This window comes from Triticum urartu, chromosome 3A (assembly GCF_056163025.1).
Source record: "Triticum urartu cultivar PI428250 chromosome 3A, HENAU_Tu73, whole genome shotgun sequence".
Classification (NCBI taxonomy): Eukaryota; Viridiplantae; Streptophyta; class Magnoliopsida; order Poales; family Poaceae; genus Triticum; species Triticum urartu.
This window is the reverse complement of record NC_141875.1, coordinates 120063991-120208169: the sequence shown is the minus strand read 5'-3', so window position 1 is coordinate 120208169 and position 144179 is coordinate 120063991. Positions and strand designations below refer to the sequence as shown.

At 45.2% G+C, this 144179-nt stretch overlaps 1 pseudogene; it reads left to right on the top strand.

Moving 5' to 3' along the window:
- The first annotated feature begins 23594 nt into the window (after positions 1-23594).
- Positions 23595-118536, top strand: LOC147978870 (uncharacterized; annotated as a pseudogene).
- The last annotated feature ends 25643 nt before the right edge of the window (positions 118537-144179 follow it).

The following is a 144179-nucleotide window of genomic DNA, read 5'->3' as shown; positions in this document are numbered from 1 at the left end:
TGGGTCAATAGTTGGGTTTGCCCGGCTCCTATGTTTTGGTACCTTACGTTCTGTTATATCGGCTAAGGTAGCACTAGGAGAACTACTGCGATTGTGCCCCAGTTGAGCTGGGCTAAGCACCTGAGTAGAGAAAGCTAAAACTGACCGCCATGATGAGGCGAGAGCTGGTCGCTGTTCGAGAGGTTTTCGAGTCCCTAAAGACTTATGCCACTTAGAGCGAGGAGTCGGCTTTGTCCGGCCTAGGCGTGGATAGCGCCCCGAACTCGGTCTTCCAAACACTAGGGGCTTCGCCGAAATTTAAAATTATAGAATTCTATGGCTAAGTGAGAGTGTTCAAGCATTATAGTCCGATTGCCTTGTTCGTTGTGTTGAGCGCCTCCCTCAAAGGACCCAAGAATGGGAAAAGGAGCGCTCATGTTTATCCCGAACACCCCAGCACTCGTGGCATGGGGGCAGAAGCCGACGACTCGCCATCTCTCAAATTTGATAAACGGCCGCACAGAAGGTAATGTTTTAAATTCAAAAGCGTTGCTTAGCGCATATGAACAAGTTTTCAGCGTACAGGATCACAAATGCGAGTTTACTCAAAAATTACATCTTTGGAGCATTCATCCGCTATAAGACGGGCACCCTTCAGGACGCCCTCATAATACGCTTCCGGGACGCGATGCTCCTTGCCCGGCGGCGGCCCGTCCTTCACCAGCTTCTCCGCATCCATCTTGCCCCAGTGCACTTTAGCACGGGCAAGCGCCCTACGGGCACCTTCGATGCAGACGGAGCGCTTGATTATTTCAAGCCGTGGACAGGCATCCACCAACCGCCTCACCAGCCCGAAAGTAGCTACCAGGCAGAGCCTCTCCAGGCCAAAGCCGAACTATGAGGCCCTTTATGGCCTGTTCGGCCACCTTGTGGAGCTCGACCATTTGCTTCAGCTGGTCGCTCAAAGGCACCAGGTGTCCGGCCTCAGCATACTGAGACCAGAACACCTTCTCCGTCGAGCTCCCCTCCTCGGCTCGGTAGTAGGCGGCGGCATCAGACGCACTGCGGGGCAAATCTATGAATGCTCCTGCAGAGCTCCGGGCTCGGGTAAGTAACAAGTAATTCATTTTCACGTGCTTGCTTTGCATAATGAATGCCTTACCCGCCGCTATCTTCTTCATCGCTTCAATTTCTCGGAGGGCTTTCTGGGCTTCGGCCTTGGCAGACTTCACGCTTTTGAGGGCTGCCGCAAGCTCGGACGCTTGCGTCTTTGAGTCAAGCTCCAAACTCTCGTGTTTTTTCACGAGAGCCTGGAGCTCTTTCTGCACCTCCTCCACCCGCGCCTCCTACTTCCCTCTCTCCGTGCACTCCGCGGCTGCTCTGTTTTCAGCCTCGGATAGCGCTTGCTTAAGGGTTGCCACCTCGGTCGTGGCCCCTATAATAGCACATTGATCCTGTCATTTTTGCAACCACATCTTCTCTATATACTTGCGCAAGGTATTACTTACCTTCCTTCTCCTCAAGTTTCCTCTTGGCATGGCCGAGCTCGTTCTCGGACCGCGCGAGGTTTTGCTTCAGCGTATCCACCTCCGCAGTCAGTGCGGCGGAGGCCAGCAGCGAAGCCTGCATACGCATATTGACTTGATTATGTTAGACTCCTGTGAATGTTATTAGATCCTCTATTCGGCTTTTCTTTCCGAACGCCGAACAGAGCATCACGGGCTACTGTCTATGCGGTAATATTTTTACATATTCTTTACTTACCTCAAAGCCTGTTAGAAGGCTGGCACAGGCTTCAGTCAGTCCGCTCTTGGCGGACTGAACCTTCTGGATCACCGCACTCATAATAGTGCAGTGCTCCTCGTTGATGGAGGCGCCATTAAGCACCTCCAGCAAATTGTCCGGTGCCTCCGTTTGGACGGAGGTCGCCGGCTCGGTAAGCTTGCTCCTCTTGGAAGGAGGCTTCCTACCAGAGTCCGGAACCGTTGAAGGTTCCGGCGCGGTGTCCGGCTCAAGGCCGGACTCGGAGCCCTTGGGGTTTTTATTCCCTTTGTGCCTGGAGTCCGGGAGGTCACCTTGCGGTGCCTCCAGGACCACCTCCTCCTGGCTTGGAACCTGTTGGGACAGCACCTCGGCGTCGTCCGTAGGGTGGGGGAAGGTAGCCGTCGGAAGCGAATTCACATCCGACGAATCCAGGGAACCGCTCGACGACACGTCGAGCCGGTCTTTGGGTGGACTGCATAAACATGTTCGACATAAGGAAAAGTTGTGCAATGGAGGAATACTATGAATCACTCTGGTATCCGAATACTTACAATCTCGCCAGGGGCTTGGCCCTGTGCGGCCACTCCTCTTCGCCGTCGCCATCCCATAACAAACCGACGCCCACTTTGATTCAAGACACACTGATGAAACTGTCGGTGCTTCTGTCGGTGCTTCCTGCCCGGGTTGAAGAGCTAAAGAAATCTGCTGCTCGAATCGGTGCGATCAATGCCTTAATCCGGGCAAAAGCCTAGGTGCCGGATTTTGATCCTATTGAAGCGGCTCAGGGCTATCCCAGCTTGAAGGAAGACGGGTCAGAGTTTGGTGAAGCAGATCTGCGAGCAATAAACCGGGAGGTACGTCCGCTAGCTTGTCAATTGGCTGAAGTAGCAGACTTGTCTCATTATCAAGCCCAATATGACAATCAGAACAAGCGAATAGCTGCACCAATCCATGAATCGGAAAATCTGATCCCTCCAATCCGTAAGCATACTTACGCTCCCGATATTGACCCGTCATTGCTGATCCATGATGAAGCTGTTTTTCAAGCATTAATGGGAATCGACTGGACAACTGTTAATTTCTAGCCACTGGGTAGAGAAACGGAGGCTGAAGCGGCGCAGGATGACCCACAACCATCAGGTTAGGCTGGTGACCAAGCTTGAACCGGAAGCCAGTTTTAAAACTGCCTCTCCTTTGCGAAAAACAATGATATTATTATGGGCACCGTGTTGCCTTGTAATAGGCTAGCTGATACTTTTGATGTTGATATGACTTCGTGCATAATTTGTTCTTCCTGTGGTGATGAACTTTCCAAAGCACTTTCTGCAATAAGAAACTCTTCAAGTGCCACCGCGGTTGTACCGTCATGCAGAATATGATGTCTGCCATCGTTGAGCGTGAAGTTGGCTTGGCCAATCTTGAAGCGGAGTTTTGCAAACCCACACTGTTGGAGGAGATAACAGCTCCTGTATATATATGACACTGGTTTACCATGTAAACCGTGCCGGGTTATAATAAACACCGTGTTACTCCATAAGAGGATGTTAACAACAAGGATCAAACCGGGCAAATAGTCTCCGGATTGACGTGAACTGTGTTCCGACAATTGATTGGTTGAAAACTTTGTCGGTTTAAAAAAAGGCAATAAAAAAGAAAAAAGTATCTTGCAAAGAAAAGTGCGAAGCAAAAGCAATGACAAAACCGTTTGCAAAAAAGGTTTATTTGAGCTGATCAAATGGCGTTACCATGGCCGAACACGACCAAGCTCCCGTTAGGTGTAACTATGGTTCTAGTCAGCCAGGTCCCCAAATGAAACGGTGGCATTTATGCCGACCAAGTGGCATGGCAATGGTTCGGGTTCGACCAAGCCCCCAAGTGATTCTGTGGCCTTAGGCCGATCAAGAGGCATGACTGGTTCAGACGTGACCAAGTCCCCAAGTGATCTGGTGGCTCTCGCCTATCAAGAGGTATGGTATTGGTTCGGACACGACCAATCCTCCAAGTGATATAACATGATGCTTTTTAAAAAGCGAACTCAAGGGGTAAACCGGAGGCCGCTTTAGAATAACTCCGTGTAACCACACATGATGTAAAAGAACAGATACCCCGCTTTAGCTGAGGTTCTGGTTTATTATATTTAATCATAATATATACATTGTTGTAATATGTACATAAGTAGAACCAATGGCTCAGGTATAATAAGGCCGAAGATGAGCTATGTTCCACGGCCTGTTGGTCTCCTCCTCTGATGTACGTGAGTCCTTATGCTCTCGAATATCGATCAGATAGTATGACCCATTGTGCAGATTCTTGCTGACCACGAAAGGCCCCTCCCAAGGTGGGGATAACTTATGCATATCAGTCTGATCTTGGATGAGTCGAAGCACCAAATCTCCTTCCTGGAAGGTTCTGGTTCTGACTCGGCGACTGTGATAACGACGAAGATCCTGTTGGTAAATCGTCGATCGGGCGGCTGCTATGTCACGCTCTTCATCCAACCGGTCCAAAACATCTTGCCATGCTGTCTCGTTGTCCGCTTCAATATAAGCCGTCACACGAGGTGAATCATGACGGATATCACTGGGGAGAACCACCTCCGCTCCATAAACCATGAAGAACGGTGTGTATCCTATTGACCTGTTGGGTGTTGTATTGATGCTCCATAACACAGATGGTAATTCTTCTACCCAACAACCCGGCGTTCTCTGCAAAGGAACCATGAGCCGGGGCTTGATGCCTCTCAAGATCTCTTGATTAGCTCTTTCTGCTTGACCATTGGACTGTGGGTGTGCCACTGATGAAACGTCGAGCCGGATGTGCTCCCGTTTGCAGAACTCCTTCATGGCACCTTTGGACAAATTGGTACCATTATCTGTGATGATACTGTGTGGAAAGCCAAACCGGAAAATCACTTTTTTAATGAACTGAACCGCCGTGGCCGCATCACACTTGCTAACAGGTTCTGCCTCCACCCACTTTGTAAACTTGTCAACCGCCACCAGGAGGTGGGTCTTCTTATCTTTGGGCCTTTTGAAAGGCCCAACCATATCCAGCCCCCAAGTCGCAAACGGCCAAGTAATTAGAATCATTCTCAATTCTTGAGCTGGTACATGAGCACGTCTTGAGAACTTTTGGCAACCATCACATCGTCTGACCAGATCTTCTGCGTCAGCATGAGCAGTTAACCAATAGAAGCCATGGCGAAACACTTTAGCCCCCAGAGATTTTGAACCGGCGTGGTGACCACAATCTCCTGCGTGGATCTCACGCAAAATTTCACGGCCTTCTTCAGGAGACACACAGTGTTGAAATGCTCTTGACACACTACAATGATGCAACTCGCCGTTGATAATAGTCATGGACTTGGATCGCCGGATTATCTGTCTGGCCAGAGTCTCATCCTCTGGTAACTCGCCCCGGTTCTTGTACTCCAGGTAGGGAAGCGTCCAATCCGGAATAACATGAAGAGCTGCCACCAATTGAGCTTCCGGATCAGGAATAGCCAAATCCGCTTCACCAGGGATCTTGACCGACGGGTTGTGCAGCACATCCAGAAAAACATTGGGCGGAACCGGTTTGCGCTGAGAGCCCAGCCGGCTTAAAGCGTCCGCTGCTTCATTTTTCCGCCGGTCCACGTGGTCCACCTGATAGCCTTTGAAATGACCTGCAAAAATATCCACCTCACGATGATATGCTCCCATGAGTGGATCCTTGGAGTCCCAAGTGCCAGACACTTGCTAAGCCACGAGGTCCGAGTCACCGAAGCACTTAACTCGACCTAGATTCATCTCCTTAGCCATCCGGAGACCATGGAGCAAGGCTTCATACTCAGCTGCATTGTTAGTACAAGGGAACATTAAGCGGAGAACATAACAAAATTTATCACCTCGCGGGGAAGTTAATACGACTCCAGCCCCCAAACCTTCCAATTGCCTGGATCTGTCAAAATGGATGGTCCAATATGTGTGATCCGACTTTTCTTCAGGTGCTTGCATTTCCGTCCAATCATTGATAAAATCAACCAGTGCTTGAGACTTAATCACCGTCTGAGGCACATACTTCAAATCGTGCGGCCCAAGCTCTATAGCCCACTTGGCAATCCGGCCAATTGCTTCCCGGTTCTGGATGATATCCCCCAATGGAGCGGAACTGACCACCGTAATTGGATGCCCTTGGAAGTATTGTTTAAGCTTCCAGCTTGCCATAAAAACTCCATACACCAGCTTCTGCCAATGCGGATACCTTTGCTTGGACTCAACGAGCACCTCGCTGATATAATAGACCGGACGTTGAACCGGATGCTCCTTACTTGCCTCCTTTCGCTCCACCACAATAGCCACGCTGACCGCCCGAGCATTAGCAGCAACATATAGCAGTAACGGCTCCTTGTCAATGGGAGCGGCGAGCACAGGCGGATTGGCCAATTGCCGCTTTAAGTCCTCAAATGCTTCATCAGCAGCAGAACTCCAGACAAACTGATCCGTCTTCTTCAACATCTGATACAAAGGGATTGCCTTCTCACCAAGACGGCTGATAAACTGGCTTAACGCGGCAATCCGGCCTGCCAGGCATTGAACATCATTGATACACTTCGGTTTAGCCAGGGAGGTGATGCTGTGATCTTCTCCGGATTAGCCTCAATTCCCCTATTGGACACCAGGAAGCCTAATAACTTGCCCGCCGGTACACCAAAGACACATTTGTCCGGATTAAGCATCATCTTGTATGTCCTCAGGTTATCAAAAGTTTCCTTTAAATCACCAATCAGAGTCTCCTTCTCCCTGGTTTTAACCACGATATCATCCATGTAGGCGTGTACATTACGGCCAATCTGTTTGTGTAGACAATTTTGCACACAATGTTGATAAGTTGGCTGGGCACTCTTGAGCCCAAAGGGCATAGACACATAGCAGAAGGCTCCAAAGGGAGTTATGAATGCCGTTTTCTCCTGGTCCTTAACTGCCATTTTGATCTGATGATAGCCAGAATATGCATCCAAAAAACTTAAACGCTCACAACCCGCCGTAGCATCAATAATTTGATCAATACGGGGGAGGGCAAAAGGATTTGCTGGACAAGCTTTATTAAGATCTGTGTAATCCACACACATGCGCCAGGTGCCGTTTTTCTTAAGGACCAGCACCGGATTGGCAAGCCACTCAGGGTGAAAAACTTCAACAATAAAACCAACTGCCAAGAGCCTGGCTACCTCTTCTCCAATTGCCTTGCGTCTTTCTTTGTTAAACCGGCGGAGGAACTGTTTCACCGGTTTGTATTTAGGATCCACATTAAGGGTGTGCTCAGTGAGTTGCCTCGGTACACCTGGCATGTCAGAGGGCTTCCATGCAAAAATGTCCCGATTCTCACGGATGAACTCGATGAGCGCACTTTCCTATTTCGGATCCAAATTAGCACTGATGCTGAACTGCTTGGACGAATCGCCAGGTACAAAGTCAACAAGCTTAGTTTCTGCTGCCGATTTGAACTTCAGGGCCGGATCATGCTCCGTAGTTGGCTTCTTTAATGGAGTCATGTCCGCCGGATCAACATTGTCCTTATAATACTTCAGCTCCTCGGTGGCACAAACCGACTCTGCATAGGCCGCATCACCTTCCTCGCACTCCAAAGCGATTTTGCGGCTTCCGTGAACCGTTATTGTCCCCTTGTGACCCGGCATCTTGAGCTGCAAATACACATAACAGGGCTGTGCCATAAACTTGGCGTAGGCCGGTCGCCCAAATAGGGCGTGATATGGACTTTGGATTTTCACCACTTTAAACATCAATGTCTCCGACCTGGAATCATGATCATCCCCAAAGGCCACTTCCAGAGCTATCTTACCCACAGGATATGCTGATCTACCAGGTACTACACCGTGGAACACCGTATTAGACGGTTTAAGATTTTTATCTGTCAGTCCCATATGACGGAAGGTCTCATAGTACAAGATATTAATGCTGCTACCTCCATCCATGAGCACCTTGGTGAACTTGTAACCTCCCACCTGAGGCGCCACCACCAGAGCCAACTGACCCAGATTATCGACCTGGGGAGGGTGATCCTCTCTGCTCCATATGATTGGCTGTTCAGACCAACGTAGATAACGGGGTATGGCCGGTTCAACAGAGTTGACCGCCCACCTCTGAACCTTCCGGTCTCGCTTGTCCAAGCTAGTGGTGAAGACATGGTACTGCCCACTACTCAACTGCTTTGGGTTGCTCTGGTAACCTGACTGTTGCTGCTGTTGGTTGTAACCACCCTGGTTGTTCTGACTATTTTGACCATTATGTCCGCCCGGATTACCATTAAATCCTGAACCGGTACTTCCTCCACCGTAACCCAGCCCGGATCCTGAGCCACCGCCAGATTCGTGATCATACCGGAAATTATTAGAATTCTTGAACTCCTGCATAATAAAGCAATCCTTCCAAAGGTGGTTTGCTGGCGCCTCCTTCGTCCCATGTCTTGGACAGGGCTGGCTTAGCAGATAGTTTAGGCGGTCTGGGTTAGGGTTGGGCGCCCCATTACGATTTTTCGGTTTACCCTTGCGTCGCTGGCCATTGTCCTCTGTGTTGGTATTAGCCACAAAGTCCATGTTACCATCCGCTTTACGCTTGCCTCCACCACCATTGCCTGCCCAGTGATGTTGCTGACCTTTGGATTTCTTGTTCCTCTTTCCCTTCCCTGTCTTGTCATCATCAGATTTGGGATCCTTGGTACTATCAGAATCAGCATATTTCACCAAAGCGGCCATGAGGGTCCCCATGTCAGTGCAATGACGCTTCATCCGTCCCAACTTCAGCTTCAGGGGCCCAAACCGGCAGTTGCCTTCTAGGGTTAATACTACGGTGTCAGCGTTGATGCGGTCTGATGAGTGCAACACTTGTGAAACCCGGTGCACCCAATGAGTCGTTGATTCTCCTTCCTCCTGGACGCATGCAGCTAAGTCCACTATCGACACAGGCTGTTTACATGTATCCTTGAAATTGCTGATAAACCGGGCTCGTAATTGGGCCCATGAACTGATAGAATTAGCCGGCAAGCTTTTTAACCAAGTACGGGCCGTTCCTTCAAGCATCATGGTGAAGTATTTCGCACACGCCGCGTCATCCACATCAAGCATCTCCATGGCCATCTCATAGCTCTCCACCCATGTCTCTGGAGGCTGATCTGCCGTGTAATTTGGTACCTTGCGTGGGCCCTTGAAATCCTTGGGCAGGCGCACATTGCGTAAAGCGGGGATAAGGCAAGGCACCCCCAAAGAACTAGAAGTAACACCAGGTTCAATCGAGATGGTTGGACGAACAGGCGTGAGCTGCCGAGCCTGATGCTGTGTGGCTAATTCGGCCTCCCTGCGCGCTCGGGCCCGGTTCACCACTTCTTGAGCATTATCAGCACCACCCGTCAGGTTGTTGCCACGGGGTGCTCCACGTCGTTCGTTACTCGACACTGCCGGTTCATCCATATGTCTGCTATAGCTCCGGCTTGGACGGGGGGTCGAGTGGATCCGGTCGCGGCTGTACGAGTATGCTTCCTGTTGGACCAAAGCTGTCCTCAGAAGCTCCTTGACCCGTCGCGTCTCTACTGCCTACGGCGAATCACCTTCAATTGGAATGGCCTCCAGCCGTGCAGCAGCGGCAACGAGATTGTCCATTGGGTTGGAGTAGTGACCCGGAGGTGTTAAAACAGCCTGAGGTATAACGATGTTTTGACGAGGCGGGTCCATCTGACGAGGCTGAACCGGTGCACCGGTCCCGGGAGCTTCTGCCCGGTTTCCCTCCAGCGGATTGCCGGTTCCTACTCCTGGAGTGTTGAAAAGGTCTCTGGCCTCAAAAACCGGAGGCAAACGGGATCGGTACTTCCTCCTCATGACTTCCTGTGACGCACTCTGGTCCAACATGAGCCTGTAGGCTTGTGCGTCTAAAGCGGCCCGCTCCGTGGCCATCCTGGTGTCCTCAGCTGCCAGATCTGCCTTGGCCTAGGTGATCTGTTCCTTCACTTTTGCAATCTCTGCGTTGTGAACGCCCTGATCCGCCGGATTAGCCTCCGCCATAAGCACAGCCAATGCATCAAATAGCTCTGATAGAACTTGAGCCGGCGGGCGCACAGGGCCTCCTGCCCCGGCAGCCGTCACCGCTGCTGAACCGGAGGTTGTTGCTGCAGCGATCGAAGAATGAAGCGCTGCTTGTGTGCCAGTCATGAATATTCCAACCCGGTTGGGCAGATCAGAGGGGTCCGGGATACTGTCGCCATCGGAACTGCCCCCAATCCGGCCGTCTTGTAGCTGATAAAGAGATTCGGTTTCTTCGGTCGATGACTCGTCATCAGAACAGATGACGGTATCGCCGCGAGATTCTGATCCATCCTCATAACTTCCTCCATGGATGACTCCCACGAAGGCACACTTCATGGCCGGTCTAACCCGGGCGGATCACGCACGCTGAGCCGTCTCGACGAGGTCGGTGCAGATGTCCGGCTCAGGGCCCGGTTCACCGATCTTGCCAATGAAAACGTGAATGCCACCAAAGGGGACCCGGTACCCGTACTCAATTGAGCCGGCCTCGGGGCCCCAGCCTGCATCGTCGATGTAGAACTTGCCGCGACGACTCTTAGTCATCCGGCCTACAGCGTAGCCCTCGAGTCCTTCAAAGTGGCCCTCCAAGAACCGAAAACCATCGTGCGATAGCCCCACGGTGGGCGCCAAATAAAGATTTGCGGAGTCATCTAAAGATCTATCGTATGAGCAAGAGGCAGACGATGAACACTGAAGAACTGTGAAACCCTAGGTCAGATCTGCGGGGGAAAGGATAGAAGATTTACCGGAGTTGAGGGAGACGCGGAAGGTTGCCGCGATGCTTTGGTGCGCCAGGTTGATGCAGCGGCCAAGGTTGAGGCAGAGGTCGACGGCAGCGGCGGAGCTCCGAGGCTGGCGACGCGAGGAAGACGAAGAAGAAAGGCACGAAGGGGAGGAAAGAAATGACCCTTCGGTGCTATTTATAAGGCGAAAGAACATGTGTCAGGCGCGACAATCAAGGGGCCACGAAACGGAGCTGTCGCCTCGATTTCCGCAGATCTATTAAACAAAGAAGCATAATGGATAGCTTCGTTATGACAGGTGACGTCACTCCGGTTTACAGCAATCAGAGAAGATGACATCATGGCGGTTTACCAATTTATGAGAAGATGTTGAAGATGAAGCTTTTGTTAAAGGATTGACATGAACCCGTTCAAATCAATCTGGGGCCTAATGTTGGGGATATTACTGCTGGGCGTAAACCGGCCTATCTGGGCCGGGTTAACTTCGTTAGTAGTTAAGTATGTTAAAGCCCAAGAAGGCAAATGAGGGCTCAAGGCCCATGGTCGGTTCAAGGCCTGTAGCCGTAAACGGCGTTAGTAGTTAACTTGTATTGTAAGTTAGGAATAAGTAGAGACCAAACCGGACACATCTATGAGCCGGTATTGGGACTCTGTAAACCAACGGGAGTCACCAGTTTATATAAGGGGACGACCCGGCGGCGGTTCAAGGACAACAGACAACAACTCGAGACATAGGCGAAGCTTGTTTGCTCCCTAGTCATCGAAACTCCATCAATTCCATCACAACTAGACATAGGATTTTACCTTCATCGAAGGGGCCGAACTAGTATAAACTCTCTTGCATCCCTGTGTCCGCTTTAACCCCTTCAAGCTAACCCGCCGCGATGGCTCCACGACTAAGTCCTTTCTCTAGGATATCTGCCGTGACAATTCCACGACAATTATCCTCAACAATACCACATCTAATCATACTAGTTTGTAATTCCTGATAATATTCTTCTACAATTTTTTCTTGTCTCAAACGCTGCAATTTTTGAAGCAATTCATGTTGATAATATGGTGGAACCCAATGAGTACGTATAGCATTTTTCAAAGGTGCCCAAGTAGCTGGAATATGATATAATCTACAATGTTCAGACCACCAAACACATGCAAAACTAGTGAAAGCACAAACATCAGCAGGAACACGTCTCTCCTCGGGATATTGTAAACATGTAAAACGTTGTTCAGTTTCTAACTCCCAAGTAAGATATGTATCAGGAACATATCTACCCTAAAATGATGGCATATTCAATTTCAGTTTAGGAAGATGGTCATGATCTCATACCTCAGGTGGTGGTGCAGCCCTTCCATTGCGATGATATGCATGAGGACGACCTGGTGGTGGTGGTGCTGGTGGTTTCACGTAGTTTTGATATTGATCAACCTCATACTCGTAATGGTCCTCCACCTCTGCACTAGCAGCAGGAGCTACCGAAGCATCAATAGGAGCACCAGAATTTTGACCAGGCTCAATGGGAACGCACAGTGCTCGTCCCACTTGATTTGGAAGACGTTGTTGTTGTTGTTGTTGTTGTAGAGGCGCGACAGGTGCAGCCGACGGTGGGGGTGGAAAACGCGAAAGCAATTCAATAAACTTGTTATCAAGCTTTATTTCGAATGTCTTCTCCATGCCATCTATCTTCTCCATGGCCTCTTCAAATCTATTTAGCACATCTTGCACCTATCCAATCATCATTTGCTGAAACTTATCATGAAGCTCCTTGTTCGTTAAGTTCTCCCAGTCAATCTCATCGGCTTGTGATCCTGCCATGGTTAGAAGCAATAGAAACACACAAGAATATGATCCTACAAACTACTAACAAGTGGTGGTGGTGGGTGTCACAAATCCGTCAAGCAAATCTCAAATTCTTGCCAGTTCTTACCCAGCAGCATGGTGATTGGCAACCGTTGTAGTCAAAACTCTCAAAGGTTGGATACAACGATTACCAGGGAGAGTCAAACGCACGACGTAGATGTTTGTGGAGCTGGGAAGGCTTATAATATGGTAGCCAAAAGGGTCAGCAATAATCAATTCAGAGATGCAAAGTTGAATAAACGCTCAACGACGAAATTGTGCTGGTCCTAGGCTAGACCGTGCTAGAGACGCGAGCCTAGAACACTAACAAAATCACGGCGCTGCACGTAAACAAGGGAGGAGCACACTCTAATTTTTTAATTTTTTTTTCACTTTTTCCTCTTTTTTTGCTCTGCAACAATTTTTTCGAAAAAGTCTACAAATGGTCTATAAACTGCCTAGCCAGAATTTTCCAGACTTAGTTTTTTTAAACTGGAACTATTTTTCTTGTACGGGTAGCACGGAAGTTGGGGAATCCAACTTGTTCATGACTCGTAGTAGCGTGTGCTCTGGAACTGGAAAATAAAGGAACAAACACTGGACTCGGACTAGGACTGGTGGGGAGGTGAATCTGGTGGAATTCGGACTGGTGATGGTATATGACGGTGGTATATGTGGACTCGGATTGGTGGTGGTATATGAACTCGGATTGGTGGTGGTATATGGACTTGGATCGGTGGTGGTATATGGACTCGGATTGGTGATGGTATACGGACTCAGAGCGGTGGTGGTATATGGACTCGGATCGGTGGTGGTATATGGACTCAAAGAAGTAGCGGATAAGCGGTGGTGGTATATTGTAGGGCAATCATGATGGTGCGGCGGCGGCGTGACAACTTGTGAACAGAACTCAAAACTCTAAAGCACTAGACGCTAAGACCAGCAACTTGACGCGATGATGCAACAACAAATTCAACTACGCAAATACATAAAATATTATGCAATGGCTCAGATTGGTTTGGATATGATGAACTAACCCTAATTTTTGTGGCTTTTTCATGGATTGTAGGTATGAAGAACAGAGTCGATCTAAACTATGGAAAACTGTAAAATCTCACCGAGCAACCTGGAAATCTGATACCACTTGATAGAGTCGAAGGTGTCCCGTCTTTTGATGAGATGGTGATTATCGTTTCGGAGGAGTAGACTTTGATGATCCGACTACGAACGTGGGAAGACGTTGCACCTTAGCAATCGCTAAACCAACTCCGAGAGGTTATTGACCACGCTGGAGCACGATCAACTTGACAACAAAGGTCTATTTCCTGCAAGCAAACGAAGAACATGCAAGAAACTAAGATTGCAATCAGGATATTGCAAATATAAGATGAAAGCTTTATTGATGAAGGTGGGGTTCTGTGACGTCTTTGTCTGGTCGTTGAACACAAATGAAGTACGCAAAGTTGCATCCATGGTGAACTTTTAATCTAAACAAAACCCCCAAAGTCTAAACGAAGCCCTAAGGGCTGTATATATGGAGGAAGAGGGGGGAATTTCGTGGCCCTTGGAGGAGGGGTCGAAAACCAACCCTAACTCTTGTTTCCCCACACATACAGATTCTAAAAACAGCATATCCTTAAGTATTTCGAAATTACATGGGCCTGGCCCACTAATAAGGTGACGCAAGACCTAGAATAGCCTCTGGACGAAATTTATGAAGTGGCATCTTGTATATTTCGTCCAAGGCTTCATGCACTCCTTATGGTTGCTTCAAAGTCCTGAAATCATCACTTGTAACTCCGTTCTTGTTCCCCTTGTGCATGCCTTCATCTCCATGCTTGGTCTTGCTCCAGTGTTCATCCCTCTTATCCATGCCAGGCCCTTCATTCGTAAGCAAAATAACTGTATCCAATTTAGGCAGCATCATATTCTCATGAATATTAGAATCATTACCAAGAAACAAAAGTACCTGATTATTTAATTGGCGTGTGCGAGCTCTACTAATTGGTCCAGTATGTATATCATCAGGGGCTGTGGGTGTAACAATGGTATTGATGTCCTCATCATTATATCATGATAAATGTTTATTATTCATGCTAGAATTGTATTAACCAGAAACTTAGTACATGTGTGAATACATAGACAAACAGAGTGTCCCTAGTATGCCTCTACTAGACTAGCTCGTTAACCAAAGATGGTTAAGTTTCCTGACCATAGACATGTGTTGTCATTTGATCAACAGGATCACATCATTAGAGAATGATGTGATGGACAAGACCCATCTGTTAGCTTAGCATAATGATCATTTAGTTTTATTGCTATTGCTTCCATTGGGACTTATACATGTTCCTCTGACTATGAGATTATGCAACTCCCGAATACCGGAGGAACACCTTGTGTGCCATCAAACGTCACAACGTAACTGGATTATTATAAAGATGCTCTACAGGTGTCTCCGATGGTGTTTGTTGAGTTGGCATAGATCGAGATTAGGATTTGTCACTCCGTGTATCGGAGAGGTATCTCTGGGCCCTCTCAGTAATGCTCATCACTATAAGCCTTGCAAGCAATGTGATTAATGAGTTAGTTGCGGGATGATGCATTACGGAAAGAGTAAAGAGACTTGTCAGAACGAGATTGAACTAGATATGATGATACCGACGATCAAATCTCGGGCAAGTAACATACCGATGACAAAGGGAATGACGTATGTTGTTATGCAGTTTGACCGATAAAGATCTTCGTAGAATATGTAGGAGCCAATATGAGCATCCAGGTTCCGCTATTGGTTATTGACCGGAGATGTGTCTCGATCATGTCTACATAGTTTTCGAACCGGTAGGGTCCGCACGCTTAACGTTCGATGATGATTTGTATTATGAGTTATGTGATTTGATGACCGAAGTTTGTTCGGAGTCCCGGATGAGATCACAGACATGACGAGGAGTCTCGAAATGATCAGGACATAAAGATTGATATATTGGAAGGTTATGTTTGGACAGTAGAAGGGTTTCAGAAAGGTTTGGACGTTTTTCGGAGTACCGGGGGGGTTACCGGACCCCCCCCCTAGGGGGGGGGTTAATGGGCCTTCATGGGCCCTTGTGGAGAGAGGAGGCAGGTGGCCAGGTGGAGGCACGCGCCCCCAAGCCCAAACCGAATTGGACTAGGGTTGGGGGGGGCTTTCCTTCTCCTCCTCCTTCTCTTTCCCCCTTCTCCTTCTTGGAATAGGAAAAGGGGGGGTGAATCCTACTTGGACCGGGAGTCCTAGTAGGACTCCCCCCTTGGCGCGCCACACCTTGGCCAGCCTCCTCCTCCCCCCTCCTTTATATACGTGGGGAGGGGGCACCCCAAAGACACACAAGTTTCTCTTAACCGCGTGCGGTGCCCCCCTCCACAGTTACACAACTCGGTCATATCGTCATAGTGCTTAGGCGAAGCCCTGCGTCGCTAGCTTCATCATCACCGTTGCCACGCCGTCGTGCTGACGGAACTCTCCCTCGGCCTCAACTGGATCAAGAGTTCGAGGGACGTCATCGAGGTGAACGTGTGCTGATTGCGGAGGTGCCGTACGTTCGGTACTTGGATCGGTTGGATCACTAAGATGTTCGACTACATCAACCGCATAACTAAACACTTCTGCTTTCGGTCTACGAGGGTACGTGGACACACTCTCCCCACTCGTTGCTATGCATCTCCTAGATAGATCTTGCATGATCGTAGGTAATTTTTTTGTAATACCGCGTTCCCCCAACAGTGGCATCCGAGCTAGGTTTATGCGTAGATGTTATATGCACGAGTAGAACACAATGAGTTGTGGGTGATAATAGTCATACTGCTTACCAGCAATGTATTACTTTGATTTGGCGGCATTGTTGGATGAAGCGGCCCAGACTGACATTACATGACCGCATTCATGAGACTGGTTCTACCGACGTGCTTCGCACACCGGTGGCTAGTAGGTGTCTGTTTCTCCAACTTTAGTTGAATCGAGTTTGGCTACGCCCGGTCCTTGTTGAAGGTTAAAACAACACACTTGATGAAAAATCGTTGTGGTTTTGATCCGTAGGTAAGAACAGTTCTTGCTAGAATCCCGTAGAAGCCACGTAAAACTTGCAACAACAAAGTAGAGGACGTCTAACTTGTTTTTGCAGGGCTTGTTGTGATGTGATATGGTCAAGACGTGATGAGATATAAATTGTTGTATGAGATGATCATGTTTTGTTAAAGTTATCGGCAACTGGCAGGAGCCTTATGATTGTCTCTTTATTGCATAAGATGCAAACGCCATATGATTGCTTTACTTTATCGCTATGCGATAGCAATAGTTGCAGAAGAAATAGTTGGCAAGACGACCATGTGACGACACATTGATAGAGCTCAAGATGATGGAGATCATGGTGTCATGCCGGTGACGATGGAGATCATGACGGTGCTTTGGATATGGAGATCAAAGGCACAAGATGATGATGGCCATATCATGTCACATATTTTGATTGCATGTGATGTTTATCGTTTATGCGTCTTATTTTGCTTAGTACGGCGGTAGCATTATAAGATGATCCCTCACTAAATTTCCAGGTATAAGTGTTCTCCCTGAGTATGCACCGTTGCAATAGTTCGTCGTGCCGAGACACCACGTGATGATCGGGTGTGATAAGCTCTACGTTCACATACAACGGGTGCAAGCCAGTTTTGCGACGCAGAATACTCGGGTTAAACTTGTCAAGCCTAGCATATGTAGATATGGCCTCGGAACACTGAGACCGAAAGGTCAAACGTGAATCATATAGTAGATATGATCAACATAGTGATCTCCACCATTGAAAACTACTCCATCTCACGTGATGATCGGACATGGTTTAGTTGACATGGATCACGTGATCATTTAGATGACTCGAGGGATGTATATCTAAGTGGGAGTTCTTAAGTAATATGATTAATTGAACTTAAATTTATCATGAACTTAGTCCCGATAGCACTTTCATATCTATGTTGTAGATCAATAGCTCGCGTATAGCTTCCCCGTTTATTTTTGATATGTTCCTAGAGAAAAATAAGTTGAAAGATGTTAGTATCAATGATGCGCACTATCTCCGTGATCTGAGGATTATCCTCATTGCTGCACATAATTATGTCCTTCATGCACCGCCAGGTGACAAAACTATTGCAAGAGCAGATCCAGACGTTATGAATGTTTGACAAGCTCGGTATGATCACTACTTGATAGTTTAGTGCACCATGCTTTACGGCTTAGAATCGGGACATAAAAATTGTTTTGAACGGCATGGAACATATGAGATGTTCCAAGAGTTGAAATTGGTATTTAAGACTCATGCCCGTGTTAAGAGGTATGATACCTCTGACAAAATAGTTTGCCTACAAGATGGAGGAGAATAACTCAGTTAGTGAGAATATGCTCAGAATGTCTGGGTACTACAATCACTTGAATAAAGTGGGAGTTAAATATTCCAGATAAGATAGTGATTGACAGAGTTCTCTAGTCCTATCACAAATTTACTAGAACTTCATGATGAACTATAATATGCGAGGGATGACGAAAACGATTCCCAAGCTCTTTGCAAAGCTGAAATCGGCGTAGGTAGAAATCAAGAAAAGCATCAAGTGTTGATGGTTGACAAGACCACTAGTTTCAGGTAAAAGGGCAAGGGAAAGAAAGGGAACTTCAAGAAGAATGGCAAGCAAGTTGCCACTCCCATGAAGATGCCCAAAGCTAGACCCAAGCTTGAAACTGAGTGCTTCTACTACAAAGGAAATGGTCACTAGAAGCAGAACTGCCCCAAATACTTGGCAGATAAGAAGGATGGAAAAGTGAACAAAAGTATATATGATATACATGTTATTGATGTGTACTTTACTAGTGTTCATAGTAGCCCCTGGGTATTTGATACTGGTTCAGTAGCTATGATTAGTAACTTGAAATAGGAGTTACAAAATGAACAAAGACTAGTTGAGGGTGAGGTGACGATGTGTGTTGGAAGTGATTCCAAGGTTGATAAGATCACCATCGCACACTCCCTCTACCTTTGAGATTAGTGTTGGACCAAAATAAATGTTATTTGGTGTTTGCGTTGAGCATGAATATGATTGGATCATGTTTATTGCAATACGATTATTCATTTAAGTCAAAGAATAATTGTTGTTCTTTTTACATGAATAAAACCTTCTATGGTCATACACTTAATATAAATGGTTTATTGAATCTCGATCGTAATGATACACATATTCATAATATTGATGCCAAAAGATACAAAGTTAATAATGATAGTGCAAATTATTTGTGGCACTGCCGTTTAGGTCATATTGGTGTAAAGCGCATGAAGAAACTCCATGCTGATGGGCTTTTGGAATCACTTGATGTTTGCGAACCATGCCTCATGGGAAAGATGACTAAGACTCCATTCTTCGGAACAATGGAGCGAGTAGCTGACTTGTTGGAAATAATACATACTAATGTATGCGGTCCGATAAGTGCTGAGGCTCGCGGCGGGTATCATTATTTTTTGACCTTCACAGATGATTTGAGACGATATGGGTATATCTACTTAATGAAACACAAGTCTGAAACATTTGAAAAGTTCCAAGAATTTTAGAGTGAAGTGGAAGATCATCATAACAAGAAAATAAAGTTTCCACGATCTGATCGTGGAGGCAAATATTTGAGTTACGAGTTTGGCCTTCATTTAAAACAATGTGGAATAGTTTCACAACTCATGCCACCTGGAACACCATAATGTAATGGTGTGTCTGAACGTCATAACCGTGCTTTATTAGATATGGTGTGATCTATGATGTCTCTTATCGATTTACCACTATCGTTTTGGGGTTATGCATTAGAGACAACTGCATTCACGTAAATGTTCCAAATGTTCTTCCAAAGATTTGCTATAAATAAGTATATCATCAAAATAGACTACCACGAATCGTCCAATGAAAGCACGTAAAACTTCGTTCATTAGTCTCATGAAAGTACTAGGTGCATTAGTTAACCCAAAAGGCATGACTAACCACTCATATAAACCAAACTTAGTTTTAAATATTGTTTTACATTCATCTCCCAATTTCTTACGAATTTGATGGTATCCACTACGCAAATCAACTTTGGAGAATATTGTAGAGCCACTCAATTCATCCAGCATATCATCTAGCCTAGGAATAGGATGACGATAACGAATAGTAATATTATTAATGCCTCTACAATCAACACACATACGCGACGTACCATCCTTTTTCGGCACTAGTATAATAGGAATAGCACAAGGACTAAGAGATTCGTATATATAACCTTTGTCGAGCAGCTCCTGTACTTGACGCATAATCTCCTTCGTCTCCTCTGGATAGGTACGGTATGGTAAACGATTGGGTTGTGATGCACAGGGAATTAAGTCAATTTGATGCTCAATCCCTCGAATAGGTGGTAATCCCAGTGGCACGTCTTGTGGAAAGACGTCAATGAACTCCTGCAAAATGTTAGTGACAGCAGGGGCAAAGAGGAAGGCACGTCCTCAAATGAAAATAATGCCCCTTTGCACACAAAAGCATAGCAAACAGATTTGCTGAAATCTAGCTCATCAATATCAAATTTTGTGGCAAGTAAACATGCACTTTTCAATTTAATTTCAGAAACAACACTAGACGGTTTATTATTAGGTTTCATGTGTTGCTCAAATTCTTTTGCCACAATATGATTTCACTCTTATTTTTCTCATGTTTGGCTTTATTAGCTTTATTAATATCATCTTTCAAAATGGAATCAGGAGTCATAGGAAGCAAAGTAATATTTTTATCCTTCTGAACAAGAGTATATTGATTGTTTCTACCATGGTGTAGAATTTTTTTAATCAAATTTCCATGGTCTACCAAGTAATAAGGAACATGCTTGCATAGGTACCACATCACAATCAACATAATCAGCATATGTAGATATACTAAAATGCACACGAACAGTACGTGTTACCTTAACCTTGTCGCTGTTGTTGAACCATTGGATGTAGTAAGGATGTGGATCTGGTCTTGTGGTGAGAGATAGCTTCTCCACCATATCCTTGCTAGCCAAGTTGTTGCAGCTCCCTCCATCAATGATGACGCGAACAGAACATTCCTTCACAACTCTCTTTGTATGGAACAAATTATGCCTCTAATTTTGCTCAGCTTGTGTAACCTGCACACTCAAAACACGTTGAGCAACTAAACATTCATACATGTCAGCATCTTCAGCAGCCATGTATTGCGTCTCATGATCAGAATCATCTCCACTGTGTTCTTCACTTGTAATAAGAGCCAAAGTCTCCTCATCATAGTCACTAGTGGACTCATACCCACCATCCTTAGTAACAATCATCACACGCTTAGATGGGCATTGTCTCGCATAATGACCTCCACCCTTGCAACGATGACAAATAATATCATGTGTTTGCCCTGTTGATGCAATGGATGAAGAAGAGCTCGGTGCAGGCCTGGAAGGTGTGCTCTTGGAAGATAGTGATGGTTGTGCCTACTTTCTTGTATGATGGTTGGTGGTGGCAGCTGACGGAGGCGCCGGTGCAGCAGAACATGTGGAAGTAGAGGATGCACGCGGTGTCCATGATGAAGGTCGACCTGCAGAAAAGTTAGCTCGTGCCAATGCATGTCGATCCTGCACTTCACGTTCGAAGTGATATTATTATATTCCTTATACTCTAGAATGGTATGAATCTCTTTATTTAATCCACCCATAAAACGTGCAAGCATAGCTTCATTATCCTCAATAATACTACATCTAATCATAATAGTTTGTAATTCCTGATAATATTCTTCTACAATTTTTTTCTTTTCTCAAACGCTGCAATTTTTGAAGCAATTCACGTTGATAATATGGTGGAACCCAACGAGTACGTATAGCATTTTTCAAAGGAGCCCAAGTAGCTGGAATATGATATAATCTACAATGTTCAGACCACCAAACACATGCAAAACTAGTGAAAGCACAAACAGCAGCAGGAACACGTCTCTCCTTGGGCTATTGTAAACATGTAAAACGTTGTTCAGTTTCTAACTCCCAAGAGTAAGATATATATATATATATATATCAGGAACATATCTATCCTCAAATGGTGGAATATTCTATTTTAGTTTAGGAAGATGGTCATGATCTCGTACCTCAGGTGGTGGTGCAGCCCTACCGTTGCGATGATATTCATGAGGATGACCTGGTGGTGGTGGTGCTGGTGGTTGCACGTAGTTCCGATTTTGATCAACCTCATCCTTGTAATGGTCCTCCACCTCTGCAGTAGCAGCAGGAGCTACTGAAGCATCAACAGCGGCACCAGAATTTTGACCAGGCTCAATGGGAACGCGTAGTGCTTGTCCCACATGATTTGGAAGGCGACGTTGTTGTTGTTGTTGTTGTTGCGACAGGTGCAGCCGGCGGCGGTGGTGGAAAACACGGAAGCAATTCAGTAAAGTTGTTATCAAGCTTTGTTTCGAACGTCTTCTCCATTCCATCTATCTTCTCCATGGCCTCTTCAAATTTTTTAGCACATCTTGCACCTGTCCACTCATCATTTGCTGAAACTTATCATGAAGCTCCTTGTTCGTCAAGTTCTCCCAGTCAATCTCGTCGGCTTGTGATCCTGCCATGGTTAGCAGCAATAGAAACACACAAGAATATGGTCCTACAAACTACTAAAAAGTGGTGGTGGTTGATACGTCTCCGTCGTATCTACTTTTCCAAACACTTTTGCCCTTGTTTTGGACTCTAACTTGCATGATTTGGATGGAACTAACCCGGACTGACGCTGTTTTCAGCAGAATTGCCATGGTGTTATTTTTGTGTAGAAATAAAAGTTCTTAGAATGACCTGAAAATCAACGGAGAATTATTTTGGAATATATAAAAATACTAGAAGGAAGATCCACGTGAGGGGGGCCTCCACCTGTCCAGGAGGGTGGGGGGCGCGCCCTACCCACCTGGGCGCGCCCCCTGCCTCGTGGCCCCCCTGACGCTCCACCGACCTCAACCTTGACTCCATATATTCACTTTCGGGGAGAAAAGGCCCAGAGAGAAGGATTCATCACGTTTTATGATACAGAGCCGCCGCCAAGCCCTAAACTCTCTCGGGAGGGCTGATCTGGAGTTCGTTCGGGGCTCCGGAGAGGGGAATCTGTCACCATCGTCATCATCAACCTTCCTTCATCACCAATTCCATGATGCTCACCGTCGTGTGTGAGCAATTCCATCGTAGGCTTGCTGGACGGTGATGGGTTGGATGAGATTTATCATGTAATCGAGTTAGTTTTGTTAGGGTTTGACCCTAGTATCCACTATGTTCTGAGATTGATGTTGCTATGACTTTGCTATGCTTAATGCTTGTTACTAGGGCTCGAGTGCCATGATTTCAGATCTAAACCTATTATGTTTCCATCAATATATGAGAGTTCTTGATCCTATCTTGCAAGTCTATAATCACCTACTATGTGTTATGATCCGGCAACCCCGAAGTGACAATAGTCGGGACCACTCCCGGTGATGACCGTAGTTTGAGGATTTCATGTATTCACTATGTGTTAATGCTTTGGTCCGGTACTCTATTAAAAGGAGGCCTTAATATCCCTTAGTTTCCAATAGGATCCCGCTGCCACGGGAGGGTAGGACAAAAGATGTCATGCAAGTTCTTTTCCATAAGCATGTATGACTATATTCGGAATACATGCCTACATTACATTGATGAACTGGAGCTAGTTCTGTGTCACCCTAGGTTATGACTGTTACATGATCGATCGCAACCGGCATAATTCTCTATCACCGATCCATTGCCTACGAGCTTTCCATATATTGTTCTCCGCTTATTTACTTTTCTGTTGCTATTGTTATCATCACTATAAAACACCAAAAATATTACTTTTGCTACCATTACCTTTTAGCGCCATTACCAGTACTATCATATTACTTTTCTACTAAACACCTTGCTGCAAATATTAAGTTTTCAGGTGTGGTTGAATTGACAACTCAGCTGCTAATACTTTAGAATATTCTTTGGATCCCCTTGTGTCGAATCAATAAATTTGGGTTGAATACTCTACCCTCGAAAACTGTTGCCATCCCCTATACTTGTGGGTTATCAAGACTATTTTCTGGCGCCGTTGCCGGGGAGCATAGCTCTATTCTTTGAGTAACTTGGGATTTATATCTGCTTATCATTATGAAGAACTTGAAAGATCCAAGAACCAAGATTTATCCCTCAATTACGAGGGGAGGTAAGGAACTGCCATGTAGCTCTACACTTGATTCACCTTCTGTTTTGAGTAAGCTTGCGACACCTAAACTTGCTTCTATTATTAATTCTGATATGTCCCATGTTATTGATGATGCCACTTCTGCTATGCATGATACTTATGATGAGACTACTTCTATGCTTCATACTACTGTGCCACTTGCTGAATTTCTTGATGAACAACTTGCTAGGGATATAGAGGATGAAATTATTGAAACTGATAATATTGATGAAAGTGATGATGAAGATTCTCCCCCTAGATATGAATTGCATGTTGTTCCTGAGGGTTATGTTATGGATGAAGAAACTGCTAGAGACTTTCTTGCTTGGAATGATAGGAGTGATCTTAAGAAACTATTAGCTAAGCTAAAACAAAAAACTTTGAATGCTAGAATGAAATACGATCCTGCTTATGCTACTTCACCTATCTTTGTTACTGATAATGATTATGATTTCTTTGTTGATCCGGAGTTATTTACTTTGGTCGAATCTGATCCTTTCTATGGCTATGAATCTGAAAATGTTGTGGCACATCTTACTAAATTAAATGATATAGCTACCCTGTTCACTAATGATGAGAAAACTCGCTATTTTTATATCCTTAAATTGTTTCCATTCTCATTAAAGGGTGATGCTACGACATGGTTTAATTCTCTTGATCCTGGTTGTGTGCGTAGTCCCTAGGATATGATTTATTACTTCTCTGCTAAATATTTCCCCGCTCATAAGAAACAAGCTGCTTTAAGGAGAATATATAATTTTATGCAAATTTAAGAAGAGAGTCTCCCACAAGCTTGGGGGAGGCTTCTCCAATTACTTAATGCTTTGCCTGATCATCCTCTCAAGAAAAATGAGATAATTGATATCTTTTATAATGGACTAACCGATGCTTCCAGAGACCACCTGGATAGTCGTGCTGGTTGTGTTTTCAGGGAAAGAACTGTTGATGAAGCTGAAATTCTATTGAATAATATGTTGACTAATGAAAATAATTGGACACTTCCTGATCCAATCCCTGATCCAATTCCTGAACCAACTCCGAAGAAAAGGGGTATTCTATTTCTCAGTCCTGAAGATAAGCAAGAGACAAGGAAATCTATGAAAGAAGAAGGTATTAAAGCTGAAGATGTTAAGAATTTACCTCCTATTGAAGAAATACATGGGCTTAATTTACCGCCTGTTGAAGAAATACATGGTCTTGATAACCCGACACAGGTAGTAAAGGTAAATTCTCTCTATAGATATGATAAAGTTGTAATCCCTCCTACTAAGTTTGCTAGCCAATGTTTGGATGAATTTGATAACTTTATGGTTAAGCAAGAATATTTTAATGCTTATGTTGGTAGACAATTGAAACATAATGCTTATATGATTGAACACTTGAGTGATTATATGGCTAATGTTAAAGGTGAACTAAAACTTATTAGTAAACATGCTTCTATGGTTACCACTCAAGTAGAACAAGTACTTAAAGCTCAGAATGATTTGCTCAATGAATTAAATAGTAAGAAAAATGATAATGTTGTTAGAGTTATGACTAGAGGTGGTAAATTGACTCATGAACCTTTGTATCCTGAGGGCCATCCTAAGAGAATTGAGCAAGATTCTCAGAGAACTAATATAGATACACCTAGTCCTTCTAAGAGGAATAAAAAGAAAAATGATAGGACTTTGCATGCTTCTAGTGAACCAGTTGTAGACACACCCGAGAATCCCAATGATATTTCTATTTCTGATGCTGAAACATGATACGTCTCCAACGTATCTATAATTTTTGATTGCTCCATGCTATATTATTTACTGTTTTGGGCAATATTGGGCTTTATTATCCACTTTTATATTACTTTTTGGACTAACCTATTAACTGGAGGCCCAGCCCAGATTTGCTGTTTTATGCCTATTTCAGTGTTTTGAAGAAAAGGAATATCAGACGGAGTCGAAATGGAACGAAATCAACTGGAGAAGTTATTTTTGGAAGGAAACACACCTGATGGACTTGGATCCCATGTCAAGGAAGGAACGAGGTGCTCACGAGGGTGGGGGCACCCCCCCTAGGGTGCGCCCCCTGTCTCGTGGGGCCCTCGTGGCTCCCCTGACGTACCTCCTGCACCCATATATACCTACGTGACCTAAAACTTCCAGAACAAACAAGATAGATCGGAAGTTCCGCTGCCATAAGCCTCCGTAGCCGCCGAAAACCAATCTAGACCCGTTCCGGCACCCTGCCGGAGGGGGCAATCCCTCTCCGGTGGCCATCTTCATCATCCCGGTGCTCTCCATGACGAGGAGGGAGTAGTTCTCCCTCGGGGCTGAGGGTATGTACCAGTAGCTATGTGTTTGATCTCTCTCTCTCTCGTGTTCTTGATTTGGCACGATCTTGATGTATCGCGAGCTTTGCTATTATAGTTGGATCTTATGTTTCCCCCCCCCTCTTCTCTCTTGTAATGAATCGAGTTTCCCCTTCGGAGTAATCTTATCGGATTGAGTCTTTAAAGACTTGAGAACACTTGATGTATGTCTTGCCGTGGATATCTGTGGTGACAATGGGATACCACGTGCCACTTGATGTATGTTTTGGTGACCAACTTGCGGGTTCATGAACCTATGCATAGGGGTTGGCACACGTTTTCGTCGTGATTCTCCGGTAGAACTTTGGGGCACTCTTTGAGGTCCTTTGTGTTGGTTGAATAGATGTATCTGAGATTGTGTGATGCATATCGTATAATCATACCCATGGATACTTGAGGTGACATTGGAGTATCTAGGTGACATTAGGGTTTTGATTGAATTGTGTCTTAAGGTGTTATTCTAGTATGAACTCTAGGGCTGTTTGTGATACTTATAGGAATAGCCCACCGGATTGATTGGAAAGAATAACTTTGAGGTGGTTTCATACCCTACCATAATCTCTTCGTTCATTCTCCGCTATTAGTGACTTTGGAGTGACTCTTTGTTGCATGTTGAGGGATAGTTATGTGATCCAATTATGCTATTATTGTTGAGGGAACTTACACTAGCGAAAGTATGAACCCTAGGCCTTGTTTACCATCATTGCAATACCGTTTATGCTCACTTTTATCACTTGCTACCTTGCTGTTTTTATTATTTCAGATTACAAAAACTATTATCTACTATCCATATTGCACTTGTATCACCATCTCTTCGCCGAACTAGTGCACCTATACAACTTACCCTTGTATTGGGTGTGTTGGGGACACAAGAGACTCTTTGTTATTTGGTTGCAGGGTTGCTTGAGAGAGACCATCTTCATCCTATGCCTCCTACGGATTGATAAACCTTAGGTCATCCACTTGAGGGAAATTTGCTACTGTCCTACAAACCTCTGCACTTGGAGGCCCAATAACGTCTACAAGAAGAAGGTTGTGTAGTAGACATCAAGCTCTTTTCTGGCGCCGTTGCCGGGGAGGCAAGGAAAGCGGCACTAACACACCCCGTCAACTAAGCTCTTTTCTGGCGCCGTTGCCAGGGAGGTTAGCGCTTGAAGGTATATCTTTAGATCTTGCAATCGAGTCTTTTAGTTTCTTGTTTTATCACTAGTTTAGTTTATAAAAGAAAACTATAAAAAAATGGAATTGAGTTTGTCTCATATGCTTCACCTTTTTAATATCTTTCGTGAGTATGATGGAAAGGTTAATTGTGCTCAAGTGCTAGAAGAAGAAATCTATAAAATGTTTGGCACTAAATATTTGAATGATGAGCATGATTGCAATGTTGTTAGTATGAATTCCTTGAATATCTATGATGCTAATGATATGCAAAGCCACAAGCTTGGGGAAGCTATGTTTGATGAGGATGACATATTTGAGAATATATTTTCTGCAATTAATGTTTGTCCCAAGCCTGGGGAAGCTATGATTAACGAAGATGATATTTTTAGTCTCCCAAGTTCTGATATGCAAGTTTATAATGATGATAGCATCCCTCCTACTTATGCTAATTATTGTGATGATACTTATGCTATAAAAAGTAGTGATTATATTTATAAAACTTGTCATGATTATGGTTACCCCTTCTCTGAACATTACTCTTTTAATGTGGAAACAATTTATAGTATCCAAGTCTCTTATGATACTCCCACTATCCCGAATGAGAAGAATTTTGCTTATGTGGAGAGTAATAAAATTTCTACGCTTGTAGATCATGAAAAGAATGCTTTAGGTGATGGTTATATTGTTGAATTCATTCATGATTCTACTGAAAATTATTATGAGGGAGGAATATATGCTTGTAGGAATTGCAATGATATCAAGTTTCCTCTCTATGTACTTAAAGTTTTGAAGTTATGCTTGTTTTACATTCCTATGCTAGTTGATTATTGTTCCCACAAGTTGTTTGCTCACAAAATCCCTATGCATAGGAAGTGGGTTAGACTTAAATGTGCTAGTCATATTCTTCATGATGCTCTCTCTATATTTCAATTCTTATCTTTTATGTGAGCATCATTGTCATTATCATGCCTAGCTAGGAGCGTTAAAAGATAGCGCTTGTTGGGAGGCAACCCAATTTTATTCTTGTTCCTTGCTTTTTTTCCTGTTTAGTAATAAATAATTCATCTAGCCTCTGTTTAGATGTGGTTTTATGCTTTTAATTAGTGTTTGTTCCAAGTAGAACCTTTGGGAAGACTTTGGGAAAGTCTTGTTGATCATGCTGTAAAAAACAGAAACTTTAGCGTTCACGAGAACTACTGCCATTTTTATTTGGAGATTGATATTTAGTTAATTCTTTTTGCAGATGATTAATAGATAAATTACTCAGGTCCAGCAATTTATTTGAGAATTTTATGAGTTCCAGAAGTATACGTTTGATCCAGATTACTACAGACTGTTCTGTTTTTGACAGATTCTGTTTTTCGTGTGTTGTTTACTTATTTTGATGAATCTATGGCTAGTAAAATAGTTTATAAACCATAGAGAAGTTAGAATACAGTAGGTTTAAAACCAATATAAATAAAGAATGAGTTCATTACAGTACCTTGAAGTGGTGATTTATTTTCTTATACTAACGGAGCTTACGAGTTTTCTACTTTAAGTTTTGTGTTGTGAAGTTTTTCAAGTTTTGGGTAAGGATTTGATGGACTATGGAATAAGGAGTGGCAAGAGCCTAAGCTTGGGGATACACAAGGCACCCCAAGGTAATATTCAAGGATAACCAAGCGTCTAAGCTTGGGGATGCCCCGGGTGGCATCCCCTCTTTCGTCTTCGTTCATCGGTAACTTTATTTGGAGCTATATTTTTGTTTGCCACATGATATGTGTTTTGCTTGGAGCGTCAATTTATTTTGTTAGGATTTTCTTGCTTTTATTTAGAACAATGTTTTTCATCTTTTATTTCAATAAAAGTGGCATTGATAGCCTTTACTATGCCTATGTTACAAGTATACATGTTGCTGTTTGAAAACAGAAAGTTTACCGCTATTGCAATAATTCCCTAGAAAAGTAAGAATGTGATAAAATGTTGAAACCTTTTGCATATTAAGATCTGATAAATTTACTAAAGTGGGAATTTTATTTCATAATTTTTGGAGCTAGGTAAGTATGGATGTTGCAGCATTCTTTACAGACTATCCTGTTTAGACAGATTGCTGTTATGTTTGCATTGTTTGCATATGTTTGCTTCTTTAATGATTCTATTTGAGGATATGACTATTAAATATGAAGAGGCATTTAGTATTAAATGTTGAATAATAATTTTAGTGATTTTCTACAGTAGAGTATGATAAGGTTTTGGCAATGGTTTATACTAACTTATCTCACGAGTCCTTGTTAAGTTTTGTGTGGATGAAGCTTTTGAGATTTAGGGAGACCTTGATATGAGAGGAATTAAGGAGACACAAAAGCTCAAGCTTGGGGATGCCCAAGGCATCCCAAGATAATATTTCAAGAAGTCTCAAGCATCTAAGCTTGGGGATGCCCCGGTTGGCATCCCACCTTTCTTCTTCAACAACTATCGGTTATCGGTTGATCCTAAGTTTTTGCTTCTTCACATGATGTTTGCTATTCTTAGATTTCATTTTATTTTGCTTTGCTTGCTGTTTGAATAAAATACCAAGATCTGAAATTATTAAATGTTAGAGAGTCTTCACATAGTTGCATAATTATTTGACTACTCATTGATCTTCACTTATATCTTTCGGAGTAGTTTGTCATTTTCTCTAGTGCTTCACTTATATCTTTTAGAGCATGGTGGTAGTTTTATTTTGAAGAAATAGATGAACTATCATGCTTCACTTAGATTATTTTGGGAGTCTTAAATACCATGGTAATTTGCTTAAAATCCTAATATGCTAGGTATTCAAGAATAATAAAATTCTCTTATGAGTGTGTTGAATACTAAGAGAAGTTTGATACTTGATGATTGTCTTGAGATATGAGGATGGTAATATTAGAGTCATGCTAGTTGAGTAGTTGTGAATTTGAGAAATACTTGTGTTGAAATTTGTGATTCCTATAGCATGCACGTATGGTGAACCGTTATGTGATGAAGTCGGAGCATGATTTATTTATTGATTGTCTTCCTTATGAGTGGCGGTCGGGGACGAGCGATGGTATTTTCCTACCAATCTATCCCCCTAGGAGCATGCGTGTAGTACTTTGTTTCAATAACTAATAGATTTTTGCAATAAGTATATGAGTTATTTATGACTAATGTTGAGTCCATGGATTATACGCACTCTCACCCTTCCACCATTGCTAGCCTCTCTAGTACCGCGCAACTTTCGCCGGTACCATAAACCCACCATATACCTTCCTCAAAACAGCCACCATACCTACCTATTATGGCATTTCCATAGCCATTCCGAGATATATTTCCATGCAACTTTCCACCGTTCCGTTTATTATGACACGCTTCATCATTGTCATATTGCTTTGCATGATCATGTAGTTGACATCGTATTTGTGGCAAAGCCACCGTTCATAATTCTTTCATACATGTCACTCATGCATCATTGCACATCTCGGTACACCGCCGGAGGCATTCATATAGAGTCATATCTTGTTCTAAGTATTGAGTTGTAATTCTTGAGTTGTAAGTAAAAAGAAGTGTGATGATCATCATTATTAGAGCATTGTCCCAGTGAGGAAAGGATGATGGAGACTATGATTCCCCCACAAGTCGGGATGAGACTCCGGATGAAAATAAAAAATATATTAAAAGAGGCCAAACAAGCCCAAATAAAAAAAAGAAGAGAAAAGAGGCCATAAAAAAGAGAAGTCTCAAATAAAAAAATAAAAAAATGAGGGAAAAAGAGAGAAGGGGCAATACTACTATCCTTTTACCACACTTGTGCTTCAAAGTAGCACCGTGATCTTCATGATAGAGAGTCTCCTATGTTGTCACTTTCATATACTAGTGGGAATCTTTCATTATAGAACTTGGCTTGTATATTCGAATGATGGGCTTCCTCAAATTGCCCTAGGTCTTCATGAGCAAGCAAGTTGGAAGCACACCCACTTAGTTTCTTTTTGAGCTTTCATATACTTATAGCTCTAGTGCATCCGTTGCATGGCAATCCCTACTCACTCACATTGATATCTATTAATGGGCATCTCCATAGCCCGTTGATACGCCTAGTTGATGTGAGACTATCTTCTCCTTTTTGTCTTCTCCACAACCACCACCTATTCCACCTGTAGTGCTATGTCCATGGCTCACGCTCATGTATTGCGTGAAGATTGAAAAAAGTTTGAGAACATCAAAAGTATGAAACAATTGCTTGGCTTGTCATCGAGGATGTGCATGATTTAAATATTTTGTGTGGTGAAGATGGAGCATAGCCAGACTATATGATTTTGTAGGGATAGCTTTCTTTGGCCATGTTATTTTGAGAAGACATGATTGCTTTGTTAGTATGCTTGAAGTATTATTATTTTTATGTCAATATGAACTTTTGTCTTGAATCTTATGGATCTGAATATTCATGCCACAATTAAGAAGAATTACATTGAAATTATGCCAACTAGCATTCCACATCAAAAATTATCTTTTTATCATTTACCTACTCGAGGACGAGCAGGAATTAAGCTTGGGGATGCTTGATACGTCTCCAACGTATCTATAATTTTTGATTGCTCCATGCTATATTATATACTGTTTTGGGCAATATTGGGCTTTATTATCCACTTTTATATTACTTTTGGGACTAACCTATTAACCGGAGCCCCAACCCAGATTTGCTGTTTTATGCCTATTTCAGTGTTTTGAAGAAAAGGAATATCAGACGGAGTCGAAACGGAACAAAATCAACTGGAGAAGTTATTTTTGGAAGGAAACACACCTGATGGACTTGGACCCCTCGTCAAGGAAGGAACGAGGTGCTCACGAGGGTGGGGGCGCCCCCCTAGGGCGTGCCCCCTGTCTCGTGGGGCCCTCGTGGCTCCCCTGACATACCTCCTGCACCCATATATACCTACGTGACCTAAAACTTCCAGAACAAACAAGATAGATCGGGAGTTCCACCGCCAGAAGCCTCCGTAGCCACCGAAAACCAATCTAGACCCGTTTCGGCACCCTGCCGGAGGGGGCAATCCCTCTCCGGTGGCCATCTTCATCATCCCGGTGCTCTCCATGACGAGGAGGGAGTAGTTCTCCCTCGGGGCTGAGGGTATGTACCAGTAGCTATGTGTTTGATCTCTCTCTCTCGTGTTCTTGATTTGGCACGATCTTGATGTATCGCGAGCTTTGCTATTATAGTTGGATCTTATGTTTCTCCTCCCCCTCTTCTCTCTTGTAATGAATCGAGTTTCCCCTTTGAAGTAATCTTATCGGATTGAGTCTTTAAATACTTGAGAACACTTGATGTATGTCTTGCCGTGGATATCTGTGGTGACAATGGGATACCACGTGCCACTTGATGTATGTTTTGGTGACCAACTTGCGGGTTCATGAGCCTATGCATAGGGGTTGGCACACGTTTTCATCGTGATTCTCCGGTAGAACTTTGGGGCACTCTTTGAGGTCCTTTGTGTTGGTTGAATAGATGAATCTGAGATTGTGTGATGCATATCGTATAATCATACCCACGGATACTTGAGGTGACATTGGAGTATCTTGGTGACATTAGGGTTTTGATTGATTTGTGTCTTAAGGTGTTATTCTAGTACGAACTCTAGGGCTGTTTGTGACGCTTATAGGAATAGCCCACCAGATTGATTGGAAAGAATAACTTTGAGGTGGTTTCATACCCTACCATAATCTCTTCGTTCGTTCTCCGCTATTAGTGACTTTGGAGTGACTCTTTGTTGCATGTTGAGGGATAGTTATGTGATCCAATTATGCTATTATTGTTGAGGGAACTTACACTAGCGAAAATATGAACCCTAGGCCTTGTTTACCATCATTGCAATACCATCTACGCTCACTTTTATCACTTGCTACCTTGCTGTTTTTATTATTTCAAATTACAAAAACTATTATCTACTATCCATATTGCACTTGTATCACCATCTCTTCGCCGAACTAACTATACAACTTACCATTATATTGGGTGTGTTGGGGACACAAGAGACTCTTTGTTATTTGGTTGCAGGGTTGCTTGAGAGAGACCACACGGATTGATAAACCTTAGGTCATCCACTTGAGGGAAATTTGCTACTGTCCTACAAACCTCTGCACTTGGAGGCCCAACAACGTCTACAAGAAGAAGGTTGTGTAGTAGACATCAAAACACAATATGGTAATGAGCATGAACCTAGTGATAATGTTAATAATGATGTTCATGTTGATGCTCAACCTAGTAATGATAATGAAGTAGAGATTGAACCTGCTGTTGATCTTGATAACTCACAATTAAAGAATCAACGTTATGATAAGAGAGACTTTGTTGCTAGGAAGCATGGTAAAGAAAGAGAACCATGGGTTCAGAAACCCATGCCTTTTCCTCCTAAACTATCCAAGAAAAAGGATGATGAGGATTTTGAGCGCTTTGCTGAAATGATTAGACCTATCTTCTTGCGTATGCGTTTGACTGATATGCTTAAAATGAATCCTTATGCTAAGTACATGAAAGATATTGTTACTAATAAAAGAAAGATACCGGAAGCTGGAATTTCCCCATGCTTGCTAATTATACTTTTAAGGGTGGAATACCTAAGAAACTAGGAGATCCCGGAGTACCAACTATACCATGCTCCATTAAAAGAAACTATGTTAAAACGGCTTTATGTGATCTTGGAGCCGCTGTTAGTGTTATGCCTCTCTCTTTATATCGTAGACTTGATTTGAATAAGTTGACACCTACTGAAATATCCTTGCAAATGGCTGATAAATCAACTGCTATACATGTCGTTATTTGTGAGGACGTGCCTGTTGTGGTTGCAAACGTTACTATTTTAACGGACTTTGTTATTCTTGATATCCCCGAGGACGATAGTATGTCTATTATTCTTGGAAGACCCTTTTTGAATACTGCAGGGGCTGTTGTTGATTGCACCAAAGGCAATGTCACTTTTCATGTTAATGCTAATGAGCATACAGTACACTTTCCGAGGAAACAACCTCGAGTTCACAACATAAACTCTATTGGAAAATTTTCAACTATTACTATTGGAGGTTTTGAATCTCCTCTTCCTATTGTCAAGAAGAAATATGATATTCTTATTGTTGGGGACATGCATATCCCCGTTGAGGTAACCTAGTGTTATTCGAAAATTCTCCGGTTCCATGTTATTCGGAGTGAGTTTGTTAACAAGACCTGATCAACCTTGTTAGTGGATTCCTTTTGATGAGCATGAGATGGATGAATTTAGAAAACACAATTCTCTGTACCCTCTTTTTACTTTCTGTTATTTATATTAAATAAAGAAAAAAAATAGTATTTTCTGTCTGTTTTCTGAATTATCCATGCAATAAAAAATACCCCGAAAATAAAAGTTCTCCAAATGCCCTGAAATTTAAATATGGTTTTTTCTAGAATATTTCAGAATATCTGGCACTGAGAACACAACAGAGGAGCAAGCACTTGGCCACGAGGGTCCAGGGCGCGCCCCCTGCCTCGTGGGCCCATGGTGGCTCCCCTCCACTTATTCCAGCTACCGCACACTCCTTCTTCCTCCCAAAAACATCAACCAGCTCAAACCCGAGTCCAAGCTCATCTTGCTGCCATTTTTGATCTCCTTGCTCAAAGCTCCATTCACAAAACTGCTTTGGGGGATTGTTCTTTGGTATGTGACTCCTCCAATGGTCCAATTAGTTTTTGTTCTAGTGCTTTATTCATTGCATATTTTTGCTGCTTAGGTGACCCTGTTCTTGAGCTTGCATGTCAAATTTATGTGGTCAAAAGTAGTTTTGATGCATGATATTGTCTCTAGGCACTTGTAGGAGTAGTTGCTATCAATTTTGTTGAGTTCGGTTCACTTTTATTTTGAAGTTACTAAAAATTTCAGAGGAAGAAATATGTTTAGGAAAATGTACCAAGGTGGTCCTTCAAGGAAGCAAGGACCCAGGCTCGCAATACGCGATGCCGACGATGAACCACCGAGGGAAGCTCAGGTGCGGGCTTGTGAATGGCCGTCAGAGGACTTTATGGATCGAGCAGGAATCAAGGAAGAATTTAACGCGTATGTGCGTAATGTCGATCTTGAGAGCTTCGAGGCAGATAAGTGCCGCCAATACCACTATCTCATTGATTCCTTTGTGAGAAGGTTTGAATTTTCATCATCACGCAATTCTCAAACTGTCCTATTTGATCTTTATGAAAATTCTTATACTATGGACTTAGAGGATTTTAATAGTGCTTGCAAGCTTCCACAATGGGTCAGCACTAGTGAGCCTCGCAAATCTGAGTTTAGAGATTTTCTTGCTAGTATAACTGTGGGGGAATCTAGAGATATAACACAAGCTACCATAGGGAGCATTCATTTTCCTGCTATAGATTATTTTGCTCTCTTCATAGGTAGGTGCATAAATGGTAAGGATGAAGCATGTCACATGTGTGTCCCTGACCTCAGTGTTCTCAGGTGTGCTGTATTAGGAGATAAACATTATAATTTGGGAGCCATTGTTGCACGCAGGTTGCATAATTATAGATTTAATGGAGATTTCTTTGGTGGAATTTATGCAACCCGTCTAGCTAATTTTCTTGATATACCCATACGTGGGTATGATATTGAGTTGCCTCCTGTTTATTAAGATTATGAGGCTATGGTTCGTCATCAGTTTGTTGAGAGGAACGATCAGTTTCTCTAGTACTGACTAATATTTGACAGACGACGCACCTATCACGTCGCTCTCCCTACTCCTACTTTATTTGACTTTCAGGCAAAAGGGAGACATGTCATAACCAGGGAGGAGGCGAACGAATATGAGAGGAGGACTGAGACAGCTCGCCTCCACGTTGCAGCCCAAGATGCAATAGCTGCTGCATCTCAGTACGACCCCAGCTATAACTTTGGATATCCGCCAGGGAAGCCGTGGCCATAGACCACCTTAGGCCAAAAGCCTAAGCTTGGGGGAGTACGTATTTCTCACCGACATTACATTCATGTTCACACACTCATTGCTAGTTGTCGGTGCTCATACTTTTTCATTGTATCATCCATGCTAGTTTATTTTCCTTTTTATGCTTTCTTCTTGTGTGTTTAATAAACCTTAAGACAAAAAATTAGTTGTAGCTTTTTAATTAGTTTACTTTTCAAGCCTGTAGTAGTAGTAACTAAAAAGAAAACCCAAAAAGATTTCTCGTTCTTCTTTTGCTTGTTGGGAGCTTTCCCGTGTAAATAATTATATTTCTTTTCTTGTTCTTTGGGGGTCGAGAGGAGAAGACCATGATTAAAATGATCGAGTGGATCTCATATGCATTATTTTTGATCTAGCAAAGAGCCCATGTCGGTGTCAAAACCGGCGGATCTCGGGCAGGGGGTCCCGAACTGTGCGTCTAGGCCGGATGGTAACAGGAGGCAGGGAACACGATGTTTTACCCAGGTTCGGGCCCTCTTGATGGAGGTAAAACCCTATGTCCTGCTTGATTAATATTGATGATATGGGTAGTACAAGAGTAGATCTACCACGAGATCAAGGAGGCTAAACCCTAGAAGCTAGCCTACGGTATGATTGTTGTGTATGGAGTTGATTGCCTACGGACTACAACCCTCCGGTTTATATAGACACCGGATAGGGTTAGGGTTACATAGAGTCGGTTACAATGGTAGGAGATCTTGAATATCCGCATCGCCAAACTTGCCTTCCACGCCAAGGAAAGTCCCATCCAGACACGGGACAGAGTCTTCAATCTTGTATCTTCATAGTCCTGGAGTCCGGCTGAAGGTATAGACCGGCTACCCGAACACCCCCTAATCCAGGACTCCCTCAGTATCCCCCGAACCAGGCTTCAATGACGACGAGTCCGGCGCGCAGATTGTTCGGCATTGCAAGGCGGGTTCTTCTCCAAATCTTGTGTACCTGTAGGAATAATGTCTGATTTTTGTAACGTAGTGCTCCTCGGCTTCCATGCCCAATAATGGCCGTCTTCCACGTGTCAAATGAATGCGAAAAGCCGGGGCATTTTTACATCCACACCCCTAGCCGTATAAACGAGCCGCCTATTTAACGGGATGGGGATTTAGGTCCAAACCACATCTTCTCCTTTCCGCGAGTTATCATCAGAGCGCTTCCAGCAAAGGTCCATTCCAACATGACCAGCCGTCGCAGCTCCTCCCCTCGCCCCTCCGGTCCCAAACCCGGGGACTGGGAGAGTTGCACCATCCCGCATAGCGAGTTAGTGTCACTTCAGGCCAAGGGATTTCTCCCTCAGGCATACATGGTCCCGGTCCGAGCCGGTCTCGCCACCTACAATGGCGGAAAACAAGCGAAGAGCACCCCCAATCCTTCTAAAGGAGAGGGGGTGTGCCTCGTCCCCTATCTAATAAGTGGACTGGGATTTCCAATTCATCCATTTCTCTGCGGGCTTCTAGAGTTCTACGGCCTCTAGCTGCACAATCTCACACCTGCCTCCGTATTGCATATTGCGGGTTTCGTCGCCCTTTGCGAGCTATTTTTAGGCGTTGAGGCTCATTTCGCGTTGTGGAAGAGGTTATTCTGCCTGGTGCCCCGTTCTCAAGAGGGGTCTATATACCAAGTGGGCGGAGCCGAAGTATGGCGCATCGCCGGGACCGGATACCTATCCGGAACCCCAAAGAAGGCGTCTGAGGACTGGCCTTCGGAATGGTTTTACATAGATGACGTCCCGCTACCGGACCCTATCCGGGTCGGTCTCCCTGAGTTCAACAGTGCTCCATTGAAGAAACGCTTCAGCTGGCGTCCGCGGAGCTCTCAGAGAGAAAGCAACACAGACGTCCTTTACCTGATGGGCCGGATAAGACTGTTGGCTCATTCCGGACTAACCATGATTGGAGCCATGGCCGCATGCATTATGCGGGGGGTGCAGCCGCTTTAATATAGAGGCCACCCCATGTGGGATTTCAACGGGGAGGATGACGCCACACGTTACGGTCGTAAGGGGCCGGCCTCAGCCGCCGCCTTAGTAAAGATCTTATCCTCTTTGTACGAGGGAGAAAAGGAGGAATTCCTCCGCGTCAACCCACGGGCCGGATTCAGTATGTACGATCCTCCAAGTTGGGTAAGTGAACAATTGCGCTTGCCTGTTTGTTTTATACTCCCATGGTTAGATAGGTAGTCTAACGACTTCAATGCAGGAACTGCGACAGGAGGTGAAGGATATAAGCAACCGCCCTCCACAGGCCGAGGACCCAGAACGGTCCCTCAATCCAGACTCCGAAGAGGATCCGGACATATCGGTGGAGCTTATCGACGGGGTGTTCCATCAGCTAAGCAAGGACAATACCTTGGTAGCCATTACGGCGGATTACCCAGGGTTAATCCCGGCCTCCCAGGTGACAGAAACCGGGGTCTTATTCCCTTGAAAGAGATTCCACCCTCACGTAGCCCGGTGTTTCTGACGACAGCCATGTTTTGCAGGGGAGATTTTCGAGGCAGGAGGCCGAACCTGCGGTGGCTAGCCAACGAGGGGCCGCAGGGCCCCGTGGGGCAAAAAGGAATGAAGTTCGGACTGAGATGCCGGCGCAAAGGTATAGTGCACCCTCTGTTTCCCTGGAGTTATTCTGTCAGGGCATATTAACATTCGTGCTATCTTCGGAACGAAGAGACCTCACCGGACTACATCCGGAGAGGTTGCCAATCGCACCTCCACCAGCCAGGCTCCAATGTCTGGTCAGGAAGCGGAGGCGAGCACAAGGCGCGCACCGGACGCTCCTCCGACAAAGGATGCAGACAGGATGTCTGCCACAAATTCTGAAGTGGAGAGTGCCATGAACCACAGGCGTCGCCGGACAATTCTACGCGACGCTTATTTCTCCCAAGAGGCTTTAGATGCCTTTAGTTCGGGAGATGCGTACCTCCGTGCCGCTCAAAATGGTTTAGCCATAGCCACGGAGCAGTATGTAAAAGACATACAGGTAAGAAAATTTTGGTTGAATATATATATATATATATGCCAGTAGCCCCCGAGACTTGAAGCAGTTAGAGCAACTGATTTAAGGATCATTTAATATGTAGCTTCTTACAGAGAAGAATACCGTACTGTCCCAGGAGCTGGAAAAGTGCAAGGCCCAACTAGAGGCCGCACTAGCCGCAGCAGGGGAGCCCAAAGAGACCCCCTCAGGTAAGATACACTTCGAAAGATTAGTATTGTGCGGTGTGGGTGCAAATCTGACAAATCATATTGCAGATGGCGCCGGACTCGATCCGGACAAGCAACAACTCTTAAGGCGGCTAAAGGCCGGTGAGAGTACATTGACAAAGGTGAGGCGAGAGAAGAATGATCTTCAAGATGCCAACACCAAGCTGGACGTCGAACTTAAAGATGTTCGTGGCCAGCTGTTGGACTCCACGAACGAGAATCAGCGGCTTCGACGCGGCATTTTTAGTAAGTGCTTGAACGAACTTTGAAAAAAGAGTTCGGCGAGGAAGTCGACTAATAGAGTAATGTCTGTAGGTATGCTCACAGGTCGTCCTGCAGAGGAGATGCCTGGTTCTACAGGTGACCTTCTTCCCAAACTCTTGCAACTGCACGAGCGAATTCGGCAGGCGATGCGGGATATTGCCCAAGCCTTATGGCCTGCCCACTCCGTGCCCGAGGACCTTGGAGAGCTTGCGGAGAAGCTGAAGGGAGCTCGGTGGCGCTTCCGGTTGTGGAAGATATCGGCCTGCCGACAAGGCGCTAGGGAGGCCTGGGCCATGGTGAAGACCCGTTTTACGAAGTCTGACCCAAACCACATGGCCGAGGTCGGACCAGTGGGGCCTGACGGGAAGGAGATCCCTGTAAGCTTAGTATACGGCCAAGTAGAGTTGGCCGTGAAGTATTCCCAGCAGGACTGTAAATTAGACAGCCTGTTAGATGGTATAGAAGAGGAATACAATCAGTCAGAATGACTGTGTAATTTTGAATTGACATGTGTAATGCCTTCTAGCCAGATTGTAGATCGTTTGTCGTTGCCGACCTTTTCGCTTCAACCTCGGGACCTGACGGTCCGGAGTGTGTTCGAATACCCTATCGGTTATATAAGAACCGGGGTATGCATGGAGACCAGGCGTAGGGGTCATCAGTGCTTTATCAGACAAGTGCCCAACTAGTTATGTTATATTACATGGTTAGTAAGAAACATCTTCCAGAGAGAATAGTTCCGTTAAGGGTTCCTTTCGCTGGGAGGCATGCCCTAAGGTGCATGTCCGGACTGCGTGAAGAGACGCAGAAAAAAAAGGCATCTGGGGGCGCATAAAATGAGTAAAAAGATCATCTTTTATTTCACCGACCGAATATTCCCTTAAGAACACTAGCTTTCGGCTTCACCCAGTCTGAGGTACACATCCGGCTGACCCGGCAGTAACAATCGCAGAGGTGCTCCCTTTACCGCCTAGACGAACAATCGGGAACGTAGGGGTAAGCACAGGAGCCAGGCAACCCAGCTTGGCCAAAACTTAAGTCATATCGATGCATATAATGGTGAAGAAAAAAGGTACATGCGGAAGTTTGACGCATGTGTTGGGCGTGAAGCCCGTATAAATAAGCTTCTGTTAAAGAAGCCCCCAGGTTTAATGAGCGCGAGTGGCGCGTCACTAGATGAGCCTTTAAGGGCTATGAAAGAAAAAAATGGGAAGGAGAGAAATGCAAGACAGAAAAATACAAAAAGGGATGGACAGAGGAAGGAGACGAACACAGAGTCCGGCGCTAGGCATAGAATCTTTGGAGACGGGTGGCGTTCCACGGGTTCGGCTCAAGTTGGTTGTTCGACGCATCTCGCAGGCGGTACGCCCCACCAGTCAGGACTTGGTCGATTATGAATGGACCTTCCCACTTGGGCTTGAGTTTGTCCTTTTTCTTATCCGGCAGGCGTAGAACTAGTTCGCCAACATTGTAATTTTTGGCCCGTACTTCTCTGCTTTGATATCTTCGGGCCTGCTGTTGATAAAATGCAGAACGGGCTTTTGCCACATCGCGCTCCTCCTCCAAGGCGTCCAAGTTGTCCTGCCGATCGAGCTCGGCTTCTCTTTCTTCGTACATGCGCACTCTAGGTGAGTCATGAATTATGTCGCAGGGCAGAACTGCTTCTGCGCCGTACACCATAAAAAATGGTGTGTACCCGATGGTGCGATTTGGCGTGGTCCGCAGCCCCCATAGCACGGAGTCGAGCTCCTCTACCCAGTGCGTGTTAGATTCCTTGAGGGACCGCACCAGTCTGGGTTTGATGCCGCTCATGATAAGACCATTTGCACATTCGACCTGGCCGTTGGTTTGTGGGTGATAAACGGAAGCATAATCGAGCTTGATGCCCATGTTTTTGCACCAGAGTTTTACCTCGTCGGCGGTAAAATTTGTACCGTTGTCGGTTATGATGCTGTGGGGGACGCCATAACGGTGTACAACCCCGGATATGAAGTCTATCACAGGTCCGGATTCGGCCGTTTTAACAGGCTTGGCTTCTATCCATTTGGTGAACTTATCCACCATGACCAGTAAGTATTTTTTCCTATGGGTTCCACCTTTAAGGGGTCCGACCATGTCAATCCCCCAGACCGCAAAAGGCCAGGTGATGGGTATAGTTTGGAGTGCGGTGGGTGGCATATGGCGTTGGTTGGAAAAAAGTTGGCAACCAGCGCATCGTTGGACTAGGTCCTGAGCGTCTGCTCGGGCCGTCGGCCAGTAAAAGCCTATATGGAAAGCCTTGCTAACAGGGACCGAGCAGTGGCGTGGTGACCATGGAGTCCGGCATGAATTTTAGCCAGGAGGTTCCGCCCTTCCTCTTCGGAGATGCACCTTTGAAGGACTCCGGTAGTGCTTTTCTTATAAAGTTCTCCCTCATGGACTCTGTAGGCCTTAGATCGCCGCACTATGCAGCGGGGCTCGTTTTGGTCCTCCAGGAGTTCCTACCTAGTAAGGTAGGCTAGGAATGGTTCTATCCACGGGGCTATAACCGCCGTTATTACGTGGGCTGAAGGTGTAATTTCGTTGGCAGAGCCTCCAATTGTGTCAGATTGTTCGGCGTCGAGTGGTGCGGCTGGGTTCGGGCTGTTATTTGCGGGTTCCCCCTCCCATGCTATGGATGGCTTGAACAATCTTTCTAAAAAGACATTGGGGGGGGGGCTGCATCGCATTTTGCTCCGATGCGTGCTAGGACGTCCGCCGCTTGATTGTTTTCTCGGGCTATATGGTGAAACTCCAGCCCTTCGAACCGAGCTGACATTTTTAGGACGGCGTCGCGGTAAGCTGCCATTTTGGGTCCTTGGCGTCGAAGTCTCCATTTATTTGGGACATCGTGAGGTTTGAATCCCCGCGTACCTCTAGGCGCTGGATACCCATGGATACTGCTATCCGGAGGCCATGTAGGAGGGCCTCATATTCGGCTGCATTGTTGGAATCCGTGTACATGATTTGGAGCACATATTGGACCGTGTCTCCTGTGGGGGACGTCAGGACGACGCCGGCCCCCAGTCCGGCCAACATTTTGGAGCCGTCAAAATGCATAATCCAATTTGAATATGTGCCATACGCTTTAGGGAGCTCAGCCTCCGTCCATTCTGCGACGAAGTCGGCCAAAACTTGCGATTTAATAGCTCGCCGTGGCTTATAGGTTATATCGAACGGGAGAAGCTCGATGGCCCATTTTGCAATCCAGCCCGTTGCGTCGCGGTTGTTGATAATATCATTTAGTGGCACTTCCGAGGCTACTGTTATGGAACACTCTTGAAAGTAGTGCCGTAGCTTCCGGGATGCCATGAATACCGCGTATGCAATCTTTTGATAATGCGGGTACCGTGATTTGCATGGAGTGAGGACAGTGGACACATAGTAGACCGGCCTTTGAAGGGGGAATTTGTGTCCGTCCGTTTCCCGCTCGACAACGAGCACTTCGCTGACAACTTGGTGTGTTGCTGCAATGTACAATAACATTGGTTCGTCGGTGATTGGCGCGGCCAGGACTGGGTTTGTTGCCAATATGGCTTTTATTTCATCAAGTCCGGCCGTGGCGGCATCCGTCCACTCGAAGTGTTCGGTGCGTCGAAGGAGGCGATAAAGGGGTAGTGCCTTTTCTCCCAAGCGGGAGATAAAGCGGCTTAAAGCCGCCACGCACCCGGTTAATTTTTGTATTTGTTTAAGGTCCTTTGGGACATCCAATTGTGACAAAGCTTGGATCTTGGATGGGTTTGCTTCAATTCCTCTACCGGATACAATGAAGCCCAAGAGCTTTCCGGCTGGAATGCTGAAGACGCATTTTTCTGGGTTGAGCTTGATGTCATATTGTCGGAGGTTATCGAATGTAAGCCTCAAGTCGTTTACTAGGGATTCGACATGTCTTGATTTGACGACCACATCATCCACATATGCCTCCACTGTTTTGCCGATCTGGTTTGCTAGACATGTCTGGATCATGCGCTGATATGTTGCGCCGGCGTTTTTCAGTCCGAAGGGCATTGTGTTGAAGCAGAATGGGCCGTATGGTGTGATGAATGCTGTTGCAGCTTGGTCTGATTCTACCATCTTGATTTGATGGTAACCGGAGTATGCGTCAAGGAAACACAACAAATCGTGTCCTGCGGTGGCATCGATAATTTGATCGATGCTGGGGAGGGGGAAGGGATCCTTTGGGCAAGCCTTGTTAAGGTCTTTAAAATCGACACACAGGCGCCAGGATTTGTCCTTCTTTGGTACCATCACCAGGTTTGCTAGCCAGTCCGGATGTTTTATGTCTCTGATGAATCCGGCCTCCAATAGCTTGGCTAGCTCCTCTCCCATAGCCTGACTCTTGGGTTCGGAAAAACGCCGAAGGGCATGTTTGACAGGTTTAAATCCTTTTAGGATATTTAAGCTGTGTTCGGCCAGCCTGCGTGGGATCCCTGGCATGTCTGAAGGGTGCCAGGCGAAGATGTCCCAGTTCTCTCGTAGGAACTCTCGCAGTGCGGCGTCTGCATAAGGTTTCAGTCGTGCCCCGATTGAAGCTGTTTTATTGGGGTCCGTTGGATGGACCTGGAATTTGACTATTTCGTCGGCTGGCTTGAAGGATGTGGATTTGGATCTCTTATCAAGTATCACATCATCCCTGTTAACCGTGGAGCGCAGCGCAGTCAGTTCCTCGGCCGCTAAGGCTTCGGATAGCGCCTCAAGGGCTAATGCGGCCGTCTTGTTTTCGGCGTGGAGTGATATGTCTGGATCACTAGCTAGAGTGATAATTCCATTCGGCCCGGGCATCTTAAGCTTCATGTACCCGTAATGGGGTATTGCTTGGAAGATTGTGAATGATTCATGCCCTAGTAAAGCGTGATATCCGCTCTTAAACGGGGCCACCTGAAACGTGACTTCTTCGGGCCTGTAATTATCCGGCGTGCCGAACACCACATCTAGTGTGATTTTTCCTGTGCAGCGCGCTTCCCGACTGGGGATTATTCCTCTAAAGGTTGTGCTGCTTCGCTCGACGCGGTTCCAGTCTATTTCCATTTTTTGAAGGGTTTCCTCATAAATGAGGTTCAGTCCGCTGCCTCCATCCATGAGCACCTTGGTGAGGCGAAAGTCGTCCACTATGGGACTGAGGACCAATGCGGCTGGTGCTCGGGCTATTCGGAATCTAGGTTCATCACTTGCGTTGAAGGTAATGGCAGTGTCGCTCCATGGATTTATTGTTGCAACTTGATAGACTTCGGCGAGCCTGCGGAGTGTTCTTTTTTGCACGTTGTTTGATGCGAAAGTCTCGAAGACTGTGAGAACGGTACTGGTGTCCTTGGGCTGGCTTTCTGCGGCCTCCGGAATTAAGAGGTCCTCGCCGATTTTGGCCACCTGCCGTAGTATCCAACATGCTCTAAGGCTGTGAGTTGGTGTGGCGTCCTCTGTACTATGAATTCTACAGGGTCCATCAAGCCATCTTTCCAGTACGGTTCCATGCCCTGTAGAGGGTTTTGGCTTTTTGGTGTTTATCCCGGGTGTCCTGTGATGATGCACCCTCTTAGTTCGGACGGGATTACTATTCAAGGCCGGATTATCACAAAAAATTATTTCGGTTTTCCAGGCGCTTTCCATCGCACAGTATTTTTGTACTATGGACGCCAAGTCAGCGAAGCGTGTGATATCACGACGACTTACGGCGTTAAGGATTCCCTTGTCCGTGCAATTACCGCAAAACATTGAGATTGCGTCTTCCTCGCGGCAATCCTTTATCCTGTTCATAACCAGGAGGAATCTGGCCCAGTAATGATGTACTGTTTCCTCGGGCCTCTGCCTGATTTGGGAGAGATCGCTTATGATTGGGTGGGCGGGTGTCGTTGAATCTGAAACCTCACCCAATCCAAGATTCGAAGGCCGAAGAGTTTCCGAACTCTGGAGTTCGGATTCTTGGATGTTGTCCAGTGAATCTGGCCCGTTTCCTGATCCTAAGCTCAGGTCTTGAGTTATATCTCCCCCTCTGTGGGTATCCGGCTTGGAGGGGTCGGGAATTCGGACGTAGCTAGTCCTTAAAATAGATGAAGGGTCGCCGCACAGTGTCTCTACCACGGCAACGTGGTGGGTGACTTGGGGAGAGTTAATTTCTCTTAGATCGGGTTTAAGCCCAACCTGGTCGTAATCCGTAGCGACCCCCAGGGCGGCGATGCGATCCAGGAGCTTGTTTACGGAAGAGAGCTCCATTGGATCTAGCTGCTCGACGAGCTCCGAGCTGACGTGTAGGTTGCTTTTGATGACCCGAGAGGTCACCGTCGGTGCAACAGCCGAACAGGCGGTCATGAGGAAACCACCTAGCCGGAGGGTTTGGCCGACAGCCAAGGCTCCCTTAGCAACGGCACCGTCTTTAAAGACGGGAGGAGGCATCCTTCCTGATTGTGACAACACAGAGGAACTCTCAATGAAAGCACCAATGTCGGTGTCAAAACCAGCGGATCTCGGGTAGGGGGTCCCGAACTGTGCGTCTAGGCCAGATGGTAACAGGAGGCAGGGAACACGATGTTTTACCCAGGTTCGGGCCCTCTTGATGGAGGTAAAACCCTACGTCCTGCTTGATTAATATTGATGATATGGGTAGTACAAGAGTAGATCTACCACGAGATCAAGGAGTCTAAACCCTAGAAGCTAGCCTACGGTATGATTGTTGTATATGGAGTTGATTGCCTACGGACTACAACCCTCCGGTTTATATAGACACCGGATAGGGTTAGGGTTACATAGAGTCGGTTACAATGGTAGGAGATCTTGAATATCCGCATCGCCAAACTTGCCTTCCACGCCAAGGAAAGTCCCATCCGGACACGGGACAGAGTCTTCAATCTTGTATCTTCATAGTCCTGGAGTCCGGCTGAAGGTATAGTCCGGCTACCCGAACACCCCCTAATCCAGGACTCCCTCAGCTGTCTGTATCTTCCATGCTAGGCAGGTTATTCTCAACAGGAGTGGACTCCGCTCCTCACTCACGAGAAAATGGCTGGTCACCGGGATGCCCAGTCCCATGCTTTATGCAAATCAAATCAAAATAACTGCAAACAAAACTCCCCCGGGACTCTTGTTAGTTGGAGGCACTCGTTGTTTCGAGCAAGCCATGGATTGATGCTTGTTGGGGGAGGGGGAGTATAAACTTTACCATTCTGTTTGGGAACCGCCTATAATGTGTGTGGCATGGAAGATATCGAGATCTCTCGGTTGTTTTGTTGGCAATTAAATTATACCGCTCAAAATATTATCCATGTCTATTTCAAAAGCGAGCTCTGGCACCTCTACAAATCCCTGATTCCCTCTTTGAAGGGCCTATCTATTTACTTTTATGATTGAGTCATCATCCTCTTATTAAAAAGCACCAATTGGAAAGCACCGCTGTCATTTGCATTCATTACTGTTAGTTTACATTGAGTATGACTTGACTGGATCACTTTTACCATGAATTATAATGTCTAGTCAGTCCTTGATCTTTAAAGGTGCTCTGCATTTATGTTTTGCGGTCCCAGAAAGGGATAGCGAGATACCATCTTGTCATATCATATCATGATTGTTTTGAGAAAGTGTTGTCATCCGAGATTTATTATTATTGCTCGCTAGTTGATTATGCCATTGATATGAGTAAACATGAGACCTAAATGTTATTGTGAATATGGTTAGTTCATAATCTTTGCTGAAAACTTGAATGTCGGCTTTACATATTTACAACAACAAGAGCAAATAGAGTTTGTAAAAGTTTTTTCTTTATCACTTTCAGTTTATCAACGGAATTTCTTGAGGACAAGCAAAGGTTTAAGCTTGGGGGAGTTGATACGTCTCCGTCGTATCTACTTTTCCAACCACTTTTGCCCTTGTTTTGGACTCTAACTTGCATGATTTGGATGGAACTAACCCGGACTGACGCTGTTTTCAGCAAAATTTCCATGGTGTTATTTTTGTGCAGAAATAAAAGTTCTCGAAATGACCTGAAAATCAACGGAGAATTATTTTGGAATATATAAAAAATACTGGAAGGAAGATCCACGTCACGGGGGCCTCCACCTGTCCACGAGGGTGGGGGGCGCGCCCTACCCCCTGGGTGCGCCCACTGCCTCGTGGGCCCCCTGACACTCCACCGACCTCAACCTTGACTCCATATATTCACTTTCGGGGAGAAAAAACCCAGAGAGAAAGATTCATCACGTTTTACGATACAGAGCCACCGCCAAGCCCTAAACTCTCTCGGGAGGGCTGATCTGGAGTCCATTTGGGGCTCCGGAGAGGGGAATCCGTCACCATTGTCATCATCAACCTTCCTCCATCACCAATTCCATGATGCTCACCGCCGTGTGTGAGTAATTCCATCATAGGCTTGCTGGACGGTGATGGGCTGGATGAGATTTATCGTGTAATCGAGTTAGTTTTGTTAGGGTTTGATCCCTAGTATCCACTATGTTCTGAGATCGATGTTTCTATGACTTTGCTATGCTTAATGCTTGTCACTATGGCCCGAGTGCCATGATTTCAGATCTAAACCTATTATGTTTTCATCAATATATGAGAGTTCTTGATCCTATCTTGCAAGTCTATAGTCACCTACTATGTGTTATGATCCGGCAACCCCGAAGTGACAATAGTCGGGACCACTCCCGGTGATGACCGTTGTTTGAGGAGTTCATGTATTCACTATGTGTTAATGCTTTGGTCCGGTACTCTATTAAAAGGAGGCCTTAATATCCCTTAGTTTCCAATAGGACCCCGCTGCCACCGGAGGGTAGGACAAAACATGTCATGCAAGTTCTTTTCCATAAGCACGTATGACTATATTCGGAATACATGCCTACATTACATTGATGAATTGGAGCTAGTTCTATGTCACCCTAGGTTATGACTGTTACATGATCGATCGCATCCGGCATAATTCTCTATCACCGATCCATTGCCTACGAGCTTTCCATATATTGTTCTCCGCTTATTTACTTTTCTGTTGCTATTGTTATCATCACTATAAAACACCAAAAATATCACTTTTGCTACCATTACCTTTTACCACCGTTACCACTAGTACATATTATTTTGCTACTAAATACCTTGGTGCAGATATTAAGTTTTCAGGTGTGGTTGAATTGACAACTCAGCTGCTAATACTTGAGAATATTCTTTGGCTCCCCTTGTGTCGAATCAATAAATTTGGGTTGAATATTCTACCCTCGAAAACTGTTGCGATCCCCTATACTTGTGGGTTATCAGTGGGTGTCACAAATCCGTCAAGAAAATCTCAAATTCTTACCAGTTCTTACCGAGCAGCAGGCGGTGATTGGCTACCGTTGTAGTCAAAACTCTCAAAGCTTGGATACAATGATTACCAGGGAGAGTCAAACGCATGACGTAGATGTTTGTGGAGCTGTGAAGGCTTATAATATGGTGGCAAAAAGGGTCAGCAATAATCAATTCAGAGATGCTAAGTTGAATAAACACTCAACGACGGTACTGTGCTGGTCCTAGGCTTGACCGTGCTAGAGACGCGAGCCTAGAACACTAACAAAATCACGACGCTGCACGTAAACAAGGGAGGAGCACACTCTGAATTTCTTTCACCTTTTTTTGCACTTTTTTCCTCTTTTGTTTTGCTCCGCAACATTTTTTTGTGCTGTCATCATTAGAGAATGATGTGATGGACAAGACCCATCCGTTAGTTAGCATAATGATCGTTTAGTTTTATTGCAATTGATTCCATCATGACTTATACATGTTCCTCTGACTATGAGATTATGCAACTCCCGAATACCAGAGGAACACCTTGTGTGCTATCAAATGTCACAACGTAACTGGATGATTATAAAGATGATCTATAGGTGTCTCCAATGGTGTTTGTTGTGTTGGCATAGATCAAGATTATGATTTTTCACTCCGTGTATCGGAGAGGTATCTCTGGGCCCTCTCGGTAATGCTCATCACTATAAGCCTTGCAAGCAATGTGATTAATGAGTTAGTTGCGGGATGATGCATTATGGAACGAGTAAAGAGACTTGTCAGAAAGATATTGAACTAGGTATGATGATATCGACGATCGAATCTCGGGCAAGTAACATACCGATGACAAAGGGAATGACGTATGTTGTTATGCGGTTTGACTGATAAAGATCTTCGTGGAATATGTAGGAGCCAAAATGAGCATCCAGGTTCCGCTATTGGTTATTGACCGGAGATGTGTCTCGGTCATGTCTATATAGTTCTCGAACCGGTAGGGTCCGCACGCTTAACATTCGATGATTAGTTGTATAATGATTTATGTGATTTGATGACCGAAGTTTGTTCGGAGTCCCGGATGAGATCACGGACATGACGAGGAGTCTCGAAATGGTCGAGACATAAAGATTGATATATTGGAAGGTTATGTTTGGACACCGGAAGGGTTTCAGAAAGGTTCATACATTTTTTGGAGTACCGGGGAGGGGGGTTAGCGGAACCCCTCAGGGGGATAATGGGCCTTCATGGCCCCTTAAGGAGAGAAGAGGCAGGCGGCCAGGTGGAGGCGCATGCCCCCATGCCCAAACCGAATTGGACTAGGGTTGGGGGGGCTTTCCTTCTTCTCCTCCTTCTCTTTCCCCCTCCTCCTTCTTGGAATAGGAAAAGGGGGGCGAATCCTACTTGGACCGGGAGTCCTAGTAGGACTCCCTCCTTGGCGCGCCACACCTTGGCTGGCCTCCTCCCTCCTCCTTTATATACGTGGGGAGGGGGCACCCCAAATACACACAAGTTTCTCTTAACCGTGTGCGGTGCCCCCTCCACAGTTACACACCTCGATCATATCGTCGTAGTGCTTAGGCGAAGCCCTGCGCCGTTAGCTTCATCATCACCGTCGCCACACCGTCGTGCTGAGGGAACTGTCCCTCGTCCACAACTGGATCAAGAGTTCGAGGGACGTCATCGAGCTGAACGTGTGCTGATCGCGGAGGTGATGTACGTTCGATACTTGGATCGGTTGGATCGCGAAGACGTTCGACTACATCAACCGTGTTACTAAACGCTTCTGCTTTCGGTCTACGAGGGTACCTGGACAAACTCTCCCCGCTTGTTGCTATGCATCTCCTAGATAGATCTTGCGTGATCGTAGGTAATTTTTTTTGAAATACTGCATTGCCCCAACAGTGGCATACGAGCCAGGTTTATGCGTAGATGTTATATGCACGAGTAGAACGCAATGAGTGGTGGGCGATAATAGTCATACTGCTTACCAGCAACGTCTTACTTTGATTCGGCGGCATTGTTGGATGAAGCGGCCCAGACCAACATTACATGACCGCATTCATGAGACTGGTTCTACCGACGTGCTTCGCACACATGTGGCTAGTGGATGTCTGTTTCTCCAACTTTAGTTGAATCGAGTTTGGCTACGCCCAGTCCTTGTTGAAGGTTAAAACAACACACTTGATGAAAAATCGTTGTCGTTTTGATGCGTAGGTAAGAACGGTTCTTGCTAGAAGCCCGTAGCAGCCACGTAAAACTTGCAACAACAAAGTAGAGGACGTCTAACTTGTTTTTGCAGGGCTTGTTGTGATGTGATATGGTCAAGACGTGATGAGATATAAATTGTTGTATGAGATGGTCATGTTTTGTTAAAGTTATCGGGAACTGGAAGGAGCCTTATAATTGTCTCTTTATTGCATAAGATGCAAGCGCCATATAATTGCTTTACTTTATCGCTATGCGATAGCAATAGTTGCAAAAGTAATATTTGGCGAGACGACCATGTGATGACACATTGATAGAGATCAAGATGATGGAGATCATGGTGCCATGCCGGTGACGATGGAGATCATGACGGTGCTTTCGAGATGGAGATCAAAGGCACAAGATGATGATGGCCATATCATGTCACATATTTTGATTGCATGTGATGTTTATCTTTTATGCGTCTTATTTTGCTTAGTACGGCGATAGCATTATAAGATTACCCCTCACTAAATTCAAGGTATAAGTGTTCTCCCTGAGTATGCATCGTTGCGACAGTTCGTCGTGACGAGACACCACGTGATGATCGGGTGTGATAAGCTCTACATTCACATAAAACGGGTGCAAGCCAGTTTTGCACACGCAGAATACTCGGGTTAAACTTGACGAGCCTAGCATATGTAGATATGGCCTCGGAACACTGAGACCGAAGGGTCGAATGTGAATCATATAGTAGATATGATCAACATAGTGATGTTCACCATTGAAAACTAGTCCATCTCACGTGATGATCGGACATGGTTTAGTTGACATGGATCATGTGATCATTTATATGACTCGTGGGATGTCTATCTAAGTGGGAGTTCTTAAGTGATATGATTAACTGAACTTAAATTTATCATGAACTTAGTCCTGATAGCATTTGCATATGTATGTTGTAGATCAATAGCTCGCGTATAGCTTCCCCGTTTATTTTTGATATGTTCTTAGAGAAAAATAAGTTGAAAGATGTTAGTAGCAATGACGATGACTATCTCCCTGATCTGAGGATTATCCTCATTGCTGCACAGAAGAATTATGTCCTTGATGCACCGCTAGGTGAAATAACTATTGCAGGAGCAGATGCAGACGTTATGAACATTTGACAAGCTTGGTATGATGACTACTTGATAGTTTAGTGCACCATGCTTTACGGCTTAGAATCGGGACTTCAAAAATGTTTTGAACAGCATGGAACATATGAGATGTTCCAAGAGTTGAAATTGGTATTTCAGACTCATGCCCGTGTTAAGAGGTATGAGACCTCTAACAAAATACTTTGCCTACAAGATGGAGGAGAATAGCTCAGCTAGTGAGCATATGCTCAGAATGTCTGGGTACTACAATCACTTGAATCAAGTGGGAGTTAAATCTTCCAGATAAGATAGTGATTGACAGAGTTCTCTAGTCACTATTACCAATTTATTAGAACTTCCTGATGAACTATAATATGCGAGGGATGACGAAAACGATTCCCAAGCTCTTTGCAAAGCTGAAATCGGCGAAGGTAGAAATCAAGAAAAGCATAAAGTGTTGATGGTTGACAAGACCACTAGTTTCAACTAAAAGGGCAAGGGAAAGAATGGGAACTTCAAGAAGAATGGAAAGCAAGTTGCCACTCCCATGAAGAAGCCCAAAGCTAGACCGAATCCTGAAACTGAGTGCTTCTACTACAGAGGAAATGGTCACTGGAAGCAGAACTGCCCCAAATACTTGGCGATAAGAAGGATGGCTGTCAATGTCAAAACCGGCGGATCTCGGGTAGGGGGTCTCGAACTGTGCGTCTAAGGCGGATGGTAACAGGAGGCAGGGGACACGGTGTTTACCTAGGTTCGGGCCCTCTTGATGGAGGTAATACCCTACATCCTGCTTGATTGTTCTTGATGATATGAGTATTACAAGAGTTGATCTACCACGAGATCGTAGAGGCTAAACCCTAGAAGCTAGCCTATGGTATGATTGTATGTTGTCCTACGGACTAAACCCTCCGATTTATATAGACACCGGATGGGGCTAGGGTTACACAGAGTTGGTTACAAGGGAGGAGACACACACACACACACACACACACACACATATATATATATATATATATATCCGTATTGCCTAGCTTGCCTTCCATGCCAAGGAGAGTCCCATCCGGACACGGGATGAAGTCTTCAATCTTGTATCTTCATAGTCCAACAGTCTAGGCAAAGGATATAGTCCGGCTGTCCGGAGACCCCCTAATCCAGGACTCCCTCAGTAGCCCCTGAACCAGGCTTCAATGACAATGAGTCCGGCATGCAGTATTATCTTCGGCATTGCAAGGTGGGTTCCTCCTCCGAGTACTCCATAGAAGATTTTGAACACAAGGATAGCGTCCGGCTCTGCAAAACAATTTCCACATACCACCATAGAGAGAATAATATTTCCACAAATCTAATCTGCTGACGTGTTTTGACAGCACGACGTCAAGTCATGGCTCGGTCATCATGCGAACCATTTTCCCCAACCAGCACTTCACATATTGCGAGGCGGTTTTCTTGACACGTCTTGTCGAAGCAGAGATCGTGTCCCCCTTATTACGGGATTCTCATCAATACGGACGTGGGTAACCCACTCGTGCCCGTCGGTATGACTCCTCGATTTTAGGCGAGTCCAAAACAGCCGCGAGGAGGACGCTTGACATTCACCTTCTTTATAAAGAGGCCAAGACCTGTCCTTTTTTCCTATCGTGCTCAATCGAATCCTTCCCCCGCCTCGAGTTCCAACACCCCAGGCTCAGGTCAGGCGCTTCGAACCTTCGACCATGTCCGGATCCAACCTCCAAGGTCGGTGGATGCCTTCCTCTGTCACAGAGGAGGACATCAAGAAGCTGAGAGAGGCCAGATATCTGACCGCCGAAATTTCGCACAGGCTGCCCGCCCGAGGGCAGGTCATCCCCACTCCCGAACCCAACGAGAGTGTTGTGTTCATCTCTTACTTCCTCCGAGGACTAGGCCTCGCTCTGGATCCCTTTGTTAGGGGGCTCATGTTCTATTATGGGCTGGATTTCCACGATCTGGCCCCGGATTCCCTCCTTCACATCTCATCGTTCATCGTCGTATGTGAGGCCTTCCTCCGCATTACCCCTCACTTCGGCCTATGGCTCAAGACCTTCAATGTGAAGCCGAAGATGATCGAGGGGCAGCACGCAGAGTGCGGAGGTGCTGTAATAAGCAAAAGCGTTGATGCTCCATGGCCAGAGGGTTCCTTCCCAGAGGTGTCCAGTTTGTGGCAGCGGAGTGGTTTTATATCACAGCTCCCCGAAGTGCCAAGTGGGCAGCCGCCCCTGCCTTTCGCTCGGGCCCCCCACCACAACCGACGTCATGGATTAGCAGGGGGCTGAGCTGGGGTCCAGCAAAGGATGTGCCGATATTGCAGAGCCACATCCGAGATCTCTTTGAGAGAGATTTCAGCCTGGTTATGGTAATGCAAGTTATTCTAGTTCATCAAGTCCAGCCTTGCAAACATCGACCCCTCCATATGTGGGAATTCAACCCGGAAGGACCATGAACTATTCAGTACTTCCTCAGCATGACGCTCGAAGAGATGTATAAATTGTTCTTCGGACCCCAAATAGAGTGTCTGGACACCACCGAGGATACGGGTCTGAGCTGCAACCGCCCTGATAACCAAGTAAGTAATCCCATGGCCGAACACGTTGTCCTTTTATTTATCATGACATCATTCTGAAAAGTCGCTCTTTGACCAGGACTGGATAACAAAGGCGAAGATAATCAGGTGTTCGGCTCCCCTTCCCGAAGGCTTGGCCAATCCGGTACTGGACAGAATGCTCGAGCTGGCGCCTCGTCAGGTGCCCTCAAAGGAAGATGAAGGGGGAATAAAGAGGCCGAAAGCGGGTCTCACTCGCTACTCATCCCAACTGGGGGAATGAGCGCCTCCGCGAGGGAGGATAACCAAGGAGAAGAATCTGACATTCCCTCTCCCCGAGGAAGGAAGAGGATCACCTCTGAGGATCTAGAAACCAAGGTTTCCAAACGGGAGAAGAAATCTTCACCAGAGGGTCCTGCCTCGGAGGGTATTCTTGCTGCACAATGTCCGCACGGGGATTAGCCCTCTACCGAGCTGTAAGTAATCAAAAGGTATTTTAATAGTGAAAGTGTCCTACCTTACTTCTGGAGACAATAACCAAAGCTTATATCTTGTAGTTCGGATCGTAGCCCTTCTCGACAGAGTTCATCTTCGGGGGATCTTCTTCCGGAGATGATGGAGAGCGAAACGCCTCCCCATGCTACCCCGCCTCATGAGGCGGGCGACCCTGAAGTGTTGTCGCGGAGGGTCTCTCCTGATCCGCCAAGGCCAGAGGGTAATCCTTTGGCTACCCGGAGTCCTCAGTATTCGACTCCTAAAGAGAGTAGCAGAAAGAGTCCGGAACCATACAGTGTGCGGTCGGACGCACTAAAGGATCTTCTGGAGCAAGCGGCCATCTCAGAAGCGCATCATACACTAATGGGTACGGTAATTGGAAGGATTTCATCTGCTGAAAGGCTTTGAGGTACGTGAAATAGTGTATGTTTTTGACAGTACCACACACGTTAGGTATGCCCTATGCAGATAGTAGCCCCTGAGACTCTGGTTGTCGTCAAAAACGGCGGCAAACAGAGGATCATAGTCCCAGGTAATAACCAGACCGCCTTTATGTGCAGGTGGCTGAAGCTCCGGTGGCTAGCCGGACTGATGGGTTTGCCGAGCTAAAGCGGCAACTTGATGCGGCAGATGCCGACATCATGCTTGTCAACAAGCGGCTTGACGAGGCACAGGGTAAGTGATTTTTCCGGTGATCAACACGTAGTAAGAGGAGCATGATGCCAGTATCTTTAATATGTTGTGACTGCAGATGGAGCTATCACCATGGAGACCCTTCGGGCAGAGCTTGCCCGAGCTAAGGAACAAGCAAGGAATAGCGATGCGGCCACTCTAAAGGTGGTTGAAGAGTTGAGGGCCAAACAGGCCACACATTGCCAAAGCAAGGAAAGAATAGCCAAGATGGTCGTTGAGTTGAAAGATGCCGCTGACCGTTACCAGCTTCTTGAAAAAGAAAGCCGGGCGAGGGCGACGGCCTGGAGAAGGCCATGGTAGCAGCCAAGGAAGCCCGCTCCAAAATCAAAGCGACAAAGGAGGAGCTGCATCAAGCTGCGGATATCGTGGCTGGGAAGCCCTTGTTGTTGTGGACTAAGTTCAGAGATCCGAAGTATGCTCCTCTTGATCAACTATGGAGTTCTGCGGACGCCTACGTGGATTTGGCAGCAAGTGCTGCTGATGCGGCCGAGTACTTCAAGGATCAAAAAGACCGCGAAGTGGAAAAGCTACTCTGGTCACAGTTCCATGCTCTAGTGCGTCCGCTGCTATTGAATGAGCGAATGGCCGAGTGGGCCGAGCTCCATAGGTTCTTCGGACTTGCCATGAGGTCCGTTGTGGATCATCTGTGCCCGGGAGGGCCAAGGCCGAATAGTTACTTTAGTTTAGTGCAACAATTCCTTGGTGCTATGCCGCACATCGATGCTATGAAGAGGTCGGCGTGCATAGAGGGTGCGCGGATGGCCTTTGCCCATGTCAAGACATACTGGGTAGAGATGGAGGCCACCACTGTTGCAACACAGGGTTCGGCCGTGGGCCGAGTGGCTGCCGAGCACTACTTTGAAGAAGTTCTTGAAGGCGCTCGTTCGATAGAGGCTCAGTGCTCGAAGAATATTATGTTCTAGTGACATGTACTCCCATTATAAAAACAATGTTTTATTGAGTTACCGAGTCTGTGTTTCTACTTTTTCCTGAAAGTATTATGGTGCCTCCTGTGCGGCCATTTATGTATATATGTATATAACCTGAAAGTTTGCAGTCGTCGGCTTCCGCCCCACGCATATAATGCGGGGGTGTTCGCAAAAAACGCGTATTCACACTTGATCCAACGTCTTGGTCCATTAAGGAGGTGGTAGTGCAGCGAACGAGGCAATCGGACTATAGTGCTTCAACACTTTCACTTAGCCATAGGAGTTTGACGGTGGGGCTACTATATAGCCCCTGGTACTTCTGCGCTCGTCCGAATACGGGGTGCTTACGTACATGACTGGGAAACAGCCCTTCGTTAATGCGTAGGAATCCCGAAGATTCCGCTGAGTCATCCAGTGGTTGACCAGTCTCGCGCTATATCATGACAGTCAGTTTTTTTCTCTACCGAGGTGCTCATCCGGATGAACCAGGGCACAATCGCAGTAGTTCTCCAAGTGCTACCTTAGCCGATATAGCGGAACGTAAGGTACCAAAACATGGGAGCCGGGCAAACTCAACATTTGACCAAAGACATGATTCAGAGCTGATGCATATAAGGCAAAACTAGCGATGCCGAACACTCCCTAAGGTATTCGGTCTTTATAACATATGCCGGGCTGAACAATGCCCTTAATAATAAACCCCGGGTGTCCGGGTACGTGCAATATCCTGACATGGCCACATGCCAATAATCTCAGCATCCTTCTCGGTTGTACTGAGTATCCGGAGGATGTGAACAACAAGAGACAGTAAAAAAGGTTTACGTAGGGTCTTAATCTGAAAAGAAACCTTTGAGCGGGTCCCTGCTGCACGTCTGCGCCTGTGTCTCCATTGTGCCGTGTCCTGGATGGGTGTAGCACGATTGTCATCTGTAAAAGAGAAGAACTTAGGTGAAAGTTGACGTGCCAGAAAATGGGTTATTATCAATAAACCATTAAAATTCAAGATAAGTCAAGTTGAGCCGAGCTAGCCCTGATTACACGCGAGAAGCCCCTGGTACCGTCTAGGAGGGTTTGATCATCAAACCGATCTCATGTATATGTAGTGGTGCACCGGACTTGTCTATCCGTGTCCGTGGTCTTGATGACCTGTCATTTTTTCTGGTTGGTGAGGCCGTCTAGTGCTCGGCGGCTAAAGCCGCCGCACATTCTTCCGCGCGTAGAGAACGCTCAGTATTTCCGCTAACTGTGATGGTGCCACATGGACCGGGCATCTTAAGCTTGAGAGAAGCGTAATGCGGTATTGCATTAAAATGAGTGAAAGCCGCTCTTCCGAATAGTGCCTGATAGCCACTTCGGAATGGAGCGATGTAGAAACTTAACCTTTCGCTTTGGAAGTTGTCGAAAGAACCGAATACAACCTCTAGTAATAGAGAGCCCGTGCAACGGGCCTGTAGGCCTGGTATTACTCCCTTGAAGGTAGTAGTACGGTGGCTTATTTTTGTCGGGTCTATCCCCACTTTGCGGACTGTGTCCTGATATATCAGATTTAGACCTCTACCACCGTCCATGAGGACTCGTGTGAGATGGTATCCATTTATTATTGGGTCTAACACCAAGGCAGCCAATCCTTCGTGCCGGATGCTTGTCGCGTGATCCCCGCGATCAAAAGTGATCGGGCAGGCCAACCAGGGGTTGAACCTAGGGGTGACGGGCTCTATGGCACGTGTGTCTCGGAGTGCATGTTTGCTTCTCCTCTTCGTCACATGGATCATGTTTACTGTTTTAACCTCTGGTGGGAATTTTTTTTCTGTCCTCCGGTGCTCTGCTGGCGAGGCTTGTCCTCGTCTTCGCTTGGTGTCTACCCCCCCTTGTGTTCGGCGTTTAGCTTACCGGCCTGCTTGAAGACCCAGCATTCTCTGTGGGTGTGATTTGCAGGTTTGTCGGGGGTGCCATGAATCTGACATAGTTTGTCAAGAATCTTGTTTAGGCTAGACGGTCCGTCTTTGCTTCCTTTGAAAGGCTTTTTCCGCTGACCTGGTCGAGAGCCCCTGAATCCGGCGTTTACCACCGTATTATCTAGGCTATATTATTTATTTCGACGCTTGCTTTTATTGTGTCGTGGTTTTCCATTGCCATCCTTGGCTTCGGATGTGCTTGGGTCGCTGGTGCTACTGCAGGCTAACCAACTGTCTTCGCCCGTGCAAAAGCGGGTCATGAGGCTTGTTAGGGCTGCCATTGTTCTCGGTTTTTCTTGGCCGAGGTGTCTGGCGAGCCATTCGTCTCGGACGCTGTGTTTGAAAGCTGCTAAGGCTTCGGCGTCTGGACAGTCGACGATTTGGTTCTTCTTGGTGAGAAACCTATTCCAAAGCTTTCGGGCGGACTCTCCGGACTGTTGAATTATATGACTTAAATCGTCTGCATCCGGAGGTCGGACGTAGGTCCCTTGAAAATTACCCCAAAAAGCGTCCTCGAGCTCCTCCCAACTTCCAATTGAGTTTTCGGGGAGGCTTTTCAGCCAATGCCGAGCTGGTCCTTTAAGCTTGAGGGGCAAGTATTTAATGGCATGGAGATCGTCTCCGTGAGCCATATGGATATGGAGGATAAAGTCCTCAATCCAGACCCCAGGGTCTATGGTCCCGTCGTACGCCTCTATGTTCACTGGTTTGAATCCTTCTGGGAATTCGTGGTCCAGCACCTCATCGGTCAAACATAGGCGGTGTGCGGCACCCCTGTATTGGTATGTGCCATGGCGTTCGGACGGTTGTACTATTTCGTTTTGATTTTGTGCCGGAGCGCGCTTCCTAGATTCATAGATGGATCTGGTCATACCGGATTTTTGGCGCAAGTCCTCATGTGGATCGTGTGATGACTTATGTGCGACTTTGTTAGCCGCTCTATCGCGGTCACAAGGTGGTGGATCCGGCCGGTTGGCCGTTTCATTTTTTGGCTGTGTGGGCTCTAAGGCCTCATCGTCGAATTCAGGTAATAGCTTGCGCTTTGGATAGCTCTTTGTGTGGTAACTTCCACCATACTTTGCTTCGTTGTCGAGCACTTTGTTCCACCTGCTGTTGAGCGTATTTTGTGCGGCCTTAAGCCTTTGCTTCTGCTTCTTCAGACTCCTCACTGTGGCAATAAGCCTTCTGCGGAGGTTCTCTTGCTCCAAGTGCGTTTCCGGGATGATGTGTGCATCTTCGTCCGGACTGTTTTCCTCCCCAGAGGGGGTTTGATGAGGTTTATCCTCGGCGTCGCCGTGTTCGGACGTCGGATTCGTACTATATTCACCGCTTGCAGCTTCATCGTGCTCTGCCGCCGGGGCAATGTGGTCGTCGTTTCCTCTGGAGTCGACTAGAGTGTTATTTTCTCTTGCGCTGTTATCGCTGTTTTTGCTATGGCGGGACTTAGAGCGGCGCCGCTGACGTCGGCGCTTGGGTTGCTTCTTGGAGGGTCCATCCTTCGCTGTCTCTTCGCCATTGCCTTCTTTGGGTGTATCCACCATGTATATGTCATGTGATGAAGTGGCTGTCCGGCGCCCTGTGGGCGCTGGTTCCTGTTCATCTCTTACATCTTCGTCCATGCCGTCGATGTCTTAGGAGTCGAAGTTGAGCATGTCGGTTAAGTCGTCTACAGTGGCTACTAAGTGGGTGGTGGGTGGCAGCGAATTTCTTCGTCGTCCGCATCCCATTCTAGCTGGACATAGTTCGTCCAAGGTTCTCCTGACAAGGAGAGAGACCTTAATGAATTTAGCACATCGCCGAAAGGCGAGTGCTGAAAGATATCCGCGAAGGTGAACTCCATGATTGGTGCTCAATCGGATTCGATAGGCACGGATGCAGGCAGCTCGGAGTCCATGGCCGGAGACGAATCCAGTGGTTCGGCGCCACGGCTCTCGTAAGGAGTGAAGTCAGTATCGGCTCCATCGCCACTGAGAGTGAGGCCTCCATGGCGGGGTCTATCCCCCCGTCCTTGGATGGCACAATTTGCCCCGGATTAAAGGCCGGAGTAGTTGCATATGCGATCTCCCGAACACTGTCCGACGGGAGAGTTACGTCGTGCTCGTCGTGACTGTGCAGCGCACCTGACGTGGGATCGAATCCGTCGAAGATCAAGTCTCCGCGGATGTCAGCAGTGTAGTTTAAGTTTCCGAATCTGACCTGATGGCCAGGGGCGTAGCTCTCGATCTGCTCCAGATGGCCAAGCGAATTGGCCCGCAGTGCGAAGCCACCGAATACAAAGATCTGTCCGGGGAGGAAAACCTCACCCTGGACCGCATCGCTATCGATGATCGAAGGAGCCATCGAGCCTGACGGTGATGACACAGTGGAACTCTCAATGAAAGCACTAATGTCGGTGTCAAAACCGGCAGATCTCGGGTAGGGGGTCCCGAACTATGCATCTAAGGCGGATGGTAACAGGAGGCAGGGGACACGATGTTTACCCAGGTTCGGGCCCTCTTGATGGAGGTAATACCCTACGTCCTGCTTGATTGTTCTTGATGATATGAGTATTACAAGAGTTGATCTACCACGAGATCTTAGAGGCTAAACCCTAGAGGCTAGCCTATGGTATGATTGTATGTTGTCCTACGGACTAAACCCTCCGGTTTATATAGACACCGGAGGGGGCTAGGGTTACACAGAGTCGGTTACAAGGTAGGAGATCTATATATCTGTATTGCCTAGCTTGCCTTCCACGCCAAGGAGAGTCCCATCCGGACACGGGACGAAGTCTTCAATCTTGTATCTTCATAGTCCAACAGTCCGGCCAAAGAATATAGTCTAGTTGTCCGGAGACCCCCTAATCCAGGACTTCCTCAATGGCAAAGTGAACAAAAGTATATATGATATACATGTTATTGATGTGTACTTTACTAGTGTTCATAGTAGCCCCTGGGTATTTGATACTGGTTCAGTAGCTATGATTAGTAACTTGAAACAGGAGTTACAAAATGAACAAAGACTAGTTGAGGGTGAGGTGACGATGTGTGTTGGAAGTGATTCCAAGGTTGATAAGATCACCATCGCACACTCCCTCTACCTTCGGTATTAGTGTTGGACCAAAATAAATGTTATTTGGTGTTTGCGTTGAGCATGAATATGATTGGATCATGTTTATTGCAGTACGGTTATTCATTTAAGTCAAAGAATAACTGTTATTCTGTTTACATGAATAAAACCTTCTATGGTCATACACTTAATATAAATGGTTTATTGAATCTCGATTGTAATGATACACGTATTCATAATATTGATGCCAAAAGATACAAAGTTAATAATGATAGTGCAACTTATTTGTGGCACTGCTGTTTAGGTCATATTGGTGTAAAGCGCATGAAGAAACTCCATGCTGATGGGATTTTGGAATCACTTGATTATGAATCACTTGATGCTAGCGAACCATGCCTCATGGGCAAGATGACTAAGACTCCATTCTCCGAAACAATGGAGCGAGTAGTTGACTTGTTGGAAATAATACATACTGATGTATGCGGTCCAATAAGTGCTGAGGCTCGCCACGAGTATCGTTATTTTCTGACCTTCACAGATGATTTGAGTAGATATGGGTATATCTACTTAATGAAACACAAGTCTGAAACATTTGAAAAGTTCAAATAATTTTAGAGTGAAGTGGAAAATCTTCGTAACAAGAAAATAAAGTTTCTACAATCTGATCGCGGAGGCAAATATTTGAGTTACAAGTTTGTACTTCATTTAAAACAATGTGGAATAGTTTCACAACTCACGCCACCTGGAACACCACAGTGTAATGGTGTGTCCGAACATCGTAACCGTGCTTTATTAGATATGGTGCAATCTATGATGTCTCTTATCTATTTACCACTATCGTTTTGGGGTTATGCATTAGAGACAGTTGCATTCACGTTAAATTGGGCACCATCTAAATCCGTCGAGACGACACCATAAGAAATGTGGTTTAGCAAGAAACCAATGTTGTCGTTTCTTAAAGTTTGGGGCTGTGATACTTATGTGAAAAAGCTTCAACTTGATAAGCTCGAACCCAAATTGGAGAAATGTGTCTTTATAGGATACCCAAAGGAGAATGTTGGGTACACCTTCTATCATAGATCCGAAGGCAAGATATTCGTTGCTAAGAATGTATCCTTTTGTAACATCCCAAATTTTCAATTTGGAATGTTATACATTAGGTCATCATTGCATATCATATTTTATTTCCATTTTGGCTTGATCCTAGAAATTCTACGCAACTCAAGAACCCATGAAGAGAGTTGGGAATTTCGTTATTTTCATATTTGAGTTTTCTCAAATTTTGAAAAGAGGATCGTTTGATTTTAATTATTTTCTCTTCGAATATTTCTTTTATAAAAATAAAAGAGAGGGGATAAAATGACTACCCCAAAATAAAGAAATATTACAGATTTAATATTAAAATCAAATAATATTTTTATTTGGAGTTTTATTGCTATTTTATTTGAATTAGGAAAAAATATGCGTTTTTTAAAATTGCATTAGAGTCCCAAATGAATGTTCACCTTGTCCGCTAGATTTTTAGAGGGCAGGGAAAATTTATTTTAGGATTTTTGGAGTCCGTTTAGTATTTCTTTTATTCGTTTTTCTGCACGGAATTATTTTTTTAAAAGTTACCGACCTAACCGGGCCGTGTCCGCCTGGGACATTGTACTCGGCCAAACCTTTAAAGGCCGAAGGCCCGAGCCGCCAGCCCCCGCACCCGAAACCCTAGCCCCGCCTCAAAACCCGCGCCGCCACCGCCGGACTCGCCGCCGCCCCTCGCAGCCACGCCGCCGCCGTAAGCCGACCCCGCCATCGCCCCGCCGCCCGTTGCCGCCGACCACCACCGCCGGACCCGGCGCCGCCCTCGCCGGACCCGCCGCCGCCCTCGCCGGATTCGTCGAGGTAGCCGCCGCCGCCGCGGTTTTTGTTAGAAAACCATCAGTTTTTTTAAAACAAACCGCGGTTGTTGTTTTTTTAGATTGGTTTTTATTTTTTTTATTTTTTCGGTTTAGTTATTTAGCGAACGCCCGTTCGTTCGTTCGTTTTAACGAACTGTTTTCACTGTTTAGCCGCAGACAGCGAATGTTCGTTCGTTAGCCTGTTCGTCAGTTTTTTGTCAGATTTTTCGCGATTATTTTCGATCGCGATTTTTTATCCGATTTTCGTTTTAGTTTATCTTTTCGCTCGTTTATCGGAATCAGGCGATTCAAGCGCCTAGAGTTTCGTCTCGAAGCCCTCTTTCTGTTTAATCAACTTAAACCAGTTTTTGCTACCGTAAAATTTGACTTTAGTCCAAATTAGTAATCGAAGCTTGTTTCTTTCGTAGTTTGAGTTTTGTTGCTTTGTTCGATTTGATTCTTTTTGCAAACCAGAGTTCTTAAGTTGAACTTTCTGTTTAGATCTTCTTATTTGAGTTTTACCCGTGCATCTTTGCTTGATTGCTTATTGTATGCTTATTTGTTTGCGATAGAGTACCCAGAGTGAGAAGCGTGCTACTACGGGTCTCTAGGTTTCACGGACCATCAGCAAGGCAAGTAACACTTTGATCATACCTCTTTACTACCCAGTTTTATTGCATTAGATCAATCCTCAAACAATTGCATGGTTAGGATCTGATTTAAATTGTGGGTGTGGGAAGTAGATGAGGTAGTACCTATTCACCTATTTATTATCAAACCTTTGGGAGTTACTTCTACGTTGCTTATTTTGCTATGCTATGCTCATAGACGTGGTTTGGGTTTGAGTGTATTCATGACAGATGTGAGTATTGTTAATTATTGGTTAACTTAAGGTGGCAACTTTATTACACATCTGGGTGGATTGAGGCACCTGGGGAACCCAGTGTTGCCTGTATTTTTGGAAATCCCGGGGTACCGTATGATTCTCCTATGGGCTGCCACCCAGGCTCAAAGGGATCATTAGATTATTAATGCTAGAAACTTCCGTGTGCAGCCACATGCCATTATGGGCTCTGGCATAGTTGAGTAAGTTGTGGGAAACCTTTCCATGATGGGCTAGCAGATGTAGGGGATTGTAGGTGTACATGCCTATCTATCGGTTAAGGGGACCTCTTCGGAAAGACTGAGTCTCGGTCATCCGTTTCTCAAACATTATGTACTGCGAGAAATCCAATGGAGGAGATCGAGTCTTGTGGGGAAAAGTGCACAAACCTCTGCAGAGTGTACAAACTAATCATGGTTAGCCATGTCCCCGGTTATGGACATCTTGAGTATCTAGTTCTTGGATTATAATGTGGATATCATCACTCTTAATATAATTTGATTGGGTTTAATGATGATGCTTAATTGGGATTGAGTTGGGTGAACCTTCTCAATGTTTAACAACCACCATGATAGTTAAATAAAATTTATTCCTTTGTTGTAGGGGAAAATTGGCTTTCCACAAAACATATTAACCATACAGCCTCCACCAGCCAAATATGCATGTAGTGATAGCCTTATTCTGTTCATTACTCTCTTGTGTTACATTGCTAGCATATTCCATGTGCTGACCTGTTTTCAGGTTGCAACGTATCATGTTGCAGACTTTTTAGACGACGAGTAAGGAGCCATAGGTCGTTGTCTTTCACTCAGTGATGTCGTTGGAGTTGATGGACTCACTTTATCTTCCAAGCCTTCCGCTGTTATCGTATTAGATGTCCTTAAGCCATATTTATTGTAATAGATTCTCTTTCGAGACATCCGATGTAATAAGTGTGTGATTGCTACTCTGTTATAAATCCTCAAGTACTGTGCGTGTCAGCATTACCGATCCAGGGATGACACTGATGCACAGAGATTAGACTGTTTGAGGTCTGGTCGCTACAAGATGGTATCAGAGCACACACGGACTGTAGGACACGACCACTAAGCTAAAGCCCTAGATCACTACTCTCTTTTCATTTCTGAATCCTCTCCATTTTCTACTCTTTAGGATGGTGGATGCAAGGAACAAGTTCACTCAACCGGATGAAGACACACCTTTTGGACGCCACTTGAAGGAAGTCACTAGGTACTTGAACGTCGGAATACCAAGCTTCACCGGGACTTACAACGCCACTTTACCAGAAGAGGAGTGCTGGATGATTCAAGTTCAAGTTCCAGGAAGGACATTTACGCCAGTCACTGAGCCCATAGAGTTTTTCTTTGATGCACCAACCTAGAGTCTAGGAAAGAGTATGGCAGCCCACATCACCATGGGATGCATTGGAGAAGTTTACCACAAGGATCTCAAGGATACTATCTACCAGATTTGTGCGTGTCGAGATGAGCAATGGGAGATGATCAGCACTAGGAAGGATAGATCAATTGCCGCTTTCATCCAGGAGTTAAACCAGCACATACGTCGCCAGGAGAACCAGATGTGCGCATGCATGATAGATCCGAAGAAGGCAATGACAAGGATCACCGAGCTTGAAGAAGAACTCAAGTCTACACGTGATGGATACAAGGAGGAAATGACGATACTAGTGGAGATGAATGATGATCTAACAAGGAAGCTAGGAGTATTCATGGGAGACCCCGCGCCAAGAGGAGAAGATGACGATTCTACTTGCCCGGAGAACTACATCATCATCGATGACACCGACTTGGACCCCGACGATAGCGATGATGACTATGTTGATGAAGCTGGAGTGGATATTATGGAGTCTTCGACCGATCAATTTTTCTAGTCACCACCATATCAGTAGTAGTATTCCACCATGTATATAGTATAGTCCGAGCACTTTTGTAACGATAGTTCTAGAACGATTGTATGCCCTTGTTTGAATTGATTGAAGTGATATGATTGTGTTTGACTCATGTGCATATGGGTAGTGTTTTCTCACTAGACCTCATTCTATTCTATTCTCTTCCCTCTAAACCCTCAGATGCCTCCAAGACATGACCCCGGATTTACCCTTCCACCAGAGCTCACTCAGTTGATCCAGTAGCAGAATGCCTTGATGTAGTTGTTAGTTCAGAACCAAGGCAACAACAACAACAACCCACCACCACCCCCAGTTGACAACTTAGCCCGTTTTCTAAGGTTGCAACCACCGGTGTTTTCCAGCAGCACCGAGCCGATAGTTGCAAATGATTGGCTCTGCATGATTGGAAGGGAGTTAACCACTGCAGGATGCACAGATGCTGAGAAGGTGCGTTTTGCCGCGCACCAATTGGATGGACCAGCAGCCTCATGGTGGGAGAATTACACAACCACTTTTCCTATAGCTAATGTTACATGGGACCAGTTCCAGCAGGCCTTTCGCACTGCCCATGTATCAGCAGGAGCTATGGCCATGAAGAAGCATGAGTTTCGCAACTTACACCAAGGAGGATGCACCGTTGGCCAGTATGTGGATGACTTTAGCAAGCTAGCATGTTATGCCCCAGATGACGTTGCTACGGATGCAACTAAGCAGGAGAAGTTTTTGGAAGGACTGAATGATGAGCTGAGCATGCTGTTGATGGTAGCAACCTTTAATAACTACCAACAGTTGGTAGATAGAGCTCTCATGATTGAAGGGAAGCAGCAGCAGATTGATAACCGCAAGAGGAAGTATGGACAAGGGAAGTATAATTCTGGAGCTCAGCAAAGACCCCGTTTTTCCCCGAACTCGGGAGGACCCCTTCAGCATAACCATGGAGGTCACAATCACACTGGAGGATGTTCGCACAACCATAGTGGCCCCAAGAATGGGAATGTTAATGGAGGAAGAAACGGACAGAACCGTTCCAACCCAGCAACGCCCGCCAAGAAAGATCTAAGCCACGTTAATTGCTACAAGTGCCAGAAGACTGGACATTACGCCAATGAATGTCCTAAAGCTAAGAATGGAAAGGACAATGGAAGTTCTGGGAAGAAGCCCAACCCTTTCAACAGGGGACAAGTGAACCATGTTAACGTGGAGGAGATTGAAGCCCAACCAGATGTAGTAATAGGTAAGTTTTTGGTTAAGTCATTTAATGCAGTCATTATTTTTGATACTGGTGCATCGCATTCATACATATCAAGGGGATTTGTGGATAAGTATAAGCTGCCCACCAAAGTTCTTAGTACACCTATGTTAGTGAGCTCACCAGGAGCAGAGTATATAGCAAGCCAAGGATGTTTTCAGATGCCATTGACCATAGGTAGGCATGTTTTCCCCTCAGACCTGATAATTTTGGAGTCGCAAGGTTTGGATGTGATTCTGGGTATGGATTGGCTATCGATGTATGGAGGAAACATCGATTGCGCCAGTAAGTCGATTTTGCTCACCACCCCAGAAGGAAGAAGGATCAAGTATGTATCCCGGCATGTGCCGATTAGGACTCAAGTAAATTCCTTATCAGGAGTTGTATAGGAGGAAGTACCAGTGGTGAAGGATTTCCCGGATGTATTTCCAGAAGAGTTGACAGGCATGCCACCGGATAGAGACATTGAGTTTTTGATTGAGCTTTTGCCAGGCACATGGCCAATATCTAAGAGACCGTACAGGATGCCCGCACAGGATTTAGAGGAAATTAAGAAGCAGATTAAGGAGTTACTGGATAAAAGATATATTCGCCCAAGTTCGTCACCTTGGGGATCACTAGTACTTCTAGTGGAGAAGAAGGATGGATCGTTGAGGATGGTTGTTGATTATCGAGGATTGAATGAGGTGACGATCAAGAACAACTACCCACTGCCAATGATCAATGATTTGTTTGATCAGCTGCAAGGAGCTAAGGTGTTTTCCAAGATCGATCTGCGATCAGGGTACCACCAACTGAAGATTCGAGAGCAGGATATACCTAAGACAACTTTTACCACGAGGTACGGGCTATATGAGTATACCGTTATGTCATTTGGCCTGACTAATGCACCTGCCTATTTTATGAACATGATGAACAAAGTGTTTATGGAGTTTTTGGATAAGTTCGTTGTGGTGTTCATTGATGATATTCTGGTCAACTTGAAGAATGAAGAGGAGCATAAGGAGCATTTGCGATTAGTACTTGGGAAGCTCGAAGAACATTAGCTATACGCCAAGTTCAGCAAGTGTGAGTTTTGGTTGAAGGAATTTGGATTCCTTGGACATGTTATATCTGGAGAAGGAATAACGGTAGACCCCACCAAAGTTGTCACTGTGACAAATTGGGAGGCACCCACGTCAGTTGGAGAGATCCGGAGTTTTCTTGGACTCACAGGATACTACCGGAGGTTCATTGAGAATTTCTCGAAGATTGCAAAGCCTATGACGGAGTTGTTAAAGAAGGACAGCAAGTTCAAATGGACTGAGGAATGTGAGGCCAGCTTTCAGGAGTTGAAGAAACGCTTGGTTACATCACCAGTGTTGATTCTGCCAGATCAACACAAGGATTATGAAGTGTATTGCGACGCTTCTCGTCGAGGACTTGGAGTTGTACTTATGCAGGAGGGAAGAGTTGTTTCATATGCCTCATGACAGCTTAAACCCCATGAGTTAAATTATGCTATGCATGATTTAGAGTTAGCATCCGTAGTGCATGCGTTCAAGACTTGGAGACATTTTCTCATCGGAAACCATTGTGAGGTATACACGGATCACAAGAGTTTGAAGTATATCTTCACGCAGAAGGAGTTGAATCTCAGGCAAAGGAGATGGTTGGAACTCATTAAGGATTATGATATGAAGTTTCACTATCACCTCGAAAAGGCTAACATAGTAGCCGATGCGTTGAGCCGCAAGAGTCATGTCAATACACTCATGAACGGAGAGTTACCCAAGGAGTTAGCAGAGGATCTTCGCGAGCTATGTTTGGAGATAGTTCCGAGAGGCTATGTAGCAACATTGGAGATTCAGTCTACTTTCATGGATAAGATTAGAGAAGCTCAGAAGATAGACAAGGAGATTGCCGTGATAAAGGCAAGGATGAGCAAAGGAAAGGATAAATGATTTCATGAGGATGAGCACGATACCTTATGGTTCGAGGACCGCGTATATGTGCCAAATGATCAGGAGATCAGGAAGCTGATTTTGCAAGAGGCCCATGATTCGCCATATTCGATTCACCCAGGAAATACTAAAATGTACCTGGATTTGAAGGGTAGTTTCTGGTGGACTAGAATGAAGAAGGATATTGAGGAGTATGTAACAGTTTGTGATGTATGTTAGAGAGTGAAGGCAGAACATCAGAAGCTAGCAGGATTGCTACAACCATTGCCGACACCCGAATGGAAGTGGGACAAGCTAGGCATGGATTTTATCACGGTATTGCCCAGGACTCGTTCAGGCTATGACTCGATATGGGTTGTAGTCGATCATTTGACGAAAGTAGCTCATTTCATCCCAGCGAAGACCACTTACACCAGTGCTAAGTTGGCAAAGATATACATGACCAGGATCGTATGTTTGCATGGAGTTCCGAGGACCATTGTATCAGATAGAGGAACCCAGTTTACCTCAAAGTTTTGGAATCAGTTGCATGAAACTTTGGGAACCAGGCTAGAGTTCAGTACAGCTTTTCACCCACAGACGGATGGACAGACTGAGAGAGTCAATCAGATTTTGGAGGACATGTTGAGAGCGTGTGCGCTAGATTATGGATCTAGTTGGGACGACAATTTGCCTTACGCAAAGTTATCTTACAACAACAGCTATCAAGCCAGTTTAAAGATGGCCCCTTTCGAAGCATTGTATGGAAGGATGTGCAGGACACCGTTGTTGTGGGATGAAGTTGGAGACCGATAGCTGTTTGGACCAGATTTGATTGATGAGTCTGAAGAGAAGGTTAAGCTGATTCGCGATAGACTCAAAGTAGCCCAGTCCAGGCAGAAGAGCTATGCGGATTCTAAACGCAAGGAGATAGTTTACGAAGTTGGAGACAGAGTGTATCTTCGTGTATCACCACTTCTAGGAGTGAAGTGTTTTGGAGTTAAGGGAAAGTTAGCACCACGTTTGTGGGACCATACAAAGTTTTGGAATGTATGGGAGAAGTTGCTTACAAGTTGGAATTGCCCGAAGGATTGTCAGGAGTTCACGATGTGTTCCACGTTTCTCAGTTGAGGAAGTGTCACGCAGAGATGGCTGATATCCCTCTGAGAGATACAGTGCCACTGGAAGCGATTCAGTTGGATAACGACTTGACCTACGAGGAGAAACCAGTCAAGATTCTTGATTTGGCCAACCGAGTTACACGCAGGAGGGTTATCAAGTTTTGCAAGGTTCAGTGGAGCCACCATACCGAAGATGAAGCCACATGGGAACGAGAGGAAGACCTATGGAAGGATTACCCTCACCTATTTTCTAGCCAACCCGAATCTCGAGGGAGAGATCCATCTTAAGGGGGATAGGTTTGTAACATCCCAAATTTTCAATATGGGATGTTATACATTAGGTCATCATTGCATATCATATTTTATTTGCATTTTGGCTTGATCCTAGAAATTCTATGCAACTCAAGGACCCACGGAGAGAGTTGGGAATTTCGTTATTTTCATATTTGAGTTTTCTCAAATTTTGAAAAGAGGATCGTTTGATTTTATTTATTTTCTCTTTGAATATTTCTTTTATAAAAATAAAAGAGAGGGGATAAAATGACTTCCCCAAAATAAATAAATATTGGAGATTTAATATTAAAATCAAATAAGACTTTTATTCGGAGTTTTATTGCTATTTCATTTGAATTAGGAAAAAATAGGTGTTTTCAAATTGCATTAGAGTCCCAAATAAATGTTCACCTTGTCCGTTAGATTTTTAGAGGATGGGAAATTTTATTTCAGGATTTTTGGAGTCCGTTTAGTATTTCTTTTATTCGTTTTTCTGCGCGGAATTATTTTTTTTTGAAAGTTACCGACCTAACCGGGCCGTGTCCGCCTGGGACATTGTACCCGGGCGGCCCTTTAAAGGCCGAAGGCCCGAGCCGCCAGCCCCCGCACCCGAAACCCTAGCCCCACCTCGAAACCCGCACCGCCGCCGCCGGACTCGCCGCCGCCCCTCGCAGCCACGCCGCCGCCGTACGCCGCCGACGCCGCCGCCGTACGCCGACCCCGCCGCTGACCCCGCCGTCGCCCCGCCGCCCGTCGTCGCCGACCACCACCGCCGGACCCGCCGCCGCCCTCGCCGGATTCATCGAGGTAGCCGCCGCCACCGCGGTTTTTGTTAGAAAACCGTCAGGTTTTTTAAAACAAACTGCAGTTGTTGTTTTTATTTAGATCGGTTTTTATTTTTTTTATTTTTTTGGTTTAGTTATTTATCGAACGCCCGTTCGTTCGTTCGTTCATTTTAACGAACGGTTTTCACCATTTAGCCGCAGACAGCGAACGTTCATTCGTTAGCCTGTTCATCAATATTTTTCTCAGATTTTTCGCGATTATTTTTTATCGCGATTTTTGATCCAATTTTCGTTTTAGTTTATCTTTTTTCTCATTTATCGGAATCAGGTGATTCAAGCGCCTAGAGTTTCATCTCGAAGCCCTCTTTCTATTTAATCAACTGAAACCAGTTTGTGCTACTGTAAAATTTGACTTTAGTCCAGATTAGTAATCGAAGCTTGTTTCTTTCGTAGTTTGAGTTTTGTTGCTTCGTTCGATTTGATTCTTTTTGCAAACCGGAGTTCTTAAGTTGAACTTTCTGTTTAGATCTTCTTATTTGAGTTTTAGCCGTGCATCTTTTCTTGATTGCTTATTGTATGCTTGTTTGTTTGTTTGCGATAGAGTACCCGGAGTGCGAAGCGTGCTACTACGTGTCTCTAGGTTTCACGGATCATCAACAAGGCAAGTAACACTTTGATGATACCTCTTTACTACCTAGTTTTATTGCATTAGATCAATCCTCAAACAATTGCATGGTTAGGATCTGATTTAAATTGTGGGTTTGGGAAGTAGATGAGGTAGTACCTATTCACCTGTTTATTATCAAACCTTTGGGAGTTACTTCTACGTTGCTTATTTTGCTATGCTATGCTCGTATACGTGGTTTGGATTTGAGTGTATTCATGACAGATGTGAGTATTGTTAATTTATGGTTAACTTAAGGTGGCAACTTTATTACACATCTGGGTGGATTGAGGCACCTGGGGAACCCAGTGTTGCCTGTATTTTTGGAAATCCCGGGGTACCGTGTGATTCTCCTATGGACTGCCACCCAGGCTCAAAGGGATCATAAGATTATTAATGCTAGAAACTTCCATGTGCAGCCACATGCCATTATGGGCTCTGGCATAGTTGAGTAAGTTGTGGGAAACCTTTCCATGATGGGCTAGCAGATGTAGGGGATTGTAGGTGTACATGCCTATCTATCGGTTAAGGGAACCTCTTTGGTAAGACTGTCTCTCGGTCATCCGTTTCTCAAACATTATGTAGTGCGAGAAATCCAACGGAGGAGATCGAGTCTTGTGGGGAAAAGTGCACAAACCTCTGCAGAGTGTACAAACTAATCATGGTTAGCCATGTCCCCGGTTATGGAAATCTTGAGTATCTAGTTCTTGGATTATCATGTGGATCTCATCACTCTTATATAATTTGATTAGGTTTGATGATGATGCTTAATTAGGATTGAGTTGGGTGAACCTTCTCAATGTTTAACAACCACCATGATAGTTAAATAAAATTTATTCCTTTGTTGTAGGGGAAAATTGGCTTTCCGCAAAACATATTAACCATACAGCCTCCACCAGCCAAATATGCATGTAGTGATAGCCTTATTCTGTTCATTACTCTCTTGTGTTACATTGCCAGCATATTCCATGTGCTGACCAGTTTCGGGCTGCAACGTATCATGTTGCAGACTTTTCAGACAACGAGTAAGGAGCTATAGGTCGTTGTCTTTCAATCAGTGATGCCGTTGGAGTTGATGGACTCACTTTATCTTCCAAGCCTTTCGCTGTTATCGTATTAGATGGCCTTAAGCCATATTTATTGTAATAGGTTCTCTTTTGAGACTTCCGATGTGATAAGTGTGTGATTGCTACTCTGTTATAAATCCTCAAGTATTGTGTGTGTCAGCATTACCAATCTAGGGATGACACTGATGCACAGAGATCAGACTGTTTGAGGTTGGGTCGCTACACCTTTCTAGAGAAGGAGTTTCTCTCTAAAGAAGTGGGTGGGAGGAAAGTATAACTTGATGAGGTAATTGTACCTTCTCCCGAATTGGAAAGTAGTTCATCATAGAAATCAGTTCTAGTGATTCCTACACCAATTAGTGAGGAAGCTAATGATGATGATCATGAAACTTCTGATCAAGTTACTACCGAACCTCGTAGGTCAACCAGAGTAAGATTTGCACCAGAGTGGTATGATAATCCTGTTCTGGAGGTCATGTTACTTGACCATGACGAACCTACGAACTATGAGGAAGCAATGATGAGCTCAGATTCCACGAAATGGCTTGAGGCCATGAAATCTGAGATGGGATCCATGTATGAGAACAAAGTATGGACTTTGATTGACTTGCCCGATGATCGGCAAGCCATTGAGATTAAATGGATCTTCAAGAGGAAGACGGACGCTGATAGTAGTGTTTTTTTTACCATGAAGACTGCAGGGCTTGCACCCCACAACATCGCTGATAGTAGTGTTGCTATCTACAAAGCTCGAATTGTCGAAAAAAGTTTTCGACAAGTTCAAGGTGTTGACTACGATAATATTTTCTCACTCGTAGTGATGCTTAAGTCTGTCCGAATCATGTTAGCAATTGCCACATTTTATGAAATCTGGAAAATGGATGTCAAAACTACATTCCTTAATGGATTTCTTAAAGAAGAGTTGTATATGATGCAACACGAAGGTTTTGACAATCCTAAAGGTGCAAACAAAGTGTGCAAGCTCCAGTGATCCATCTATGGACTGGTGCAAGCATCTCGGAGTTGGAATATATGCTTTGATAAGGTGATCAAAGCATATGGTTTTATACAGACTTTTGGTGAATCCTGTATTTACAAGTAAGTGAGTGGGAGCACTACAACCTTTCTGATAAATATATGTGAATGACATATTGTTGATCAGAAATGATGTAGAATTTTCTGGAAAGCATAAAGGAGTGTTTGAAAGGAGTTTTTCAAAGAAAGACCTTGGTGTAGCTGCTTACATATTGAGCATCAAGATCTATAGATATAGATCAAGACGCTTGATAAGTTTTTTCAATGAGTACATACCTTGGCAAGTTATTGAACTAGTTTAAAATGGAACAGTCAAAGAAGGAGTTCTTGCCTGTGTTGCAAGGTGTGAAGTTGAGTAAAGACTCAAAACCTGACCACGGCAGAAAATAGAAAGAGAATGAAAAGTCATTCCCTATGCCTAAGTCATAGGTCCTATAAAGTATGCTATGTTATGTACCAGACCTACCGTGTACCTCACCATGAGTTTGGCAAGAGGGTACAATAGTGATCCAGGAGTGGATCACTGTACATCGGTTAAAATTATCCTTAGTGGATTAAGGACATGTTTCTCGGTTATGGAGGTGACAAAAAGTTCATCATAAAGGGTTACGTCGATGCAAGCTCTGACACTGATCTGGATGACTCTAAGTCTCAATCTGGATACATATTGAAAGTGGGAGCAATTAGCTAGAGTAGCTCCGTGCAGAGCATTGTAGACATACAAAAATTGCAAAATACATATGGCTCTGAATGTGACAGACCCATTGGCTAAGCTTCTCTCACAAGAAAAACATGATCACACCTTAGTACTCTTTGGGTGTTAATCACATAGAGATGTGAACTAGATTGTTGACTCTAGTAAAACCCTTTGGGTATTAGTCACATGGTGATAACCCACAAGTATAGGGGATCACAACAGCTTTCGAGGGTAGAGTATTCAACCCAAATTTATTGATTCGACACAAGGGGAGCCAAAGAATATTCTCAAGTATTAGCAGCCGAGTTGTCAATTCAACCACACCTAGAAACTTAGTATCTGCAGCAAAGTGTTTAGTAGCAAAGTAATATGATAGTGATGGTAACAGTAACAAAAGAGTAATGAAAGCAAAGTAATGTTTTTGGTATTTTGTAGTGATTGTAACAATAGCAACGGGAAAGTAAATAAGCGTAAACCAGTATATGGAAAGCTCGTAGGCATTGGATCAATGATGAAATTATGCCGGATGCAGTTCATCATGTAACAATCATAACATAGGGTGACACATAACTAGCTCCAATTCGTCAATGTAATGTAGGCATGTATTCCGAATATAGTCATACATGCTTATGGAAAAGAACTTGCATGACATCTTTTGTCCTACCCTCCCGTGGCAGCGGGGTCCTAATGGAAACTAAGGGATATTAAGGCCTCCTTTTAATAGAGAACCGGAACAAAGCATTATCACATAGTGAATACATGAACTCCTCAAACTACAATCATCACCGATAAGTGTCCCGATTATTGTCACTTCGGGGTTAACGGATCATAACACATAATAGGTGACTATAGACTTGCAAGATAGGATCAAGAACACTCATATATTGATGAAAACATAATAGGTTCAGATCTGAAATCATGACACTCGGGCCCTAGTGACAAGCATTAAGCATAGCAAAGTCATAGCAACATCAATCTCAGAACATAGTGGATACTAGGGATCAAACCCTAACAAAACTAACTCGATTACATGGTGAATCTCATCCAACCCATCACCGTCCAGCAAGCCTACGATGGAATTACTCACGCACGGCGGTGAGCATCATGAAATTGGTGATGGAGGATGGTTGATGATGACGACGGCGATGGATCCCCCTCTCCGGAGCCCCGAACGGACTCCAGATCAGCCCTCCCGAGAGGTTTTAGGGCTTGGCGGCGGCTCCGTATTGTGAAATGCGATGATTTCTTCTCTCCTATTTTTTTCTCCCCGAAAGCAGTTATATAGAGTTGGAGTTGGAGTCGGGGGGTCTCCAGGGGGGCCACGAGGTAGGGGGCGCGCCCTAGGCGGGGCGCCCCCCACCCTCGTGAGAAGGGTGTGGCCCCCTTGGTCTTCATCTTTGGCAAGGATTTTTTATTATTTATTGTAAGATATTCCGTGGAGTTTCAGGTCATTCCGAGAACTTTTGTTTTCTGCACATAAAACAACATCATGGCAATTCTGCTGAAAACAGCGTCAGACCGGGTTAGTTCCATTCAAGTCATACAAGTTACAGTCCAAAACAAGGGCAAAAGTGTTTGGAAAAGTAGATACGACGGACACGTATCAACTCCCCCAAGCTTAAACCCTTGCTTGTCCTCAAGCAATTCACTTGACAAACTGAAAGAAATGAAGAAAAACTTCTACAAACTCTGTTTGCTCTTGTTGTTGTAAATATGTCAAGCTAGCATTCAATTTTTTAGCAAAGATTATAACTAACCACATTTGCAATAACGCATAGGTCTCAACTTTACTCATATCAATAGCATAATTAACTAGCAAGCCATAATAATAAATCTCGGATGACAACACTTTCTCAAAACAATCATAATATGATATAACAAGATGGTATCTCGCTAGCCCTTTTTGAGACCACAAAACATAAATGCAGAGCACCTTTAAAGATCAAGGACTGACTGGACATTGTAATTCATGGTAAAAGAGATCCAATCATAGTCACACCCAATATAAATTAACAGTAATGAATGCAAATGACAGCTGCGCTCTCCAGCTAGTGCTTTTTAATAAGAGGGTGATGACTCAACATAAAAGTAAATAGATAGGCCCTTCGCAGAGGGAAGCAGGGATTTGTAGAGGTGCCAGAGCTTGGTTTTGAAATAGAGGTGAATAACATTGTGAGCGGTATACTTTCATTGTCAACATAACAACCAAGAGATGGCGATATCTTCCATGCTACACACATTATAGGCGGTTCCCAAACAGAATGGTAAAGTTTATACTCCCCCTCCACCAACAAACATCAATCCATGGCTTGGTCGAAACAACGAGTGCCTCCAACATACATCAGGTCCCAGGGGGAGTTTTGGTTGCAATTATTTTGATTTAGTTTGCATAAAGCATGTGACTGGGCATCCCGGTTTCCAGCCCTTTATCTCGTGAGTGAGGAGCGGAGTCCACTCCTCTAGAGAATAACCCGCCTAACATGGAAGATACATACATCCCTAGTTGATACATGAGCTATTCGAGCATACAAAACAAGATGATTATTTGAAGGTTTAGAGTTTGGCACATACAAATTTACTTGGAACGGCAGGTAGATACCGCATATAGGAAGGTATAGTGGACTCATCTGGAATAACTTTGGGGTTTAAGGGATTGGATGCACAAGCAATATTCCCGCTTAGTACAGGTGAATGCTAGCAAAAGACTGGGAAGCGACCAAGTAGAGAGCGACAACAGCCATGTACATGCATTAAAATTAATAAACATTGGATGCAAGCATGAGTAGGATATAATCCACCATGAACATAAATATCATGAAGGCTATGTTGATTTGTTTCAACTACATGCGTGAACATGTGCCAAGCCAAGTCACTTAAATCATTCAGAGGAGGATACCACCCTATCATACCACATCATAACCATTTTAATAGCATGTTGGCATGCAAGGTAAACCATTATAACTCATAGCTAATCAAGCATGGCACAAGCAACTATGATCTCTAATTGTCATTGCAAACATGTTTATTCATAACAAGCTGAATCAAGAACGATGAACTCATCATATTTACAAAAACAAAAGAGGTCGAGTTCATACCAGCTTTTCTCATCTCAGTCAGTCCATCATATATCATCATAATTGCCTTTCATTTGCACGACCGAACGATGTGAATAATAATAAGAGTGCACGTGCATTGGACTAAGCTGGAATCTGCGAGCATTCAATAAACAGGAGAAGACAAGGCAATATGGACTCTTTTGTCAGATAAACAATAATGCATATAAGAGCCATTTCAACAATTTAATTATGGTCTTCTCCTACTGACCCCCAAAGAAAAGAAAAGAAATAAAACTATTTACACGGGAAAGCTCCCAAAAAGCAAAAGAAGAATAGGAAATATTTTTGGGTTTTCATTTTAATTACTACTACAAGCATGGAAAGTAAATTAATTAAAAGCTACAACTAATTTTTTTTGTTTTTTTCTTAAGGTTTATTAAACACATAAGAAGAAAGCATAAAAGGAAATATAACTAGCATGGATGATACAATGAAAAAGTATGAGCACCAACATTTAGCAATGAGTGTGTGTGAACATAAATGTAATGTCGGTGAGAAATACGTACTCCCCCAAGCTTAGGCTTTTGGCCTTTGTTGGTCTATGGCCACGGCTGGCCTGGCTGATATCCATAATAATAGTTGTTGGGGTCGTACTGTGATGCAGCAGCTATCGCCTCTTGAGCTGCAGTGTGGCGACGAGCGGCCTCTGCTCTCCTCTCGTACTCATCTGCCTCCTCTCTGGTAACAGTATATCATCCTCTTGCCTGATAATCAAAGAAAGCAGGAGTAGGGAGAGTAATATGGACAGCACGGCGTCTGTCAAAGATTAGTCGGTACTGGAGTGGTGATTCGTTCCTCTCGAAAAAATGGTGGGAAACCATAGAATCAAAATCTAAATAAGCAGGAGGCAACTCCATGTCTCCTTCACGAACGTCTATCTCAAGAAATTTAGCTAAGCGGGTTGCATAAGTTCCTCCAAAGAAATCTCCATTATGTCTATTATGATGCAACCTATGAGCTACAATGGCTCCCATATGATAAGATTGGTCTCCTGACATAGCACTCCGGAGAATGCTAAGGTTAGGGACACACATGTGACATGCTTCACCCTTAGCATTTATGCACCTACCTACGAAGAGAGCAAAATAATGTATAGCAGGAAAGTGAATGCTCCCTATGGTAGCTTGCGTTATATCTCTAGATTCCCCTACAGTTAAACTAGCAAGAAAGTTTCTAAATTTAGATTTAGGGGGATCCCTAACACTACCCCATTGTGGAAGTTTGCAAGCAAACATGAAATCCTCTAAGTCCATGGTATAAGATTTGTCATAAAGATCAAACATGACTGAAGGAGAATTACGCGAAGATGAATACTCAAACCTCCTCACAAAAGAGCTCGTGAGCTCATGATACTGGGGCATTTGTCTTCTCAAAGTCCTCAAGATCGGCATTACGCAAATATGTGTTAAATTCTTCTTTAATTCCCGCTCGATCCATAAAATTTTCAGAAGGCCACTCACAAGGACACACTGGAGTGTCTCTTGGTGGCTCTTCGTCAGCATCACGCATTGCAAGCCTGGGTCCTTGCTTCTTTGAAGAACCACCTTGGAACATTTTCCTAAGCATATTTCTTCCTCTGAAAAATTCTGAATTTTTTTTAGTAACTTTAAAAATAAAAATAAACCAAACTCAATAATATTGATAGCAACTACTACTACAAGTGCCTAGAGCCTATATCATGCATCAAAACTACTTTTGACCATATAAATTTGACATGCAAGCTCAAGAACAGGGTCACCTAAGCAGCAAAAATTTGCAATGAATAAAGCACTAGAACAAAAACTAATTGGACCAATGGAGGAGTCACATACCAAGGAACAATCTCCCCAAGCAGTTTTGTGAGAGGTGCTTTGAGCAAGGAGATCGAAAATGGCAGCAAAACGAGCTTGGACTCGGGTTTGAGTTGGTTTTTCGTGTTTGGGGGATGAAGATGAAGTGTGTGGCTGAAAGAATAAGTGGAGGAGGGCCACCTTGGGCCCACGAGGCAGGGGGCACGCCCTAGGGGGGTGGGCGCGCCCTCCACCCTCGTGGCAAGGTGGTTGGCCCCCCTGGTGTGTTCTTTGTTCCATAAATCCTCAAATATTCTATAAAAAATCATATTTAATTTTCAGGGCATTTGGAGAACTTTTATTTTCGAGGTATTTTTATATTGCATGGATAATCAGATAACAGACAGAAAATTATTTATTTTTACTTTATTTAATATAAATAACAGAAAGTAAAGAGAGGGTACGGAAGGTTGTGCTTCTAGTTTCATCCATCTCATGCTCGTCAAAAGGAATCCACTAACAAGGTTGATCAAGTCTTGTTAACAAACTCATTCCGATTAACATGAAACCGGAGAAATTTCGAATAACACTAGGTTACCTCAATGGGGATATGCACATCCCCAATAATAAGTATATCATATTTCTTCTTGACAGTAGGAAGAGGAAATTCAAAACCTCCAAATATAATCGATGGAATTTTTCCGATAGAATTGATACTATGAACTTGAGGTTGTTTCCTCGGAAAGTGTACCGTATGCTCATTACCATTAACATGAAAAGTGACATTGCCTTTGTTGCAATCAATAACAGCCCCTGCAGTATTAAGAAAAGGTCTTCCAAGAATAATAGACATACTATCGTCCTCGGGAATATCAAGAATAACAAAGTCCGTTAAAATAGTAACGTTTGCAACTACAACTGGCACATCCTCACAAATACCGACAGGTATAGCAATTGATTTATCAGCCATTTGCAAAGATATTTCAGTAGGTGTCAACTTATTCAAGTCAAGTCTATGATATAAAGAGAGAGGCATAACACTAACACCGGCTCCAAGATCACATAAAGCAGTTTTAACATAGTTTCTTTTAATGGAGCATGGTATAGTAGGTACTCCTGGATCTCCAAGTTTCTTTGGTATTCCACCCTTAAAAGTATAATTAGCAAGCATGGTGAAAATTTCAGCTTCCGGTATCTTTCTTTTATTTGTAACAATATCTTTCATGTACTTAGCATAAGGATTCATTTTGAGCATATCAGTCAATCGTATACGCAAAAAGATAGGTCTAATCATTTCAGCAAAGCGCTCAAAATCCTCATCATCCTTTTTCTTGGATGGTTTGGGAGGAAAAGGCATGGGTTTCTGAACCCAAGGTTCTCTTTCTTTACCATGTTTCCTAGCAACAAAGTCTTTCTTATCATAATGTTGATTCTTTGATTGTGGGTTATCAAGATCAACAACAGGTTCAATTTCTACATCATTATCATTACTAGGTTGAGCATCATTATGAACATCATCATTAACATTTTCATTAGGTTAATGTTCATTACCAGATTGTGTTTTAGCATCAGACATAGAGATATCATTTGGATTATCTGGTGGTTCAGCAATAGGTTCACTAGAAGTTTGCACAGTTCTATCATTTTTCTTTTTTGTTCTTTTTAGAAGAACTAGGTGCATCAATTTTATTTCTCCGAGAATCTTGGTCAATTCTCTTAGGGTGGCCTTCAGGATACAAAGGTTCCTGAGTCATTCTACCAGTTATAGTAGCCACTTTAACAACATAATCATTTTTATTACTATTCATCTCACTGAGCAATTCTTTTTGAGCTTTAAGTACTTGTTCTACTTGAGTGGTAACCATAGAAGCATGTTTGCTAACAAGTTTAAATTCACCTCTAATATTAGCCATATAATCACCCAAGTATTTAATCATATCAGCATCTTGTTTTAATTGTCTACCAAAATAAGCATTGAAGTCTTCTTGCTTAAACATAAAATTATCAAACTCATCCAAGCATTGACTAGCAATTTTAGTAGGAGGGATTTCAGATTTATCATATCTATAGAGAGAATTTACCTTTACTACCTGTGTCGGGTTATCGAGGTCTGGAGGCTCTTCAATAAATAAAGGATTAAGATCATATGTTTCTTCAACAGACGGTAAATTAAGACCATGTATTTCTTCAGTAGGAGGTAAATTCTTAACATCTTTAGCTTTAATACCTTTTTCTTTCATAGATTTCTTTGCCTCTTGCATATCTTCGGGACTGAGAAATAGAATACCTCTCTTCTTCGGAGTTGGTTTAAGAATAGGATCATTAATTGGCTCAGGAGGTGGCTCAGGAGGTGCCCAATTATTTTCATTTGTCAACATATTATTCAATAAGATTTCAGCTTCATCCGGTGTTCTTTCCCTGAAAAGAGAACCAGCATAGCTATCCAGGTAATCTCTGGAAGCATCAGTTAGTCCATTATAAAAGATTCAAGTATTTCATTTTTCTTAAGAGGATGATCAGGCAAAGCATTAAGTAACTTGAGAAGCCTCCCCCAAGCTTGTGGGAGACTCTCTTCTTTAATTTGCACAAAGTTGTATGTTTCCTTTAAAGCAGCTTGTTTCTTATGAGCAGGGAAATATTTAGCAGAGAAGTAATAGATCATATCCTGGGGACTACGCACACAACCAGGATCAAGAGAATTAAACCATATCTTAGCATCACCCTTTAATGAGAACGGAAATATTTTAAGGATATAAAAGTAGTGAGATCTCTCATTGTCAGTGAACAGGGAGGCTATATCATTTAATTTAGTAAGATGTGCTACAACAGTTTCAGATTCATAGCCATGAAAAGGATCAGATTCAACCAAAGTAATTATATCAGGATCAACAGAAAATTCATAATCCTTATCAGCAACACAGATAGGTGAAGTAGCAAAAGTAGGGTCAGGTCTCATCCTAGCATTTAGAGATTGCTTATTCCATTTAGCTAATAACCTTTTGAGTTCATATCTATCTTTGCAAGCTAAAATAGCTAAAGAAGCATCTTGATCAAATGATTAACCCTCAGGAATAACAAGTGATTCTTCATCATCACTTTCATCTTCATAATTAGATTCAATATTTTCAATCTCTCTAGCCCTAGCAAGTCGTTCCTCGAGAAAATCACTAAGTGGCATAGTAGTATCAGGCATAGAGGTACTTTCATCATAAGTATCATGTATAGCAGAAGTAGCATCATCAATAACATGTGACATATCAGAACAAATAGCAAAATCAGGTTTAGGTGTCGCAAGCTTACTCATAACAGAAGGTGAATCAAGTGCAGAGCTAGATGGCAGTTCCTTACCTCCCCTCATAGTTGAGGGATAGATCTTGGTTTTTGGATCTCTCAAGTTCTTCATAGTGTCCAGCAGATATAAATCCCAAGTGACTCAAAGAATAGAGCTATGCTCCCCGGCAACAGCGCCAGAAATTAGTCTTGATAACCCACAAGTATAGGGGATCGCAATAACTTTCGAAGGTAGAGTATTCAACCCAAATGCATTGATTCGACACAAGGGGAGCCAAAGAATATTCTCAAGTATTAGAAGCTGAGTTGTCAATTCAACCACACCTGGAAACTTAGTATCTGCAACAAAGTGTTTAGTAGCAAAGTAATATGATAGTGATGGTAACGGTAACAAAAGAGTAATGAAAGCAAAGAGTAATGAAAGCAAAGTAATGTTTTTGGTATTTTGTAGTGATTGTAACAATAGCAACGGGAAAGTAAATAAGCGTAAACCAGTATATGGAAAGCTCGTAGGCATTGGATCAATGATGAATAATTATGCCGGATGCGGTTCATCATGTAACAGTCATAACATAGGGTGACACAGAACTAGCTCCAATTCTTCAATGTAATGTAGGCATGTATTCCGAATATAGTCATACGTGCTTATGGAAAAGAACTTGCATGACATCTTTTGTCCTACCCTCCCATGGCAGCGGGGTCCCAATGGAAACCAAGAGATATTAAGGCCTCCTTTTAATAGAGAACCGGAACAAAGCATTAGCACATAGTGAATACATGAACTCCTCAAACTACGGTCATCACCGGTAAGTATCCCGATTATTGTCACTTCAGGGTTAACGGATCATAACACATAATAGGTGACTATAGACTTGCAAGATAGGATCAAGAACACTCATATATTGATGAAAACATAATAGGTTCAGATATGAAATCATGGCACTCGGGCCCTAGTGACAAGCATTAAGCATAGCAAAGTCATAGCAACATCAATCTCAGAACATAGTGGATACTAGGGATAAAACCCTAACAAAACTAACTCGATTACATGGTGAATCTCATCCAACCCATCACCGTCCAGCAAGCCTACGATGGAATTACTCACGCACGGTGGTGAGCATCATGAAATTGGTGATGGAGGATGGTTGATGATGACGACGGCGACGAATCCCCCTCTCCGGAGCCCCGAACAGACTCCAGATCAGCCCTCCCGGGAGGTTTTAGGGCTTGGGGGCGGCTCCATATCGTGAAACGCGGTGATTTCTTCTCTCCTATTTTTTTCTCCCCGAAAGCAGTTATATAGAGTTGGAGTTGGAGTCGGGGGGTCTCCCGGGGGCCCACGAGGTAGGGGCGCGCCCTAGGGGGGCGGGGCGCCCCCCACCCTAGTGAGAAGGGTGTGGGCCCCCTGGTCTACATCTTTGGCGAGGATTTTATTATTATTTATTGTAAGATATTCCGTGGAGTTTCAGGTCATTCCGAGAACTTTTGTTTTCTGCACATAAAACAACATCATGGCAATTATGCTGAAAACAGCGTCAGTCCGGGTTAGTTCCATTCAAATCATACAAGTTAGAGTCCAAAACAAGGGCAAAAGTGTTTCAAAAAGTAAATATGACGGAGACGTATCACATGGCGATGTGAACTAACCACATAAAGATGTGAACTATTGGTATTAAATTACATGACGATTTGAACTAGATTATTGACACTAGTGCAAGTGGGAGACTGAAGGAAATATGCCCTGGAGGCAATAATAAAGTTTTTATTTATATTTCCTTATATCATGATAATTTTTTATTATTCATGCTAGAATTGTATTAACCGGAAACTTAGTACATGTGTGAATACATAGACAAACAGAGTGTCCCTAGTATGCCTCTACTAGACTAGCTCGTTAATCAAAGATGGTTAAGTATCCTGACCATAGACATGTGTTGTTATTTGATCAACGGGATCACATCATTAGAGAATGATGTGATGACAAGACCCATCTGTTAGCTTAGCATAATGATCGTTTACTTTTATTGCTATTGCTTTCATCATGACTTATACATGTTCCTCTGACTATGAGATTATGCAACTCCCGAATACAAGAGGAACACCTTGTGTGCTATCAAATGTCACAACGTAACCGGGTGATTATAAAGATGCTCTACAGGTGTCTCCGATGGTGTTTGTTGAGTTGGCATAGATCGAGATTAGGATTTGTCACTCAGTGTATCGGAGAGGTATCTCTGGGCCCTCTCGATAATGCTCATCACTATAAGCCTTGCAAGCAATGTGACTAATGAGTTAGTTGCGGGATGATGCATTACGGAACGAGTAAAGAGACTTGTCGGTTGTTACCTCTTGAGCATGCGTTGGTTTTCCCTTGAAGAGGAAAGGGTGATGCAGCAAAGCATCGTAAGTATTTCCCTCAGTTTTTGAGAACCAAGGTATCAATCCAGTAGGAGACCACACGCGAGTGACCTCGTACCTACACAAACAAATAAGAACTTCGCAACCAACGCGATAAAGGGGTTGTCAATCTCTTCACGGCCACTTGCAAGAGTGAGATCTGATAGAGATAATGATAATAAGATAAATATTTTTGGTATTTTTGTGATATAGATTGAAATTAAAGATTGCAAAATAAAATAGATTGGAAACTTGTATGATAGAAAATAGACCCGGGGGCCATAGGTTTCACTAGTGGCTTCTCTCAAGATAGCATAAGTATTAGGGTGGGTGAACAAATTACTGTCGAGCATATTGAGCATAGTTATGAGAATATCTAGGTATGATCATGTATATAGGCATCACGTCAGTGACAAGTAGACCGACTCCTGCCTGCATCTACTACTATTACTCCACACATCGATCGCTATCCAGCATGCATCTAGAGTATTAAGTTCATAAGAACAGAGTGACGCTTTAAGGAAGATGACACGATGTAGAGGGATAAACTCATGCAATATGATATAAACCCCATCCTTTTATCCTCAATGGCAACAATACAATACGTGTCGTTTCCCTTTCTGTCACTAGGATCGAGCACTGCAAGATTGCACCCAAAGCTAAGCACTTCTCCCATTGCAAGAAAGATCAATCTAGTAGGCCAGACCAATCTGATAATTCGAAGAGACTTGCAAATATAACCAATCATACATAAAAGAATTCAGAGAAGATTCAAATATTGTTCATAGATAATCTTGATCATAAACCCACAATTCATCGGATCTCGACAAACACACCACAAAAGAAGATTATATCGAATAGATCTCCAAGAAGATCAAGGAGAACTTTGTATTGAGATCCAAAGAGAGAGAAGAAGCCATCTAGCTAATAACTATGGACCCGAAGGTCTGAGGTAAACTACTCACACATCATCGGAGGGGCCATGGAGTTGATGTAGAGGCCCTCCGTGATCAATGCCCCCTCCGGCGGAGCTCCGGAAAAGGCCCCAAGATGGGATCTCTTGGGTACAGAAGGTTGCTGCAGTGGAAATAGGGTTTCGTGGTGCTCGTGGATGTTTTCGGGGTATGTGAACATATATAGGAGGAAGAAGTAGGTCGGTTAAGCCACGAGGGGCCCACGAGGGGGGAGGGCGTGCCCAGGGAGTAGGCGCGCCCCCTGCCTCGTGGACACCTCGTTCGTTTCTTGACGTCCACTCCAAGTCCTCTAGATCACGTTTGTTCCAAAAATCACGCTCCCAAAGGTTTCATTCCGTTTGGACTCCGTTTGATATTCCTTTTCTACGAAACACTCAAATAGGCAAAAAAACGGCAATTTGCACTGGGCCTTGTGTTGATAGGTTAGTCCCAAAAATAATATAGAAGTGTAAAATAAAGCCCATTAACATCCAAAACAGATAATATAATAGCATGGAACAATCAAAAATTATAGATACGTTGGAGACGTATCAGCATCCCAAGCTTAATTCATGCTCGTTCTCGAGTAGCTAAATGATAAAAACAAAATTTGTGATGTGGAATGCTTTCTAGAATATTCTTCAATGTATTTTTCTCTATTGTGGCATGAATGTTCAGATCCGAAAGATTCAAGATAAAAGTTTATTGTTGACATAAAAATAGTAATACTCCAAGTATGCTAATGAAGCAATTATGTCTTATCAAAATACCATAGCCAAAGAAAACTTATCCCTACAAAGTCATATAGTTTGGCCATGCTTCATTTTCGTCACACAAAATGCTCTCATCATGCACAACCCCGATGAAAAGCCAAGCAATTGTTTCATACTTTGCCTTTTCAAACTCTTTCAACTTTTATGCAATATATGAGCGCGAGCCATGGACATAGAACTATGGGTGGAATAGAATATGATGATTGAGGTTGTGTGAGAAGACAAAAAGGGAGAAAGTCTCACCTTGACTCGGCTAATCAATGGGCTATGGAGATGCCCACCAATTGATGTCAATGCAAGGAGTAGGGATTGCCATGCAACGGATGCACTAGAGCTATAAATATATGAAAGCTCATCAAAGAAACTAAGTGGGTGTGCATCCAACTCGCTTGCTCACGAAGACCCAGGGCATTTGAGGAAGCCCATCATTGGAATATACAGGCCAAGTTCTATAATGAAAAATTCCCACTAGTATACGAAAGTGACAAAATAAGAGACTTTCTATCATGAAGATCATGGTGCTACTTTGAAGCAAAAGTGTGGAAAAAGGATAGTGACATTGTCCCTTCTCTCTTTTTCTCTCATTGTGACGCCCCCGATTCGACCGTACACTAATCATACACGCAAATGTGTACGATCAAGATCAGGGACTCACGGGAAGATATCACAACACAACTCTACAAATAAAATAAGTCATGCAAGCATCATATTACAAGCCAGGGGCCTCGAAGGCTCGAATACAAGAGCTCGATCATAGACGAGTCAGCGGAAGCAACAATATCCGAGTACAGACATAAGTTAAACAAGTTTGCCTTAAGAAGGCTAGCACAAACTGGGATACAGATCGAAAGAGGCGCAGGCCTCCTGCCTGGGATCCTCCTAAACTACTCCTGGTCGTCGTCAGTGGACTGCACGTAGTAGTAGGCACCTCCCGAGTAGTAGTAGTTGTCATCGACAGTGGCGTCTGGCTCCTGGGCTCCAACGTCTGGTCGCAGCAATCGGGTATAGAAAGGGGAAAAGAGGAAGCAAAGCAACCGTGAGTACTCATCCAAAGTACTCGCAAGCAAGGAGCTACACTACATATGTATGCATTGGTATCAAATGGAAAAGGGGTATCATATGTGGACTGAACTGCAGAATGCCGGAATAAGAGGGGGATAGCTAGTCCTATTGAAGACTACGCTTCTGGCTACCTCCATCTTGCAGCATGAAGAAGAAAGTAGATGGTAAGTCCACCAAGTAGCATCGCGTAGCATAATCCTACCCGATGATCCTCTCCTCGTCGCCCTGTTAGAGAGCGACCACCGGGTTGTATCTGGCACTTGGAAGGGTGTGTTTTATTAAGTATCCGGTTCTAGTTGTCATAAGGTCAAGGTACAAATCCAAGTCGTGCTGTTACCGAAGATCACGGCCATTCGAATAGATTTACTTCCCTGTAGGGGTGCACCACATAACCCAACAGGCTCGATCCCATTTGGTCGGACACACTTTCCTGGGTCATGCCCGGCCTCGAAAGATCAACACGTCACAGCCCTACCTAGGCACAACAAAGTGGTCAGCATGCTGGTCTAAATCCTATGGCGCAGGGGTCTGGGCCCATCGCCCTTTGCACACCTGCACGTTGCGAACGCGGCCGGAGAGCAGACCTAGCAACCTCCATTACAAAGGAAGTTGTGTTACGCGGTCCAACCCGGCGCGCGCCGCTTAGTCGCTGACGTCACAAAGGCTTCGGCTGATACCACGACGTCGAGTGCCCATAACTGTCCCCGCATAGATGGTTAGTGCGTATAAGCCAGTGGCCAGACTCGGATCAAATACCAAGATCTCGTTAAGCGTGTTTAAGTATCCGCGAACGCCGACCAGGGCCAGGCCCACCTCTCTCCTAGGTGGTCTCAACCTGCCCTGTCGCTTCGCCTCAAAGTAACAATCGGGGGCCGTCGGGAACTCAGGCCCAGCACTACCTGGATGGAGCCACCTGCCCCTTCAGCCCCCATCTCCAAACAGTATCACCGGTAATGTACCGGTGTAAAGTATATAGTATATGCCCGTGATCACCTCCCGAAGTGATCACGGCCCAGTAGTGTAGCATGGCAGACAGACAAGAATGTAGGGCCACTGATGATAAACTAGCATCCTATACTAAGCATTGGGATTGCAGGTAAAGGTAACAACAGTAGTAGCAAGGACATGCTATGCATCAGGGTAGGATTAACGGAAAGTAGTAACATGCTACACTACTTTAATGCAAGCAGTAGAGAGAAGAGTAGACGATATCTGGTGATCAAGGGGGGGGGCTTGCCTGGTTGCTCTGGCAAGAGAGAGGGGTCGTCAACACCGTAGTCGAACTGGGGTTCGCCGGCAGTCTCGAGGTCTACCGGAAAGAAGTAACGGAGGGGGAACACAATAAATAACAAAACAATCAAAGCAACACAAGGCATAACATAGCAATACGCGGTGCTAGGTGTGCCCTAACGCAGTACTAGGTGATACCGGGAAAGGGGGGAAACATCCGGGAAAGGATTCCCGGTGTTTCGGGTTTTCGGACAGATGAACCGGAGGGGGAAAGTTGCGTGTTCGCTATGCTAGGGATGCGTGAAGGACAAACGGGCCGCGTGTCCGGATTCGTCTCATCGTTCTGAGCAACTTTCATGTACAAAGTTTTTCCATCCGAGCTACGATTTATTTTATATTAATTTTAAAAGGTTTAAATTATTTTTAGGATTTATTTAATTAATTAAATCAACATTATCCAGAATAGTGTTTGCTGACGTCAGCATGAAGTCAGCATGACATCAGCAGTTGACCTGTTCAACCTGACATGTGGGTCCCACTGTCATTGACTAATTAACTAACTAATTGTTTAGTTAGATTAATCAGCAGGTTAATTAGGTTTAATAGTTAGTTAACAGAATTAATTAAGTTAATTACTTCTTTAATTAATTAATTTTAATTATTAATTATCATCATTTTTATATATAATTCATTTCATTGTTTAACGTTCTAGGGGGGTGGGGCCCCCTTGTCATTGGCCTGGGGAGGCTAACGGGCGAACGGGCAGCGGCTACGGGCGCGGGTAGGGCGTGCGCCCACCTGCATGCCCGAGGCCACCAACAGGGGGGCGGCCACAGCGGCAGCCGGAGCAGTGTGGCAAGGGGGGCGACAGGGCGGGGTTCGGCCTCGGCGGGAAGCGGCTATGCGTGGAGGAGTCGGCGCGGCAACCGGCTACAGGGAGGGCGTAGAGCGACGGGCAGGGGTCGCGGTGGAGGCGACCACGGGGCGAGCTGGGCGCTGCAGCGGGGCGTGGCGCGACGGTGCGGAGGCGGAGCGGGTCAGGCGGCCCGGGCGAAAGCGGGGCGCAACGGCGACGGCAAGCGACTGCAGCGGGTGGAGCTGGCGAGGCGCGCAGGTCGCGGGGCCGGGGCGCGCACGCTGGGCGTGGCCAGCGCGGGGTGACCGCGGTCCGTGCGCGGTCGGACAGTGAGCGGCGATGGGGAGAGACGTGGTGAGATGGGCAGAGGAGAAAGGAAGGGGCGGTGGCTCACTGGGCCCTGCAGGTGTGCGACAATGAGCTCGAGGCGGCGGTGGCGACGGTGACGATGAAGACGAGGAAGCAGCGGCCGGCGAGTGGCGAGGCGGAGACGAGGAGGACGACAGCGATGGCAGGGTGGCTCCGGGCGGCGAGCACGACGCGGACGAGGTGGCATGGGTCCCGGACGGCGTCCTGGATGGTGAGCGTCGGCGAAGGGGTTGGGGCGCCGTGCGGGAGCGAGGGGAGTGAGGGGGGGCTCGCCCCGATTGGATCGGGAGGGGAGCGGGTGTGGCGTCGTGGGGGGAGGAGTGGGAGTGGATAGGGTTTCCCTCGGTGGGTGGGGGCAGTAGGGCCATATAGGCCAGAGGCGCGGGGTGTGCCGACTGGCTGGCTCGAGGTCCAGCTGGGCTAGCTGGGCCGAGGTCCAGTTGGCCACGAGGCCCATTTTTTGTATTTTAGTTTTCTTTTCTTATATGTATTTTATTTCTTTTCTGTTTTATTTTGTTCCTCCTTTATTTTAGTTTTGTAAAGTACAAAAATGACCCCTAAATTAGTAATACCACTAAACCCACTACCATAAAGAGTTTAGTCCCTAAATAGAATAGTTTATCATATTATTAATTATAAAGGCATTTTATTATTTGTTTTGCTACTGTTTTATTCATTTCAGAGTATTTAAAGATTTTATAAAAGTGGGGTTTCTTCACCACAATTACCTTTGCATTATTTGGCACGACTCGAACATTTTTGTTTTAAAGTTCGAAAACTTTTGTTGTTTGTCTTTATTTTAAATTTGAATTTGCATCATTTTTGAACTAACACGAGATTAGCAACAGTAATCGAGGTGACGTGGCATCACTAGCAGAGGGTTACTGTAGTGTAACTATCCGGGTGTCACACTCATTCTCTTTTTTTGGGCCTTCTTTTTTCTTTTTCTTTTTTGGCCTCTTTTATTTTTTTATTTTTTGTCCGGAGTCTCATCCGACTTGTGGGGGAATCATAGTCTCCATTATCCTTTCCTCACATGGGACAATGCTCTAATGATGATCATCACACTTTTATTTTCTTACAACTCAAGAATTACAACTCGATACTTCGAACAAAATATGACTCTATGTGAATGCCTCCGGCGGTGTATCAGGATTCCGATGAATCAAGAGTGACATGTATGAAAAATTAAACATGGTGGCCTTGCCACAAATACGATGTCAACTACATGATCATGCAAAGCAATATGACAATGATGATGCGTGTCATAATAAATGGAACGGTGGAAAGTTGAATGGCAATATATCTTGGAATGGCTATGGAAATGCCATAATAGGTAGGTATGGTGGTTGTTTTGAGGAAGATATAAGGAGGCTTATGTGTGATAGAGCGTATCACATCACGGGGTTTGGATGCACCAGCGAAGTTTGCACTAACTCTCAAGGTGAGAAAGGGCAATGCACGGTACCGAAGAGGCTAGCAATGATGGAAGGGTGAGAGTGCATATAATCCATGGAATCAACATTAGTCATAAAGAACTCGCGTACTTATTGCAAAAATCTACAAGTCATCAAAACCAAGCACTACGTGCATGCTCCTAGGGGGGTAGATTGGTAGGAAAAGACCATCGCTCGTCCCCGACCACCACTCATAAGGAAAGCAATCAAAGAACACCCCATGCTTCAAATTTGTCACATAATGTTTACCATACGTGCATGCTATGGGACTTGCCAACTTCAACACAAGTATTCATCAATTTCATAATTACTCAACTAGCACACCTCTAATATTACCACCTTTATATCTCAAAACAATCTATCAAGCATCCAACTTCTCTTAGCATTTAAAATTTATAATCAAAGTGAAGTACCATGCTGTTCTAAAGGACTCTCAAAATGATATAAGTGAAGCATGAGATATTATTTCTACAAAATAGAACCACCGTCGTGCTCTAAAATATATAAGCGAAGCACTAGAGCAAAAATTATCTAACTCAAAAGATATAAGTGAAGCACATAGAGTATTCTAATAAATTCCAATTCATATGTGTCTCTCCCAAAAGGTGTGTACATCAAGGATGATTGTGGTAAACTAAAAAGCAAAGACTCAAATCATACAAGATGCTCCAAGCAAAACACATATCATGTGGCGAATAAAAATATAGCTCCAAGTAAAGTTACCGATGGACGAAGACGAAAGAGGGGATACCTTCCGGGGCATCCACAATCTTAGGATTTTTGGTGTCCTTGGATTTTACCTTGGGGTGCCTTGGGCATCCCCAAGCTTAGGCTCTTTCCACTCCTTGTTCCATAATCCATCAAATCTTTACCCAAAACTTGAAAACTTCACAACACAAAACTTAAAAGAAAATCTTCATGAGCTCCGTTAGTAAAAGAAAACAAACCACCACTTCAAGGTACTGTAATGAACTCATTCTTTATTTATATTGGTGTTAAACCTACTGTATTCCAACTTTTCTATGGTTCATAAACTCTATTACTAGCCATAGATTCATCCAAATAAGCAAACAACACAAGAAAAACAGAATATGTCAAAAACAGAACAGTCTGTAGTAATCTGTAGGTTTCGAATACTTCTGGAACACCAAAAATTCTAGAATAAATTTCTGGACGTGAGGAATTTATCTATTAATCATCAGGAAAAAAATAATTAACTAAATATCACACTCCAGTAAAAATGGCAGCAATACTCGTGAGCGCTAAAGTTTCTGTTTTTTACAACAAGATCAAAAAGACTTTCCCCAAGTCTTCCCAACGGTTCTACTTGGAACAAACACTAATTAAACACAAAAAACACAACCAAAACAGAGGATAGATAAATTATTTATTACTAAACAGGAACAAAAGGCAAGTAATAAAAATAAAATTGGGTTGCCTCCCAACAAGCGCTATCGTTTAATGCCCCTAGCTAGGCATAAAAGCGAGGATAAATCTAGGTATTGCCATCTTTGGTAGGCAATCCATAAGTGGCTCTCATAATAGATTCATATGGTAATTTAATTTTATTTCTAGGGAAGTGTTCCATGCCTTTCCTTAATGGAAATTGGAATCTAATATTCCCTTCCTTCATATCAATGATTGCACCAATCGTTCTAAGGAAAGGTCTACCAAGAATAATAGGACATGAAGGATTGCAATGTATATCAAGAACAATGAAATATACGTGCACATAACTCCTATTTGCTACAATAAGAACATCATTAATTCTTCCCATAGGTTTCTTAATGGTGGAATCCGCAAGGTGCAGGTTTAAAGAACAATCATCAAATTCACAGAAACCTAGCAAATCACACAAAGTTTTTGGGATCGTGGAAACACTAGCACCCAAATCACACAAAGCATAGCATTCATGATCTTTAATTTTAATTTTAATTGTAGGTTCCCACTCATCATAAAGTTTTCTAGGGATAGAAACTTCCAACTCAAGTTTTTCTTCGTAAGATTGCATTAAAGCATCAACGATATGTTTAGTAAAAGCGTTATTTTGACTATAAGCATGTGGAGAATTTAGCACGGATTGCAACAAGGAAATACAATCTATCAAAGAGCAATTATCATAATTAAATTCCTTTAAATCCAAGATAGTGGGTTCGTTGCTATCTAAATCTTTAATCTCTTCAATCCCACTTTTACCAATTTTTGCATCAAGATCTAAAAACTCCGAATTTTTTGGATGCCTTCTAACTAAAGTTGACTCATCTCCAGTCCCATCATTATTAAGATTCATATTGCAAAACAAGGATTTAATAGGGGACACATCAATTACTTTTAGATCTTCATCCTTATTATCATAAAAACTTTCTGGTTTAGCGGCCATCTTATTAACTAAGGTGGCCTGCTTATCCGAAATTTCAGCAATTAATTCTTCAAAATGAGCAATCTGAGATTTCAAACCATAAAATTCCTTAGACATGTCATCAAGCTCTTTATTCATGTACTTCATAAAGCCTTTTTGTTCCTTGAGCTTGTTTCTAAAGAAATTATTATTCTCAAATTGTAAAGTCATAAAGCTTCTGACATTGCTTTCAATCTCTTCTAACCTTTTAAGGTGAAGATCACCAAATCTAGGCAGGGCCATAAGGGCAACAAGCAACAAGAGGCAAGCGAAAAAGAGGAGAACGGAAAAGAGGGTGAATAAAACGGCAAGGGTGAAGTGGGGGAGAGTAAAACGAGAGGCAAATGGAAAATAATGTAATGTGAAGGGTAAGAGTTGTGATGGGTACTTGGTATGTCTTGACTTGGCATAGATCTCCCCAGCAACAGCGCCAGAAATCCTTCTTGCTACCTCTTGAGCATGCGTTGGTTTTCCCTTGAAGAGGAAAGGGTGATGCAGCAAAACAGCGTAAGTATTTCCCTCAGTTTTTGAGAACCAAGGTATCAATCCAGTAGAAGACCATGCGTGAGTCACCTCATACCTACACAAACAAATAAGAACCTCGCAACCAACGCGATAAAGGGGTTGTCAATCCCTTCATGACCACTTGCAAGAGTGAGATCTGATAGAGATAATGATAAATAAGATAAATATTTTTGGTATTTTTATGATATAGATTGAAAGTAAAGATTGCAAAATAAAATAGAATGGAAACTTTTATGATGGAAAATAGACCCGGGGGCCATAGGTTTCACTAGTGGCTTCTCTCAAGATAGCATAAGTATTACGGTGGGTGAACAAATTACTGTCGAGCAATTGATAGAATTGAGCATAGTTATGAGAATATCTAGGTATGATCATGTATATAGGCATCACGTCCGTGACAAGTAGACCGACTCCTGCTTGCATCTACTACTATTACTCCACGCATCGACCGCTATCCAGCATGCATCTAGAGTATTAAGTTCATAAGAACAGAGTAACTCTTTAAGCAAGATGACATGATGTAGAGGGATAAACTCATGCAATATGATATAAACCCCATCTTTTTATCCTCGATGGCAACAATACAATACGTGTCGTTTCCCTTTCTGTCACTAGGATCGAGCACCGCAAGATTGAACCCAAATCTAAGCACTTCTCCCATTGCAAGAAAGATCAATCTAGTAGGCCAAACCAAACTGATAATTTGAAGAGACTTGCAAAGATAACCAATCATACATAAAAGAATTGAGAGAAGATTCAACTATTGTTCATTGATAATCTTGATCATAAACCCACAATTCATCGGATCTCGACAAACACACCGCAAAAGAAAATTACATCGAATAGATCTCCAAGAAGATCGAGGAGAACTTTGTATTGAGATCCAAAGAGAGAGAAGAAGCCATCTAGCTAATAACTATGCACCCAAATGTCTGAGGTAAACTACTCACACATCATCGGAGGGGCCATGGAGTTGATGTAGAGGCCCTTTGTGATCAATGCCCCCTCCAACGGAGCTCTGGAAAAGGCCCCAAGATGGGATCTCTTGGGTACAGAAGGTTGCGGCGGTGGAAATAGGGTTTTGTTGTGCTCCTGGATGTTTTCGGGGTATGTGAGCATATATAGGAGGAAGAAGTAGGTCGGTTGAGCCACGAGGGGCCCATGAGGGGGGAGGGCGCTCCCGGGGGGTAGGCGCGCCCCCTGCCTCGTGGACACCTCGTTCGTTTCTTGACGTCCACTCCAAGTCCTCTAGATCACGTTTGTTCCAAAAATCACGCTCCCGAAGGTTTCATTCTGTTTGGACTCCGTTTGATATTCCTTTTCTGCGAAACACTAAAATAGGAAAAAAACAGCAATTTGCACTGGGCCTTGGGTTAATAGGTTAGTCCCAAAAATAATATAGAAGTGTAAAATAAAGCCCATTAACATCCAAAACAGATAATATAATAGCATGGAGCAATAAAAAATTATAGATATGTTGGAGATGTATCATCGGTAACGAGATTGAACTAGGTATGATGATACCGGCGATCGAATCTCGGGTAAGTAACATACCGATGGCAAAGGGAATGACGTATGTTGTTATGCGGTTTGACCAATAAAGATCTTCCTAGAATATGTAGGAGCCAACATGAGCATCCAGGTTCCGCTATTGGTTATTGGCCGAAGATGTGTCTCGGTCATGTCTACATAGTTCTCGAACCCGTAGGGTCCGCACACTTAATGTTCGATGATGATTTGTATTATGAGTTATGTGATTTGATGACCGAAGTTTGATCGGAGTCCCGGATGAGATCAAGGACATGACGAGGAGTCACGAAATGGTCGAGACATAAATATTGATATATTGGAAGGTTATGTTTGGACACCAGAAGGGTTCCAGAAAGGTTCGGACATTTTCCGCAGTACCAGGGGGTTACTGGAACCCCCCGGAGGGTTAATGGGCCTTCATGGGCCCTTGAGGAGAGAGGAGGTAGGCGGCCAGGTGGAGGCGCCCCCCAAGCCCAAGAATTGGATTAGGGTTGGGGGGTGGCCCCCCTATCCTTCTTCTCGTCCTTCTCTTTCCCCTTCTCCTTCTTGGAATAGGAAAGGGGGCATATCCTACTTGGACCGGGAGTCCAAGTAGGACTCCCCCCCTTGGCGCGCCACACCTTGGACGGCCTCCTCCTCCCCCCTCCTTTATACACGTGGGGAGGGGGCATCCCAAAGACACACAAGTTTCTCTTAACCGTGTGCGGTGCCCCCCTCCACAGTTACACACCTTGGTCATATCGTCGCAGTGCTTAGGCGAAGCCCTGCGCCGGTAGCTTCATCATCACCGTCGCCACGCCGTCGTGATGACGGAACTCTACCTCGGCCTCAACTGGATCAAGAGTTCGAAGGACGTCATCGAGCTGAACGTGTGCTGATCGCGGAGGTGTCGTACGTTCGGTACTTGGATCGGTTGGATCGCGAAGACGTTCGACTACATCAACCGCGTTACTAAATGCTTCAGCTTTCGATCTACGAGGGTATGTGGACACAATCTCCCTGCTTGTTGCTATGCATCTCCTAGATAGATCTCGCATGATCGTAGTAAATTTGTTGAAATACTACATTCTCCAACACCCTCTATGGCCCAATAAGGCCCAATACTCTCCCGGTGCCTCCGGAACCCCTTCCGACATTCCGATAACTTTCCGGTGTATTCTGAAACCGTTCTGGAGACCAAATAGCATCGTCCTATATATCAATCTTTACCTCCGGACCATTTCGGAGCTCCTCGTCATGTCTGTGATCACATCCAGGACTCCGAACAACATTCGGTCACCAAACCATATATAACTCATATAATACCAAATCGACATCGAATGTTAAGCATGCGGACCCTATGGGTTCGAGAACTATGTAGACATGATTGAGACACCAACCCGGTCAATAACCATTAGCGGAACCTAGATGCCCATATTGGCTCCTACATATTCTATGAAGATCTTTATCGGTCAAACCGTGATGACAACATACGTAATTCCCTTTGTCAATCGGTATTTTGCTTGCCCAAGATTCGATCATCCATATCTTCATACCTAGTTCAATCTCATTACCGGCAAGTCTCTTTACTTGTTTCGTAATACATCACCTCGTGACTAACTCATTAGTTGTTTGCTTGGAAGCTTATGATGTGTATTATCGAGAGGGCCCAAAGATACCTCTCTGATACTCAGAGTGACAAATCCTAATCTCGATCTATGCCAACTCAACAAACACCTTCGGAGATACCTATAGAGCATATTTATAATTACCCAGTTACGTTGTCACGTTTGATAGCACATAAGGCATTCCTCCGGTATCTAGGAGTTGCATAATCTCATAGTCGAAGGAACATGTATTTGACATGAAAAAAGCAATAGCAATAAAACTGAACGATCATTATGCTAAGCTAACAGATGGGTCATGTCCATCACATCATTCTCCTAATGATGTGACCCGTTATCAACTGATAACTCATGTCCATGGTTAGGAAACCTTAACCATCTTTGATCAACGAGCTAATCTAGTAGAGGCTCACTAGGGACACGGTGTTTTGTTTATGTATTCACACATGTATTTAAGTTTCCGATCAATACAATTCTAGAATGAATAATAAACCTTTATCATGAATAAGGAAATATAAAATAACAACTTTATTATTGCCTCTAGGGCATATTTCCTTCAGTCTCCCACTTGCACTAGAGTCAATAATCTAGTTCAGACATCGCCATGTGATTAACACTAATAGTTCATATCGCCATGTGATTAACACCCATAGTTCACATCGCCATGTGACCAACACCCAAAGGGTTTACTAGAGTCAATGGTCTAGTTCACATCTCCATGTGATTAACACCCAAAGAGTACTAAGGTGTGATCATGTTTTGCTTGTGAGAGAGGTTTAGTCAACGGGTCTGCCACATTCAGATCTGTATGTATTTTTGCAAATTTCTATGTCTACAATGCTCTGCATAGAGCTACTCTAGCTAATTGCTCCCACTTTCAATACGTATCAAGACTGAGACTTAGAGTCATCTAAATCGGTGTCAAATCTTGCATCGACGTAACCCTTTATGACGAACTCTTTAGCACCTCCATAACCGAGAAATATCTCCTTAGTCCTCTTAGGTAACTAAGGATAATTTTGACCGTTGTCCAGTGATCTACTCCTGGATCACTATTGTACCCCCTCGCCAAACTCATGGCAAGGTACACAACAGGTTTGGTACACATCATGGTATACTTTATAGAACCTATGGCTGAGGCATAGGGAATGACTTTCATTCTCTCTCTATCTTCTGTTGTGGTCGGGTTTTGAGTCTTACTCAACTTCACACCTTGCAACATAGGTAAGAACCCTTTCTTTGACTGACCCATTTTTAACTTCTTCAAAACTTTGCCAAGGTATGAGCTTTGTGGAAGTCCTATTAAGCGGCTCGATCTATCCCCCATAGATCTTGATGCCCAATATGTAAGCAGCTTCACCGAGGTCTTTCATTGAAAAGCTCTTATTCAAGTATCCTTTTATGCTATCCAGAAATTCTATATCATTCCCAATCAACAATATGTCATCTACATATAATATCAGAAATGCTACAGAGACTTTCTTGTAAATACAAGCTTCACTGAAAGTCTGTATAAAACCATATGCTTTGATCACCTCATCAAAGCATATATTCCAACTCCGAGATGCTTGCACCAATCCATAGATGGATCGCTGGAGCTTGCACACTTTGTTAGCACCTTTAGGATCGACAAAACCTTCTGGTTGCATCATATACAACTATTCTTTAAGAAATCCATTAAGGAATGTAGTCTTGACGTCCATTTACCAAATTTCATAATCATAAAATGCGGCAATTGCTAACATGAATCGGACTGATTTAAGCATCGCTACGGGTGAGAAGGTCTCATCGTAGTCAACCCCTTGAACTTGAAGACCTTTCACGACAAGTCGAGCTTTGTAGACGGTGACATTACCATCAATGTCAATCTCCTTCTTGAAGATCCATTTATTCTCAATGGCTTGTCGATCATCGGGCAAGTCCACCAAACTCCACACTTTGTTCTCATACATGGATCCTATCTTAGATTTCATGGCCTCAAGCCATTTATCGGAATCTGGGCTCATCATAGCTTATTCATAGTTCATAGGTTCGCCATGGTCTAGTAACATGACTTCCAGGACAGGATTACCGTACCACTCTGGTGCAGAATGTGCTCTGTTCGACCTACGAGGTCCAGTAGTAACTTGATCTGAAGTTTCATGATCATCATCATTAGCTTCCTCTCTAGTTGGTGTAGGCATCACGGGAACAGATTGCTCTGATGTGCTACTTTCCAAATTGAGAGAAGGTACAATTAACTCATCAAGTTCTACTTTCCTCCCTCACTTCTTTCAAGAGAAAACTCCTTCTCTAGAAATGTTCCATTCTTGGCAACAAAGATCTTGCCTTCGGATCTATGGTAGAAGGTGTACCCAGTTGTTTCCTTAGGGTATCCTATGAAGATGCACTTCTCCGATTTGGGTTTGAGATTATCAGGCTGAAGCCTTTTGACATAAGTGTCGCAACCCCAAACTTTAAGAAATGATGGCTTAGGTTTCTTGCCAAACCACAATTCATATGGTATCGTCTCAACGGACTTAGACGGTGCCCTATTTAACGTGAATGCGGCTGTCTCCAATGCATAACTCCAAAACGATAGTGGTAAATCGGTAAGAGACATCATAGATTGCACCATATCTAATAAAGTACAGTTACAACGTTCGGACACACCATTACACTGGGGTGTTCCAGGTGGCGTGAGTTGTGAAACTATTCCACATTGTTTTATATGAAGGCCAAACTCGTAACTCAAATATTCGCCTCTACGATCAGATCGTAGAAACTTTATTTTCTCATTATGATGATTCTCCACTTCACTCTGGAATTCTTTGAACTTTTCAAATGTTTCAGACTTGTGTTTCATTAAGTAGATATACCCATATCTGCTCAAATCATCTCTGAAGGTCAAAAAATAATGATACCCGCCGCGTGCCTCAACACTCATCGGACCGCATACATCGGTATGTATTATTTCCAATAAGTCATTGGCTCGCTCCATTGTTCCGGAGAATGGATTTTTAGTCATCTTACCCATGAGGCATGGTTCGCAAGTATCAAATGATTCATAATCAAGTGATTCCAAAAGTCCATCTGCACGGAGTTTCTTCATGCGCTTTACACCAATATGACCTAAACGGCAGTGCCATAAGTATGTTGCACTATCATTACCAACTTTCCATCTTTTGGCATCAATATTATGAATATGTGTATCACTACGATCAAGATTCAAGAAACCATTTACATTGGGTGTATGACCATATAAGGTTTTGTTCATGTAAACAGAACAACAATTATTCTCTGACTTAAATGAATAACCATATTGCAATAAACATGATCCAATCATATTCATGCTCAACGTAAACGCCAAATAACACTTATTTAGGTTCAACACTAATCCCGAAGGTAGAGGGAGTATGCGATGGTGATCTTATCAACCTTGGAATCACTTCCAACACACATCGTCACCTCTCCCTTAACTAGTCTTTGTTCATTCTGCAACTCCTGTTTTGAGTTACTAATCTTAGCAACTGAACCGGTATCAAATACCCAGGGGCAACTACGAACACTAGTAAGGTACACATCAGTAGCATGTATATCAAATATACCCTTAATCACTTTGCCATCCTTCTTATTCGCCAAGTATTTGGGGCACTTCCGCTTCTAGTGACCATTTCCTTTGTAATAGAGGCACTCAGTTTCTGGCTTGGGTCCAGCTTTGGGTTACTTCATAGGAGCGGTAACTTTCTTGCCATTCTTCTTGAAGTCCCCTTTCTTTCCCTTACCCTTTTTCTTGAAACTAGTGATTTTGTTAACCATCAACACTTGATGCTCTTTCTTGATTTCTACCTTCGTCGATTTCAGCATCGCGAAGAGCTTGGGAATTGTTTCTGTCATCCCTTGCACATTATAGTTCATCATGAAGTTCTAGTAGCTTGGTGATAGTGACTAGAGAACTCATGTCAATCACTATCTTATCTGGAAGATTAACTCCCACATGATTTAAGCGATTGTACTACCCAGACATTCTGAGCACATGCTCACTAGCGCTATTCTCCTCCATCTTGTAGGCAAAGTATTTGTCAGAGGTCCCATACCTCTCTACATGGGCATGAGTCTGAAATACCAATTTCAGCTCTTGGAGCATCTCATATGCTCCATGGCGTTCAAAATGTTTTTGAAGTCCCAGTTCTAAGCCGTAAAGCATGGCACACTAAACTATCAAGTAGTCATCATACCGAGCTTATCAAACGTTCATAACGTATGCATTTGCTCCTGCAATATAGGTTTGTCACCTAGCGGTGCATCAAGGAAATAATTCTTCTGTGCAACAATGAGGATAATCCTCAGACCACGAACCCAGTCCGCATCATTGCTACTATCATCTTTCAACTTATTTTTCTCTAGGAACATATCAAAAATAAGGGAGCTATATCGTGATCTAGTGATCTACAACATAGGTATGCAAATACTACCAGTACTAAGTTCATGAGAAATTAAGTTCAATTAATCAAATTACTTAAGAACTCCCACTTAAATAGATAAGTGATACGTGATCCAAATCAACTAACCCATGTCTGATCATCATGTGAGATGGGGTAGTCATCAATGGTGAACATCTCTATGTTGATCATATCTACTATATGACTCATGTTCGACCTTTCGGTCTCTAGTGTTCCGAGGCCATGTATGTACATGCTAGGCTCATCAAGTTTAACCCAAATATTCCGCGTGTGTAAATCTGGCTTACACCCGTTGAATGTGAACGTAGAGTCTACCACACCCGATCATCACGTGGTGTCTCAAAATGACGAACTGTAGCAATGGTGCATACTCAGGGAGAACACTTTTACCTTGAAATTTAGTGAAGGGATCATCTTATAATGCTACCATCGTACTAAGCAAAATAAGATGCATAAAAGATAAACATCACATGCAATCAAAATATGTGACATGATATGGCCATCATCATCTCGTGCTTTTGATCTCCATCTCCAAAGAATCTTCATGATCTCCACCGTCACTGGCTCGACACCTTGATCTCCATCGTAGCGTCGTGGTCGTCTCGCCAACTATTGCTTCTACAACTATCGCTAATGCATAGTGATAAAGTAAAGCAATTACATGGCGTATGCATTTCATACAATAAAGATACAACCATAAGGCTCCTGCCGGTTGCTAGATAAATTACAAAACATGATCATCTCATACAATAACGTATATCACATCATGTCTTGACCATATCACATCACAACATGCCCTGCAAAAATAAGTTAGTCGTCCTCTACTTTGTTGTTGCAAGTTTTACGTGGCAGCTACAGGCTTCTAGCAAGAACCATTCTTACCTATGCATAAAAGCACAACAGTGTTTCGTCAAGTTTAATATTTTAACCTTCTTCAAGGACCGACACAGTCTAATTTGATTCAACTAAAGTAGGACAAACAAACACCCGCCAGCCACCTTTATGCAAAACTAGTTGCATGTCAATCGGTGGAACCGGTCTCATGTGCGTGGACATGTAAGGTTGGTCTTTGCCGCTTGATCCCACAATACCGCCGAATTGAAATAAAATGTTGGTGGTAAGCAGTATGACTATCACTGCCCACAACTCTTTGTGTTCTACTCATGCATATAATCTACGCATAGACCTGGCTCATGATGCCACTATTGGGAATCGTTGCATGGAAAACAAAAACAATTCTATGCACACGCAATGATCTATCCATGGATATGCTGTAATGCCCATGATGCGGCTATAGCTCCCACGTGTCGAGGCACGACTTAGAGACATAACCGCATAGTGGTTTGTCGCAAGAAGGGTCATCTTCACAAACATCCCATGTAATGAATAAGACGGGGATAAATAGAGTTGGCTTCCACTCGCCACGTCACACAATACATAAATAATTCATACATCATCGAAAAACACTCATAGACCGGCTACGGTCAAATCAAAATGAAAAAGGAAGATAAACCCCAAATGCTAGATTCCCGATCGTCCCAACTGGGCTCCACTACTGATCATCAGGAAACGACACATAGTAACGACCAAGGTCCTCGTCGAACTCCCACTTGAGTTCGGTAGCATCACCTGCACTGGTATCATTGGCACCTGCAACTATTTGGAAGTATCCGTGAGTCACGAGGACTCAGCAATCTCACAGTCGCGAGATCAAGACTATTTAAGTTTATGGGTAGGATAGGGTAATGAGGTGGAGTTGCAGCAAGCGCTAAGCAAGTATGGTGGATAACATACGCAAACAAGAGTAAGATGAAAAGCTACGCAACGGTCGAGAAGCTAGAAGTGATCAAGAAGTGATCCTGAAACTACTTACGTTCAAACATAACACAAACTGTGTTCACTTCCCGGACTCCGCCGAAAAGAGACCATCAGGGATACACACGTGGTTGATTCATTTTAATTAAGTCAAGTGTCAAGTTCTCTACAACCAAATATTAACAAATTCCCATCTGCCACATAACCGTGGGCATGACTCTCGAAAGTTTATACCCTGCAGGGGTGTCCCAACTTAGCCCATCACAAGCTCTCACGATCAACGAAGGATATTCCTTCTCCCGAAAAGACCCGATCAGTCTCGGAATCCCGGTTACAAGACATTTCGACAATGGTAAAACAAGAGCAGCAAGACCGCCCGACTGTGCCGACAAATCCCGATAGGAGCTGCACATATCTTGTTCTAAGGGCACACCGGATGAGACATCCTACGAGTAAAACCAACCCTCAAATTTCCCCGAGGTGGCCCTGCAGTCTACTCGGTTCGAACCAACACTCAAAGGAGCACTGGCCCGGGGGGTTAAAATAAAGATGACCCTCGGGTCTATAGAACCCAAGGGAAAGTTATAGGTTGTTAGGCAATTGTAAAACCAAGGTTGGGCCTTGCTGGAGGAGTTTTATTCAAGGTGAACTGTCCAGGGGGTCCCATAACTCCAACCGCGTAAGGAACGCAAAATCAAGGAACATAACACCGGTATGACGGAAACTAAGGCGGCAAGAGTGGAACAAATCACCAGGCAAAAGGCCGAGCCTTCCACCGTTTACCAAGTATATAGGTGCATTAATTTAAATAAGAGATATTGTGATATCCCAACATATCCATGTTCCAACATGGAACATACTACAACTTCACCTGCAACTAACAACGCTATAAGAGGGGCTGAGCAAAAGCGGTAACATAGCCAAACAACAGTTTGCTAGAAAGGTGGGTGAGAGGCTTGACATGGCAATATGGGAGCCATGATATAACAAGTGGTAGGTAGCGCGACATAGCGATATAGCGAAGAATTAGCAAGCAAAGATAGAAGTGATATCGAGGGTATGGTCATCTTGCCTACAAAGTACTCAGAGTTGTTGAAAGCTTGATCCTCTTTAGCGTACTCAACAGGTTCCTCGTTCACATACTCATCTCCAAACTCTACCCAAAGCAAGAACACAAGCAATAGGACAACAATCAATCACGGTGCAATGCACAAGCAACATTGTGCTAGACATGGCATGGAATGCAAGATATGATGTGCAATGCATATGCGCGCTCCGGAAGGGAAAGAATGATCAAGGCATCAACTTGTCAAAACAAATATGCCACTAGAAAGATGAGGTGATTTCGGTCGAAATTGATATAAGGATCATCAGAAACGGATGCACGATTTGCAAATGGCAAGCAATACAAGACTGAAGCAAATCTGCGATTAATAGCATGATAGCACTTAGAATGCCACAAGAAACTAAGCTACTGCACTCCAACATAGCAACAAATCATATGAGCATAAATTACACATGAAGCTCTTCAAAACATGAACACTAAGCTCTTGCTAGTTCTCAACAGAACAAGCTCAAAATAGCATGGCAAAAATGCAAACGATATCAGCTTCACAGACTTAGAGAAAATACTAACATGTCAAAAACAACATCAGGAAGCCATGTTTAGAGCAAGCAAACAACATGCTACAGGAACATAACATGGCAAACAAAGGCATGACATGCTAGTAATAAACACATAGAACAAAACTCCTTAATGATCATAACCCAAAGAGGCGTGGAAAATAATGTGGCACCCATGATGGCAAGTTATGTTAACAGTTTCAGACTTGGTGGAATTCCAGGGCATGGCAGAAACAGATTCATGATAGCAACTTTGCAAGCTCATGCCACTCACCACAAAGCATTACATGACAACACAAGCATACCAACAGTAATAAGACATGTTCATGAAGCTACAAATGGCAAGATCAAGTTCATAGGATGCATGGATCGCTAGCAAAACACATGGCAATATTGATTAACATGTTAACAATCTGCCAGGAACAATATTTAGCAAACGTAGAGCAATAAAATGACGTGCTACACTACTCCATAGTAGCAACTAGAGGCATAAATGGATAGAGCGATACCACATCTACAAAACATGATTAGTGAACTATCTCAAAATGTGCATGGATCTCATGATAGCAACAAGTTTACATGGCATCAAAATGTAACAGAAAAAGGACTTAGCAAAATCACTGTCTGAAATCAGCAACATTATGAGGCCTACTTTGCATGCTTGTGCTAGTCACCACATAGATCACAAAAATACAAGACTTGCACCGCTGTGATGATGGCATGATGGAGTTCATAAAACATGTAGACATCGTGCTCATAGGATGCACACACAAAGTGCAATGAAAATGACAAATCACCATGTTCTGTTAAGAACCAGCAGTTAACATCATATAGCACTTTTGCAACAATGATAATGGCATCAATATGGATAGTAACATGCATGCAAATGACACTAACGTGAAGAGCATAACGAGATGAACATTTCGACATATCATATGCATGAATCGAAACTATGAGCATGGATTTATGGCATGACAAAGGGGGCATGAAAATAATGGGATTTCGGGACTTAGAGGAAATTTCACCTCTGAAACAGATCTAGGGTTGAGGGCGCGATCGTCGAGGTTCGTCGGAGGAGAAGTGGATGGTGAACGGAGAAGCTCGAGGGGCAGCCGGAGGGGTCGGGACCGGCCGGATCTACTCGCCGGAGGGGGCGCCGGAGTGGGGCCACTGGCGAGGGGCTCCGGGGCGGCACGGTCGCCAAGGCGGACTACGAGGTCGGCGGGCGGCGGAGTGAAGGACGGCGGCGCGGCGAGGGGACTACGGCGGCGCGGGCAAAGGGCGTCGCCGGCGGGAGGCGGCGCAGGTGCGGGGACAGCGCGACTCGATGGAGGAGATCGGGTAGCTCGGGGGTCCTCACGCGGGCGGCGGCGGAGAGCTTCGGGCTCGGGCGGGCCCGACTCGGGCCGGCGGGCCGACAGCGGTGGGAGCAAGGCACCGGACAGGTAGCGCAATGCTATTGGCGCGGAGCGGCGGCGGCGATTCGTCCGGTGGGATCCGGACGTGTCCGATGGCGGAGGGGCGATTTGCTAGGGTTTCGTCTGCGATTTTTGGAGGAGGTGTATATTTATAGGTAGGGGAGCTAGGAGTGTCCAAATGAGGTGGGGTTTTCACCCACACGATCGTGATCCAATGACGGAGAGCATGGAGGGGGTTTAGATGGGTTGCTGGGCTGTTTTGGAGGGGTGTTGGGCTGCAACAAAAGAGGGCTTTTGCGGTTACCCGCTGGCTCGCCGGCTCGAGTCGGGCTCGCCCGGGCCCGAAGCTCTCCGCCGCCACCCGCGCGAGGACCCCCGAGCCGCCCGATCTCCTCCACCGAGCTGCGCCGTCCCCGCACCTGCGCTGCCTCCCGCCGACGACGCCCTTCGCACGCGCCGCCGTCCTTCACTCTTCTGCCCGCCGACCTCGTCGTCCGCCTCGGCGATCGTGCCGCCCCGGAGCCCCTCGCCGGCGGCCCCACTCTGGCGCCTCCTCCGGTGAGCACATCCGGCCGGTCCTGACCCCTACGGTCCCGAAATCCCATTATTTTCATGTCTCCTTTGTCATGCCATAAATTCATGCTCGTTGCTTCAAATCATGCATATGATATATCAAAATGTTCGTCTCGTGATGCTCTTCATGTTAGTGGCATTTGCATGAATGTTACTCTCCATTTGGATGCCATTGTCGTAGTTTCAAGAGTGCTATAAAATGATGTCTGCTGAAATTTGACAGAACTTGGTGATTTGTCATTTTTGTTGCATTTTGTATGTGCACCCTATGAGCATGATGTCTACATGTTTTATGAGGTCCACCATGCCATCTTTACAGGGGTGAAAACCTTGTATTTTTTATCTATGTGGTGACTAGCACAAGCATGCAATTTAGGCTCCATAATGTTGCTGATTTCAGACTATTTTTGTAGTCATTTTCCTGTTACATTTTGATGCCATGTAAACTTGTTGCTACCATGAGATCGATGCACATTTTGAGTTAGTTCAGTAAGCATGTTTTGTAGATGTGGTGTTGCTCTATCCATTAATGCCTTTGGATGCAATTATGGATCAATCTAGCATGTCATTTCCTTGCTCTACTTTTGCTAAATATTGTTCCTGACAGATTGTTAACATGAGATTCAACTTTGCCATGGGTATTGCTAGTGATGCATGTACCCTATGAACTTGCTCTTGACATGCTTAGCTTCTTGAATATGTTTACTTCATGTTGGTTACCTTGCCATGCCATGTAATGCCTTGTGGTGAGTGAATGGAGCTTCCAAAGTTGCTATCATGAATATGTTTATGCCATGATCTATTTTTCTTCTAAGTCTGAAACTGTTAACATAACTTGCCATGTTTGCATGGGTGCCACATCAATTTCCATGCCTCTTTGGGTTATGATAATTAAGGAGCTTTGTTCTATGTGTTTATTACTAGCATGCCATGCCTTTTTTGCCACGTTATGTTCCTGTAGCATGTTGTTTGCTTGCTCTAAACATGGCTTCCTGATGTTGTTTTTGACATGTTAGTATTTTCTCTAAGTCTATGAAGCTGATATTGTTTGCATTTTTGCCATGATATTTTGATCTTGTTCTATTGAGAACAGCAGGAGCTTAGTGTTCATGTTTTGAAGAGCTTCATGTGTACTTTATGCTCATATGCTTTGTTGCTATGTTGGAGTGTAGTAGCTTAGTTTCTTGTGGCATTCTAAGTGCTATCATGCTGTTAATCGCAGATTTGCTTCATTCTTGTATTGCTTTCCATTTGCAAATCGTGCATCCATTTCCGATGATCCTTATATTGATTTCGACCAAAATTACCTCATCTTTCCAGCGGCATATTTGTTTTGACAAGTTCATGCCTTGATCATTCTTTCCCTTCTGGATCACGCATATGCATTGCACATCATATCTTGCATTCCATGCCATGTCATCATGTTGCTTGTGCATTGCACCGTGATTGATTGTTGTTCCGTTGCTTGTGTTCTTGCTTTGGGTAGAGCCAGGAGACGAGTACGTGAACGAGGAACCTGTTGAGTACGCAAACGAGGATCAAGCTTTCGACAACTTTGAGTACATTGCAGGCAAGATGACCATACCCTCGATATCACTTCTATCTTTGCTTGCTAGTTGTTCGTTCTATCGCTATGTCGCGCTACCTACCACTTGTTTATCATGCCTCCCATATTGCCATATCAAGCCTCTAACCCATCTTCCTAGTAAACCGTTGTTTGGCTATGTTACCGCTTTTGCTCAGCCCCTCTTATAGCGTTGTTAGTTGCAGGTGAAGTTGAATTTGTTCCATGTTGGAACATGGATATGTGTTGGGATATCACATTATTTCTTATTTAATTAATGCATCTATATACTTGGTAAAGGGTGGAAGGCTCGGCCTTATGCCTGGTATTTTCTTCCACTCTTGCCGCCTTAGTTTCCATCATATCGGTGTTATGTTCCTTGATTTTGCGTTCCTTACGCGGTTGGGGTTATGGGACCCCCTTGACAGTTCGCCTTGAATAAAACTCCTCCAGCAAGGCCCAACCTTGGTTTTACATTTTCCTAACAACCTATAACTTTCCCTTGGGTTCTACAGACCCGAGGGTCATCTTTATTTTAACCCCCCCCCCGGGCCAGTGCTCCTCTGAGTGTTGGTCCGAACCGAGTAGACTGTGGGCCACCTCGGGGAAACTTGAGGGTTGATTTTACTCGTAGGATGTCTCATCCGGTGTGCCTTGAGAACGAGATATGTGCAGCTCCTATCGGGATTCGTCGGCACATTCGGGCGACTTTGCTTGTCTTGTTTTACCATTGTCGAAATGTCTTGTAACCGGGATTCCGAGACTGATCGGGTCTTTCCGGGAGAAGGAATATCCTTCGTTGATCGTGAGAGCTTGTGATGGGCTAAGTTCGGACACCCCTGCAGGGTATAAACTTTTGAGAGCCGTGCCCGCGGTTATGTGGCAGATGGGAATTTGTTAATATCTGGTTGTAGAGAACTTGAGACTTGACTTAATTAAAATGAATCAACCGCGTGTGTAGCTGTGATGGTGTATTTTCGGCAGAGTCCGGGAAGTGAACACGGTTTGTGTTATGTTTGAACGCAGTAGTTTCAGGATCACTTCTTGATCACTTCTAGCTTCTCGACCGTTGCGTAGCTTCTCATCTTACACTTGTTTGCATATGTTAGCCACCATATTTTCTTAGCGCTTGTTGTAGCTCCGCCTCAAAACCTTATCCTACTCATAAGCTTAAATAGTCTTGATCTCATGGGTGTGAGATTGTTGAGTCCCCGTGTCTCACGAATACTTCCAAAACAGTTGCAGGTGCCGATGATACCAGTGCAGGTGATGCTACCGAACTCAAGTGGGAGTTCGACGAGGACATTGGTCGTTACTATGTTTCGTTTCCTGATGATCAGTAGTGGAGCCTAGTTGGGACGATCGGGGATCTAGCATTTGGGGTTCATCTTCCTTTTCTTTTGGATTTGTCTGTAGTCGGACTATGAGTGTATTTTGGATGATGTATGAATTATTCATGTATTGTGTGATGTGGCAAGTGTAAGACAACTCTATTTATCCCTGTCTTATTCATTACATGGGATATTTGTGAAGATGACCCTTCTTGCGACAAAACCACTATGCGGTTATGTCTCTAAGTCGTGCCTCGACCCGTGGGAGCTATAGCCGCATCGCGGCATTACAAGTTGGTATCAGGTAATGGGATTTCGAAACTTAGAGGAAATTTCACCTCCGAAACAGATCTAGGGTTTCGGGCACGGTCGCCGAGGTTCACTGGAGGAGAAGTGGACGGCGGCCGGAGAAGCTCGAGGGGCGGCTGGAGGGGTCGGGACCGGCCGGATCTGCTCACCGGAGGAGGCGACGGAGTGGGGCCGCCGGCGAGGGGCTCCGGGGCGACGCGGTCGCCGAGGTGGACGACGAGGTCGGCGGGCAGCCAAGTGAAGGACGGCGGCGCATGCGAAGGGCGTCGCCGGTGGGAGGTGGCGTAGGCGCGGGGACGGCGTGGCTCGGTGGAGGAGATCGGGCGGCTCGGGGGTCCTCGCGCGGGCGGCGGCGGAGAGCTTCAGGCCCAGGCCGGCAGCGGTGGGAGCAAGGCGCCGGACAGGTGGCACGATGCTATTGGCGCAGAGCGGCGGCGGCGATTCGTCCGGTGGGATCCGGACATGTCCGGCAGGAGATGGGCTATTTGCTAGGGTTTCGTGTGCGCTTTTTGGAGGGGGTGTATATTTATAGGTAGGGGAGTAGGAGTGTCGAAATGAGGTGCGGTTTTCCCCCACACAATAGTTATCCAACGATGAAGAGCATGAAGGGGGTTTAGATGGGTTAGTGGGCTATTTTGGAGGGGTGTGGGGCTGCAACAAAAGAGGGCTTTTGCGGTTACCCGATTAACCGTTGGGGTATCAAACGACCTCCTAATGGAACGAAATTTGACAGGCGGCCTACCGGTGATGTACCAAGGCCACTCGACAAATCTCGACCCATTCCGAGAACGTTTTTCTCCCACTCACGAAACAAGATTAGACGGGTGCGACGGGTGCATGTGGGAGTGTCGGATCGCGAAACGGACAACGGGGAAAAAGACCGGATGCATGAGACGAACACGAATGCAAATGATATGCACATGATGACATGAGATGAAATGCATGACATGAGAAAAATGCAAAGCAAAAGACAAAACCCAACCACGGAGGGAATATCATATCACAAAGCCGAGAATGGCACGAGTCGGAGTTACAAATATGGATAGTTACATCCGGGGTGTTACAGATGCATAGCAACGAGGGGGGAGTGTGTCTACGTACCCTCATAGACCGTAATCGGAAGCATTTATTCAACGCAGTTGATGTATTCGTACACCTTCATGATCCGCCCGATCAAGTACCGAACGCACGGCACCTTCGCGTTCTGCACACGTTCAGCTCGGTGTCGTCCTCTCCATCTTGCTCCAGCAAGCGGGACGAGGTAGTAGATGAGTTCCGTCAGCATAACGGCGTGGTGACGGTGGTGGTGAAGTAATCCCGCAGGGCTTCACCTAAGCACTGCGACGATATAGAGCGGAGGAGTAAACTAGAGGCGGAGGGGTGCCGACACACGGCATGGAAGAAGTTGTGTATTGTGTGGAACCCCTCCCCACATATATATAGGTGTGGGAGGGGAGGAAGCGGCCCCTAGGGTGCCCTAAGTGGTGTGGCGGCAGCCCTAGGGCTCCTCACTTTGGCGCGCCCCCGCCCCCTGCCAAAAATTGGCATAAGGGAGAAGGAAAGGGAGGAGGCGCCCCCTTCTTTCCTTCCTCCCCTCTCCAGGATATGGTAAAAGGAGGTGGTGCCTCCCCCTTCCATCTAATTGGGTGTGGCTGCCTTAGAGGGGGCGCACCAGCCCATGTGGGCTAGTGTGTTCCCTCTACATGGCCCAATAATGCCCAATACTCTCCCGGTGCCTCCGGAACCCCTCCCGGTATTCCGATAACTTTCTACTGCATTCTGAAACCATACCGGAGACCAAATGTTGGGGAACGTAGCATGTAATTTCAAAAATTCCCTACGCTCACGCAAGATCAATCTAGGAGATTCATAGCAACGAGAGAGGGAGAGTGTGTCCGCGTACCCTCGTAGACTGAAAGCGGAAGCGTTCGACAACGCGGTTGATGTAGTCGAACTTCTTCTCGTTCCGACCAATCAAGTACCGAACGTACGGCACCTCAGAGTTCTGCACACGTTCAGCGATGACGTCCCTCAAACTCTTGATCTAGCAAAGTGTCGAGGGAGAGTTCTATCAGCACGACGGCATGGTGACGGTGATGGTGAAGTGATCCGCACAGGGCTTCGCCTAAGCACTACGTGAATATGACCGGAGGCGTAAACTGTGGAGGGGGGTGCCGCACACGACTAACAATGTTTGTTGTGTGTTCTAGCAGTGCCCCCCTCATATATATAGGTTGGAGGGGAGGAGAGGCAGCCAAGGGGGCGCCCCAAGTAGGAGGAATCCTACTTGGGGTCCTCCCAATTCGGCCACCCCTCTTTCCTGTTCCTATTAGGAGTAGGAAGGGAAGATGGGGAAGGGGGAATGCTATTCCATTTTTCCTTTCCTCCTTCCCCTTTTCTACTCCAATTTGGCCAGCCCATATGGGGGGCGCACCAGCCCCTTAGGGCTGGTATGTCCCTCTCTTGGCCCATTAGGCCCATATAGTTTGCCAGGGGTTGCCCGGAACCCCTTCCGGTGACCCGATACGTACCCGGTACCCCCAGAACACTTCCAGTGTCTGAATACTATCGTCCTATATATGAATCTTTACCTCTTGATCATTTTGAGACTCCTCGTCGTGTACGTGATCTCATCCGAGACTCTGTACAACATTTGATCACCAAATCACATAACCCATATAATACAAAATTGTCATCGAATGTTAAGCGTGCGGACCCCGCGGGTTCGAGAACTATGTAGACATGACCGATACACCTCTCCGGTCAATAACCAACAGTGGAACCTGGATACTCATATTGGTTCCCACATATTCTACAAAGATCTTTATTGGTCGTACCGTAATGACAACATACGTTATTCCCTTTGTCATCGGTATGTTACTTGCCCGAGATTCGATCGTCGGTATCTTCATACCTAGTTCAATCTGGTTACCGGCAAGTCTCTTTACTCGTTCCATAATGCATCATACCGCAACTAAATCATTAGTCACATTGCTTGCAAGGCTTATTATGATGTGCATTACCGAGAGGGCCCAGAGATACCTCTCCGATACTCAGAGTGACAAATCCTAGTCTCGATCTATGCCAACCCAACAAACACCTTCGGAGATACCTATAGAGCATCTTTATAATCACCCAGTTATGCTGTGATGTTTGGTAGCACGCAAGGTATTCGTCCGGTATCCAGGAGTTGCATAATATCATAGTCAAAGGAATATGTATAAGTCATGAAGAAAGCAATAGCAATAAAACTTAATGATCATTATGCTAAGCTAACGGATGGGTCTTGTCCATCACATAATTCTCCTAATGATGTGATCCCGTTCATCAAATGACAACACATGTCTATGGTTAGGAAACTCAACCATCTTTGATTAACGAGCTAGTCTAGTAGAGGCTTACTAGGGACACAGTGTTTTGTCTATGTATCCACACATGTATCAAGTTTCTGGTTAATACTCCCTCTGTCCTAGAATATAAGAACGTTTTTGACACTATGCTAGTGTTAATAACGTTCTTATATTTTGGGACGAAGGGAGTACAATTTTAGCATGAATAATAAACGTTTATCGTGATATAAGGAAATACAAAATAACAACTTTATTATTGCCTCTAGGGCATATTTCCTTCACAAATAGCATCATCCTATATATCAATCTTTACCTCCTAACCATTTCGGAGCTCCTCGTCATGTCCGTGATCACATCCGGGACTGCGAACAACATTCAGTCACCAAACCACATATAACTCATATAATACCAAATCGGCATCGAACGTTAAGTGTGTGGACCCTATGGGCTTGAGAACTATGTAGACATGACCGAGACACCTGTCCAGTCAATAACCAATAGCGGAATCTGGATGCCCATATTGGCTCCTACATATTCTACGAAGATCTTTATCGGTCGAACCCTTATGACAACATACGTAATTCCCTTTGTCAATCGGTATGTTACTTGCTCGATATTCGATCGTCAGTATCTTCATACCTAGTTTGGTCTCGTTACCGGCAAGTCTCTTTACTCGTTCCATAATACATCACCTCGTGACTAACTCATTAGTCGTTTACTTGCAAGCTTATGATGTGTATTACCGAGAGGGCCCTGAGATACCCTCTTTGATACTCAGAGTGACAAATCCTAATCTCGATCTATGCCAACTCAACAAACAGCTTCAGAGATACCTGTAGAGCATCTTTATAATCACCCAGTTACGTTGTGATGTTTGATAGCACATAAGGCATTCCTCTGGTATCCGGGAGTTGCACAATCTCATAGTCGAAGGAATATGTATTTGACATGAAGAAAGCAATAGCAATAAAATTGAACGATCATTATGCTAAGCTAACGGATGGGTCTTGTCCATCACATCATCATCTTAATGATGTGATCCCGTTATCAAATGACAACTCATGTACATGGCTAGGAAACCTTAACCATCTTTGATCAACGAGCTAGTCTAGTAGAGGCTCACTAGGGACAATGTGTTTGTTTATGTATTCACACATGTATTTAAGTTTTCGATCAATATAATTCTAGCATGAATAATAAACCTTTATCTTGAAGAAGGTAATATAAAATAACAACTTTATTATTGCATCTAGGGCATATTTCCTTCATCTTCATCATTCCTATGGTCACCATGATGAGGAGGGAGTAGTCCAATGATAACCCACAAGTATAGGGGATCACAATAGTTTTCGAGGGTAGAGTATTCAACCCAAATTTATAGATTCGACATAAGGGGAGCCAAAGAATATTTGTACATATTAGCAGTTGAGTTGTCAATTCAACCACATCTGGAGATTAAATATCTGCGGCAAAGTGATTAGTAGCACAGTAGTATGATAGTTTTGATGGAAGTGGTAATAGTAGTAGTGATGGTAACAGAGATAGCAATAGTTTTGTAGCAGTTGCAACAGTAGCAACAACGGTAGTAACTTAGCAAAAACAATATGTGAAAAACTCATAGGCACTGGATCGGTGATTTCATTGGATGATATTCATCATATAGTAGTTATAACATAGAGTGACATAGAACTAGCTCCAGTTCATAAATATAATGTAGGCATGTATTCTATAAATAGTCAAATGTGCTTATAATATGAACTCCTAAAGCAGAGGGGTCCATAAGGAAACTAAGGGATATTAAGGCCTCCTTTTAATAGAGAACCGGAACAAAGCATTAACACATACTGGATACATGAACTCCTAAAGCAATGGTAATCAGCGGAAATAATCCCAATTATTGTTACCTTTGGGTATGCGGATCATAACTCATAATAGGTGCGTATAACTTGCATGGTAGGATCAAGAACACAAATATATTGGTTGAAACATAAATGGTTCAGATCTGAGATCATGTCACTCAGGCCCTAGTGACAAGCATTAAGCATAGCAAAGTCATAGCAACATCAATCTCAGAACATAGTGGATACTAGGGATCAAGCCCTAACAAAACTAACTCGATTACATGATGAATCCCATCCAACCCCTCACCGTCTAGCAAGCCTACGAAGGAATTACTCACTCCCGGTGGGGAGCATCATGGAGTTGGTGATGAAGGAGAGTTGGTGATGACGATGGCGGCGAATCCCCCTCTTTGAAGCCCAGAATGGACTCCAGATCTTCCCTACCAGTGAAGAACAGGAGGTGGCGGCAACTCTGTACCGTGAAACGCGATGAAACTTTCTCTCTTATTTTTTCTGCAAAATTAGGATTTTATAGAGTTGGAATTAGGGTCAGCGGAGCCCCGTGGGCCCCACTACCCACCAGGGTGCGCCAGAGGGGGTCGCCCTGGTGCCTAGTGGGCCGCTGAGGCATCCCCTCCAGTGGGTCTTGGTTCCAAAATCTTCATTTATTCCAGAATAATTCTCCAAAAAGTTTCGTCCAATTTCGAGAACTTTTATTTCTGCACAAAAACAACACCATTGTAGTTTTGGTGAAAACAACGTCAGTCTGTGTCGAGGGAAACGACACCTACGGGATCACAAAGAATCCATTTTGCTACGATTGGTGGGCGTCAACATGGGGGGATTATCCAGGTTCGGGCCGCAAGTGATGCTTAATACCCTACTCCTGCTGGTTTATGTTTATCTGGTGTTCTTCGACTAGCTACAAAGTGTGTAGGGTCCAAAAGTCTGAATCCTCTCTCAGTACGCTACGGGCCTCCTTTTATAGTCAAAAGGGGCTGCCACGGTGGCACACAGGAGGTGGAAAGTTGTAAAGTAGTTGAGTCTATCTCCTGGCACCGTAGGACAAACGCATTTAATGCGCTGCCGACATGCCCTTCTTGCTTTATCGGGGACGGCAAGGAAGCTTGTCCCAGCTGTCGTCGCCTCGCCTGGCTTCGACGCGCGTCCGAACTGACGAGGCGTGTAGTGCCACGCTGGCTGGCTCCTGAGTTGGTGTGGTGGCAGAGTCTTCACGAAGATCTGCAGGCCACCACGCAGGTGCTTGCTGAGTTGGCCTGGAAGCCGCACATCGCCACGCAGGTGCTGGCCTAGTTGGTGGGCTGGCAGTTGTGTGGGAACGGCGGTGGAGTCTTGGCAGGTGTGGGCCTGGCTGCAGCCCCGCGGATGTCTTTGGCAAGGGTCTTGTCACGGCATCGTGGGCCTCCCCGATAAGGGTCTTGCCGGGGGGTCTCGTGGGTATCCTCGGCAAGGATCTTGCCGAGGATCTTCGTCTTCTGATTCTCATCTAGTCTTGTATGTTCTTGGTCTTCACACAGATCTGCATGCCACCACGGAGGCGCCTCCCGAGCTTTGGTTCCAATGCGGTTGAGGGCGTCTGAACTCTTAGGCCCAAGGGTGGCAGCCCTGCTGGTGTTGCGCAAGTTGCCCCGGCAAGGTTCTTGCCGGGGTCGTGAAGGCCGCGCCCGGCAAGGACCTTGCCAGGGGAGTTTCACCTCGCCCCTCAGTTCTTCATGCTCCTGGTCTTGAGCACGGCTGTGGTAACCTTGGCTTCTTCTGCCCCGCCAAGTGTGGCCACGGGCATGGGGCTGCGATTGCCCGCGCACAAGTAAAGGTGTACAAAAAGGGACCCGTACTTTTGTACACCAACAGGAGCCCTCGGGCCTGGGCCACATATAAGCACGGGGCATTATTGGGCCAGGCCAAGAATGGTGTGCGGGCGGGCGGAGTTTTTACTGCAGTAACTCCCTTGCTCGTTGCACTTCCCCATGACCCGCGTTGAATGCGTGACGTGGGGGTCGTGTGTGGGACAGTTGTTGCAGGCATGTGTCACATCATGGTAAAGAGGTGGCCCGCGCCTTCCCCATAAAAAGAGGAAAATGCAGGGGGGCGACTCATTTACTAAGTGGACTCGAGTTGCGGCCTTCAAGGCGCCTGTGCCCCACGATCATGGGGTGAAAAACAGCCACTTAAGTTGTCTTCTCGATTTTGGCTTGCTCGCCACGTGTCACCCATGCGTCGAAAATGGTAGGCAGTAGATGCACGGGGCACGGGCCTTAAATGGCGAAGCGGGAAACCGGGTCGTCGCTGATTGGAGCAGCGGGTTGGTCTTGATTCCCTGTGCCCCTGGCGGCCGGGTTGGTTGAGTGGGGCGGTCGAGCCCCGGCCCCGCCCCTTTATAAGAAGGGCAGGGGATGGCACCCCTCAATCCTTCATCATTCATCTCCTCCCACCTTGGCTCCTTCCTTCCTTTTGCTATGGCGAGAGGGCGCGCCAGCACTTTGACGGCGGCGACGAGGGTCTCTGTTCGATAGCGTGCCCCTCCCTCCCAAGAGCTCGTGGCGGAGGAGCCGGCCGTGAGAGGAAGAGGGAGGGGGCGAGGCCGAGACGCCGCATGGCGCTCAGGGAAGAGGAGGGCGGGGTGGCGCACCGGCCTCACCTCCGCTAGCGGCCCCTCCCCAATGGAGGGCCACGTCGGAGACCAGCCCCATGAATTCGTCATCAGGCTGCGCAGGCCAGTGCACCGTCGTCTTCGTCTCCCTACTCCGTTTTCTTGGGAGTTGGAGCTCGACCCGCCACAGGCTTTGAGGCTGCATATGAGGGGTTGTGGGAATGGCAGCATGCGGGTCGACATCGACTTCCCCGCCCCTCACGTTATGCATCTTCGTCGTGGATGGAAGACCTTCGCTCGTGCCCACAGCCTGTCGGAGGGCTCATTCTCCACTTCAAATTAATGGAGAACGGCCTGCTTTCCGTCAAGGTCTTTGGGGACTTGGGAGCTCGCCTAAGGTGTTGCATGGAGAGCTCCTCCGATGATGAAGACTCCTCCTTAAGCGAGAGTGACGAGGAGGACAGCGACAACAACCACGAGGGCGTCAAGCAGGAGGACGCTGACTCTGACTGACCGTGCCGCCCTCCTCCCTCGGGCACGCGCCCTGCCGAGGGTCTTCCTTGTCAAGCTCTCCATCGGTGTGTTCCCTGTTGCTTCCTTTTTGCCTTCGCCTGTCGCACATGGGAGGAAGAGGGCAAGAACGGGGATCACGGGGCACCTATCCTTTTTAATTTTTAAGCCTGCGGGCACTCGTTAGATTTAAACCTTGTAATCCCCTTGCTCATGTTTACATTCCGTACGAACTGTACCTGTTTGGAACGTATTGATGAAAAAGGTTGCTTGTCGGGTTCTTTGTGCGTGAGCGAGGCCCATGCCAAGGAATGAATCTATTCCTAAGATAGACATTATCGCCCGGCAACAAGCCTTGCTGTCCCCTCTCTTCATAGCACGACCATACCCACGCTCTCGGCGGAGGCAGGGGCGAAGTAGGATTAGGCCCTTTCGTTTGCTTCCTTGCCACCGCAACTACAACCAAGTTCCGGCCCAGAGAATAGTTCTTGGGCACAGGAAAGGGGGAGCACGGTGTCCCAGGAATAAACGAGGCTTCATACATCCCAGTTCCATATGGAAATGCATAACAGGGGATAAAAGACTTATCTGAATCTGCAACCCTCGACAACCTTGGCTTGCCGTTGTTGAATACTTGAATCTGCAGCCCCCGGCAATGGCTTGCCGGGGTCGAGGATGTCGAACCGTCTCCCTGCCCTTAAATGGCTTGGCTGAAACGCATGTGCAGCCTGCGAACCAAAGAAAGGACTAGAAAAGACGGAAAGACACACACGCAACCTCTATGCTAGGGGTTAGCTGCCGCCGAGCACTATCAATCCTACCAAAGAGGGAGACTTAACCTAGCATGCATGCTAAAACTTAGGGTGCAGCGCTTCATTTATTTATGCTCAGGGTCTGCGCCTGGCTCTGTACAAAGGGTTACATGCCTTGTCGACAAGGCTTGTACAAAAGGTGGTTTGCTGGGAGGCCCGGCAACCGCGCCTCATGGGTAAAACTTATGAAGATGTTCGATGTTCCAGGAGTTGCTCACTGGGATACCATCTTCGGTCTCCAGGTGGACCGCGCCAGGCCTGGTGACTCGTATTACCCGGTAAGGGCCTTCCCACTTTGGCGTCAACTTGTTGGAATTCTTCACCTACTAAACGCGCCGAAGAAAAAGGTCACCTTCCTCAATACTTCGGCCATGAACCTTGTAGCTATGGTAGCGGCGCAAGGCTTGCTGGTAGTGTGCAGCTCGCACAGCCGCCCGAAGACGATCTTCCTCAAGGAGCGTCGCGTCATCTTGCCGCAATTCCTCTTGCTCAAGATCGTCATAAGCGAGCACTCGAGGTGACCCATATGTGAGTTCCGTGGGGAGAACTGCTTCTGCCCCGTATACCAGGGCAAAAGGTGTTTGTCCGGTGGCTTGATTTGGCATCATTCTGATCGACCAAAGAACCGCCGGCAACTCATCAATCCAGTGCTTTCCACACTTGTGCAGCCTGTCAAAAGTGTTTGTCCTCAGGCCTCACAGTACTTCAGCATTTGCCCTCTCCGCCTGGCTGTTGCTCCGTGGGTGTGCCAGTGAAGCGAAATAGACCTTGCTACCGAGGTCCTGGATGTATTGCATGAAGGTGCGACTTGTGAATTGTGTGCCGTTGTCGGTGATGACCCTGTTGGGCACACCAAAATGGCAAACTGTCCCCTTAAAGAACTTGACGGCCGAATGTGCTGTCACCTTCCTCACTACTTCTACTTCGGTCCACTTTGTGAACTTGTCGATTGCGACGTACAAGGACTCAAAGCCCCCGACAGCATGGGGGAAAGGGCCCAGTATGTCGAGTCCCTAGACCGAGAATGGCCAGGAGAGAGGGATTGCTTGAAGGGCTTGAGTTGGTTGATGAAGCTTCTTCGAGTGGAACTGACATGCTTCACACTTGGTTACTAGCGCAGCTGCATCCTGGAGGGCTATGGGCCAGAAGAAACCTTGCCGGAATGCCTTGCTGGAAAGGGCCCTTAACCCTATGTGGGAGCCACATACACCTCCATGTATCTCTACCAACAACTTTAGTCCGTCCTCTTGAGGAATGCACTTCAGCCTCACACCGTTTGGCCTCCTTCTGTAGAGGGTATCATCCACAAACTGGTACATGTTGGATCGACGGGCTACTTTCTCGGCTTCTTCCTGTTCCTCGGGGAGCTCTCCTGTTTGGAGGAAACAGACGGTGGGCCGCACCCATGCCGGAGCCTGGGGCTCGACGGCAAGGACCAAAGGCACATATTCGGCCGCAGGGGCAACTGCCTCTATGGTCAGGGCCTGGGGCCCTGTCAGAGGTAGTTTCCCCTCGACAAGCTTGGGGTACCCGACAACCTCCTTGCCGATGGCTCCTGGGAGCTCGGCTGGGAGGTACTTGCCGGGGCTTGTCTTCCTTCGCTTGTTCTGCCCTGCCAATGGCTCAACGGATGGCTGAGTTAACTGAAGTACAAAGGTACCTGGTTCCACAGGCAACTTGAGGGCAGCGCATTTCGACAAGTCATCGGCAATGCCTTCTCCGCTCGGGGAACATGCTCTGCTTGTAGACCGTCGAAACGTTCTTCCAACTTCCTCACCTCATTCACGTAGGCCTCCATCAGCAGGCTCTGGTAATCCTTGTTAACTTGCTTAACGACGAGCTACGAATCACCCCTGATGATGAGCTTCTTGATTCCGAGGTCTGCAGCGATCCTGAGACTGGCAACCAACCCCTCGTACTCCCCCGTATTGTTCGTTGATTTTTCTCAGGGAAAGTGCATCTAAATTACGTACTTGAGGTGCTCTCCGGTGGGTGCAACGAGTAGTATGCCAGCACCAGCACCTTGGAGCGAGAAAGTTCCGTCAAAGTACATAATCCACTCACTGCTCGTCTCCTTGTCGGGAAGGGTGGTCTCTTGAATCTCCTCGTCGGGCGTTGCGGTCCACTCTGCTATGAACTCTGCCAAAGCTCAGCTCTTGATTGTCGAAGTACTTTCAAACCTGAGGCCAAAGCTCGACAGCTCCAATTCCCACTCCACAATCCTCCTTGTCGCATCTGGGTTGTGCAAAACTAACCACTTGATTTGTTGCTGCTAAGTACAGCAGCAACGACTCCCGTGGTTTAGGCGCGACCAGTATTGGCGTGGAGGAGAGGTACCTCTTCAAATCTTGCAGTCCTACCTCTACCTTCGGAGTCCATTTTACTGGACCCGCCTTTTTCAAAACTTTGAAAAAGGGGGGCGCGCTCAGCAGATTTGGAGATGAACCTACTCAGGGCAGCAACGCAGCCGGCGAGCCTACGGACGTCTTTGACCCGTTTCGGTGCCTCAATCTGCTCGATCGCCTTGATCTTGTAGGGATTTGCTTCGATTCCACGTTGAGACACAAAGAACCTGAGAAGTTTGCCGGTGGGGACACCAAACATGCACTTCTCTGGGTTGAGCTTGAGGTTGATCTTGCGCAGATTTGTGAATGTTTCTCCTAAATCTTGCACGAGCGTGGCCCTGTCCTTGGTTTTGGCCACTATGTCATCCATATAAGCTTCCATATTTCTATGTAGCTGGGGCTCAAAACCAATCTGGACCGCTCGGGCAAATGTTGAACCAGCGCTCTTCAACCCGAAAGGCATTCGTACAAAACAGTACGTACCACATGGGGTGATGAACGCGGTCTTCTCTTCATCTTGCTTCATCATGAAGATCTGGTGGTATCCTGAATAGGCATCGAGGAATGACAGCAGGTCACACCCGGCAGTGGAGTCTACAATTTGGTCGATGCGTGGCAGAGGGAAAGGATCCTTTGGACAGGCTTTATTGATGTCTGTGTAATCAATACACAGCCTCCACTTCCCATTCGCCTTATGCACCACCACCGGATTGGCCAACCACGTGGGGTGGAGTACTCCTCTTACTAGGCCTGCCGCCTCCAACTTCCTGATCTCTTCAATGATGAACTCTTGTCGCTCCAAAGCTTGCTTCCTGACCTTCTGCTTGACGGGCCGTGCGTGAGGACAAAAAGCAAGATGGTGCTCAATCACCTCCCTGGGAACGCCGGGGATGTCAGATGCTTGCCATGCAAATACGTCGACATTCGCCTATAGGAAGGCGACGAGCCCGCTTTCCTATTTGCTGTCAAGGGTGGAGCTTATAGTGAAAGCCCCGCCCGTGCCGTCCTCCTTGACGGACACCTTCTTGGTTTCTGGTGGTGCAGCCTTGGACTTCTTGCTCTTGCCGGTGGAGCTCTCTGGCACGTCCTCAACGGGAGCACAACACTCTGAAGAGGTGCGCTTGACGGAGTGGGTGCAAGAGGTCCTGCCGGCCTTCTTCCTTCTCGGGGCTTTAGCGGTAGGAGCAAGTGCCCTAGCGGCAGCTGCCGCAACTACCTCTCGGTAGAGTTGGTCGGCGCAGATGAGCGCGTCTTTCTTGTCAGAGGGGACAGTGATGATGGTCAGCGGCCCCGGCATCTTCAATGTGTTGTATGCGTAGTGTGACGCCGCCATGAACTTGGCCAGCGCCGGGCGGCCAAGGATCCCTTTGTACGGCAAGGGGATCTCGGCAACATCAAAAACGATCTTCTCTGTCATGTAGTTCAGCTCGCCCCCGAACGTAACGGGCAGCGTGATTTTACCTTTCGACTGACTCCTTCCCGGGTTGACCCCTTGGAACGTGCCCGTCTCCTCGAGGTCTCCGTCAGGAATCTGCAACTTCATAATCACAGCGGGCAAGATCAAATTCAGATCGGCCCCACCGTCAACCAGCACTTTGGTCACCTTGAGGTTGCGTATTGTTGGTGAAATCAACAACGGCAAACACCTGACCGCAGTTGTGCGATCAGGGTGATCCTCGGTGTCAAAAATGATGGGCATGCGGGACCACTTCAGTGGCTTCTAGGCATCGAACGATGGCTCCGTTGTAGTGACCTCACGCACCCACTGCTTCAGCTGGCGATGTGAGGTGTGCAACGAGGCGCCACCGTCGATGCATATGGCCTCTGTAGCCTTCTGGAACTCGTGCTCGCCGGACTCGTCATCGTTGTCATGATCATCATCTTCCTCTTTCTTGTCGCGGCCCTGAGCAGGCCTCTCTTGTTGGTTATCTTTGCCACGGCGACCCCCTTGGCCTCCATGCTTCTTTCCGGACCCCTCGGCACCATCCTGACCCTTCTCCTTGTCTCGCCTTTCATATTCAGCCTTCTTCTTTTCTGCCAGCAGCTCAACCTGTCGGCAGTTCTGGAGGTCATGGCCCTTGTTGTGGTGGATCTTGCAGTACTGCTTGGCGGAGCCTCCTGTCTTGCCGGCAGCCGCCAGGGCTATACAGGCGGCACACCTGGCAACCTCCTTGTCGGGGTCGTCAGCCTTGGCCTTTTTGGCGCCGACGGGCTCACTGGATCCCTCAACGGCAAGCATAGTCTTGCCCTTATGTTTCTTGTTGTGGCGCTGACCCTTCTTTGTCGGGGCGGCGGTGTCTTCGTCTGTGGAGTCGGTTTCCCCACCAGCGTCTTCGCCGAGGTACTTCCTCCCCTCTTCAGCTCGAGCACATCTATTGTCCAGAACATAAAGTTCGGCCACATCCTTGACCTTGTTCATCGCCAACTCTTCACGCATCTTGCGGTTGCGCACATTCTGATGGAATGCACTGATGACATCGGCAGGATGAACGTCTGGAATGTTGTACTGCACCCGGCTAAACCTCTGTATGTACTTGCGTAGGTTTTCACCTTCTTTCTACGGGATGATTTGCAAATCGCTTGCTTGGCCATGAGCTTGGTGGCCTCCAGTGAAGGCGCCAACAAACTCATGACACAAATCTGACCAAGAATAAATGGAATTCACTGGCAAGTGCATCAACCACGACATGACATTGGGTTTGAGTGCCAACGAGAAGTAATTGGCAAGCACCTTGTCATCGCGAGCTCCAGCATCTTGCATCGCGATGGTGTAGATGCCGAGGAACTCCGACAGGTGGGTTTTGCCATTGTACTTCTTGCCAACATCGGGCTTGAACGTGCGGTGGGAGGGCCACTGGAACTGCAGCAGCTCTCGGGTAAAGGCTGGACAACCCACCTTGTAAGGCAGGTCGCCAGGGCCCCCCGACTCCGGGTGGTCCATAGTAGGCCCCGTACGCCGATCTGACTGATGGCGTGTCTCCCGTCGTCGTGCAATGGTAGTTCGAGCGTCTTCCTGGGCCTATTCCCGAAGGACTTGATGTTGGTCATGGTGGGTTCGTGGGTCGGACGACACTGTGGAAACATTGTCACAGACGTCGGCTCGACGAGCCGGTGGCTGTTGTCGTGACCGCAGGGGGGGGAGTGCACTATGGTCGCAGCGTTTGTGGTCCCCTCACCGCTGGCATGCACCAGCTCGTCTGGATGCTGGTGTGAGGGTCCCGTTTGGAGTGGCTCGTCTTTGTTGGCGAAGATGACAAGGCTTCGGATGGTGTCCCTCCACTCGTCAAGCTTCTCCGCAGCAGGGGGAAGTCGAGGAGCGGCTGCACGCGCGCCAGCGCTTCTGCTGGCATAGGCGGCGACGAGATCTATGTAGACCGTGACGCGCTCCGACTTCTAACCGGGTTAGAAGGGGCTCTGTCAGGGTCTCGCGGTCGCACACCGTCTGCATCGGCGTCTGAGCGCGCACACCGGCCTGGTTCGTCCTGCGAGTGGCGCACAGGGCTCTTTCTGCGGTGGTGCCCGAGGGCTCCGGCATCGTAGTGTTGCTCATCGCGTGCGGCCTGGGGAAAGCGCCGTGCGGGTGCTAGCTGGGGTGCCGTAGAGGCTTCCGCGCCGCCCGTGGGCATCATGGCCCCGCCCCGGACCTAGCGGCATGTGGCTCGTCATCTCGGATTTGGACGACGATGCTCACTTGGCTCCGATCGCCAGAATGTCGTGGATACTCGTGTGCCACGTCTCTGGACCCATCCGTGGCCACCCGGCCGCCTGCTCGTGCTGGCACGGACGGGCCGACCCCGGACGAGCCGATCGCTGTGATCCCCTTTCTCTTGGGGGACATGGTGATGATTAAGTCGGTGTGCTAACCTCCAAATCGGATTTTCACAGCTTGCGCCCCCAACCTGGCGCGCCAAAGATGTCGGGGGGAAACGACACCTACGGGATCACGAAGAATCCCTTTTTCTACGGTTGGCGGGCGCGGGGCTATGGAAAGAGTGGGTTTGAGGGATAAACACGGGGGGATTATCCATGTTCGGGCTACAAGTCATGCGTAATACCCTTCTCCTGCTGGTTTATGTTTATCTGGTGTTCTTGGACTAGCTACAAAGCGTGTAGGGTCCAAAAAGTCTGAATCCTCTCTCAGTCCGCCGTGGGCCTCCTTTTATAGTCAAAAGGGCAGCCACAGTGGCACATAGGAGGTGGAAAGTTGTACAGTAGTTGAGTCTATCTCATGGCACCGTAGGACAAACGAATTTAATGCGCTGTCGACATGCCCTTCTTGCTTTATCGGGGACGGCAAGGTGTTGGAGATATGCCCTAAAGGCAATCATGTATGATGATATTTCCTATGTGTTTATGAATAAAGATAGTCCTTGGACATTATCAATGATGTGTATCAGCAAGTACTTGACTTGTTTGTGGGACTATGCATTGTATGATGACTGTCCTAAAAGGTCCCTAGTCGAAAGGGTTGTGTGGATGCGCAGCCAACTAGAATAGCATATGACACGATCGATGGCTTGGTCTCACTAGCCATGGAGCATTGGATGCTAACCGGATAATATGGACTTGGAAGGATCTGGTCGGATTTGACGTAGTCGGATCCGAGTCGAGATAAGGTCCGAGTCGGACAGACCCAACTATGAGACACAGCGATATGCCATGTGCGAGTCTCGAGTACAACATATTTCTATGTCCTAAGACCTGAGCTGACGCATGTACTCGGGATGGTAACAGACTTGCTTTGGGCCAACCAAACGCTACTCCGTGACTGGGTAGTTACAAAGGTAGGTTTCGGGCTTGTCCAGACCCATGCTGCGAGATATGGTCGAGCAAGATGGGATTTGCCCCTCCGATCAGGAGAGATATACTATGGGCCCCACGAATGATCCAACCAGGATAAGCATGGCCATGCAACAAGGATTATGAGATAATCTGGTTTGTGGTCGGCATCACTGGAACGAGAAAGAGGTCGGGCTAGCACAAGGATGACAGGCTCGCCTTGAGCCCGACAACATATATCGTGTGGCAAAAGGAATGGAAGTATGATGTACAGGTTCGCCTAACCAACTTCGTAGTTTGTTTGGTGGTCGGCACGCCTTGCTAGAAGCCGCTACCAGCTAGGTAGTCCGGAGGTGATCCGAACTGCGACCAAGCCGGCTTGAACCTAAGGGGTCACGCGCTTAAGGGAAGGAACCTACGAGGTCGGATCCGAGGACACTGGTCGGATGCGATCCGAGCTGTATTCGGATTGTGGCCAAGTAGACTTATGGGCTTTAGGGTCTGCGCGAGGCCCAAGTGTTGAGCCCACGACGGACGCCTATATAAAGTGGGGTGCGGCACAATCATGCGGTTGATCGCTTCGGTGCTGTCACTAGGGTTTGCATGTGTTGCGAATAGACACCTCCACTCACCACCGGTTGTGTGATCGGACCTAGCAGCCCGCCGCACGACGTTCCTCCTGCACGCACGGATACCGTTAGAGGCGGTGCACTTGTGCCGCTCCGGCGAACCTGTACGTGGGAACCGACTACCGGTTGTACGAGGGAGATCGGACGAGGAGGAGACGATCCATGCGGACGCGCTGCCTCAACTCTTCTTTCGCTGCATGGCACTGCCCGTCTAGTGGTAATGAACTGTGATCCATCTCTCGTAGCATGTTCTTGGTTGTTCGTAGGAAAATTTTAATTTGCAGTCGACACACCCTACCGTAGAACCCAACAGTGGTATCAGAGCCTCTGCTATAGGATTTGGATTCAGATCGTATGCAAATTAGATATTTGGAGGTGATAGATGAGATCTGTTGTCGTTGATGAGATCAGCTATGTGCATAGTTGATGTGATCAACTGCACATGGGGATCATTGAGGCTATGTTTTCTGATGATTGGAGTCGATGAGGTCATGACACAACCTGCCCCTACGGGTCGGTACCCGCCATCGGGGTTAATAGTGAAACGTAAATCCGAATCGGACCGCCGTGTGCGTAGCGCCTTTTATTTCGTACACGATCACTCAAACCGGTAGAATGCGATTATATGCATAACTTTATTTTGCAGGGTTTGATGTGAATAGTATGGCTCATGTGTATGTGATGCATGTGTGTAAATTATACATGGCCTGCGTGTCATGTTTGTCAGCCGGCAGGAGCCAAAGTGCTGTCATTATATTGTATAATGACCTGCATGTCGACTTGTGACTCTATGTAAAATTCATTACCAGTTGTAGTAGTAGGATAATAGAGATCAGGTTGGTGGCTGGGCATCCTGGCGTGACAAACAAGATGGAGTTCCTAGATGGTCATCGGAGTCGGAGCCGACCTAGAAGGACATCCATGAAGGAGTCATACTATTTCACAATATATGTTTTACTTGTGATTGTTATGCTTCTTTGTTTCTATGCATGTTAGAATGGTAGAAAGATCCCTCATGAATATCAAGTAAATTTCCATTCCCGATGTTGCACCTTCACACGTCAAGTACATCTAGTAGCGGGCTCATAAAATTGGGGTGCTGCTAGGTGTCCTTGAACTGAAGGGTTCGTGTCGGACACGGACATGCACTGCATTAGGTTAACTTGACAAGGCTATCAAAACGGTTTTGGGCCTTGTGGCAAAAGAGGTCGGGAGCCGGGGTATGAGATACCTACCCGACCGACAGGAGTCGTATAGAGATACGATTAGCAAGGAGTTGCTTACCGGATAGTCATGTTGTCTAGCAGTGATGTTAAAGCTCACTAGTCGCATGTGCTAGTCGGATCCTGAATCACTGAGAGTTTGCGGAGGGATGCTGACTCCAGTGGGAGTATTTCTGTTTAAGGCTAGAATTACTCTACATAAACACATTGCTTAGTGATTGCATATTTTTCTGTTGTAGATCAATGGCACCACCTGCTCAACCCAACTTTGCATTGAAATCAATTCTGGAAAAGGATAAACTGAATGGAACAAACTTTACTACCTGGTATAGAAATTTGAGAATTTTTCTCAAGAATGATAAAAAGGAACATGTTCTAGAGGATCCGCTTCCAGAGGAACCTGCCGATAATGCTAGTACCACAACCAAGAATGCCTACCAGAAACTCGTTGATGAATCAAACGAGATCAGCTGCCTCATGCTGACTTGTATGGAGCCTGATTTGCAGCAGCATTTCAAAGACGTTGGGGCTTTCGATATGATCGAGAGTCTCAAGAGCATGTTTCAGGTGCAGGCTAGGATCGAAAGGTTCAACGTCTGGCGATCCTTGATGGATTGTAAGCTGAAGGAAGGTGATCCACTAAGCCAGCATGTGATCAAGATGATCGGATATGTGCAAGCTTTGGATCGATTGGGCTTCCCGCTCTTGGATGAGCTGGCTACTAATGCAGTTCTGGATTCTCTTCCGCCCAGCTATGGGACGTTCATCTCAAACTATCATATGCATGGCATGGATAAGAATCTCACTGAATTGCATGGGATGCTCAAAGTGGCAGAGAGGATATTAAGAAAGGCACGCATCAAGTTTTGATGGTGCAGAAATCGACTAAGTTCAAGAAGAGTTGGTCCAAGAAAAAGGCTAAGGCAAAGGGCACGGAGACGGTAACCTCCGCCGCTGCGCCGAAGTATGGACCGGACTCAAAGACCATTTGCTATCATTGCAAGGAAACTGGTCACTGGAAGAGGAACTATAGCAAGTGGCTTGCGGAGCATGGCAAGAAGGCCAGGAATGCTGCTCCAGGCAAAGGTACACTTGTTGCATATGTTATAGAATTTACCTTGCTGACATACCTAGCAGCTCTTGGGTATTTGATACCGGATCGGTTGTTCACATTTGCAACTCGATGCAGGGGCTGGTAAGAACTAGGCATGTGGCACAAGGGGAGATTGACATCAGGGTCGGCAACAAAGCAAGAGTTGCTGCGTTGGAGGTCGGCACGATGAAGCGCCAGCTTCCTTCTGGATTTATTTTGGAATTGAATAATTGTTATTACATTCCTGCACTTAGTCGGAACATTATTTCTGCCTCATGCTTGATGAGTCAGGGTTATGAATTCAATTTAAAGGACAATGGTTGTTCGATTTATTTGAATGGTATGTTCCACGGCTATGCACCCATTGTTGATGGGTTATTTATATTGAATCTAGAACATGAACCGGTCTATAACGTGAATGTCAAGAGGCATAAGCCTAATGAGATAAATTTGACATACTTCTGGCATTGCCAGCTTGGACACATTAGTCTGAAACACATGAAGAACCTCCATGATGATGGACTCCTAACTTCGACCGACTTTGGGTCGTTTGAGACATGTGAATCATGCTTGCTCGGAAAGATGACTAAGTCTCCTTTCGCAAAGAGTTGTGAGAGGGCATCCGAGCTGTTGGAACTGATACATAGTGATGTGTGTGGACCAATGAGCACAACTGCCAGAGGTGGCTATCAGTACTTCGTGACTTTTACCGACGACTTGAGTAGATATGGATATATCTATTTGATGAGGCACAAGTCGGAGACTTTTGAAAAGTTCAAAGAGTTTCAAAACGAGGTTAAGAATCAGCTCGGCAAGACTATAAAACTTCTACGATCCGATCGTGGAGGTGAGTACATGAGACAGGAGTTTGATGATCATCTGAAAAGCAGAGGTATAGTACCTCAGCTCACACCTCTGGGTACGCCACAGAGAAATGGTGTATCGGAACAGAGGAATCATACCTTGTTGGACATGGTTCTATCTATGATGAGCAAGTCAGATTTACCCTTGTCATTCTGGGGATACGCTCTAGAAACTGCAGCTTTCACACTTAACAGGGTACCATCGAAATCCGTAGACAAGACACCACATGAGATGTGGACCGGGAAGAGTCCTAGTTTGTCTTTTCTAAAGATTTGGGGTTGTGAATCATTTGTCAAGAAACTTATGTCAGACAAGCTTACACCCAAGTTGGATAAATGCATATTCGTGGGATATCCGAGGGAAACCTTGGCATATAGCTTCTACAACCGGGAAGAGAACAAAGTGTTTGTTGCTCGGAACGGGGTTTTCCTCGAGAAAGAGTTTCTCAGTCGGGAGGCCAGTGGGAGGACGGTTCGACTCGAAGAAATTCGAGGACCACTCGGGGACGGCTCGGCTGGTGATGAGATCATAACGGAGTCAGTCAGGGAACCCGTAGTGGAAGCGGCACCGGAACCATGGAGGTCAGAAAGATTGCGCAGAGTGCGTGATGTATTGTTGCTAGAAAGTGACGACCCGGCCACGTATGCGGAAGCGATGGTGATCTCAGATTCCGAGGCATGGATGGAGGCCATGAGATCCGAGTTAAAGTCCATGGATGAGAATCAAGTCTGGGACTTGGTTGATCCACCGCCTGGCGTAACAACCATTGGTTGCAAATGGGTCTTTAAGAAGAAAACCGATGTGGATGGAAATATTCAGATACACAAAGCTCGGCTTGTCACTAAGGGTTATGGACAAGTTCAAGGAATTGACTACGACGAGACTTACTCGCCGATAGTGATGCTGAAGCCGGTGAGGATCGTACTAGCTATAGCTGCATATTTCAATTACGAGATATGGCAGATGGATGTCAAGATGGCTTTCCTTCATGGAAATTTAACCAAGGACGTGTATATGATACATCCCGAGGGTTTTGTCGATCCGACTAGCACTAGTAAGGTATGCAAGCTCAAGAGGTCCATTTATGGGTTGAGGCAAGCATCTCGAAGTTGGAACATTCGTTTTGATGAGGTCGTCACTGGTTTCGGCTTCATCAAAAGCGAAGAGGACTCTTGTTTATACAAGAAGTTAAGTGGGAGCTCGATAGTGTTTTTGATCTTGAATGTGGATGACATACTACTGATCGGAAATGATATTTCGATGCTGAACTCAGTCAAGGAGTCATTGAATGGCAAGTTTTCAATGAAGGACCTTGGTGAGGCAATGTACATTTTAGGCATTAAGATCTATAGAGATAGATCAAGGAGGCTGCTCAGCTTAAGCCAGAGCACATACATAGATAAAGTGTTCAAGTGGTTAAACATGAGTGAGGCAAAGAAAGGGTTCTTGCCACTCTCACATGGTATAAGGCTAAGTGAGACTCAGGGTCCTTCGACATCTGATGAGCGAAGCAGGATGAGTAGGATTCCATATGCCTCGGCAATCGGATCCATCATGTATGCCATGATATGTACGCGGCCCAATGTTGCTTTTGCAATAAGCCTAACAAGTAGATACCAGGCCAACCCATGTGAGAGTCACTGGGTAGCGGTAAAGACTATTTTGTAGTACCTGAAAAGGACTAAAGAGATGTTCCTAGTTTATGGAGGTGAGGAAGAGCTCGTCGTAAGGGGTTACGCCGATGCTAGTTTCCAAACCGATAGAGATGATTGTCGATCGCAGTCTGGATTCGTGTATGTCATGAATGGAGGAGCAGTGAGATGGATGAGTTCCAAGCAAGATATGGTGGCCGATTCTACTACAGAAGCCGAATACATTCGGCTTGTGAAGCTGCAAAGGAAGGTGTTTCGATCCGGAACTTTCTGGATGATCTTGGTATTTTCCCAGCCTTGGTAAAACCATTGGACCTTTATTGTGATAATTCTGGTGCCATCGCACAAGCCAAGGAGCCGAGGAATCACCACAAGGTCAGACACATAGATCGAAAATATCACCTCATACGAAAGATCGTAAAGAGTGGTGATGTAGAGTTATGCAAAATTCACACGGATGCAAATGTTGCAGATCCGTTGACTAATCCGCTTCCACAACCCAAGCATGAGAGGCACGTTAGAGCTATGGGCATTCGATGTCTATTTGATTGACTCTAGTGCAAGTGGGAGACTGTTGGAGATATGCCCTAGAGGCAATCATGTATGATGATATTTCCTATGTGTTTATGAATAAAGATAGTCCTTGGACATTATCAATGATGTGTATCAGCAAGTACGTGACTTGTTTGTGGGACTATGCATTGTATGATGACTGCCCTAAAAGGTCCCTAGTCGAAAGGGCTGTGTGCACGCGCAGCCAACTAGACTAGCATATGACACGGTCGATGGCTTGGTCTCACTAGCCATGGAGCATTGGATGCTAACTGGATAATATGGACTTGGAAGGATCTGGTCGGATTCGACGTATTCGGATCCGAGTCGAGATAAGGTCCGAGTCGGACAGACCCAACTATGAGACGCGGCGATATGTCATCTGTGAGTCTCGAGTATAACATATGTTCTATGTCCTAAGACCTGAGCTGACGCATGTACTCAGGATGGTAACAGACTTGCTTTGGGCCAACCAAACTCTAATCCGTGACTGGGTAGTTACAAAGGTAGGTTTCGGGCTTGTCCAGACCCATGCTGCAAGATATGGTCGAGCAAGATGGGATTTGCCCCTCCGATCAGGAGAGATATACTCTGGGCCCCTCATGTGATCCGACCAGGATAAGCATGGCCATGCGACAAGGATTATGAGATAATCTGGTTTGTGGTCGGCATCACTGGAACGAGAAAGAGGTCGGGCTAGCACAAGGATGACAGGCTCGCCATGAGCCCGGCAACATATATCGTGTGGCAAAAGGAATGGAAGTATGATGTACAGGTTCGCCTAACCATCTTCATAGTCTGTTTGGTGGTCGGCATGCCTTGCTAGAGGCCGCTACCAGCCATGTAGTACGGAGGTGATCCGAACTGCGACCAAGCCGGCTAGAACCTAAGGGGTCGCGCGCTTAAGGGAAGGAACCTACGAGGTCAGATCCGAGGACACTAGTCGGATGCGATCCGAGCTGTATTCGGATTGTGGCCGAGTAGACTTATGGGCTTTAGGGCCCGTGCGAGGCCCAAGTGTTGAGCCCACGACGGACGCCTATATAAAGTGGGGTGCGGCACACTCATGCAGTTGATCGCTCGGCGCTGTCACTAGGGTTTGCATGTGTTGCGAATAGGCACCTCCACTCACCGCCGGTTGTGTGATCGGACCTAGCAGTCCGCCGCACGACGTTCCTCCTGCACGCGCGGATACCGTTAGAGGCGGTGCACTTGCACCACTCCGGCGAACCTGTACGTGGGAACCGACTACCGGCTGTACGAGGGAGATCGGACGAGGAGGAGACGATCCACGCGAACGCGCTGCCTCAACTCTTTTTCCGCTGCACGGCACTGCGCGTCTAGTGGTAATGAACTGTGATCCATCTCCCGTAGCATGTTCTTGGTTGTTCTGCGCATAGGAAAATTTTAATTTGTAGTCGACGCACCCTACCGTAGAACCCAACACAAGGAAACTCGTCCCAGCTGTCGCCGCCTCGCCTGGCTTTGACGCGCGTCCGAACTGACGAGGCGTGTAGTGCCACGCTGGCGGGCTGGCTCCTGAGTTGGTGTGGTGGCAGAGTCTTCACGAAGATCTGCATGCCAGCACGCAGGTTCTTGCTGAGTTGGCCTGGAAGCCGCACGTCGCCACGCAGGTGCTTGCCTAGTTGGTGGACTGGCAGCTGTGTGGGAACAGCGGTGGAGTCTTGGCAGGTGTGGGCCTGGCTGCGGCCCCGCAGATGTCTTCGGCAAGGGTCTTGCCGGGGCCCTGGCAAGGGTCTTGCCGCGACATCGTGGGCCTCCCCGGCAAGGGTCTTGCCGGGGGGTCTCGTGGGTATCCTCGGCAAGGATCTTGCCAAGGATCTTCGTCTTCTGATTCTCATCTAGTCTTGTATGTTCTTGGTCTTCACACAGATTCGCATGCCACTACGAAGGTGCCTCCCGAGCTTTGGTTCCAATGCGGTTGAGGGTGTCAGAACTCTTAGGCCCAAGGGTGGCAGCCCTGCTGGAGTTGGGCAAGGGGCCGTGAAGGCCGCGCCCGGCAAGGACCTTGCCGGGGGAGTTTCACCTCACCCCTCAGTTCTTCATGCTCCTGGTCTTGAGCACGGCTCTGGTAACCTTGGCTTCTTCTGCCCCACCAAGTGTGGCCATGGGCATGGGGCTGTGACTGCCCGCGCACAAGTAAAGGGGTACAAAAAGGGACCCCTACTTTTGTACACCGACAGTCTGGGTTAGTTTCATTCAAATCGTGCAAATTATAGTCCAAAACAAGAGCAAAAACATTATGAAAAGTAGATAAGATGGAGACATATCAACTCCCCCAAGCTTAACCCATTGCTTGTCCTCGAGCAATTCAGTTGACAAACTGAGAGTGACAAAGAAAAACTTTTACGAACTCTTTTGTTCTTGTGTTTATACATATGCTTAAATAACACCCAGGTTTTTAGCAAATATCATAACTAACCATGCAAACGATAACTCTTAGGAATTATATTCACTCATATCAATGGCATAATCAGCTAGCGAGCAATAATAAAATATCTCAAATCCCAACACTTTGTCAAGACAATCATGATATAATATGATAATAATGGTATCTCGCTAGCCCTTTCTGAGACCGCAAAACATAAATGCAGAGCACCTCCAAAGTTCAGGCAGCGACTAGACATTGTAATTCATAGTAGAAGAAATCCAATCATGATGCATTCAACATTAACTATACACAATGCATGAGGATGACAATAGTGCTCTCAGGACTGGTGCTTAATTGAGAAGGTGATGACTCATCAATAAAAATAAAATAACATAAAAATAAATAGATAGGCCATTCACAGAGGGAAGCAGGGATTTGCAAAGGTGCGAGAGCTCGAAGCTTAAATCAAAGAATAAAATAATTTTGGGTGGTGCGCCTTTCCTGTCAATGTTACGACCAAGAGTTTTCAATATCTTCCATGCTAAACAAATTAGCGACGGTTCCCAAGCGGTAAAAGTAAAGTTTACTCCCCCTCCACCAACAAACACAAGCCATGGCTTACCGAATCCTCGGGTGCCCTACATACCAACAACAGTCCAGGGGAGTTTTATTTAATTATTTTGCAATGTTTTAATCATGGGACGGGGCATCCCTATTACCAGCCGCTCTCGTGCAAGGACGAGTGAATGAACACTCATCATGAGAATAACCTGCTTAGCATGGAAGGTACTGACCACCCCCTATCGCTCCATGAGTGATACGGGCACACAAAACAGATGTTCATTTGAATATGTAGAGGTGGCACATGCAAATTTACTTGGAATGGCAGGGTAATACCGCATATAGGTAGATATAGTGGACTCATCTAGAATAACTTTGGTTTAAGGATTTTGATGCACAAGCAGTATTCTCGCTTAGTACAGGCTATGGCTAGCAGTTAGGTTGAGAAGCGACCAACTAGAGAGCGAAAATGGCCATGATCATGCATTATGAATAACTAACATTGAGTACTAGCATGAGTAGGATATAAACACCATGAACATAAATATCGTGGAGGCTATGTTGGTTTTGATTCAACTACATGCATGAACATGTGCCAAGTCAAGCCACTTGAAACATTCAGAGGATACCATATCATCATACTACATCACAATCATTTTAATGCAAGTTGACATCTAAAATAAATCATTATCCACTCCTAGCTACTTATGCATGGCATGAGCAACTATAATCTCTAATTATCATCGTAAACATGTTTAATTATAACATGCTAAATCATAGATACTGAGTTAAACATATTTACAAAAACAAAAACAAGTTGAGTTCATACCCGCTTTTCCTGCCTCAGTCATTTCATCATATATCGTCATTGCCTTTCACTTGCATGACCGAATGATATGAAAATAATAATAGTGCAAGAGTGACGTGGACTAAGCTGGAATCTGCAAACATTTTATTCAAAAGGAGAGGACAAGGCAAGTTGGGCTCTTTGTTAGATCAACAATAGTGCACATGAGCCACTCAACATTTTCATCGTGGTCTTCCCCTTGGTATGACTCAACAAAAAGGAAAAGAACTTCACAAAAGCACACCGAAATATTTTTGGAGTTTTTGATTTTTCTTGAAGAAAGCAAATTAAAGAAGGAAAAACAAAAATGAGAAAACTATTTACACGGAAAAGCTCCCAACAAGCAAAAGAAGAACCGAGAAATATTTTTGGGTTTTCCTTAAGTACTACCACTAATTAAACTAGAAAGAAAAGCCGAAAATAAGCGAGAAATATTTTTGGATTTTCTCAAAGTTTTTCAAACACACAAGAAGAAAGCGAGAAAATAAAACTAGCATGGATAATACAATGAAAAAGTGTGGACACCGACAACTGAAATGTGTGAACATGAATGTAAAGTCGATGGAAATGGGTACTCCCCCCCCCCCCCCCCCCGCTTAGGCTTTTGGCCTAGCTTGGTAATCACCACCCGTAGTAGCCATTCGGTCCAATGTCGAAGTGCTGACGCGGAGGCACTTGAGCGTCCCACTCCTGGGGCTCCTCCTCTGTCGCTGCCTATGCATTCCGATAGGCAATATCTGTTCCTGGAAATAGAATCAAACAAAGCAGGTGCAGGTAATGGGATAATATCACGGGTAACCTCACTGAAAACCAAGTTATAGCGGAGAGGGTCAAGTAGCTCAGTGTTATCAAGAAATTGGTGGTCCACCATCGACTGGCGGTCTAGATAAACTCTAGGCAACAAATAATCATGTTGGCATAGCAGAATGTTAAAAGCGTCTCACCAATCGGGTAGCATAAATACCACCATGAATTTTACCCTTAGTTCTATTAGTGTGCATACGGCGTGCAACAATAGCCCCTAGGCTATAAGTGTGATCATCATGAAGTGCACGGCGTAAAATGGCAAGGTCAGGTGCACTGAGTGTACTGCCCTTCTCCCTAGCAGTCAAGCATTTTGTTATAAATAGAGCAAAATAGTGCATAGAATTGCGCAAACTCTTGGCGGAATCTGGCTTCATCCATCAAAGCAATGTGCGGCCATTCGCACGGTCGGACCTCCGTCCATTGGGGAGTGTTGATGTCGCCATATAATGATTCATCGATGACTCCCTTGGCATTCTTCTTAGATGAACTCCTTCGAAAGAAATCCATTTTCTAAGAACAAATTTTTGGAAAAAAAAATTGGGACACAAAATGATATCAACAAAACTTCACAATATTGATAGCAACTACTCATATGGATGTCTAGAGGCTATATGAAGCATTAAAAGTACTTGGAACTCAAAGAATTCATCATGCAAGCTCATTTATAGTAGCGCAAAGAGTAGCTAATTACTCAAAATATAAACCACTAGAACAAAAACTAATTGGAGCAATGGAGGAGTCACATACCAAGTAGCAATCCACCAAAATAGTTTCAAAAACGGAGCTTCGAGCAAAGAGATCAAAATCTGTGGGCTTGAGAGCAAGAACACGTGAGAGAGAGAGAGCTATGGTGCTTTTTTTCTGGAGGTAGGTGATGAAGTGGGCAGAAGGGATAAGTGACGGGGGGCTTGTGGGGCCCACTACCCACCAGGGTACGCCAGGGGCACCCCCTTATGGTGTTTTTTGCATCAAAAATTCAGAAATATTAAGAAAAAATCGTGTCAAAATTCCAGGGCATTCTGAGCTCTTTTATTTTTGGGCACTTTTTTATTGCACGGAAAATTCAGAAAACAAGATAAACATGGCATTTTATTGTATTCAACTAAAAATAACCAAAAATAAAAGGTGGGTACAGAAGGTGGTGCTTACTAAATTCATCGACCACATGCCTCTCGAAAATAACCCATTAATAAGGTTGATCAAGTCTTATTAATAACCACTTTCGATTAGCATGAACCCGAAGAACTATCGTAGAACACTAAGTTACCTCAACGGGGATATGCACATCCCCAACAATAAGCATTTCATACTTATTTTTGGCATTAGGAAGAGGGAGTTGAAAACTTCCAATAGTAATTGTCGGAGACTTTTCAATAACCTTAATACCATTCACTTGAAATTGTTTCTTCGGAAAGTGCAACGTATGCTCATTACCATTGATATGAAAAGTGACTTTGCTTTTATTGCAATCAATAACAACCCCTGTAGTATTTAAAAAGGGTCTACCAAGGATAATTGACATGTTGTCGTCCTCAGGCATCTCAAGTATAACAAAGTCTGTTAAGATAGTAACATTTGCAACAACAACAGGCACATCCTCACAAATACCGATAGGTATGGCAGTTGATTTGTCAGCCATTTGCAACAATATTTTAGTAGGTGTGAGTTTATTCAAATGTATAAAGAGAAAGGCATAACACTAACACCAATTCCTAAGTCACATAAAGCGGTTTTGACATAGTTTCTTTTGATGGAGCATGGTATAGTTGGCATTCCTGGATCTCCTAGTTTTTAGGTACTCCATCCTTAAAAGAATAATTAACAAGCACGGTGAAGATTTCAGCTTTGGGTATTTTTCTTTTATTAGTGATAATGTCTTTCATATATTTAGCATAAGGGGCCATCTTTAAAATATTAGTCAAACAAGTACGCAAAAAGACTGTCCTAAGCATTTCAACAAAGCATTCAAATTCTTCCTCATCCTTTTTCTTTGATGGTTTAGGTGAAAAAGGCATGGGTTTCTGAACCCATGGTTCTCTTTCCTTACTATGTTTTCTAGCAACAAAGTCCCTTTTATAATAATGTTTTTTTAGGTTGTGGGTTATCAAGGTCAACCGCAGGTTCTATTTCAACATCATTGTCTGGTTCTTTATCATCGTCTGGTTGGGTATCTTCACGAACATCATCATCATCATTTTCATTATCACTAGATGAATGTTCATTACCAGATTGTGTTTCAGCATCAGAAATAGAGACATCATTATTATCCTCGGAAGGTTTTTCTATCTCAGGTTCACTAGAGGTATGCAAAGTCCTATCATTCCTTTTCTTTTTATTTTTAGAAGGACTAGGTGCATCAACATTAGTTCTTTGAGAGTCTTGTTCAGCTCTTTTAAGATGACCTTCAGGATAAAGTGGTTCCTGAGTCATTTTACCTCCTCGCGTCGCTACTCTAACAGCATAATCATTCATATTATTATTCATTTAATTAAGCAACTCACTTTGAGATTTAGCAACTTGTTCTAACTGGGTTCGACCATAGAGACATGTTTCCCTACTCCTCTAACATTATTTGTGATTCTAAATAAGAAATAACTCAAGCGAGCAATCATATCAAAATTTTGTTTCATAATATTTGCATTGAATCGATCTTTTTTTCTAATGTAGTTGTCAAATTCATGCAAGCATTGACTAGGATGTTTATTATAAGGAATGCCACCTTCATCAAACTTTAAGAGATAATTTACCTCTACCACCAGTGGTGGTGTGTCAAGACAATGTATTTCTTCTATAGGTGGTAAATTATTAACATCTTTGGCTTTAATACCATTTCCCTTCATACATTTCTCTACCTCTTGCATATCTTCAGGACTGAGAAATAATATACCCATCTTATTTGGAGTGGGCTTAGGAGGTGGCTCAGGAAGTGTCCATTCATCATAATTCTTCAATATATTGTTCAATAATTCCTCGGCTTGTTCAATAGTTCGTTCCCTGAAAACACAACCAGCACAACTATCTAGGAAGTCCCTAGAAGCATCGGTTAGTCCATTATAGAAGATATCAAGTATTTCATTTTTCTTAAGAGGATGATCAGGCAAAGCATTAAGTAGTTGAAGAAGCCTCCCCCAAGCTTGTGGGAGACTCTCTTCTTCAATTTGCACAAAGTTAAATATTTCATGTAAGGCAACTTGTTTATTATGAGCAGGAAAATATTTTTCAGAGAAGTAAAAAATCATATCCTGGAGACTACGCACACAACCAGGAGCAAGACTATTGTACCATAATTTAGCATCACCCTTTAAAGAGAAAGGAAACAACTTAAGAATATAGTAGTTGACAATTTTTTTCATCATGAGAAAATAGGGTGGCTATATCATTTAATTTAGTAAGATGTGCCACAACAGTTTCAATTTCATAACCATGGAAAGGATCATATTCAACCAGACTAATTAACTCTGGGTTGACAGAGAATTCATAATCCTTATCATTAATAAAGATAGGTGAAGTAGCAAACTTAAGATCGTATTTCATTCTAGCATTCAAAGATTGTTCTTTCAACTTAACTAGAAATTTCTTAAGATCGTCTTTATCTTTACAAGCAAGAAAGTCTTTAGTTACCTCTCCATCCATAACATAACCCTCGGGTATCTCAGGCAATTAATATCTAGGATAGCTAGGTATAAAAGGTGTTTCATAATTCTCAGTTTCAAAGACTTCATCGGTTTCAGTAATTTCATCAGTTTCAGCATTCTCGATATCTTTGGCTCTAGCAAGTTGTTCTTAAGAAATTCACCTAATGGCAGAGTATTATCAGGCAAAGTACTAGCATCATTCATAGCAGAAGTGACATCATCAATTACTTGCAACATATCAGAAACAATAGTAGGTTGTGGTGTTGCAAGCTTACTTAAAACAAAAGGTGAATCAAGTGCAGAGCTAGATGGTAGTTCCTTACCTCCCTCGTCTTAGAGGGAACGATCTTGGTTCTGGTATCTTTCAAATTCTTCATAGTGATGAATAGATGTAAATCCCAAGTGACTCAAAAAATATAGCTATGGTCCCCGGCAATGGCGCCAAAAAAAGGTCTTGATAAGCCACAAGTATAGAGGAACACAACAGTTTTCGAGGGTAGAGTATTCGACCTGAATTTATAGATTCGACACAAGGGGAGCCAAAGAATATTTGTAAGTATTAGCAGTTGAGTTGTCAATTCAACCACACCTAGAGATTAAATATCTGCATCAAAGTGATTAGTAGCACAGTAGCATGATAGTTTTGATCGGAGTGGTAACAGTAGTAGTGATGGTAATAGAGATAGCACTAGTTTTGTAGCAGTTGTAACAGTAGCAGCAACGGTAGTAACTTAGCAAGAACAATATGTGAAAAACTCGTAGGCACTAGATCGGTGATTTCTTTGGATGATATTCATCATATAACAGTCATAACCTAGGGCGACACAGAACTAGGTCCAATTCATAATATAATGTAGGCATGTATTCCGTAAATAGTCATACATGCTTATGGAAAAGAACTTGCATGACATCTTTTGTCCTACCCTCCCATGGCAGCGGGGTCCATAAGGAAACTAAGGGATATTAAGGCCTCCTTTTAATAGAGAACGGGAACAAAGCATTAACACATAGTGAATACATGAACTTCTCAAACTACGATAATCATCGAAAAGAATCCCAATTATAGTCTCCTTGGGGTATGCGGATCATAACTCGTAATAGGTGCGTATAACTTACATGGTAGGATCAAGAACACAAATATATTGGTGAAAACATATACGGTTCAAATCTGAAATCATGGCACTCGAACCCTAGTGACAAGCATTAAGCATAACAAAGTCATAGAAACATCGATCTCAGAACACAATGGATACTAGGGATCAAGCCCTAACAAAACTAACTCGATTACATGATGAATCATATCCAACCCATCACTGTCCAGCAAGGCTATGAAGGAATTACTCACTCCCATTGGGGAGCATCATGGAATTGGTGATGAAGGTGAGTTGGTGATGACGATGGCGGCGAATCCCCTCTCCGGAGCCCAGGACAGACTCCAGATCTGCCTTCGCGGTGAAGAACAGGAGGTGGCGGTGGCTCCGTATCGTGAAACGCGATGAAACTTTCTCTTATTTTTTCTCTCCAAAAGTAGGATTTTATAGAGTTGGAATTAGGCTCAGCGGAGCCCCGAGGGCCCCACTACCCACCAGGGTGCGCTAGAGGGGGCGCGCCCTGGTGCCTAGTGGGCCGCTGGGGCACCCCCTCCAGTGGGTCTTGGTTCCAAAAATCTTCATTTATTCCAAAATAATTCTCCAAAAAGTTTCGTCCAATTCCGAGAACTTTTATTTCTGCACAAAAACAACACCATGGTAGTTCTACTGAAAACAACGTCAATCCCGGGTTAGTTTCATTCAAAACATGCAAATTAGAGTCCAAAACAGGAGCAAAAGTGTTAGGAAAAGTAGATGCGATGGAGACGTATCATCCACCCTTAGGGTTGAGGGTTTGTACTAGTAGCTATGTGTTTGATCTCTCTCTCTCTCTCTCTTTCGT